This window comes from Pseudophryne corroboree, chromosome 3, assembly GCF_028390025.1.
Source record: "Pseudophryne corroboree isolate aPseCor3 chromosome 3, aPseCor3.hap2, whole genome shotgun sequence".
NCBI classification, from domain to species: domain Eukaryota; kingdom Metazoa; phylum Chordata; class Amphibia; order Anura; family Myobatrachidae; genus Pseudophryne; species Pseudophryne corroboree.
Window position 1 is genome coordinate 285,536,979 of NC_086446.1, and position 144,179 is coordinate 285,681,157.

Below are 144,179 nucleotides of genomic sequence, written 5' to 3' on the forward strand. Positions count from 1 at the left end.
TCAGTATGGGGGGTACTGAGTGTACTGTAATAATGTAACTATGGGGTGCTGTGTGTACAGAGTAGTGTGGGGGAGGGGAGGCTATGCTTGTTGTAATGTAATATTTTATTATTATAGATATGAGATACGGAAGGAGGTCCATGGGGGTGACACCATAAGTAACCATACCGGGTGACACCAACCCTAGTGACGCCTCTGACACGGAGTGGCAAGGAACGGCTGAGGCCCTGGCCTATGTTCATGGCTAGTGGTTCAGCTTCACATGAGGATGGAAGCACTCAGCCTCTCGCTAGAAAACTGAAAAGACTCAAGCTGGCAAAAGCACCGCAAAGAACTGTGCGTTCTTCGAAAAATCCCAAATCCACAAGGAGAGTCCAATTGTGTCGGTTGCGATGCCTGACCTTCCCAACACTGGACGTGAAGAGCATGCGCCTTCCACCATTTGCACGCCCCCTGCAAGTGCTGGAACGGAGCACCCCGCAGTCCAGTTCCTGATAGTCAGATTGAAGATGTCAGTGTTGAAGCACACCAGGATGAGGAGGATATGGGTGTTGCTGGCGCTGGGGAGGAAAATTGACCAGGAGGATTCTGATGGTGAGGTGGTTTGTTTAAGTCAGGCACCCGGGGAGACACCTGTTGTCCGTGGGAGGAATATGGCCACTGACATGCCTGGTGAAAATACCAAAAAAATCAGCTCTTCGGTGTGGAAGTATTTCAACAGAAATGCGGACAACAGGTGTCAAGCCCGTGTGTTGCCTTTGTCAAGCTGTAATAAGTAGGGGTAAGGACGTTAACCACCTCGGGAACATCCTCCCTTATACGTCACCTGCAGCGCATTCATAATAAGTCAGTGACAAGTTCAAAACACTTTGGGCGACAGCGGAAGCAGTCCACTGACCAGTAAATCCCTTCCTCTTGTAACCAAGCTCACGCAAACCACCCCCACCAACTCCCTCAGTGTCAATCTTCTTCCTTCCCCAGGAATGCCAATAGTCCTGCAGGCCATGTCACTGGCAATTCTGACGAGTCCTCTCCTGCCTGGGATTCCTCCGATGCATCCTTGCGTGTAACGCCTACTGCTGCTGGCGCTGCTGTTGTTGCTGCTGGGAGTCGATGGTCATCCCAGAGGGGAAGTCGTAAGCCCACTTGTACTACTTCCAGTAAGCAATTGACTGTTCAACAGTCCTTTGCGAGGAAGATGAAATATCACAGCAGTCATCCTGCTGCAAAGCGGATAACTGAGGCCTTGACAACTATGTTGGTGTTAGACGTGCGTCCGGTATCCGCCGTTAGTTCACAGGGAACTAGACAATTTATTGAGGCAGTGTGCCCCCGTTACCAAATACCATCTAGGTTCCACTTCTCTAGGCAGGCGATACCGAGAATGTACACGGACGTCAGAAAAAGACTCACCAGTGTCCTAAAAAATGCAGTTGTACCCAATGTCCACTTAACCACGGACATGTGGACAAGTGGAGCAGGGCAGGGTCAGGACTATATGACTGTGACAGCCCACTGGGTAGATGTATGGACCTCCCGCCGCAAGAACAGCAGCGGCGGCGGCACCAGTAGCAGCATCTCGCAAACGCCAACTCTTTCCTAGGCAGGCTACGCTTTGTATCACCGCTTTCCAGAATACGCACACAGCTGAAAACCTCTTACGGCAACTGAGGAAGATCATCGCAGAATGGCTTACCCCAATTGGACTCTCCTGTGGATTTGTGGCATCGGACAACGCCAGCAATATTGTGTGTGCATTAAATATGGGCAAATTCCAGCACGTCCCATGTTTTGCACATACCCTTGAATTTGGTGGTGCAGAATTTTTTTAAAAACGACAGGGGGCGTGCAGACGAGATGCTGTCGGTGGCCAGAAGAATTGCGGGACACTTTCGGCGTACAGAGCACCACGTACAGAAGACTGGAGCACCACCAAAACCTACTGAACCTGCCCTGCCATCATCTGAAGCAAGAAGTGGTAACGAGGTGGAATTCAACCCTCTATATGCTTCAGAGGTTGGAGGAGCAGCAAAAGGCCATTCAAGCCTATACAATTGAGCCACGATATAGGAGGTGGAATGCACCTGTCTCAAGCGCAGTGGGAGAATGATTTCAACGTTGTGCAAGGTTCTGCTGCCCTTTGAACTTGCCACACGTGAAGTCAGTTCAGACACTGCCAGCCTGAGTCAGGTCATTCCCCTCATCAGGCTTTTGCAGAAGAAGCTGGAGACATTGAAGGAGGAGCTAACACGGAGCGATTCCGCTAGGCATGTGGGACTTGTGGATGGAGCCCTTAATTCGCTTAACAAGGATTCACGGGTGGTCAATCTGTTGAAAATCAGAGCACTACATTTTGGCCACCCGTTGCTCGATCCTAGATTTAAAGCCTACCTTGGATCTCTCTTTCCCGGCAGACACAAGTCTGCTGGGGTTGAAAAGACCTGCTGGTGAGAAAATTGTCAAGTCAAGCGGAACGCGACCCGGTCAAACATCTCCTCCTTCACATTCTCCTCCCGCAACTGGGGGTGCGAGGAAAAGGCTCAGAATTCCGAGCACACCCCGCTGGCGGTGATGCAGGGCAGTCTGGAGCGACTGCTGATGCTGACATCTGGTCCGGACTGAAGGACCCGACAACGATTACGGACATGTCGTCTACTGTCACTGCATATGATTCTCTCAACATTGAAAGAATGGTGGAGGATTATATGAGTGACCGCATCCAAGTAGGCACGTCACACAGTCCGTACTTATACTGGCAGGAAAAAGAGGCAATTTGGAGGCCCTTGCACAAACTGGCTTTATTCTACCTAAGTTGCCCTCCCACAAGTGTGTACTCCGAAAGAATGTTTAGTGCCGCCGCTCACCTTGTCAGCAATCGGCGTACGAGGTTACATCCAGAAAATGTGGAGAAGATGATGTTCATTAAAATGAATTATAATCAATTCCTCCGCGGAGACATTGACCAGCAGCAATTGCCTCCACAAAGTACACAGGGAGCTGAGATGGTGGATTCCAGTGGGGACGAATTGATAATCTGTGAGGAGGGGGATGTACACGGTGATATATCGGAGGATGATGATGAGGTGGACATCTTGCCTCTGTAGAGCCAGTTTGTGCAAGGAGAGATTAATTGCTTCTTTTTTGGTGGGGGTCCAAACCAACCCGTCATATCAGTCACAGTCGTGTGGCAGACCCTGTCACTGAAATGATGGGTTGGTTAAAGTGTGCATGTCCTGTTTATACAACATAAGGGTGGGTGGGAGGGCCCAAGGACAATTCCATCTTGCACCTCTTTTTTCTTTAATTTTTCTATGCGTCATGTGCTGTTTGGGGAGTGTTTTTTGGAAGGGCCATCCTGCGTGACACTGCAGTGCCACTCCTAGATGGGCCCGGTGTTTGTGTCGGCCACTAGGGTCGCTTATCTTACTCACACAGCTACCTCATTGCGCCTCTTTTTTTCTTTGCGTCATGTGCTGTTTGGGGAGGGTTTTTTGGAAGGGCCATCCTGCGTGACACTGCAGTGCCACTCCTAGATGGGCCCGGTGTTTGTGTCGGCCACTAGGGTCGCTTATCTTACTCACACAGCTACCTCATTGCGCCTCTTTTTTTCTTTGCGTCATGTGCTGTTTGGGGAGGGTTTTTTGGAAGGGACATCCTGCGTGACACTGCAGTGCCACTCCTAGATGGGCCAGGTGTTTGTGTCGGCCACTAGGGTCGCTTAGCTTAGTCATCCAGCGACCTCGGTGCAAATTTTAGGACTAAAAATAATATTGTGAGGTGTGAGGTATTCAGAATAGACTGAAAATGAGTGGAAATGATGGTTTTTGAGGTTAATAATACTTTGGGGTCAAAATGACCCCCAAATTCTATGATTTAAGCTGTTTTTTAGGTTTTTTGGAAAAAAAAACACCCGAATCCAAAACACACCCGAATCAGACAAAAAAAATTCGGTTAGGTTTTGCCAAAACGCGGTCGAACCCAAAACACGGCCGCGGAACCGAACCCAAAACCCGAAAAATTTCCGGCGCTCATCTCTAGTTTAAAGGAGAGAGTTCATGCTGCCAAATTAGCAGCTTTAAAAACAAGATGAGTACGTTTAAAAGTATAGAACATACATTAAAGGCTTTAACGCGAGAGAGAGAGAGAGAGAGAGAACACCTTAAATATGCCTCATTAGATGTAGCCAGCACCTTCTGAAGTGTGACAGTGCCTTTTCGTCATTTTAAGAACACTTAATCACTATACTCAGTGTTAGCAGCCTATAAGAAAATGGAGAATAGTTACATCAGTGAAGCCATTCACAATTTCAATCAGCCAGGCTAATGCACAAGACAGAAAACCCTAGTGAATGAATGAGCTGCATTCTCAGGCCCCTAGATGGCAGCAACCAATGTGCACTGTATATGCAATACTAGTAAACCTTTAGGTTTGTTTTTGTTTTGTTTTTGCAAACATTACATTTTTATTGATTACAAAATATACAGAAAGTAATCATACAGACAGCCATGGAGCATCATAGCATCAAAAACAAAGAGTACACAAATTATTAAATCTGTAGCCGTATACATGAAATCTCAAATACACAAAAGAGGGGGGACAAAAGATACAAAAGACAAAGACACAATAGGGTAAATGAGTAGACAAGAGAAAACACACTGCACGTGCCTAGGGGCATAGCTATCGTAATAAAACTTGAACATTTAAGGGGCTGTACACACAGACTAGATTGCTTAGAAATTAAGCATGGATCTCTCGGGCTTAATTGCGGGCCCCGCGCACAGGCCCGGCGACAGGGGGGGTCAAAGGGGACAGCCATCCCGGGCCCCGACGTTGTGAGGGGGCCCCAAGGTCCAGCGGCGGCAGCATGTAACAGATCTAAATAATTATATATATTGCGGCATCGCGCCAGCTGCGGGCCGCCCGCTGTGCAGTTAAAAGTAATCAATAACTGACCTTTTTTTTCAGCTCCCCCACCCCCATGATCTGTGGTCACCACTTAGCATCCCCAAGCCCAGCGCCAGGTCAGCTGTCACACAACGCTACCTCCGGACCTCCCCTCCTCTCCCAGTCATTCCCACCCACCCTGTCTCTGCTGTGAGGAGCGTGAGCAGGCAGGCAGGAGCAGGATTGCGGGACTGCTGGCAGCTTGTTGCGGCGGGGTGCATCAAGCTGGTCACTCGGAGGCTGAGCCTTGTTGATTCACGGCGCCGGCGGCTGTGTCTGGTAAGTCAAGTGTCTGCACTGCAGGTGCACTCGGCTCTCCAGCAGGAGTTTGGGGGCTTTGGGTTTGGGATGGGCTGCGTGCAGGCACATATCATGGATGCATGTGCATGCATTACATCTGCCCTGTAAACCTGGTATTACTGTAGGTAAGAGCGAAGATTGCAGGGCGAGAAAAGGTAGGGATGGCCGTTATGGTGGGGGCATGCTGGATCGTTACAGGTGAGTATAACTCTCTCTCCCCCTCCCATAATGTGTAAAAATGGGGACTGCCTGCCATAATGTGTAAAAATGGGGGACTCTGCTGCCATAATGTGTAAAAAAGGGGGACTCTGCTGCTGTAATGTGTAAAAAGGGGAGACTCTGCCTGACGTAATGTGTAAAAGGAGCTCTGTGGTCACGCCCCTATATTTGTATATCGGGGGGGCCCACAGGGATATTAGTGTACCGGGCCCCAAGATTTCTGTTGCCGGCCCTGCCCGCGCATTGCTATCGCCGGTGCTAGATTGAGCCTCAATCTAGCAGGTCACTCACTTCAGCGCTGTGTGAAGTGAGCGCCCCCCCCTCACGCTCGGCACACATCGGGCATTGGAGAGAGATGTGTGCTGAGCGGTCCGTGATAGATCGCTCAGCACACATCTCTAGGTCCTTTACAAGGATGTACAGAGTTCGGAGAACTCAAAATTGACAAATCAATAGGATCACTGTAAATAGTAGAATGCCCGTCTTTCTCGGTATTCACTCCACTTAAGCCATCTCATATGAATTGAGGAAGCTGATGAAGAATATTCGCAACCGGCTGTCTCAAATACAAAAGGTTTATGAGTTTTATTAATAATGGTCTGTATGCATGGTACAGACTCTGATTTCCACAGTTGCCCTATTGCAGCTTTAGTTGAAATCAAAATATGGCCGATAATGCTGGGCCGAACTAGGATTTTTGTCACCCGGGGCAAAGCAGGAATTTAGCGCCCCCCTCCCGCTTCTGTTACATGGCCTCCCCAGCAGCATGTTCTATTATGTGTCCACATACGTTGCACTAAATTACCCTACATGCCCCATACGGTGCACACTACACTACACCACAAAACATGCCCCTATACACTGCACTACACTAAATACCTTATATGCTACACTTCACCCACCCACCCACCCCCCCCCGAACTGCAGCTGTGAGGAAAGCAATTAGGACCCAGTGGAGTTCAGCAGCTTGGGCCCAAAAATATAGTGTATCAGATGGAGAGGCACAGTGGTTTCAGAGCAGCCACCAGATCACACAGGTGACTGCCTCAAAAATGGTGCCTCAATTCTCACGCTACAAGGCAGTCCAGTAACACAAACACTAACAGCGACAACTGGGGGCAGCCACTGGGGCTGGAGACTCGCCACCAAAGCACAGTACGGCAGGAGGAGGCAGAGAGAGGACTGTGGGCTGCCTCATGGAAACCTGGAGCGATGGATCCATGACTAACCCCGATCAGGCAGCAAAGCAGGCCATGCACACATTGGGAGATAGAGCCGCAGGAGGATCCGGACAGAAGCCCCGGCATCAGGAGGGCTTCATACAGCAGCACGTGAGAGGAAAGTCCGTGGAGGGCAGCAGGAGGGAACTCTTCCTTCTCATTCATTCTCTTCACTGCACTTCCCACTGTCCCTCCACAGCCGCCTCCTATACCTGTAAGTCCCGCTGCAGTCAGATGAGGGAAGGTGGAGCACATGAAGGGCAGACTCAGACACGCTGCTTGCACCTGTGATCTCTGTCTCCGGCATCAATTGCTGCAGCAGTAGGTCAGTCCCAATCAGGGTGGATGCGAATTGCGCGCCCCCTCAACACGGGCGTCCGGGTCACATGCCCCCTTAGCCAACCCTCCCCCCCTAGTTATGGCCATGGAGAATGTACCTATCACAACTCAGTAAATTATGCTTAGTGTGATGAAGCAGAGCAACAACTGGATCGTCAGGGAGATTTATTCTCAGTACATCACGTATAATAGAGAACACCTCAGTCCAGAGCAGCCTCAGAACCGGGCACTCCCAAAATATATGAAAGATAGTACCAACACAGCCACAATTTCTCCAACATAGTTGGGACACAAAAGGCCAAATAAGATGTTGCCACCGTGGAGTGAAGTACGTTCTATGATACAACTTTAAAAACATCTCAGAATGTTGTAAACATTTAGAAATTTTAAAACACGATAAGGAGATAGAGTCACACTCCGTGTCTGGAAATACTCTGGATAGATCTATCTCCCACTTAATTTGAGATAATAATTTACTCATCTTATTCAATAAACAATATATTGATACCATCTAGATATACTGCCCCTATGGCCAGGAGACGTCAATCCAACAGATAAAACTACAGGCAATGGAGAAGGAGTAAACGATTTAGCCTTAAAAAGTACACAGCCAATGACACAATTGCAAATATTTAAAGAAGTCATGCTTTGGGATATTAAATTGTGATTGCAGCTGGGAAAAGGAAATTAGACTATCTGCACTAAAAATGTCTTTCAAGCCCAATATTCCCGCTTCAACCCAAGAATCTAGTCTGAAATTAGGGATAGAGTTGGCTCTAGTCTTGATAGAAAGGTCAGCTGCCGGTAGTGAGACGGTATTATCAGCTGAGATTACTGTATGACAAATCTGTATTGTGGATCTAATCGCGGCGCCAGGACCAGTCCACAAAGGGGAAGCCTGCACAGGGAGCAAGGACAAATCAGTGAGTGCATGTGTTCCTAGAAAGGACCGTTCCATAATGACCCAAGGTTTAGGGGACTGTACAGCAAACCAATCCCAGGCTTGACTAAGAAGGCAAGCAGAATGACAGCTGACGAAATCAGGATAAGCAACGCCTCGGAGCGTTTAGATAAAATCAAAATACGCCTGGCTATACGGAGCCTAGAACCTTTCCAAATGAGACATTTTTTATTAGCTCTAGTACTGAAGAACTTAGGGAAATTATGAGGGATGGCACGAAAAAAGTACATGAGTTTAAGTAACAACACCATCTTAGCAGCAGCAATACGCCCCAACCAAGAAATTTTGTGAAGCGACCACTCTTTCAATCTCTCGAAGGAACCAGTAAAGACGTACGATTACAATCAAAGAGGTCGGTATCCTGAGCTAGATGCACCACTAAATATTTGATGGATCTTGTCTGCCATGCATATCTGTATCTGTCTTTAAGTAGAGCAAGTGTTGTTGTTGAAATATGATGTGGAAGGGCTTCAGTTTTAGGGGTATTTAAATTTATACTAGGAAACTTTCGTGTATATATCTAAAATTGTATGAAGCCCAGAAAGGGAGGTTTCAGGTTGAAGAAGGCAAAGAAAGATATCAGCAAAAAGGCTGATCTTGTGGTTAAGTCCTCCTATCTCAGGTCCCTCTACATCTGTAGCAGGTCTAATAGTCTCTGCCAGGGGTTCGATAGCCAAAGTGAAGATGAGGGGCGACAAAGGGCACCCCTGCCTAGTGCCATTTGAAATATCAAACCCCAAGGAGAGATAGCCATTCACAAAAACCCTTGCAAAAGTGACAGAATACAGGGCCAAAATGGAATTCAAAAATCTACCTCGAAAACCAAATTTAAATAAGACAGACTTCAGGTATCCCCAATGCAGTCTGTCAAATGCCTTCTCAGCGTCTAATGACAAAACTAATAAAAGGAGAGTTATAAAAATTTACACTATTCAATAGTGTTAAGGACTCTCCGAGTATTATCTGGGGCCTGCCTGCCTGGTACGAAAACAACTTCATCTGCGGCTGTAAGAGAAGGTAGAAAGGGACAGAGGCGATTGGCAATTAGTTTAGCGTAAAGCTTAATGTCTGTGTTTAATAGCGCTATCGGACAATAATTTTGAACTGAAGTGAGGGTTTTACCTGGTTTAGGGATGGCGACGATTTGCGCTTCCAACATCTTCGGTAAGCACCAGTTGCCTCATTGAAAACATTTAACAAAACCAGGGAAAATTCCGCCTTATAGCTTTTATAGAAATTAGACAGAAAAGCATCAGGACCAGGGGCTTTATTGTGCGGCAAAGCATCAATAACTGCTTCAAGTTCTGAAATGGACCAAGGGGAGCAAAGGACCAGGCAGGCCTCAGAGTCTAACTCAGGAAGGGGCAATTTACCTAGAAAGGATTGAATTTCAGCTTTGATGGGTTGGGAGTATCAGGATCAGATTGCAAATTATAGAGTTGAGAATAATACTCTGCAAAAGAGTTTACAATGTCGTGTGGATCAGATACTTTAAAACCCGTAGAGGTATAAATATGGTGATTTCGAGCCATAGCACGACAACCACGTAATTTCTGGGCTAAAAGCCGGCCAGCTTTATTCCCAAGGCATAAAATCTCTGATTCAAATGAGCTTTATTGTGCTGTACTTCACGAAGAGTAAAAAGTGTTAATTCGTTCCCTCACAGAAAGCAGAAGCTTAAAGATGGACTTATGGGGATCGGGTTTGTGCATAGCCTCAAGTCTGGCTACCTCACTCTCAGCTAACAAAAATTTACACTTATGAGCCCTCTTGAGTCTAGCTGCTGCTTGAATGGCTGGCCCCCTTAAAACAGCTTTGAAGGAGCACCAATTATTGAAAAAAACTGAGGTGTCCTCAGGCTTATTAGTATCCAAATACAACTTTATAGATTGTTGAATAGATTGGAAGGCTTCTTGGTGGGATAGTAGATAGTTCCTTAATCTCCAGGGACCAGGGACAATTTTACAAGCACCTAATTATCAAACAACCATTAAGGGGGAGTGATCAGACCAAGTCATAGGGAGTATGTCAATTTTAATAATGGATGGGAGTGTCCACTTATCCGTCAAAACTAGGTCATTTCTAGAATAAGAATGAACATGGGAATAAAAAGAATAATCTCTAACTGTGGGGTGCTTAGTCCACCAGGCATCATAGAGGTCGTATTCTCCAAGAAAATGACGGAAACTTAAGGCTTTGTCTGAGGGAGTCCGAGGTCTAGAGGGGAAAGGCTTGGTCGGACGAGACCTATCAATAGAGGGATCAACAACCATATTAAAATCGCCAAGCATCATTATGGCACCTTTTGCATGTTTATGTACCAGCAAATATAGCTTCCTGCAAAATGGGAGTTGTTTAGAATTAGGGGCATAACACGAAACCAGAGTGACATCAGCGTCATCTAGGCAACCTACTAAAATTAAATAAGATCCTTCTGGGTCAACATATTGTGAATCTAATATAAAAGGGCAGTGAAGCGAGACAAGAATAGCTACACCTGCTTTTTTAGTGGGGCCGTTCGCCATATAACAGGTAGGGAAACTATTTTAAAAAAAAAACCGCGAGGGATCAGACTTCCTAAAATGAGTTTCCTGAACAGTAACTATGTTCGCTTTCATGTTATGAAAGGAAGACAGGGCTAACCTATGTTTTTGCGGGGAATTGAATCACTTAACATTCAAAGATACAATATCAACCATATTGAGTACCTGAAAGTCTGATATTGATAAGTACATATATAAACTCGAAGAAACCACATTCTGTACCCTAGGCACATAGGGGGAGAGGAAGGGGGGGTTGGGGAGAGAGGAATAGTAGACAACACACAGGAAAAAGACAAAATAGGAAGCCATAGAAAAAATTACGAACACATTCTATAAAGAGTCTTAGTAAGGCGCCAAAAGAGCAATGCCTCACCCATCAAATCAGAGGGGGTAGCGACCAACCACCCCACAATAACCTAGCGAGAAAATATAAACATATGGCATAAGAAGCAGATAACTATTAGTAGAGTAGTAACCAGGTAGGCCAATCCCAGGCCTTCTTTTCAATCCCGGGTATCGGGATTGAAAAATGATCAATCTCGGGATTCCCGGGATACCCGGTATTGGGTTAAAGATTTAAAAATGAAAATCTTCAGTGCCTCCCCCCTTTCCGGACCCGCCCAGCCTACAGGACTACTCACCATCCTCTGGGAGTGCGGGCAGGTTCACTTGCTGCAGGCTGTGAGCGGCGAGGTGCAGTTCGTGCAGCGCGGACGGCTGGCGTCAGACTGTGCAGCGTGACCTCTGACTACACGTCGCGCTGCACAGTGTGCACAGCTTGGGGCAGGGGGAGCCGAGAGAAGGGAGCTGGGCAGCGTCTGAGCCTCCTGAAGATGCTCAACGCTGCCCAGCATTGAAAAACAAGGGGGTTTTCTAATCCTAAAATCCCAGGGATTGGAAGCTCCAATCCCAGACAATTTTTGGCCTAAATCCCAGGATCCCACTGATGCCGATTCCGGAATTGGACACCCTAGTAGTAACCCAAAGCACATGAGGGGTCATTCCGAGTTGTTCGCTCGTTATTTATTTCTCGCAATGGAGCGATTAGTCGCTAATGCGCATGCGCAATGTCCGCAGTGCGACTGCGCCAAGTAAATTTGCTATGCAGTTAGGTATTTTACTCACGGCATTACGAGGTTTTTTCTTCGTTCTGGTGATCGTAATGTGATTGACAGGAAGTGGGTGTTTCTGGGCGGAGACAGGACGTTTTATGGGTATGTGCGAAAAAACGCTACCGTTTCTGGGAAAAACGCGGGAGTGACTGGAGAAACGGAGGAGTGTCTGGGCGAACGCTGGGTGTGTTTGTGACGTCAAACCAGGAACGAAACTGACTGAACTGATCGCAGTTGCCGAGTAAGTCTCGAGCTACTCAGAAACTGCTAAGAAGTGTCTATTCGCAATTCTGCTAATCTTTCGTTCGCAATTTTGAGAAGCTAAGATTCACTCCCAGTAGGCGGCGGCTTAGCGTGTGCAAAGCTGCTAAAAGCAGCTTGCGAGCGAACAACTCGGAATGAGGGCCATGGCACAGATCTCTAGTCCCACAGAGTAGTAAACCCGTTAAAATCACATAGGTGAACACACGGAGCATGTTAAAGGAAAAAAGAAAGAAATCAACTAGGACCAGAGATCCATGCATATGGGGCCTAATTCAGACCTGATCGGAGCTGTGCGTTTTCGCACAGCAGCCGATCAGGTCTGAACTGCGCATGCAGCGGCGCCGCAGTGCACCTGCCAGACAGCTGACGGCTAACTCAGCCCGGCCTTATTGTCAGGCAGAGACGGTCGCTGGGCAGGAGGGGCGGGCCGGCAGTGTTTGGCCGCCGTTTAGGGGGTGCAGTCCGGGCAACGCAGGCGTGCCCGGACTGTGCGGTGGGTGGGCCGCGGTGATTGCGTGACATCACACGCAACCGCTGCGACCCTCACAGCGACGAGTAGCTCCCTGCAGCACGCAGGAGCTGCACTGGTAAGGAGCTACTCCTAAAGTACAAAAGCATCGCAACTGCGCAATGCTTTTGTACTTATGCGGGAAGGGGGTAGGGCCTGACACAGACGGGGCGGACCAGCCCTGTGCACACATACCAGTAATGATAACAACAATAAAGGGTGCAAATTCAAAGTAACGTGCAAATACAACATATATCACCCAAGAAGATAACGTAGGGTCGTGGCATACAAAAGTTAAGGAAACATGCAACAATAACCTATCTAATGAGCCACGAGCACAGCAACAATTGGTGTTACCACCAAAAAGATATAGAATATCATTAGCATAGTAAGTGGCATTAACGAGGATATAAGGTTACTTCACCATAGTTGACCAGTCCTGCTGAGCAGATGATCTGGAGAGGGATTCCAGACACTTTGAGAATTAGAGCGCTGGGGGGGGGGGGGGGGGATGGCTGGAAAAAGGAGACTGGAGAGATGGACTTGGGGATATAATGTTTCTTCGGAGGCATAATGAGAAAAATTAGACAAAAAATATCACTACAAAAAAAAGGACCGTGAGGAGTCTCAGAAAGAGTAAGTAACTTCTATGCCATATGGGTAGAGCAATCCAAAGGAGGCGACTGCAGGGTGTCACAGGAAAGGACCATTACAAGTGACAGCTATATCTGGCCATAAATCAGCCTCCGGTGTGAGGCAGTTATGATAGCTTAATAGAGAGCACTGTGTACTTATAGATTGCAAAAAAAGCAAACAGCAGTGCATGAGGTATCCGACCAACTCGGGCTGAAGGATAATAGTCCAGGCCAATAGAGTAGCTGATATAGGTACCACAGTCTATAGGGAGAAAACAACTATCAATTCCCCTCAGAAATCCAGCTGTGACCCCTACCGAACAGTAAGGACCCACGCAACAGGGAAGAGAGCAGGAGCCAGCATACCTACCAGAACACTGTTGGCAGATTTGCAGCATCAGGTGTTTGTAGGCACATTCAGTGTATTCAGAGGGGCCCAACTGCCAGAGCGCCTGTTAGATTGTATGCAGTCAATATGGCCGCCACAGCTCAGGAGGACGCCAGAGGAGACGGGTCCTTCCACGGCTTACTGGTCAGCTTACCCATCTGTCCGGGCCCGGGTTCAGCCGCATGGGGTGTGGAGAGAGGTCTGCTGGTCTCAGGTAGGCAGACTCAGCCAGTTCAGCAGCGGCAGTGGTCGCGATCCCCGCAGCACTCACTCGGCCTCAGGGCCTGATTGACCAATATGCTAGTCAGGCTGCAGGCTGGAGCCCTGGAACCTGAGGGGGGGGGGGGGGCGGCACTGGGAAGAGGAGACCCGTGGCTGGTTCCGCTGCCAAGGCTGCAATTAATGCTACTGCCGCCATTGCCAGCACTGCTAGGGCAGTAAGGGGCAATATGAATGGATGCGAGACCCAAACCTGTTACAGATTATTAAGTGAATGTGAGCAAAAAATGTAGTGGTGGGGAAGGAAGGGGGGGCGGTCACTTCTGTATTAGCCTAGGGCGGCTGGAACCCTTAATCAGGCCCTGCTCTTCCTGCCAGATAAGTGTAGTATATAGGCTCAGGGAGACAGATTTATAACTTTGCTAACGACTTAAATATCACTTTTATTAGTCATATGGAAGTGAAATATTTGAAACGTTCTCTTTAATACAAAGCAGAGGTGCTTATCAAAGCAACTTGCATACTCATAAGAGTATCACTTATTACAGACACTTGTAGGTGGAACCTTTCACATCAGTCAAGGGGCTCCAGAACCTCAAGAATGAGATTGCGAGGACCTGCCACAATCTGCTTGTAGATGGTCTGGTAAGGGAGACCAAGGCTATTGCTGCCATTAACAGATTTTATAAACTGACGGATCTGGAAAAAGGAGTTGAACATTATCAATATAATTCTTAAACACATTTGGCAAACAAAGAAACAACAAAATTATCATGTTACCTTCATGCCAGCAGCAGCTGCTGGTCCACCAGGGTCCACCGCTTGAATGTGACATGGACCTGTTCCTCGGGCAACAAAACCCCAACCTACATCATCACCTATGATCTGGAAAAAATGTTACTATGGTTAATGCCAATTTAATCTCTGTGGATAGACTAGAAGTACACCAGATGCTGAACTTTAATAATCCTCCCTTAACCCCTTGCTGGGCATAGACACATGTGATGCAACTGGAGCCAGGAGTATGTTACCTCTGCTTAGATGAAGTGCAGAATGGATCTCCTCTGGCTGCCCGAACAGCTACAGTGATACACCGGTCACAAATCATTGACATCACTGCCAGAATCGCACCCCAGAATGCCAGGAAGATGGCATGCTGCAGCGCATGCATCAGGGATCACAGTGTGGGAAGGGGACCTTAGTCCCCCCCCATGAACTATTTGGCTGATCTCTGCAAGTACTCATCAGATCCCCTAAAACATGCTTCGCTGTGCCCTTCATATGGAGGGGGGGGAGGTGGGAGTAAACATATGACCATGGGGTGAGTGAATATAAAATTAAATTATGCTGAAGGGGGCTAAATAATAATTATGAAAATACAGAAGGGGGCGCGGAGTACAAAAGAAGAGGGGCTTTTAATGGGTAAGGCAGGTTATAAAACATTTATTTATCTTTTTTAGTACTAAGAGGGTGTGGGGTATACTATTACTAGGAATTAAGGCAACTGGGGGGGGGGGGGGTGTCTAAAACCCCCAAGATATTGATTTTTTTTTTTAAATAAGATATTAATATATTCAAAATACTTTAACTTTATTAGGTAATTAAAAAAAAAAGTGTCAATTTCTAAGCGGTTTTGTGTGCTATGAGCAACACAAATGTATGATAAGGGAAAAAAAAAAACAATAACCCCAAAGTCTTTAACAAATATTTGATGCATATAGAGAACTAGGCCAGTTACATTGCATACCTTGAGTGAAATCTCTGCATATCCCCAGATTAGCACACATGTGCAAATGCTTATGTAGATATTTTGGCACTTAAACCTGCTTGTGTCTGGAGAAGTGGTATGGGAGAGAGGGGTGACATTCTAACGTAGGCTGAGTAGTTAGACCTCTTTTCCACCAAAACTTCTAACCTGGGTTATTGCCAGGACAACCCAGGCGGAGGTTTGGTGGGAAAGGGTAATATAGTAACATAGTAGAGGAGGCTGAAAAAGACAAAAATGTCCATCGAGTTCAACCTGTATTATAATTCACACATTACTCTGTATATAACTAGTTAACTATAATGACCCAGATTAAGTTAGGTTTATAAATCTAAATAACAGCTATAATTCATGATTTTTCTAACATTCTCTTCCTTTAAATGCTATATACTTGGATATTTCGTTAAGCTAGGAATTTATCTAATCCATTTTTTTTATTTTTTTTTAAATTAATGTTTTTATTGAGGAAAAGTCGAGCATGCAAGTACAGAACAAACAGGAGATGACAGCTCCAAGTAAATGCTTAATCACATACAAGTTATCCTCTAGTGAGTAACCAAATATTACAGAAACAAGGGCATGTTGTGAGAATACCCAGTTTATGCATGTCTCGACCATCACAATTTTTTATGTTTAAACATCAAACAAGCAAAAAAGAAAATAATAAGAAAGGATCTGAGAAGAGGAAAGAGAAAAAGAGTGGGGGAAAGAGAGGAAAGGGGAGGGGGGGGGGGGGGGATGGGAGAGTGGTGGTTCGTCAGAGAAGCGGACTAAGTGAATGCATGAGATGGGAGAGTATTACTTCCCAGCTACAAATCATACCATCTGTACAACCAGGGTCTGTATTACTACACCTCTTATGTTTATTGGGGCCTGTATGGTGTAAAGAACTGCCTCACAGTGTGACATGTCTCATCCAATCCCGGTAGCGGGGGGCGTAGTATACGTGAACCATGGTTCCCATATCCTCCTAAATTTGTCCGATCTGTCATGTAAGGAGGCTGTAATTTTCTCCATCATGGAGATATGCCAAATTTTTGCTATTAGCATGCTCCTAGGGGGAGTATTGGTGTTTTTCCAATTTTTTGCTACTACACAGCGAGCTGCATGTAAGATTTGGAGCACTAAGCTATTAGCTTGGCTGTCTAGGTTAGGTAAGGGTAGGCCCAGCAAGGCTGACCAGGGACCCAGAGATATCTGTGAACAGAAGACAGAGCCCAAGAGAGCCTCCACCTGAGACCAGAACGCATGCATTTTGGGGCATGACCACCAGATGTGTTTAAAGTCTCCAATCTGGCCGCATCCACGCCAGCACAATGGGGAGGACCCGGGAAAGATCTTATGCATTGTTGCTGGAACCCGATACCATCTAGTGTAGACTTTATAAGAGTTTTCCTTCACAAGAGAGGAAATTGATGATTGGGCTACTTTTTGTCTAATGGTTTCCCATGAGTCTTCATCAGGTGGAGGACCTAGGTCCCGCTCCCACTTCTGTTCATGGGGGAGGATGCTTGTTGCCTTCAGGGAACGTAGTAATCCGTAGAGTATAGAGATAATACCCTGCCGCATAGGAGAGTAAATACATAGGCGCTCCAAGGGGGTGAGTTGGCGGATAACCTGGGCTTTGGGGAGGGATCCTAAAAAGGAGCGGAGCTGTAAATATTCGTAAAATACGGGTTGGGAGATATCGTATTTGTCACATAAAGATTGTAGAGAACGCCATGAGGAGCCTTCTGTAAAATCATATACGAGATCCGGGCGTGGATTCAGATGAAGCCACGAGTGAGATTGCAAAGTGGAGCCTGGAGGGAAGTCCCTATTATCCCAGATGGGCGTGATAGGAGATGGGAAAGTGGACAGGCCATAGTGTCGAATGCAGAAAAACCACAAGGCGCAAGTGAGTTTTGTCGAAGGGACACAGGTTTGTAATGACCGCAGTGGCCCGGTCGGTGAGAGGAGGGAAACCAGAGAGGAGACCCCGGCCGCCAGAAGCTCGATTCGGATCCAAGGCAGGCGGGGGGCAGGGGAGAACCACGTCAGAGCCTGACTCAAGTGGGTTGCATGATAATATTTACGGATGTCCGGCAATACCCTACCCCCCGCCAACGGGTCACGTATCAGAGTGGAGGTCCTAATTCTAGGGGGCTTACCAGACCATACAAATTTTACAAACAATTTCTGCATTCGACATAGGGCCTCAGCGGGGATGCTCACAGGGATTGTTTGGATCAGATATAGGATCCTCGGAAGGATGTTCATTTTGATTGAAACTATCCGTCCAAACCAGGCTATAATCTGTTTGTCCCAAGCTCTAAGGTCAGACTCTATACATTTAAAGAGGGCAGGAAAGTTTTCAGAGTATAAAGAGTCGTAGGAGTTTGTGATGTACACTCCAAGGTACTTGATTTTCTTGGAGCGCCAAGAGAAGTTATAGTTAGCAGCAAGGAGAGATCTGGCATTCTCATCAAGATGCAGTGGGAGGGCCTCCGATTTGGAGTAATTAATACGATATCCAGAGTAATGAGAGTATAATGAGAGGGTTTTAAATAGATTAGGGATGGATATATTGGGAGAGGAGATGGTCAGGAGGACATCATCTGCGAATAATGATAATTTAAATTCCTCCTCACCAACATGTATGCCTTTGATATCGGGGTTGGCCCTAACCATACACGCCAGAGGTTCGATCGTCATAGCAAAGATTAGTGGAGACAAGGGACACCCCTGGCGTGTACCGTTGCTAATGTGAAAGAGTTGAGAGTCCTTGCCGTTGACCCGGACTCTAGCTGAGGGGTTGGAATAAAGTGCCTGAATGCCTTGAAGTAGGCTTCCCCCCAGACCAAATCTGCGTAGAGTGGCAAACATGAAAGGCCACAGTATTTTGTCAAAGGCCTTCTCTGCGTCTAGCGAGAGAAGGACGGAAGGCATTTTAGTTTTGTTAATAAGATGAACCAGATTAATGGTTCTTCGTGTATTGTCTCTGGCTTGTCGGCCTGGGATGAAGCCCACCTGGTCAGCATGTATTAAACGCGGAAGGACAGGGTTTAATCTTAAGGCTATAATTTTGGCGAATAACTTAATGTCGTTATTCAATAAAGAAATGGGGCGGTAGCTGGCACAGGAGGTGGGATCTCTCCCAGGTTTATGGATTAAGACTATTCGTGCCTCTAAGGTACGGGGTGATAGAGGGTTACCACTTAGGAAACCATTGAAGAGCCGGCAAAGGTGGGGTAGAAGCGTCCCCTTAAACTTTTTGTAATAAGTAATTGACATCCCATCGGGTCCGGGGGCCTTGCCCGGTTTTTGAGTTTTTAGTGCGTTCTCTATTTCTTCAATAGTAATCTCAGAGCCTAATTGAGACACTGTCGTGCCATTCAGTGATGGTAGGTTACATTCGTCTAGGAGGGAGTCAATTCCTTTTTCAAGTCTCGGTGATGAGGGGGGGGTAGAATCCGAGTTGTACAGTAATTTATAAAATTCCTCGAATTCACCCAGGATGCGGTCAGGATCATGGGTCAGAGCCCCTTGTTTGGTGCGAATGGATAGGATATTTTTGGAAGAAATCCTAGCCCTCAGTTTTCTGGCTAGTAGTTTATCCGCCTTATCCCCTTTTTCGTAGTAGATCTGGTTAAGACGTCTAAGGCACATTTCAGTCTTATGAGACAATAGTAAATTAAGTTCACCTCTGATTTTAAGTACCGTCTCAAAATCAGCAGGGTCTAGAGAGGACTTATGCACCTCCTCCATTTGGTGGAGCTGATTAGATAACTCTAGAATCTTTTGGGAACGCTGCTTGGTGATCCTGGCCGCAGTCTGGATGAAGTGGCCCCGAAGGACCGCCTTGTGTGCCTCCCACAAGGTCATATCGGATATGCCGGGGGTTTGGTTCTCGTTGAAGTAGTCAATTAATACCTGAGTAGTTTGCTGTAATACTTCAGGTTGTTGGAGGAGGGCGTCGTTAAGCGACCAGGAGGGGGGGGGGGAGGAGTGCGAGCTAGCCCAGTCAGAGTCAGAGAAATCGGGGCGTGATCAGACCACGTGATTGGATAGATACAGCAGTTCTGGATTCTATATGTTAGGTCCCTTCCTACCAAAATCATATCAATTCTAGTATATAGATTGTGGACTGGGGAATAGAACGTGTAATCCTTAATTAGGGGATCGACAACCCTCCAGGAGTCAAATAGAAGGTGATTATTAAGCAGCGACTGTAGGGCTCTAGAGTTGCGGGAGCTGATATGGGACTGGGACCGTGGGAGGGGATGGGAGCGATCTAGACTATGATGTAGTATAGCGTTAAAGTCTCCTGCTATTAAGAGGTCACCTTTCCTACATTGGGCGATTTTGGAGTCTAAGGAAGCAAAGAACGAGGCCTGGTTAATATTGGGGGCGTAGACGTTAACCATGGTGATAGGGACATTATTAAGTTTACCTACTATAATGAGAAACCTACCACGCTTGTCCTTAATGATTCGGTCTGCGTCCAAATGTAAGTGGGCGGGAATCAGAATGGCGACCCCTCTTTTCTTTTGAGTGCGATCACAAGCGTGTATGGCAACAGGGTGGCGTCTAGAACGCAGCTCAGGGTGGGAGGTCCCTTTGAAATGCGTCTCCTGAAGGAATACCAGATCTCCCCTCACCTGTTTCAGAAAAAGAAATAATTTGGTCCTCTTTTGAGGGCTGTTAAGGCCCTTCACATTGTAGGATATTACGTTAACAGACATAATGTTACAAGTATAAGTATAGCATGAGTGATCTTAATGAACCTTAAGTAGTCTCCCTGGGAGACGGGGGGAACAAGGGGAGGAGGAAGAGGGGGAAGTTGGGGAAGAAAAAGAAGGAGAGGGAAAAGAGAAAGAAGAAAAAAGAGAGAAATCCAAAAGGTCATAAAGAGACCCTTAAGAGACTGTAAAATAAACACATAGAATCGACCGAGCCAGCGACCCATTGTACGCTGCGTACGGGTCTGTATGTTTGAGCACCCGTATGGGGAATTTAAGGGAGAAGAAAACTCCCTCAAGCTCAAAACTGACTATAGAGGCTCGGTGGAGGACGCGGCCCCGGCCACCGGGACGCCCACCAAATAAACATATGGGGGGGCGACCAAGGGGGTCGTTGCAACAACCTGTCACAGTGGACCACTGTTGGGATTATATAAGTAAATAAACAATCTCAACTCAAGAAGAGATTCTTAAACCTCTAAACTAGTTTGTAAAACAGTAATATTTAACATATAACATATAGTGACCCTGCAGCACATCTGTGCAAAAACTTTCACGGTGGGTCATGGTTTGTAGAGGTTTTCTCCGGAACTGTCGACCAAAGACGTCTAGGCGCTCGCTGAGGGAGGGGTGAGTTTGGAGAGTGTCGGAGATCTGGAACATCCCGTGGGGAGGGAGGTTTGTTGGCCTCCGGGGGAGGCAGGTTCAGTCTCAACAGGAGCCTGTGAGCCTCTTCTTTGGAACGTGCTGACAATCTCTTCCCATCCAGCTGTACAATTAAAGCAAAAGGGAAGCCCCATCTGTAGCGGATTTGATTATTTCTGAGGATTTGGGTGTACTCCCTCAAATCAAAGCGTCTCTTGAGAGTGGTAGGGGATAAGTCCTGGAACACCAATAGCTTATGTGATTCGAATAGGCACACGTCTTTATTCCGGGCAGCCGACAGAATTCTCTCTTTGGTTTTGAAATAGTGACAGCGTAAAACTACGTCCCGTGGGGGAGACGAGGTTGAGGGCTTTTGACGTAGTGAGCGATGGGCTCTGTCCAAGAGGAACTGCTCACAAGTGACGTCCGGCAGGAGATGCTGAAAGAACCTAAGGAGAAAATCCTCCAGTTGGGCTGGTTCTACTGACTCTGGAATATATTTAATGCGCAGGTTGTTACGTCGTGCGCGATTATCAGCGTCCTCTTGTTGATCCTGGAGGAGGTATATATCCTCCTGCATGACATGTACCGAGTGCTCCAGCTCCTGTTGGAAGGTGACGACCTCATCGATTTTCTGTTCCACCTCGTTAGTGCGGACTCAAAGATCAGATATCTCGACCTTAAGGCCGGAGATGGCTTTATGGATCTCCGAGTGGAAAGCCTGCTTCAGCAACTTCATTTCCGTTAAGATTGAGGAGAAGCAATCTTTCATAGAGGGTTCAGGGGTTGACGAGTCTTCCTCAGATTCCGAAACCAGGTCAGAGGGGGGGGCAGCCAGGGGTTTGGCCGCACTAGACTTCATCTTGGATATAAAGGTCGATATTTCTGCCGAAGCTGTGGCTTTCTTAGACTTGGGTTTAGATTTAGGCATGGTGTAGGACAGACCCGAGGATATCGAAGGTCATAGGTCAGAGCTGAGATATAACGTAAGTAATTAGTGATCCATCATGTAGGCTGCATAGAGATAGAACATGAAAAGACCCCCCGTGTCGCACCCATAGGCATTCAGCAGAGCATTCCCCGGCTTGAAGAGATCATGGGGGACTGGGGTATCGTATAGAGAGAAACATCGGCATTGGGCCGGGGGGGGGGGGGGGTACCCCCGGGCAGTAGGTTGTAGTATAGGAAGAGTCCAGCGCCTTAAGATAGAGACAGACAGCCCCAGTTATATATGGTTATAGGTGGCCCTTTAGGGGGAGAGTGAGCAAAATTGGGCCTAGTGAATGACGGCCTCACAGAAAGGGCCAGGAGATACTTCCCATGTGCAGGTTTAGGACAAATGCTGGGGAGAGGGATGGTGTGCCAGCATGTGTGAGGCTAACCGCAGCTCAGGGCCCCTGGGTGTACCTTGCGCTCTCTATGCTGGAGGGAGGACGGGTGAGCAGGGCTCAGCGGTCTGGCGAGGTACGCTTGCAGAGAGATAGCCCCCAGAGAAGATTCCAAGCAGATCCACTGTGGGGCCTTATGTCGCCTGACGGTCGGCCGTGAGGGGGATGACTGCAGACCCTCACTGAATGTCGCTGGATGTGGCAGGAGCGGGGATAGGTAAGCGTTGGTGGGGGAGAGCAGGGATGTCGGGTCCCGCAGCCGCAGTTCCTTCGTGGGCCCAGGGGTAAAGGATCTCGGCTACACACTTTTATCAGACAAGCAGGGGGGGAGGGTGGGAGCCCCGGCCGGGCCCGCGTTCCCTCGCGGCAACGCGCTTCCAGTGGACGGCGTAAACACCCGGGGCTCGGGTGGGGGGACTAGCAGCCACTTCAGTGCAGACCGCTCACCTCCCAGGCTCGTCAGGCGTCTCCTCCGTGCCTCCGCCGCCACACCTTCCGTGCTCCGTCTTCTAAGATGGCCGCCGCCCGCGCTCCGGAGCGCCCTTCCCGGCTCCTATCAAGTCTCAGGCCACCTTCCACCAGCCAGCAGGAATCCCCGGGGGGGGTCCGTAGCGATGTCCCTGAGGGTCCAGGGGAGGTCTCCAGGCAATCAGGTGGCTCCAGGGGTGTCCGCAGGGCGCCGTCCGGGTCCCGCTACGGCCGCGCACCGGTCCGGAACTTCCCGCCGGGCCGTCCTCAAACTCAAGGCCCCGGCTTCAGTGGGCGGCGTAGGCCTCACCGCCGTAGCAGCTTGCGGTGTCTCGTCGCCGCCCGGGGTCGCACAGCAGGGCACTCTCTGTCGTAGATACAACACTTGGGGGAGTTCAAGTCCAAGTTTGGTCGCGGGAATGAGAATTTAGTGGCTATATTCTCAGGAGCCCTGTTGCAGCACGTCTGCTCAGGGATACAGCCAGACCACGCCCCCTAATCCATTTTTTAACAAATTAACAGAGTCCACCATTACTACCTTCTCTTGCAGAGAATTTCTAAATTTCTTTGTTCGGTATGAAACTTTCTCTCTTCCAACCTCAGAGGGTGCCCACGTGTCCTATGTAGAGCCCTTTTGATAAACAAATCGCCTGATAGATCCTTGTATCCTATGTTTCCTCTTAGACGCCTCTTTTCAAGTGTAAGCATATCTAACCTAGTAAGCCTTTTCTCATAGTCCAGTGCCTCTAACCTCTTGATCAGTTTGGTGGCTTGCCTCTGAACCCTTTCAAGTACCACAATATCTTTTTTTCTACTGTGGTGCCCAGAACTGTACACAATATTCAAGGTGTGGCCGTACCAATAAGATCAAAATGACCCAGGTCTCATTACTCAAGAATCACTGCTGTGTAAACAATGTGACCTGGGTCATCCAACCCGGGTCACGCTGAAAGCATACAGAGATCCGGATTCCCGGTGCTTGGAGCTCGTCTTCTCCAAGTGCCGGCAGAAAGAAGAACTGTTAATGACTATATTTCTTGAAGGCTTAAGGGATGATACCATGGCCTCATTAGAATTCCATACAAAGGGGTAAACTGACCCTGAACAGATCAAACATCTTTTGGACCAGAGTTTCCCAAACTCTGCCACTATAGTACAGGTTTTAATGATATCCATGACTGAGCACAGGTGACGTAATTAATACCTCAATCAATTTGATTTAACCTTCTGGACACAAGCATTGACATCCTTAAAACTTGGACTGTAATTGGCAGCGTTTGGGAAACTCAGTTTTGGACTAATCATTGAATTCAGTGCAGTGTTGAGGAACCAGATTGTTAAAACTGCATGCCAGTCTCCCCTCTCACAACTGGGGGGTATATTTCTGAAGCAGTGGGTTGTAAAGCTCGCCATGTCTTGCAGGCAAAAGCACCACCATTTTATGTTTCTGGCTACCCTATCAATTGCTAGATTTTACAACCCGACACTTTGTGCATAAACCCCAGGGTCTCTTTCTGGTAGTTTGTCAAACCATACCTGGATAAGTAGAAAACATTGGGAGCAAGGTTTCAAAGTTTGAAACTACTAGAAACGCTCCATTTGTTTCACCTAATCTGCCCCTATATTACACTAAGCAGAGCATCCATTACAAAAGGGAAGTCTCAAACAGAGTTGTCCTACGTGGGCCAATTGTGCCATTATATGAAGTGTAAAACAGGACCATTGTTTCATTTTGCCACATGTTAAGGGGACAAAATCCCGTCATTGGATAGGCTTTATTGCAGTTGGAGATTGACCGGACCTTCAGGCTAACAGGTTCATTACCATACATGGTGGATGACTTATCTGGCACAGCAGTAATTTTTGGACCACACTTGATGTGATACTGGGACCACTGCAATATTGCAATGTGTGGCCATCTTGGCCCTTCAGAGCATGGAATAATTCCCTTTTCACCACCAACCTTCTTGACACAAACCCTTCCCTGCTTACAGTAAGGGTCTTCAGAATGTATGGTGAATCTGGCGCCAACAGTTCGTCTATCATCACTGGCTTTTTAAGCACTGAAACAAAGAAGAATGGAATCAATTTTTTGTGCAGGTATCCATCCTTAAGACACATTTATTGGACTTACCAAAAAGTTGCAACACATTAATGCAGTGGTTTCCAAATATGGTTCTCAAGGCACCCCAACAATTCAGGTTTTAAGGATAGCCATGCTTAGGCACAGGTGACTTAATTAGTATCTCAGTCGGATTGATAATACTGTCTGTGCACAAACAGGGATATCCTTAAAACCTGGACTGTTGGGGCGGCTTGAGGACCACAATGGGAACCACTACAATAATGCAAAGGGTCAAGAGAATGTGCTCTATTCAAAATTAAACTGCACTCACATGCCTTTTACTATTTGCCTCAGTGTGTCTCATCAGCTCGGACTGAAAAGTCAGCTGTGTGTCTTTGAACCATCTCACCTGAAGGAGGGGACATCACAGGCTTGAGTGGAGGATAGCAGTAACTGGCACCAGTTCCAATGCAAAAATTGCTGCTTCGCTTTGATAATGGAGGATGCTGAAACCTCAATTCATTGGCTTGGATGTTTGAAAATCAAATAAAGATAATATAGATATATTATTTACTCCACTAAAAATGTAGCTGTTCTATTCAGAAAATAAAAAAGACAAAGACAAACAATTGCTTAGTGTTTGTTTAATAAATACAACTGGAACTATGGGCAGGATGTAATGGAGTCAAACTGCTGTAGGAGTGGGACGCCGGATGATTTTGGATGTTTTTTTTAAAGGGGCAATTACTTACAAGGAATGGTTTTGCCTTGTTAGTGATTGCCCCTGAAAAAAATAATAATAATAATAATAATAATTTTTTTTAAAAATGGCGGCGATCGTCCAGCATTCCGCACCTCCGGCGATTTAAGACTCTGTTACATCGTACCACATATGTGAAGGAATTTTCTACACAAGTTCTCCTTTTAATCATAGAAAGCATCATCTAAAAGTTTTAAACGTTATGTTCCATAGAAGCTGGAGAGGAGAGCTGTAAGCAAACTAAACATGACGGTCTAGGACAAGTATGGTGTTGGATGAGCACATAAGTACATTGTTATCAGTGGATCATACCAATGTAGTCGCTCTTACCACACACAAATCTGCCTTGGGGGAGCTCAGAGCTAAGTTTGCGTAGGCAGAATGGGCTATCAGGTGACTCTCTTGTGTGGTCCATTGAAGGTGATGAATCATTGAGGACTTCTATCAGTTTTCTTCTGCGCCTAAAATTAATGCAGAACTGAAAGAGCAGATCTGAGTCGGAGAAGTAATGTCGTCCAGTTACTAGAGGAAAAGCAGAAATGGAGAAGGAATATTGGAGACTCATTTGCAAGACTCAGTAAGCTAATTAAGACCAAGTAACAATAAGTTTTTAGCATTGCCTAGGGCTGGAATGCTAACATTAGAGGCTCTCTGGCTCCGATTCATAGTCGGACACAGTTACTGGATCTCATGCAGATTCCCGATTATCGGCAATCTGCAGCTCTGAGCATGCACGGAATGGGCCTTGCGTAGTCACCCGTAGTTCCCCTCTGCCCGATTGAGCAGGTAGCAGTATTGAGGGGATGGGCAGGGCGGCGGCGGGAGGGCTGCGATAATCAAAACAGGGGAGGGGGCGTATCACCCACATTTTCTGGAAGGGGTAAAGCCATGGGTCTGTGTGTTACCACACAAACATCCTGGGCTCGCAGCCCCTGCTTCCACTGGCCAGCTGTGCAAGTTGAGGATTACTCAGAACGATGATCGTGATGTTGGAACCCAGCTTGCAATGTTGGCTGCAGTGTTGGGATCACAGTTACATGTATGAAGGAGTCCCATATCTACTAAGAAGTCTCCTGCATGCCCCGCCTAAACATTGGAAGGAGATTCAATGCTGCATACATGCGGCATTGAACTTCCGTCCATCTCTGAATCAAGACCTCTTGTACACAGCCTGTAGCTCTAAGCTTATTTCTCTTTTTTACATAGGGATATTCTGCTTTTTCAGGCCTCTTACAGGGCAGAATCAGTGTCGGACTGGGGCATGAAGGGCCCACCGGGGGAATGCAGTTATAGGGGCCCATACTTAGGGGTGTGGCCAGCCTACAAAGGGGGTGTGGCCAACCTCCACAAAGGTTTGAAATACACAATAGTCTAGTGCAGTGTAATGCAACATATCTACCATTTATAATACAAGTGCACAGTCTGGAACCTGATCCCTAGAGGAAGGAGTGGGCCCTCAGGCAGTGGGGCCTACCGGTGGTTTCCCTGGTACCCCTGTGGGCCAGTCCGACCCTGGGCAGAATATAGGCTATCCAACACAATTTCATGGGAAATTACAAAATGTTGGTATTTACGGTGTGGGAATTCCCATTTCAGCAAATTACATACACCACACTGCCGTGCAGATAGTTCAGGTGAAAGGGCAGAAATGTCATCAAAGTATACATTTTTCTTTGGAGGAGATCATAAAAAAAAAAAAAAGGAAAAAGAACATTTGGACATTTACAAAAGGCAGAAGGTTGTGTTTCACATCTACTGTGTACATTGGCACAGGACTAGGGCACCCAATATTAAAGCAAATCTATGGTTTGATCAATGTAGGGAAAATTAGTCAATAATAGCTTACTTCTGATTGGTTGCCATCACTTACTGCACATTTCATTTGGTTAGTAAATAAACCACAGTCCTTGTAGTTTTATATAAAACATGACCTGGTTTATAGTCTGAGAAAATTACTTACCATTTTCTCAATAAATTATTTCTGATCTTGGCCCCTTGATTGTATTTATAAGGTTAACCCACCAAGCTTCCTGCAATATCCCACACTTTTCCTGCCACATCATTTACAGAGTTAGGCCCCATCTACTATCATTGCTTACAATAACTCTCATGTGTTTGTACCCACAACCAACTTTTCTCAATTCTCTTCAAACACACATAATAAATTTAAAAAAAAAAAAACGTCAAAGCTAAGAATGTTTGCTAAACAATACTACCCATCCATAGGTTTTTATTGGGCTATGGTTGTACTCTATGAGATCATGTGATTGGATTGTACACTACATCTATTATTTAAATATATGTTTCTATCTGGACTCTTCCTAAATAAAAAAAAAGTGTAGCAGAAGAAAAAAAAAATGGCATACATACCATGCTGGATTATACCATATTCTAACATTGCTTTGCACAGCCTTTCCCCGTCTTCCCTTTTGGCTACTTGACCATGCTTCACCAACCAGTCCAACATCTCGGAGCCCCGAAACGTTCTTAGATATCGCTCTGAACCTTGCTCCCGCAACTGAAGAATGGGGTCTTCTTGACTGATCATCCTGATGCAGACAGACAAACTTGTTAAAAGGGAAGAGCATTGTATGCTGGCAGCACAGAGCAAAGAGTTAATGTCTGCCATAAAAGTAGGTGAAAACTAATCCTTAAAATAAACAGTCCATTTAAGTGTCAAAGAGAAAGGGTCTTCTGGAAACAACTCCACCCTACCATTACCTGAAGTCTGATCGGAGTTCAAGCCAGCGCTTCCGCTCAAAGACAAGTATTACCATCCAGTTATCAGATTAGAAGAGTAGCTCCTATAAACTGGCCTCCACCAAAGCCATTTTAAAATAGTTTTCAGCTTTAGGGGTCTATTCATGTAAGAATGCGATGTTTATGTTTAACTTATCACTAAACATTGCATTCTTATTTCAGGGTTTTTTTCAGATTTTTAACGCAATTCATTAATACTTACCTGTTCCCTGATGCGATGCGGTATCCGGCTGTTCCCGGCTTCTCTCTTCATACCGCGGCTGGGGTCTTCTGCACATGCTCAGTGTCGTCCCCCCTTCCTCCAGGTGTCATCTGCGCATGCGCCGGGGAAACGAGACCTCCAGCGGCGGGCAAGGGCAGCAAGGAGGAGGTGACCCGGCATATGCAAATGCATATGCCCTGGGCTCCTCTGATTGGTTCTTGTCACGGAAGGGGGCGGGGAGAAGGCAGGAGATGGACGTCTTCACTTCTCTTCTCCTGTACAAGCCTCAGGCGATGGGGTTTTGCGAAGGGTAACGGAAAGCTGGGCTTTCCGTTCCTACATGAATTGCAGTCACCATACAAACGTATGGTGATGCGATTCAGCCACAGAGCGGGGGTGCCGCTGGGGAAGTCAGGGACTTCTCCACGGTAACCCGCTCTGTGAATTGCGGTAAGCAGAGAAAAGCCCTGTTTACCGCAAAACAGGGCTTTTCTCTGCTGCATGAATAGACCCCTTAATAACAAGGTTCCAAAAAAATAAGATTCAAATTATAGAAAGCTATTTCTGACACATATATAAGCCCCATGGTGTAGAATACAATTATACCATACGCTTGTATTTCAGTACCTCTGTGTGGCATTTTACAATCTGAACATTTTAATTGGGGCCTCAATTGTACAACGTTGCGATGAAACAATCACATGTACATGGGATTGTAGCGTTAGTGTTCAGTGCGGACAATGCAAGTTACACAGTAAATGAATTACTGTATCACAAGCTTCTCTAGGATACTTACATCTCATACAATCGCTTGCTTCGTATGACAATCTTCATCTGCCTGCTGGGGAAGAGTGTGCCATCATCATTCCGAAATCTATAGAACAGCTTGGCATCTTTGAAGACCGCATGTTCATCACAAACTAAGGGTGGAGGGAGACAGTCAGAAATAAATGCAGCATTATACAGAGTTGTGGTACATATACTGTATTTGTTTAATTCAACCTCCTCAACTTTTCTTTCATGGAGATATTGTACTGCCTTTCCAAACTCATCCAGTTCTCTCTAGATATTGAGGACGAGGATGGGATTACAAGGAATTTATTTTGCCATGCCAATCTGCTTGGATAAGTTAAGACCAGAATATCTATATTGGTTTTGTTATCACAAAGCGATGCCCAGCACAGGGCTAGCCCGCCCCGCATGTCAGTCCCTGCCCCGTCGCTGAAGTACAAAAGCATCTCACAGTAGCGATGTACTTCAGGAGTAGCTCCCGCTCAGCGCAGATTTTGCACGCTGCCCGGGAGCTACTAGTCGCTGCTCGGCTTGCGTGTGACATCACATAGCCGCTGCGGACCGCACGGTCCGGCCACGCCTGCGCTGACCGGACTGCGCCCACAAAACGGTGGCCAAACACCGCTGTGCCGCCCCCTCACACCCAGCGACAGCCTCTGCCTGTCAATCAGGCAGAGGCGATCGCTAGGCGCCTGCGCAGTTCTGACCTGAACGCTGCACTGTGAAGAACTGCAGCAAGCGTTCAGGTCAGAATGACCCCCATAGACAGGTGTGATTAGAGGTAAAGGGACCTGATCGCAGCGCAGCGATCAGGTCACTACTGCGCATGCACTGCAATGCGCAGGCACGTCGTACACGTACAAAGCGGATCGTTGCTGGGTGATGGATTTAACAAAGAATCCATTCGCACAGCCGATCGCAAGGAGATTGACAGGAAGAAGGCGTTTATGGGTGTCAACTGACCGTTTTCTGGGAGCGGTTGGAAAAACGCAGGCGTTCCCAAGCGTTTGCAGGATGGGTGTCGGACGTCAATTCCCGGGACAGGACAGGCTGAAGTGATCGCAAGGGCTGAGTAAGTTCTGAGCTACTCAGACTGCAAAACCTCGGCTGCACATGCAATCGCACCCTTGCACAGCAAATATACACTTCCCAGTGGGCGGCGACTATGCGTTTGCACGACTGCAAAAAGTAGCTAGCGAACGATCAACTCAGAATGACCCCCAAAGTGTTCCCAGCTACCATTGATATCTTGCTAGATTATTTCTACCAATTTGTAAATAAGGGGTTTAATGCAACCTGTTAAGATTTGCTTCCCTGGAATTTCTCTTTGCTAGAAATTAGTTATTAAAAAGGCTTTTGCATATTTATATTATGTTGCGCATATGTATGTACACTCCTTAGTAGCTTATCCATTAGTTAACCCTAGTCTTGTCCTGGTATTTTATCATAAGGAAGAAACACCTAGATTACATGGCATGCATCATCGCAGTAAGACAGAACCCACCATGATGAATGACACTGCACTCAAAAAATGTCTGCATAATGCTGACAGCAGTTTCTCTTTCCGAGGCCTCTTTGTGCTCAATCAACCAATCCACTAATTCCTTGGCCACAAAGCAGTTTGGATAGGTAAATGTGTGGTGGCATCTGTCCTTTATCAGCTTAGCATTGTGTAATCGCAGCCTGTGGTAGAGAGTGACAGTCTGTTTATAACACCAGTCTATGTGAAACTGTATAACAAAGCATGTGGGACATTTGAGTCATAAGAGCTGGTTACAGCAGAGTTTACCTAATTCTGCCCCTATAGTCCCGGTTTTAAGGCTATCCATGGTTGAGCATGGGTGACTTAATTAGTAACTCAGTCAATTTGATTTAACCATCTGGCCTCAAGCATGGATAGCCTTAAAACCAGATATAATGTATTATTAAATTCAGCATCCTTGCTTCCCTTCTATATACGACCCAATGCCATACAGGAAAGTGATAATCAGCAAAGTAGTCGGGTCAGCAGCACTCGCGGGTACAAATTGTTATAAGTACTAAAGCATAACTTCTAAGTTTCATACCTCCCAACATGACCCCCTCCAGGAGGGACAAAACGCTCTGGATCTGGACTTCTCTTAATTTATTTGAACAGGTTAATGGACAGGAAAAGTGTTTCAGCATAGGTGATTGCAATCATAAATTAAGAAGGAAGTCCAGGAGCAGAATATTGTGTCCCTCCTGGACAGGGTCATGTTGGGAAGTATGGCTTTATTATTCAAAACCGACGTTCCTGATGGACGTAGAAGTTATGCGAAAGCGACCTGTCTTCTTTGTCATAATAAAAAAAATATATATATTTTATATTATAATATATATATATATATATATATATATATATATAGCAGTTGGATATATACATACACAATCATACCTTCTGTCCAATAGCTGTCCCAGTATGCTGGGACTTGTAGTTTCACAGCATGGCAAGCAATTTATTTCAAAACCATTAACAACGTACATGCAAAAGCCCCAAGAACTTATGAGCTAAAAATATTTGAAATAATTAGGGATCAGCTTTATGTGGCAAATGTTACAAACCATCTTCTGCATTGGATGTAGTTAATATTTAATAAATACTTGTTATTCAAGCATGGCAACCTTTTAAGCTTAGACATGGGTATTGGACATATGTGGGGGCTATTAAAAGTCATCTGCATGATGGTCACCAGTAACCAGTATAAGCACAAGAAATTATGAGAATTGTATAGAATGAGACACACAGGAGAAGATTCACATAAGATCTGCATTGTAGCGTTAATAAGTCTAAAATTAAACATCTGATTAATGGTTCGGGTTTGTGGCCTAATAGCAGACCCCCTCCCCATATTAGGCTGCTTAAATCTTATATAGATCTTTAAAATCGTATCTGTTTGTACAGAATGGACCTCTTGCTTTTAATTTAAGTTCCCTGCCGAAGGAAAAGTCCCAGCAGAGGAGCCAGTGGCTGCCCATCTCTTGGGAGTGCTGAGGTTTATGCGGTGTCTCTGGGGTGTGGGTGTCATCCGGGCATGGAGAGACGGGGTCAGGGATCAGCGGCCTCACCTGAGCTGCTCCCCGGCCAGACTGATCTCCGCCTGTCGTTGATAGTCCTCGGTTCTCTTCTGCAGTAGCTGCTCCCCCCGGTCCTCGCAGCCCGGCACCTGTGGTAGTGCACGGAAGAGGGACATTGGGGAAAAGTAACGCCTGCCCTCTACGCCGGGGAGATGCGCGGACTAGTCAGAGTCCTGCTCATACACACACTGGAAAAAGTCCCAAACAATTAGAATAATAACAACCCTTATTACCCCTCTACATTCAACTCATCAAACCACAACCTTATTCACTAAACTGATTTGACAAAATGGATTTGTTTCTGAATTAAGTAGTCATTAAATTATACGCACCTTGTTCAATTACAATTTAACGACGTGGTAGTGTCCCTGTGTCGTCGTCCCCCAAAATAAACAAAAAAAACAAACACAAAAACCAACAACATCTACTCTATATCTGACACAGTGGAGCGAACATTCTACTGCCTCCTAGTATCACCGGCCCTGATCTGGTACCTGGAGAGTGGAGAGGAGACAGCACCTGCCTTGCCAGTCTCAGCTATGTAATGGAGTGAAGTGGCCCTGACAGTGTTAAATTTCCAGGATAATCCTGTAGAAACAATAGGGTTTGTTTATTGGGTTTGATGAGAGCAGATGTGTGGTGTGCAGTATAGGGGTAGTTCTTCTGCTTGGGGCACATTGCATCCTTTACTCTGCCTGCTGTATAGAATAAAACAAAGAACAGGTGCTGACTGCATGGAACTTTCAAATTACATCAGACCCTTATTTTTATTAGCCTAGTTTTTCTCAAATATAGTTCCAAATGATTCCTCACTGCATGTTTTCCGTATCTCCTAACATAGGTATGGTAATTACTGATCAACACTGTCAGCAAGATCAGATTTAAGAAATCTTGCTCGAACTTGTCCCGAGATAAACCCATCAGTTCATGTTTTCTGGATCTCCTCATAGCACCCCAGGTAAAATAGTAAGAACAATAGGGGTCATTCCTAGTCGATCGCTCGCTAGCTATTTTTAGCAGCGCTGCAAACAGATAGTTGCTGCCTATAGGGGAGTGTATTTATGCTTTGCAAGTGTGCGATCGCATGTGCAGCCGAGCACTACAAATACATTTTGTGCAGTTTCTGAGTAGCTCAGAACTTACTCAGCCGCTGCGATCACTTCAGCCTGCTCAGGACCGGAATTGACGCCAGACACCCGTCCTGCAAACGCTTGGACACACCTGCGTTTTTCCAAACACTCCCAGAAGACGGTCAGTTGCCACCCACAATCACCTTCTTCCTGTCAATCTCCTTGCGATCGGCTGTGCGAATGGATTCTTCGTACAATCCATCACTGGGTAACGATCTGTTTTGTACTTGTACGACGCGCCTGTGCATTGCGGTGCATGCGCAGTTCTGGTCTGATCGCAGCACACCGAAAAAACCTAGCGTGTGATCATGTGGGAATGACCCCCAATGTGTGGATCTGCCAAGAAGTTAATTTTGGTCGTATTTCAGCATGGAGCTGTGATCCAATACTCTGACATGCGGGGGATGCCCAGCACAGGGCAAGCCCACTCCGCATGCCAGATCCAGCCTCCCCCCCCCCCACGCATGCAAACATGCGAAAGGATAGCACAGCGGTTATGCTTTCGCATGTTTAAGGTAGCCCTCTGCCTATGCAGCCTAGCTGCTAAGGCAGACGGCTACCCGACATGTTTTGGGTCACAGCGGCTGCGCGTGACATCATGCAGCCGCCGCGACCAGGGCCGGTGCAAGGTTTCTCAGCACCCTAGGCAAATAAACAGCAAACACCTCCCCCCCACTCAGCAAAATACTGAGCCCCTGAGGTGAAAATGTGCAGACACGGCGCATATTATATACACTGCTCAAAAAAATAAAGGGAACACTTAAACAACACAATGTATCTCCAAGTCAATCACACTTCTGTGAAATCAAACTGTTCACTTAGGAAGCAACACTGATTGACAATCAATTTCACATGCTGTTGTGCAAATGGAATAGACAACAGGTGGAAATTATAGGCAATTAGCAAGACACCCCCAATAAAGGAGTTGTTCTGCAGGTGGTGACCACAGACCACTTCTCAGCTCCTATGCTTTCTGGCTGATGTTTTGGTCACTTTTGAAAGCTGGCAGTGCTTTCACTCTAGTGGTAGCATGAGACGGAGTCTACAACCCACACAAGTGGCTCAGGTGAGCTGTGGCAAGAAGGTTTGCTGTGTCTGTCAGCGTAGTGTCCAGCACATGGAGGCGCTACCAGGAGACAGGCCAGTACATCAGGAGACGTGGAGGAGGCCGTAGGAGGGCAACAACCCAGCAGCAGGACCGCTACCTCCGCCTTTGTGCAAGGAGGAACAGGAGGAGCACTGCCAGAGCCCTGCAAAATAACCTCCAGCAAGCCACAAATGTGCATGTGTCTACTCAAACGATCAGAAACAGACTCCATGAGGGTGGTATGAGGGCCCGACGTCCACAGGTGGGGGTTGTGCTTACAGCCCAACACCGTGCAGGACGTTTGGCATTTGCCAGAGAACACCAAGATTGGCAAATTCGCCACTGGCACCCTGTCCTCTTCACAGATAAAAGCAGGTTCTCACTGAGCACATGTGACAGACGTGACAGAGTCTGGAGACGCCAAGGAGAACGTTCTGCTGCCTGCAACATCCTCCAGCATGACCGGTTTGGCAATGGGTCAGTAATGGTGTGGGGTGGCATTTCTTTGGGGCGCCGCACAGCCCTCCATGTGCTCGCCAGAGGTAGCCTGACTGCCATTAGGTACTGAGATGAGATCCTCAGACCCCTTGTGAGACCATATGCTGGTGCGGTTGGCCCTGGGTTCCTCCTAATGCAAGACAATGCTAGACCTCATGTGGCTGGAGTGTGTCAGCAGTTCCTGCAAGACGAAGGCATTGATGCTATGGACTGGCCTGCCCGTTCCCTAGACCTGAATCCAATTGAGCACATCTGGGACATCATGTCTCGCTTCATCCACCAACGCCACATTGCACCACAGACTGTCCAGGAGTTGGCGGATGCTTTAGTCCAGGTCTGGGAGGAGATCCCTCAGGAGACCATCCGCCACCTCATCAGGAGCATGCCCAGGCATTGTAGGGCGGTCATACAGGCACGTGGAGGCCACACACACTACTGAGCCTCATTTTGACTTGTTTTAAGGACATTACATCAAAGTTGGATCAGCCTGTAGTGTGTTTTTCCACGTTAATTTTGAGTGTCTCCAAATCCAGACCTCCATGGGTTAATAAATTTGATTTCCATTGATAATTTTTGTGTGATTTTGTTGTCAGCACATTCAACTATGTAAAGAACAAAGTATTTAATAAGAATATTTCATTCATTCAGATCTAGGATGTGTTGTTTTAGTGTTCCCTTTATTTTTTTGAGCAGTGTATATATATATATATATATTGTAATTTGGACCCATCCTACACCGCTACATTGGTTCCCACTGTGCAAATGGAGATTATATATATATATATATATATATATATACACACCCACACATTAATGTTTTGGCATGTTATTATGGTCATCTGCAGGCAGCTGACACCTCTCAGGCACTAGAGAGTCACAGCTGCTGCAGAACCTCCTGCCGGTCACATGACTGAAGGCTGGCTGAGGTACTGACCATGGTTGCCTTTCTGTTCTGGCTGATGCTGTGGCTACGGATGAGGGAAGTCGCCCTTGAAGACCCACTCGTAGTTTTTCCGGGTTTTGACTCCCTGTTGCCGCCGCTGGTCAAGGCTGGCTGTGAGGGGGTACAGATCAGTCGGTAGTTGGGGAAGCCCTTCCCTGCCTGGGTGAAGGTGCCACCCCCGCCCTCCTCCTCGAGCTCCATCAGATCCTGACAGCGGGAGAGTTAGGGTAAGAGGACTGATGCCAGCATAGAGAGATCGCTGCCTCACTAGATCGCTATCTCACTGTGCCAGAATCATGTACCTCAGACTCAGGTTGCATTGCAAATACGATCATGGATAAATGGGTCCTTAAGGGACCAGTGAGGAGTGTATCAGGAACAAAGGGAACAGTCAGGGAGCAGTCTGGAGTGTATTAGGGACATAGGGAGCAATCAGGGCGGGTTCACTACGGCTGGCCGGCGGTCGGGCTCCCGGCGACCAGCATCCCGGCGCCGGGAGCCCGACCACCGGCTTACCGACAGCGTGGTGAGCGCAAATGAGCCCCTTGCGGGCTCGCTGCGCTCGCCACGCTACGCGCGCCACACTATTTTATTCTCCCTCTATGGGGGGCGTGGACCCCCACGAGGGAAAATAAGTGTCGGTATGCCGGCTGTCGGGCTCCCGGCGCCAGTATACTGAGCGCCGGGAGCCCGACCGCCGGCATACAGAAGACCACCCATCAGGGCAATAGGGAGCAATCGGGTGTATCAGGGACACATAGGGGGCAGTCGGGTTGTATCGGACACAGGGAGCAGTCGGGGTGTATCAGGGACACGGGGCAGTCGGGGTGCATCAGGGACACATAGGGAGCAGTCGGGGTGTATCAGGGACACGGGGCAGTCGGGTGTATCAGGGACACAGGGAGCAGTCGGGGTGTATCAGGGACACATAGGGAGCAGTCGGGGTGCATCAGGGACACATAGGGAGCAGTCGGGGTGTATCAGGGACACATAGGGGGCAGTCGGGGTGTATCAGGGACACAGGGGCAGTCGCGGTGTATCAGGGACACATAGGGAGCAGTCGGGGTGCATCAGGGACACATAGGGAGCAGTCGGGGTGTATCAGGGACACATAGGGGGCAGTCGGAGTGTATCAGGGACACATAGGGAGCAGTCGGGGTGTATCAGGGACACATAGGGGCAGTCGGGGTGTATCAGGGACACATAGGGAGCAGTCGGGGTGTATCAGGGACACATAGGGAGCAGTCGGGGTGTATCAGGGACACATAGGGGGCAGTCGGGGTGTATCAGGGACACATAGGGGGCAGTCGGGGTGTATCAGGGACACATAGGGAGCAGTTGGCGTGTATCAGGGACACATAGGGGGCAGTCGGGGTGTATCAGGGACACATAGGGGGCAGCCGGGGTGTATCAGGGACACATAGGGGGCAGTCGGGGTGTATCAGGGACACATAGGGAGCAGTCGGGGTGTATCAGGGACACAGGGAGCAGTCGGGGTGTATCAGGGACACATAGGGGGCAGTCGGAGTGTATCAGGGACACATAGGGAGCTGTCGGGGTGTATCAGGGACACATAGGGGCAGTCGGGGTGTATCAGGGACACATAGGGAGCAGTCGGGGTGTATCAGGGACACAGGGAGCAGTCGGGGTGTATTGTATCAGGGACACATAGGGGGCAGTCGGGGTGTATCAGGGACACATAGGGGGCAGTCGGGGTGTATCAGGGACACATAGGGGGCAGTCGGGGTGCATCAGGGACACATAGGGGGCAGTCGGGTGTATCAGGGACACATAGGGAGCAGTCGGGGTGTATCAGGGACACAGGGAGCAGTCGGGGTGTATCAGGGACACATAGGGGGCAGTCGGGGTGTATCAGGGACACAGGGGGCAGTCGGGGTGTATTGTTTCAGGGACATATAAGGGGCAGTCGGGGTGTATCAGGGACACATAGGGGGCAGTCGGGTGTATCAGGGACACATAGGGAGCAGTCGGGGTGTATCAGGGACACATAGGGAGCAGTCGGGGTGCATCAGGGACACATAGGGGGCAGTCAGGGTGTATCAGGGACACATAGGGGGCAGTCAGGATGTATCAGGGCAATAGGGAGCAGTCAGATGTGCAGCATAATGTAGGGCATGGAGCTGTACTAGAGAAGCTGCTCTGGGTGTACTGTACATCAGGCAAGTAGAGACAGTGACAATGACTTACCTGAAGTAGTAGCAGCAGCAGCAGCAGTGCCAGTCTCGGTGCCCCCGGCCCCTTGTGTCCTTTGATGGGGCTCCTGGAATGTTCACTCCCCGTGGCTGATCCTGTGAAGTGTGGAATCACTGACTTCCGCACCAACCAGATGATAGGTGTCTGAGCCGGAGGAGCTTTTGTAGAGAGGCGGCCACTTGTCCCTGGGAAGGGGTCAGCAAGCCACCTGCAAGTACATGGTAAGCTTAGCTGGCCCCAGCGATGTGCTGTATCGCCGGCTTATAGGAAGTCAATGGCACCCTGAGCCGTCATCCTCATAGTAAAGTTCCGCCTCTGGCTCCTGCTGGCGGGTCCCAGGCTGCATGATAAGTAATATACTAAATGCCACCGGCACCCGGCCTCCTCCTCGGGCTCCAGCAGCTCCGTCACCGCATACACGGTTTGTGGTCCCAGGCGGGGGCGGGGGAGTGAGCGAGCGACGCTGGAGGTGCTGGTGGGAACAACCCCGGACATGTGGCTCTAACGGAAGATCTGACACCGGGTGAGCAGGGAATGGGTTCCCCTCACGGCGAGCGCACTGCACAGTCAACAGTCACTTCCTTCATTTTTTTGTTCCACTCAGCGCCGCCCTTCAAGTGCTGGCGCCCATATGCAGCTGCCTAATGGTAGCACCGGCCCTGGCCGCGACCCACCCCGCAAATGGTCATGGACATGCCTGCATTGTCTGTACCGTGCTCCCCCCCAATGGCGAGTCAATGCCCCCTCCTCCCTGCGAATGCCTCTGCCAGTTAATCAAGCAGAGGCGTTCGCAGGTGTGAGATGCCGTTGCTAATGCGCGTACGCACACTTTAAAAGGCCCCAGCATGCAAACGCTGCCGCAACATCGTTCCCTGCTGAACTGGGTCATTTGCCTTTGTCCTAGTTAACATATCTTGTTGTTACAAATCCTGTTGTGTGCTACCTCATATATTTAGTCATCTGGACAAGATATCTTGTGAATTGAAAGATATATTTATAATGGACAGGCTGAAAGGGTGAATTATAACTTTTGCAATCTAAAAAATATTAATCCTATAACAAATACTTGATTTGCAATTTATTTTCCAATGTGCTCTGCAACACAAGCTATTTTTAATTGCTTTGCAGTGTGATTATATGCAATCCCACAGTGCCACAATTTACACTGCACTTCAACTTCAGGAAATTAATTTTTGCCATAGAATTTAATGGGATGAGCAAGTAATTGCTTATTCAGAAGATCTTAAGCAAATCTGGACAGGAAATGTTCATTTAAATCTTGTTTTTGTTTGGATGATTAATATCAAGTGATTAGTCATGTTCAATTGTGTTAATTGTGTTCTCTTAGACTTAAACTATCCAGTCATCTTTAGCATTGCCATGACTAGTTATACATAAACTTCTTAACAATCCTCATTGTGCCAGGCATAATCATTTTTAATATGATTATCCCACCTATGCATTCACAATTTCTATAATGACAGTGCATTGGTTAATACTCTATCCCTATGAATGACATCCCAACACATTGGAGGAGTCTTCCACATATTTAAAAGATTATTCATATGTGCCCTACATACTTGGCGATTTGGCCGATGTAACCAACCAACGTTCTTATCGTTGGCCGATTTTTCAACAGCAATTTCTAGCATACACACTGGACGATATCTATGGGCGATTTGGACACTATGACATTACATACTATACATTGATATACGATGAACGATTGTGGGCACATGCATCGTTCATCGTTGTTGCAGATACACTGAATGATGTGAACGATTTAACGTTTTTTTTTTTTAACTAGATTGTTCATATCTTTCAAAGATATCGCCAAGTGTGTTAGGCCCAATAAACCTTTGGTGGAAGACCGTGACTGCAGAAGAGGGATTACAAGAGCCGCCTTCTCTGAAAATGCCTCCATAGGCATAAAGGAGCTTGGTGGTACATCGGGTCAGGCCACAGTCCTCACTTGAGAATAATGGGGTCTGCGGTCTCAAGCACTATTCAGCCTTTTCCCTGAGATTACGGTCATATTTCCTGTATTAGGCTATTGTAACGTAGACCGGATACATGACATGACAATGTAAAAGAAGCTTGATATATAGGTCTCTTAATTTCTGCACTGGAGTACACTAAGCGTGGCTGCTACGTGACAGGATGGCAGAGGGGTGGGTGCTCATAGGAGCTTGGCTGCCATGGCATTCCATTCGATTGCTTACTTCCTGGTGGTTAGCTGGCCCCTCTACAACCACCTTATTACAGATCCCCTGCAATCTGTCCCTGTTTCATAGGCCTCTGTTGGTGGGATCCAGAAAGCCACTACAGTGCAGGTGTCTCCCGTGGGTCCTGAATGAGTGGAACTTCCTGCGACTGGAAAGATTAGGGGCATGCCACATTGGTCTGGCAGCAATTAACAAGATTCAGACACAATAATTGTAATTTTTTATTGCCACTATACGCGGAAATAAGATACCATATAGCGCCTGAATGTATCGAAAACCCACATGCAGGGGTAGGTGTTCCGAATGGAGCCAGCCCCTGCAATGTGTTCAGAGTGAAGTGACTCGGTAATCTGAGGCAGGCAGATAGCCAGCTAGTCAATGGGAGCTGGTCGGCACCAAAATCTGGGGGGAGGGCTGATCTGTGGCTGTTATGATCCACCTGGTGGACCCGTTATTCCTGCTGACTCACAGCAATGTTGGGCAGCATTTGGTGGTGCTGTTGTTCACCTCCCCTCTTTTAGTTTAGGACTGCACTGCAGCCCTGGTGTTACAACCACCACTATAAAGGACTAAATAAGAATTTACTCACCGGTAATTCTATTTCTCGTAGTCCGTAGTGGATGCTGGGAACTCCGTAAGGACCATGGGGAATAGACGGGCTCCGCAGGAGACTGGGCACTCTAAAAAAAGATTAGGTACTATCTGGTGTGCATTGGCTCCTCCCTCTATGCCCCTCCTCCAGACCTCAGTTAGGGAAACTGTGCCCGGAAGAGCTGACATTACAAGGAAAGGAAATTTTGAATCCAGGGTAAGACCCATACCAGCCACACCAATCACACCGTACAACTTGTGATAACCTTACCCAGTTAACAGTATGAACAACAACTGAGCCTCACTCAACGGATGGCTCATAACAATAACCCTTATTTAAGCAATAACTATATACACGTATTGCAGAGAGTCCGCACTTGGGACGGACGCCCAGCATCAACTACGGACTACGAGAAATAGAATTACCGGTGAGTAAATTCTTATTTTCTCTGACGTCCTAGTGGATGCTGGGAACTCCGTAAGGACCATGGGGATTATACCAAAGCTCCCAAACGGGCGGGAGAGTGCGGATGACTCTGCAGCACCGAATGAGCAAACACAAGGTCCTCCTCAGCCAGGGTATCAAACTTGTAGAACTTTGCAAATGTGTTTGAACCCGACCAAGTAGCAGCTCGGCAAAGCTGTAATACCGAGACCCCTCGGGCAGACGCCCAAGAAGAGCCCACCTTCCTTGTGGAATGGGCTTTTACCGATTTTGGATGCGGCAATCCAGCCGCAGAATGAGCCTGCTGAATCGTGCTACAGATCCAGCGAGCAATAGTTTACTTTGAAGCAGGAGCACCCAGCTTGTTGGGTGCATGCAATATAAACAGCGAGTCAGTCTTCCTGACTCCAGCCGTTCTGAAAACATATATTTTCAAAGCCCTGACTACGTCCAGCAACTTGGAGTCCTCCAAGTCCCGAGTAGCCGCAGGCACCACAATAGGTTGGTTCAAATGAAACGATGACACCACCTTTGGGAGAAATTGGGGACGAGTCCTCAATTCTGCCCTGTCCATATGGAAGATCAGATAAGGGCTTTTACATGACAAAGCCGGCAATTCCGAAACACGCCTAGCCGATGCTAAGGCCAACAGCATGACCACTTTCCACGTGAGATACTTTAGTTCCACGGTCTTAAGTGGCTCAAACCAGTGGGATTTCAGGAAATCCAACACAACGTTAAGGTCCCAGGGTGCCACTGGTGGCACAAAAGGGGGCTGAATATGCAGCACTCCCTTAACAAATGTCTGAACCTCAGGCAGTGAAGCCAGTTCTTTTTGAAAGAAAATGGATAGGGCCGAAATCTGGACCTTTATGGACCCCAATTTTAGGCCCATAGTCACCCCTGACTGTAGAAAGTGCAGGAATCGACCCAGCTGGAATTTCTCTGTAGGGGCCTTCCTGGCCTCACACCAAGCAACATACTTCCGCCATATACGGTGATAATGTTTTGCTGTCACGTCTTTCCTAGCTTTTATCAGCGTAGGAATAACTTCATCCGGAAAGCCTTTTTCCGCTAGGATCCGGCGTTCAACCGCCATGCCGTCAAACGCAGCCGCGGTAAGTCTTGGAACAGACAGGGCCCTTGTTGCAGCAAGTCCTGTCTGAGAGGCAGAGGCCATGGGTCCTCTGTGTGCATTTCTTGCAGTTCCGGGTACCAAGTCCTTCTTGGCAAGTCCGGAACAATGAGTATTGTTCTTATTCCTCTCTTTCTTACTATTCTCAGTACTTTTGGTATGAGAGGAAGAGGAGGAAACACATATACCGACTGGTACACCCACGGTGTCACTAGGGCGTCCACAGCTATCTCCTGAGGGTCCCTTGACCTGGCGCAATATCTTTTTAGCTTTTTGTTGAGGCGGGACGCCATCATGTCCACCTGTGACAGTTCCCATCAGTTTGCAATCAGTTGGAAGACTTCCTGATGAAGTCCCCACTCTCCCGGGTGGAGGTCGTGTCTGCTGAGGAAGTCTGCTTCCCAGTTGTCCACTCCCGGAATGAACACTGCCGACAGTGCTTGCACGTGATTCTCCGCCCATCGAAGAATCTTTGTGGCTTCCGCCATTGCCATCCTGCTTCTTGTGCCGCCCTGGCAGTTTACATGGGCGACCGCCGTGATGTTGTCTGACTGAATCAGCACTGGCCGGTTTCGAAGCAGGGGCTCTGCTTGACTCAGGGCGTTGTAAATGGCCCTTAATTCCAGTATATTTATGTGTAGAGAAGTCTCCAGACTTGACCACAGCCCTTGGAAGTTTCTTCCCTGAGTGACTGCCCCCCACCCTCGGAGGCTTGCATCCGTGGTCACCAGGACCTAGTCCTGTATGCCGAACCTGCTGCCCTCGAGAAGGTGAGCACTCTGCAGCCACCACAGAAGAGACACCCTGGCCCTGGGGGACAGGGTGATCAGCCGATGCATCTGAAGATGCGATCCGGACCACTTGTCCAACAGATCCCACTGAAAGATCCTTGCATGGAACCTGCCGAAGGGAATGGCTTCGTATGAAGCCACCATCTTTCCCAGGACTCGCGTGCAGTGATGCACCGATACCTGTTTTGGTTTCAGGAGGTCCCTGACCAGAGATGCTAATTCCTGGGCATTCTCCACCGGGAGAAACACCTTCTTCTGTTCTGTGTCCAGAATCATGCCCAGGAAAAGCAGACGCGTCGTAGGAATCAGCTGCGACTTTGGAACATTCAGAATCCAGCCGTGCTGTAGTAACACTTCCTGAGAGAGTGTTACGCTGATCAACAACTGCTCCCTGGACCTCGCCTTTATGAGGAGATCGTCCAAGTACGGGATAATTATAACTCCCTTCTGCCGAAGGAGTATCATCATTTCGGCCATTACCTTGGTAAATATTCTCGGTGCCGTGGACAGGCCAAACGGCAACGTCTGGAACTGGTAATGACAGTCCTGTACCACAAATCTGAGGTACTCCTGGTGAGGTGGGTAAATGGGGACATGCAAGTAAGCATCTTTGATGTCCAGCGACACCATAAAATCCCCCTCTTCCAGGCTTGCAATAACCGCTCTGAGCGATTCCATTTTGAACTTGAATTTCTTTATATAAGTGTTCAAGGACTTTAGATTCAGAATGGGTCTCACCGAACCGTCCGGTTTCGGTACCACAAACATTGTGGAATAGTAACCCCTTCCCTGTTGAAGGAGGGGGACCCTGACAATCACTTGCTGGAGGTACAGCTTGTGAATTGCCGCCAGCACTACCTCCCTTTCCATGGGGGAAGCTGGCAAGGCTGATTTGAGGTAACGGCGGGGGGGGGAGTCGCTTCGAATTCCAGCTTGTATCCCTGAGATACAATTTGTATAGCCCAGAGATCCACCTGTGAACGAATCCACTGGCTGCTGAAGTTTCGGAGACGCGCCCCCACCGCACCTGGCTCCGCCTGTGGAGCCCCAACGTCATGCGGTGGACTTAGTGGAAGCAGGGGAGGACTTTTGTTCCTGGGAACTTGCTGCATGGTGCAGCTTCTTACCTCTACCCCTGCCTCTGGCCAGAAAGGATACACCCCTGACCCTCTTGCCTTTTTGGGAACGAAAGGACTGCATTTGATAATACGGTGCTTTCTTAGGCTGTGAGGAAACCTGAGGCAAGAAAGTGGACTTTCCAGCCGTCGCTGTAGACACCAGATCCGACAGACCGTCCCCAAACAATTCCTCACCCTTATAAGGCAAAACCTCCATGTGTTTTTTAGAATCAGCATCTCCTGTCCATTGCCGAGTCCATAAGACCCTCCTGGCAGAAATGGACATAGCATTAATTCTAGAGCCCAGCAGGCAAATGTCCCTCTGAGCATCTCGCATATACAAGACGACGTCTTTGATATGGCCCAGGGTTAGCAAAACAGTATCTCTGTCGAGGGAATCTATGTCGTCTAACAGAGTATCTGTCCACGCTGCTACAGCACTACACATCCAGGCTGAAGCAATAGCAGGTCTCAGTAGAGTACCAGAGTGTGTATACACTGACTTCAGGATAGCTTCCTGCTTTCTATCCGCAGGCTCCTTTAAGGCGGCCGTATCCTGAGACGGCAGGGCCACCTTTTTAGATAAGCGTGTCAGCGCCTTGTCCACCCTAGGGGATGTTTCCCAACGTAACCTGTCCGTTGGCGGGAAAGGGTACGCCATCAGTAACCTCTTAGAAATCACTAATTTCTTATCAGGGGAACTCCACGCTTCTTCACAGAATTCATTTAATTCATCAGATGGGGGAAAAGTCACTGGCTGCTTTTTCTCCCCAAACATATAAACCCTCTTGGTATTAACCGGGTTACTCTCAGAAATGTGTAATACATCTTTCATTGCAATAATCATGTATCGGATGGCCTTGGTCATTTTAGACTGTAAATGTGCCTCATCATCGTCGACACTGGAGTCGGACTCCGTGTCGGCATCTGTGTCAACCATCTGAGATAGAGGGCGTTTATGAGCCCCTGACGGCTTCTGAGACGCCTGGGCAGGCGCGGGCTGAGACCCCGGCTGTCCCAAGGCTGCAGCGTCATCAAACCTTTTATGTAAGGAGTTTACATTGTCATTTAAGACCTTCCACATATCCATCCAATCAGGTGTCGGCCCCGACGGGGGCAATACCATACTTATCTGCCCTTGCTCCGCCTCCACGTAACCTTCCTCATCAAACATGTCGACACAGCCGTACCGACACACACAGAGGGAATGCTCAGACTGAGGACAGGACCCCACAAAGTCCTTTGGGGAGACAGAGAGAGAGTATGCCAGCACACACCACAGTGCTATATAACACAGGGATTTTCACTGCTAATAAGTGATTTTCCCAATAGCTGCTTTTTTGTATTGATTTGCGCCTAAATTTATGTGCCCCCCCTCTCTTTTTAACCCGTCTTGTACCTGGATACTGCAGGGGAGAGCCTGGGGAGCTGCTTCCAGCGGAGCTGTGAAGGGAAAATGGCGCTGGTGTGCTGAAGAAGAAGGCCCCGCCCCCTCAGTGGCGGGCTTCTGTCCCGCATTTCATGTAAAAAATGGCGGGGGTTTTTACATATATACAGTGCTAGACTGTATATATGTATGTTTTTGTGCCAAAGGTACCTCAATTGCAGCCCAGGGCGCCCCCCCCCCCCAGCGCCCTGCACCCTACAGTGACCGGAGTGTGTAAGTGTGCTGGGAGCAATGGCGCACAGCTGCGGTGCTGTGCGCTACCTTAATGAAGACAGGAGTCTTCAGCCGCCGATTTCGTCGTCTTCCAGCTTCTGTTCTTCTGGCTCTGCAAGGGGGACGGCGGCGCGGCTCTGGGAACGGACGATCGAGGACAGGTGCCTGTGTTCAAACCCTCTAGAGCTAATGGTGTCCAGTAGCCTAAGACGCACAAGCTAGCTGCAAGCAGGTAGGTTTGCTTCTCTCCCCTTAGTCCCACGTAGCAGTGAGTCTGTTGCCAGCAGAAGCTCACTGAAAATAAAAAAAAACCTAATAAATACTTCCTTTTCTAGTAAGCTCAGGAGAGCCCACTAGGAGCACCCAGCTCTGGCCGGGCACAGATTCTAACTGAGGTCTGGAGGAGGGGCATAGAGGGAGGAGCCAGTGCACACCAGATAGTACCTAATCTTTTTTTAGAGTGCCCAGTCTCCTGCGGAGCCCGTCTATTCCCCATGGTCCTTACGGAGTTCCCAGCATCCACTAGGACATCAGAAAAAAATGGAATATCATCAGGAAAGTATGGGGAGCTCTTTCCCAGTATGTATTACAATACCAACAATCCAGTGGAACACTGCAGAGTGAGAAGTCTCTCTAGAAGCCATAAGAGGCCCCTTCAAAATGTTGCTATAGGGCAGGGGTGGGGAACCTTTGGCCCTGCAGCTGTTGTTGAACTACACATACCAGCATGTCTTGCTACAGTTTTGCTATTTGGCCATGCTAAAACTGTTGCAGGGCATGCTGGAATGTGTACTTCATCAGCTGGAGGGCCAAATGTTCCCTATCCCTGCTATAGGGCCTACAAAGTTCTAGTTACGTCCGTTTCTGCATGTAATGATTAATCTCAAGAGATTATGCTCATTCATTAACATTCCATTCCATTCCATCTCTTAGCTCACAACCTTATCACAAGCATACTCTCCTCCATTACTTCAAACTTAGTGTCAGTGAAGTCCTCCAATCTTTCTCAACCCCGCAGCAATTAACAATTTTCAAGAACTTTTCACCTCTCTGCAACAAGTACCTATTTCTACATTCACTTCTCCTGAGACTGCTCTATCACACCTGAACCAGACTCTAGAAATAGCCCGTGAAGTGGCTCCAGCTACCCATCACATGCCACGTAGACCTAGATGTCATGAAACAAGGCACCTACAAAACTTTCACATAAAGTTGAATGTCAGTAGTATAAATCTCGTACAAGTGACTTCCTCACATAGAAGACCATCTACCACACCTATTGTAATGCCATGGTCACTGCCAAAGAAACATATTTCCAAACTCTCATCTCTGTTCAAGCCTCTAACGCCAAGCGACTTCTTAATACATCTAAATCACTTCTCAACCCTCCCTCACCAAACCCACCAGCCACTATTAATGTGCAAGATTGATAAAATCCTAGATGAAATGGTATGCTCTTCGTCAGTCAGTGACCTGCTCACTTCCCTACCTGAACCCTCTGGCACTTTCCTTCATTTGATCCCACAAATGAAGGTGAAGTATCAACACTCTTCCTATCCTCCTACTCTACTACCTCGCCTCTTGATCCTATAACCTCACAAATATAAAAGTTCTGTCTCCTGTGCTCAACTAAAATCAGTAATCTCTCTCTCTACTGGTATCTTACTTCACCATTTAAGCATGCAGTGATTACTCCCATTCTGAAAAAAAATAAGATTTTAAACCTACCGGTAAATCTTTTTCTCGTAGTCTGTAGAGGATGCTGGGGGCTCCGCAGGAGACATGGGCACTTTAAGAAAGACTTTAGGTATGGGTGTGCACTGGCTCCTCCCTCTATGCCCCTCCTCCAGACCTCAGTTAGAGAAACTGTGCCCAGAGGAGACAGACAGTACGAGGAAAGAATTTTTGTTAATCCAAGGGCAAGATTCATACCAACCACACCGTATAACTTGTGTTATACTAACCAGTTAACAGTATGAAACCAACATAGCATCAGTCCAAGACCGATGAAAACTATAACATAACCCTTATGTAAGCAAAACTATTTACAAGTCTTGCAGAAGTAGTCCGCACTTGGGACGGGCGCCCAGCATCCTCTACGGACTAAGAGGAAAAGATTTACCGGTAGGTTTAAAATCTTATTTTCTCTTACGTCCTAGAGGATGGTGGGGACTCCGTAAGGACCATAGGGATTATACCAAAGCTCCCAAACGGGCGGGAGAGTGCGGATGACTCTGCAGCACCGATTGAGCAAACAGGAGGTCCTCTTCAGCCAGGGTATCAAACTTATAGAACTGTGCAAAGGTGTTTGAACCCGACCAAGTAGCAGCTCAGCATAGTTGTAGTGCCGAGACTCCTCGGGCAGCCGCCCAAGACAAGCCCACCTTCCTAGTGGAATGGGCCTTGACCGATTTCGGTAACGGCAATCCAGCCGTAGAATGCGCCTGCTGAATCGTGTTACAGATCCAGCGAGCAATAGTCTGCTTTGAAGCAGGGGCGCCAACCTTGTTGGCTGCATATAAGACAAACAGTGCTTCTGTTTTTCTGACTCTAGCCGTTCTGGCCACGTAAATTTTCAAAGCCCTGACTACATCAAGGGACTCGGAATCCTCCAAGTCTCGCGTAGCCACAGGCACCACAATAGGTTGGTTCATATGAAAAGATGACACCACCTTAGGCAAGAATTGAGGACGGTTCCACAATTCCGCTCTATCCATATGGAAAACCAGATAGGGGCTTTTATGAGACAAAGCCGCCAATTCCGACACTCGCCTAGCCGAAGCCAAGGCTAATAACATGACCACCTTCCAAGTGAGATATTTTAACTCCACCATTTGAAGTGGCTCAAACCAGTGCGACTTAAGGAAACTCAACACCACGTTAAGGTCCCAAGGCGCCACCGGAGGTATAAAAGGAGGCTGAATATGCAGCACTCCCTTCACAAAAGTCTGTACTTCTGGGAGAGAAGCCAATTCTTTTTGAAAAAAAAATGGATAAGGCCGAAATCTGAACCTTAATGGAACCTAATTTTAGGCCCAAATTCACTCCAGTCTGTAGGAAGTGAAGGAAACGGCCCAGATGGAATTCTTCCGTAGGAGCATTCCTGGCCTCACACCAAGAAACATATTTTCGCCATATACGGTGATAATGTTTAGCTGTCACGTCCTTCCTAGCCTTTATCATGCCGTCAAACGCAGCCGCGGTAAGTCTTGGAACAGACAGGGCCCCTGTTGCAACACGTCCTGTCGTAGAGGAAGAGGCCACGCATCTTCTGTGAGCATTTCCAGCAGATCCGGATACCAGGTCCTTCGTGGCCAATCTGGAACAATGAGAATTGTTCTCACTCCTCTTTTTCTTATTATTCTCAACACCTTGCATATGAGAGGAAGAGGAGGAAACACATAGACTGACTGGAACACCCACGGTGTCACTAGGGCGTCTACAGCTACCGCCTGAGGGTCTTTTGATCTGGCGCAATACCTCTGTAGCTTTTTGTTGAGGCGGGACGCCATCATGTCTATCTGGGGCAGTCCCCACTGACTTGCAATCTGTGCGAAGACTTCCTGATGAAGTCCCCACTCTCCTGGATGCAGGTCGTGTCTGCTGAGAAAGTCTGCTTCCCAGTTGTCCACTCCCGGAATGAACACTGCTGACAGTGCGCTTATATGATTTTCCGCCCAGCGAAGAATCCTGGCGGCTTCCTCCATTGCCACTCTGCTCCTTGTGCCGCCTTGGCGGTTTACATGAGCCACTGTGGTGATATTGTCTGATTGGATCAAAACTGGTCGGTCGCGCAGTAAGGTCTCCGCTTGACGTAGGGCGTTGTATATGGCCCTCAGTTCCAGGATGTTGATGTGAAGACAAGTCTCTTGACTGGACCAAAGACCTTGGAAGTTTCTTCCCTGCGTGACTGCTCCCCAACCTTGGAGGCTCGCGTCCGTGGTCACCAGGATCCAGTCCTGAATGCCGAACTTGCGGCCTTCTAGAAGGTGAGCACTCTGCAGCCACCACAGGAGAGATACCCTGGCTCTGGGGGACAGGATGATCAACCGATGCATTTGTAGATGCGACCCGGACCATTTGTCCAATAGGTCCCATTGGAGAGTGCTCACATGGAACCTGCCGAAGGGAATGGCTTCGTATGATGCCACAATCTTTCCCAGGACTCGAGCGCAGTGATGCACTGACACCTGTTTTGGCTTCAATAAGTTCCTGACTAGAGTCATGAGTTCCTGAGCTTTTTCTAACGGAAGATAAACCTTTTTCTGGTCTGTATCCAGAATCATGCCCAAGAAAGTCAGACGAGTCGTAGGAACCAACTGCGACTTCGGGATGTTGAGAATCCAGCCGTGTTGCTGTAACACCTTCAGTGAAAGTGACACGCTGTTCAGTAACTGCTCTCTTGATCTCGCTTTTATGAGGAGATCGTCCAAGTACGGGATAATTGTGACCCCTTGCTTGCGCAGGAGCACCATCATTTCCGCCATTACCTTGGTGAAAATCCTCGGGCCGTGGAAAGCCCAAAACGGCAACATCTGAAACTGGTAATGACAATCCAGTACCGCAAATCTCAGGTACGCCTGATGAGGTGGCTAAATGGGAACATGAAGGTATGCATCCTTTATGTCCAGAGACACCATAAAATCCCCCCCTTCCAGGCTGGCGATGACCGCTCTGAGCGATTCCATCTTGAACTTGAACCTCTTCAAGTATAGGTTCAGGGATTTTAAATTTAAAATGGGTCTGACCGAACCGTCCGGTTTCGGGACCACAAATAGGGTTGAGTAATATCCCTTCCCTTGTTGAAACAGGGGAACATTGACCACCACCTGTTTAAGATACAATTTGTGAATTGTATTTAACACTATCTCCCTTTCCGGGGGAGAAGCTGATAGGGCCGATTTGAAAAAACGGCGAGGAGGCACCTCTTCGAATTCCAGCTTGTAACCCTGGGAAACAATTTCTATTGCCCAGGGATCCACCTGTGAGTGAACCCAGATGTGGCTGAAAATTCGAAGACGTGCCCCCACTGGGGCGGACTCCTGTAGTGGAGCCCCAGCGTCATGCGGTGGATTTTGTAGAGTCCGGGGAGGACTTCTGTTCCTGGGAACTAGCTGTGTTATGCAGCTGTTTTCCTCTGCCCTTACCTCTGGCAAGAAAGGACGCACCTCGTACTTTCCTGTTTCTTTGTGATCGAAAGGACTGCATTTGATAATGTGGTGCTTTCTTAGGCTGTGAGGGAATATAAGGTAAAAAATTTGATTTACTCGCTGTGGCCGTGGAGACCAGGTCCGAGAGACCTTCCCCAAACAATTCCTCACCCCTGTAAGGTAAAACCTCCATATGCCTCTTTGAGTCAGCATCACCTGTCCATTGCCGGGTCCATAGGACTCGTCTAGCAGAAATGGACATTGCTTTGATTCTAGAACCCAGTAGACTAATGTCTCTTTGAGCATCTCTCATATATAAGACCGCAACTTTTATATGCCCTAGGGTCAATAAAATGGTATCCTTATCTAAGGTCTCAATATCCGCTGATAAGGTATCTGTCCATGCTGCTACTACCGCGCTACAAACCCAGGCCGACGCAATCGCCGGTCTGAGTAAGGTACCAGAATGTGTGTAAATGGACTTCAGTATAACCTCCTGCTTGCGGTCAGCAGGGTCCCTGAGGGTAGCCGTATCTTGGGATGGCAGCGCTACCTTTTTGGATAAGCGTGTTAATGCCCTATCCACCTTAGGGGAGGATTCCCACCGTATCCTGTCCGTTGGCGGGAAAGGATACGCCATAAGAATCCTTTTGGGAATCTGCAGTTTAAGTCTGGAGATTCCCAAGCTTTTTCACATAATTCATTCAACTCATGTGAGGGGGGGAAAGGTTACCTCAGGTTTCTTCCCCTTATACATGTGTACCCTCGTGTCAGGGACAGGGGGTTCCTCTGTGATATGCAAAACATCTTTTATTGCAATGATCATATATCGAATACATTTAGCCACTTTTGGCTGTAATTTTGCATCATCGTAGTCGACACTGGAATCAGAATCCGTGTCGGTATCTGTGTCTACAATTTGGGATAGTGGGCGCTTTTGAGACCCCGAAGGTCCCTGCGACATAGGGACAGACATGGGTTGACTCCCTGGCTGTTCCCTAGCTTCAGCTTTGTCTAATCTTTTGTGCAATAAATTTACATTAGCACTTAAAACCTTCCACATATCCATCCAGTCAGGTGTCGGCGTTGTCGACGGAGACACCACACTCATTCTCTCCTCCTCCCCCTGAAAGCCTTCTACCTCAGACATGTCGACACACGCGTACAGACACACGACACACTCAGGGAATCCTTTTATCTGAAGACAGTTTCCCCACAAGGCCCTTTGGAGAGCCAGAGAGAGAGTATGCCAGCACACACCCCAGCGCTATATGACCCAGGAAAAAACACTATATAAATATATGTTTACCCAGTAGTGCTGTTTGTACATGTATAATTGCACCAAATTATGTGCCCCCCCCTTCTTCAAAACCTTCTTTCACCGTGGATAAGCAGGGGAGAGTCCGGAGAGCTTCCTCTCAGCGCTGTGCTGTGGAGAAAATGGCGCTGGTGAGTGCTGAGGGAGAAGCCCCGCCCCCTCGGCAGCGGGCTTCTGTCCCGCTCAAATATACTGAAAACTGGCGGGGGCTCATTATATATACAGTGCCCAACTGTATATATGTCTATTTATGCCAGAAAGAGGTTTAGATGCTGCCCAGGGCGACCCCCCCTGCGCCATGCACCCTTACAGTAACTGCAGTGTGTGAGGTGTATGGGAGCAATGGCGCACAGCTTCACCGCTGTGCGTTACCTCAGTGAAGATCATGAAGTCTTCTTTTCTTCTCATACTCACCCGGCTTCTATCTTCCGGCTCTGTGAGGAGGACGGCGGCGCGGCTCTGGGACGGACGGCGAGGGTGAGACTTGCGTACCGATCCCTCTGGAGCTAATGGTGTCCAGTAGCCTAAGAAGCAGAGCCTTGAAACTCACAGAAGTAGGTCTGCTTCTCTCCCCTCAGTCCCTCGATGCAGGGAGTCTGTTGCCAGCAGGCTCCCTGAAAATAAAAAACCTAACAAAATACTTTGACAGGAAACTCAGGAGAGCTCCCTGTAATGTACCCAGTCTCCTCTGGGCACAGTAGTAAACTGAGGTCTGGAGGAGGGGCATAGAGGGGGGAGCCAGTGCACACCCATACCTAAAGTCTTTCTTAAAGTGCCCATGTCTCCTGCGGAGCCCGTCTATCCCCATGGTCCTTACGGAGTCCCCAGCATCCTCTAGGACGTAAGAGAAAAAAAAATTCCAACCCAAATTCTCTCTCAATCGTCCCATCTCTCAGCTCCCATGGCCCTTCCAGCTACTTGAGAGGCTTGCTTACACTTGCCTCATACACTTTCTTAACCCACACAACATAATTGGACCCACTTCAATCAGGCTTTCGTTCCCACTGAGACAGCACTGACTAAAGTAGTGAATGATCTGGTCCCTGCTAAATACAAACGCCACTACTCACTTTTTATTCTTCTAGACCTCTCTGCTGCTTTTGACACCGTCAACCACTCTCTTCTCAAACAAACAGTACAATCCCTAGATCTTCAGATGAGTGACTTCAGGCATTACAATGCATATATGCGTAAAGTTATACATGATTAATGTAGTAATTGTTGATGCCTCAAAACAGAATTTAACTACAGGGATTAAAGGAGATTTTCTTTTTCACTTTCCATCCACTACTTTATAAACTATGTTGTTTGACAGCCATGTCACCTGTTCTAATTGTTCATTTTCTTCATTCTGGGGTATGAATAAAATGGGTTACTTTGCAAGATTATATCCAAAAATGAATAGCGGATCTACGTTGTAGCCTAAGTAAAATAAAGAACTCTATAATGATTCAACTATTTAAAACACATAAAAGAATGACAGAAAAATAATCCAGATTATATACTAGAAATTGTGGGATGACATTCAAAAATTTCTCTAGAAAAGTGGCATAAGCATATATGGAAGTAAAAATTGGGTAGTTTTAAATTCTATTACTTATTTTACTGTAAATCTTAACAATGATTTAGGGATTTTGTTACACACTTAAATAAGACGCAGGAAACAGCTTTATGGTTGGTTTTTATTTTCAATGTAATTCTTCCTGGAAAACATAAACTGTCTGAATCTGACATCAGAACAATTACTAAAATGATGGCAATGGACACACCGAGATACAGCACTCCATACACAAACGCAGGCACCAAATGGGGGTATTTGGGTTGAAGAATACTTGTTCAGAATGTCACAGACTCCCCAGCCCCCAATTTCAAATGCATTCACAGTAAAAAATGCCACTCAGAGCACAAAGCCTATCAACTAAATAGATGTTTCAGCACTTTATTAACCGTAGGCAGGACTTGTAAACACAAAGTGATTGCATCACAAATGAAATGTTTTTGCGACCAGACTTCTCCCTACTGCACTACTGAACAGTGTTGCTCATCTTAAAGCGAGAACCTGGTCACAGATGGCACCATTCTAGTGGTGGCAGAGACGAGAGACTCAAGCACATCTCCTGGACCACAAATTGACTTTCCTTTGACTTTTTCCAGCACTCTGTTCACACAGTTTCTGCAAATATTGAGTGCAGGAAGGAACTCACAATCTCCTACAGTAACTGTAGCACAGCATGACAAGAGTAGGTACATGAAGTTTTCGCTTACTGTAGGTAGGGGACGGAGAATGAGGGAACATGTCAGCATATTGTGGTGGTGAGAGACGGGGTATATATTGAAACAATTTAACATGCTTAGTGCAATTGCAGATGAGTATTTTGGCCCTCAAACTACCACTATCAATTGGATAAGAGTGATTCCAGACATTCTCCTCAACCTTGTTGTGCAGAGAAATGCCTCCCTCTGTATGTTACATGCTGTCACAATCACTTTAAAAAAGCCCCAGAAACCAATTATGTGATTTTAAGCAAGCATTTGTCAAAAGGAAAAAAGCTGTAAAAATTAATTCTGACAATAACCACACCCACTCTACTAGAACTTTTGGGTCCAAGTCAAAAGGATCCCAGCAGTTTGGGAATCTCTCACCCCTGTGGATAATGGTTTAGTGTTCACTCTAGGCTGTTTTAGCAGGGTGCTGCGCCATGCCCGATTTTTTAAGGGCAAAACCCGCTCTGCCCTTTCTGCGGCGCCCTGCTAAAACAGCCACCCGCTTTCTGCCCTCCCAGCGTGTAAAGATGCCGTGCGCATGCGCGCGGCATCCATTCACGCTGAGAGAGAGAGCTTGGGGGAGCACACCCCCAACAGTGACGCCGCTGGCCGCCCACCGTCTGTGGGCTGAACCGACCCCTTGTATTACGTTATTTGGCCACGCCCCCTATTTGCATGACCACGCCCCTTTTGCAGCGCGCGCTTGTGCCCCTCACAGACCGGCACCCTGCCCTGCCCTGCCCATAGAGTGAACACTAATGGTTACTTCTTTAAGCATAATTAGCAGGAGGAAACTCTTTATTTCAGTCTCTGTATTGCTCCAGGACCTTCTGTCTAAAGCAGTAGCCACTACAGCCACCATGGTGGGACTCTCAAACAGTGAGTTCCTGGGAATAGTTCTCCTACAGTGTTATTCCATTTTGGGAAGAGGGTTATTCTTAAAATGCATTATATTCATTGGGCGTGATTTGAATTCCGCCCCATCTCTTTTCTAAGGTTATCCCTGTTATAGCGCATATCACACCCATAGTAATCAGGTTTAGCTCCGTAAAGGATTGGGCGCCCTTGCTACCCTAGGGGTAGTGAGCTGAAATGATTACACCACACCCGTCAGCAGAAACAGAATGGGTGTGGAAGGGGTGAAAAGAATTGAATATCGCCCATGGAGTTCTCCTTTAAGAAAGCAGAATGATGCTCCACTGCACTGGCATATTTTCCATTAATGCCCCCCTCTACATCTGACATGCTGCTCTTTGGCATGAAAGTCTGACTTACCTGGCACAGTCAAACAATGCTAAAGAGGGCAGGATGCACAGGAAACATGGCTCTATAAATAAAATAGGGTTATATGAAAGGCCAAGCATACTGCACCATAAACATCATCATTATTTCATGCCACAGGACATGGATTTGGCAGATTCTGGCTGTGTTTATTAATTTTAAAAGATCAGTACCCTCAATATATTATTTGTCTTCATCACAATAATGATTACTAAAAATCCAAATAGAAACAAATATGCTTTATCACATTGTACAATGTTCTCACAATATGAGGTCTGACAATCTTTCTGGAATGACAGAAAGTTGTGGGACGTACAAAGGGAAATAGGGGAAAGCATATAGAGCAAAAAAAAAAAAAGAAACAAACATTATAAATGTGTAACATGATGTGTGTTTAGAGCCATGATGCGTAAAATAAGTTATCAGGGTCATTTACTCCTTGCAGACTGGCATATCTGCCACAAAAGGCATTTGGATATACCAGTGACTCATAAATACTAGCCATAGTCTGTGGTATCACTGGTTCTCAGAGAACAGGTATACATGCACATATAGCCTGTAATGTGTGTCCTGTCCGGGATGGGAACACCCAGGCTCTCTAAATACTTTCATAATAAAAATGAGGAAGGCTATCCAATTTATTTAAGAATGAGGACAGAAGTAATTTCATTCTGAAATTCTATGTGCATATGTTATATATACATACGTAACACTGGCTATGACCTCAAATACTCATAGCATAAAAATTGCTGCCGGCCTAAGGGTAAAAGGGAACAGTGAACAATGAGGCTTACTGTGATCATTCCACACACCATGCACACTAATCCAAATACACAGCTAAAAAACTGACAGGCCAGCAACATATTGCACAGTCATTTTGCCCCTCAGTAGAGAGGAGTTTAAGCGTAACATTTTGATATTAATGCAATGAGATGCCAGTATACAGATTTACAGGCTAGACTAAAAGCCTTTTCTCCGTTAGACATTGGAACACACATATATATATATATTATATATATATATATATATATATATATATATATATATATTAATGGAATGTTCTGCAGACACTTCCGACTTCCACAGCAAGCTCGGAGCTGGGGAGTTACATCTATTCTAGTTAAACTAAGGGTTTATTTAGAACTCTGCTAGACACAGAAAATATAGTACATATTTCACAATCTGTAAACAATACAGCTATCATTTTATCAAAATATTGATCTGAAAATATAACCTAGCGTTTAATTTATAAGACGGGGCCTCCGACATTTGATAAGAAAGCAATGATAGAAGATGTTTCTCCACCTCCTCCTGTGAGCCAGCTGCAACAGTGCAAACCCCTTTATGTTTACAAAGTAACATTTCACTGGGCCACAGTATATCATCATCATTTAGCCTCAACACAATACTGTAATATGCCATTAACTAATAGATATGCTGCCCTCAACCTGTTGTGAGGGGCAACACTGATCACAGTTACAGGCTAGCGCCGGGCAATATGAAGCAAGCAGGTCCGTGACATTATCTGGTAAACATAATGGAGATTGAACTGTACCTGAGGTACAGAGGCAGTAGATGAAGGAGAGAAAACACAGCAGCACAATGTGTTAAGGGGTGGTCTGACGTACACTGGGGAACATGGTTCATTTTAAATTGATACAAATCGTCCTGATATTACGACTGAGTCACCTATACATTGAAGAATGAAACCATATCAACAGCATGGAGAGCGGCCCCCTACATTTCCTTCATGTCGCCACACATAGAAGAGATAGATGTTGACAATAGGGGAAAGGAAACGGAGGGCACTAACAGGCCATAGCCCCTTTCCTCAGCCATAACCATTGTTTGGGATATAATGCTGTCAGGAGTAGGGAGCAGATGGTGGAATAAAACACAAATCAATTGTGATTTGTTACCAAAGGACGACTGGAGAGTACCACCCTTGAATACACACAGCCAGCCCCATATTTCCAATTAACATAAGGTACAGTACAACGAGGACTATATATTATGTTTGCTCTGTAAAGACAGACAGCAACAAGAGTGATCATGGGTGGTACCAAAGCCTCTTGAGATACCACTTAATTATCTTTGACATAGACTGTTTAGGTTATTGGAAAGAAGGATCTCTCCTTAACCCCCACTAGCACTTCGCACACTACCAGTTACTGTTATCCCACCCATCATTTGTAGCAGGTGCCTGGCTCTGGCTGCCCTTCTTCCCCTTTCCTTCACCCTCCCAGTGGCTGTCCCAGTTTTCCCATCCTTCACTGTTGCTGGTCTTGTTATTAGAGGGAGTGCCAGACCCCCAAACCTCCCAGCTGTCAGAGCTCTTTCGCTCTGTAGTGTTTTCAGGGAAGGTCCAGCTGTCCCCACTCGGTGATTTTGTAGGCTTCTTTAGTTCTTCAGAACTGCCAAACGTCTCCCAAAAGGATTTTCCAGTGGTGGCATTCTGATAGGTATCACCAGGTTCTTGTTGGTAGCCCTCTCCTGCAGTGGAGCTGTATGTGGGAAAGATGGAGAACAGAGGTATAGAGACACAAGATGACGACTGGGTGAGAAATAGATCTTATAGTATGGAAACAATTTCCCTCATTCTTGATATTAAATTATCCACATATTTATTTTCTGTATCTTGAGATTTGCTATGAAGCATGTTTCCTGCAAGACATATTTAAAACACCTGATCCATGCACTACACCATAGGTTCTCAAACTCGGTCCTCATTACCCCACACATTGCATGTTTTGCAGGTCTATTCACAGAATCGCAAGTGAAATAATTAACTCCACCTGTGGACCTTTTAAAATGTGTCTGTGAATAATGAATACACCTGTGCACTTGCTGGGTTACCTGCAAAACATGCACTGTGTGGGGTAATGAGGACCGAGTTTGCAGACCTATGCCCTACACATGTCCATACAGAGTCATGATCATGCAGGCATAAAAAATACAAATGCAGGGGGACAGGCTATGGGGGGTATTCAATTAAGTACTGTTTTTTTCGACTGGTAGAAAAACTGCACTAATTTGACACAGGGTATTCAATTGCGGACATTTTCGCCCATTTTTTAATCCATTTCCGCCATTTCACTTTTTTTTGTTGAATCAGCATGGGCGAAAATTGCACCAAAAACGGGTGAAAACGCCTGCTAATTTGCCAAAACACGTGTATCAGCAGCGTATTTGCCAATATAGTGGTTTTCGTCAGTGCCAGATTTTTCAACCACTCGAAAAAAACGACACGGGCATTGAATAAGTTAAATGCAAATTTGACCTAGAAACAGGTGAAAAGTACCTATGAGGTCTATGTTGCTCACCTCTCTGCGTGGTCCTCACTTTTCCCAGAAAAAAATGTGGTAACATCTCTCCAGCTCTTTGAACCAACGCCCTGCACCTACAGAAGATATCTGGTGTTATACTATATTCAATAATACAGGCTCTTGTAGTAAACATACAATGGCTGTTTCTAGGATCAGGCTCAAATCACCATGTGGGCTCATTTAAGCTGAAACTCTTCTTACGTGTGGAATATAGGGCCAGTTTCTTACAAAGCTGCTTATAGTTTAACAGTCTCCTGGAGTGGAGCCAGACATGTTTGTTGGCTGAACATAAAATTCTATTAATGTGAAAGCAGCCAATACGTTAACTAGGAACTGATGACATCACTGAAGGGCATATGGTCATTTGGTCGACCACTATTGGGTTAGGGGTACTAGGACAATGTCACTAGGTCGAAGTGGAAAAAGATCGATATGAGGTTTTTCCCTTTTTCTTTCATTTTTTTTTTTACTTTTTCATACTTTAAGATCTACGTGGACTACAACTGGGAACGGTAACCTGCCATGCGAGGGGACACTGCACCAATTGGGGTTCCCCGTCACTTTACAATGAAAACGACACCAAAAAAGTAAAAAAGTAAATAAATAATAAAAAAATATATATAAATATATCTCATGTCGACCTTGTTAATGTTGACATAATGGCCATGTCAACCTAATGCATGTTGACCAATAGTGGTCAACCTAATGACTGTCGACCAAATGACCCATACCCCACTGTAGCAGTATCAAAATGCTGCCTATGAAACTCAATACAAAACCATTGGTGAGTATATGGTCACACCACAAAATATTTGCCTTCAGGTAATGGTTCTCCTTATATAAACACAATGAAAAAAAATAAGATTTTACTCACCGGTAAATCTATTTCTTGTAGTCCGTAGTGGATGCTGGGGACTCCGTGAGGACCATGGGGAATAGACGGGCTCCGCAGGAGACTGGGCACTCTAAGAAAGATTTAGTACTACTGGTGTGCACTGGCTCCTCCCTCTATGCCCCTCCTTCAGACCTCAGTTAAGGAAACTGTGCCCGGAAGAGCGGACATTACAAGGAAAGGATTTTGGAATCCAGGGTAAGACTCATACCAGTCACACCAATCACACCGTATAACTTGTGATAACATACCCAGTCAACAGTATGAACAACAACAGAGCATCAGACAAACCTGATGCAACCATAACATAACCCTTATTTAGGCAATAACTATATACAAGTATTGCAGAAGAAGTCCGCACTTGGGACGGGCGCCCAGCATCCACTACGGACTACGAGAAATAGATTTACCGGTGAGTAAAATCTTATTTTCTCTAACGTCCTAGTGGATGCTGGGGACTCCGTAAGGACCATGGGGATTATACCAAAGCTCCCAAACGGGCGGGAGAGTGCGGATGACTCTGCAGCACCGAATGAGCAAACACAAGGTCCTCCTCAGCCAGGGTATCAAACTTGTAGAACTTTGCAAATGTGTTTGAACCCGACCAAGTAGCTGCTCGGCAAAGCTGTAATGCCGAGACCCCTCGGGCAGCCGCCCAAGGAGAGCCCACCTTCCTTGTGGAATGGGCTTTTACTGATTTTGGAGGCGGCAAGCCAGCCGCAGAATGAGCCTGCTGAATCGTGTTACAGATCCAGCGAGCAATAGTTTGCTTTGAAGCAGGAGCACCCAGCTTGTTGGATGCATACAGGATAAACAGCGAGTCAGGTTTCCTGACTCCAGCCGTTCTGGCTACATAAATCTTCAAAGCCCCGACTACATCTAGTAACTTGGAATCCTCCAAGTCACGAGTAGCCGCAGGCACCACAATAGGTTGGTTCAAATGAAAAGATGACGCCACCTTTGGCAGAGATTGCGGACGAGTCCCTAATTCTGCCGTGTCCATATGAAAAACCAGATAGGGGCTTTTACATGACAAAGCCACCAATTCTTGACCACTTTCCACGTGAGATATTTTAACTCCACGGTCTTAAGCGGCTCAAACCAGTGAGATTTCAGGAAACTCAACACCACGTTAAGATCCCAAGGTGCCACTGGTGGCACAAAAAGGGGGCTGAATATGCAGCACTCCCTTTACAAACGTCTGAACTTCAGGTAGAGAAGCTAGTTTTTTTTGTTTTTTTTTTTTTTAATGAAAGAAAATGGATAGGGCCGAAATCTGGACCTTAATGGACCCCAATTCTAGGCCCAAAGTCACTCCCGACTGTAGGAAGTGAAGGAAACGGCCCAGCTGGAATTCCTCTGTAGAGGCAATCCTGGCCTCACACCCAGCAACATATTTTCGCCGTATACGGTGATAATGTTTAGCCGTCACGTCCTTCCTAGCCCTTATCAGCGTAGGAATAACCTCATCCGGAATCCCTCTTTTCTACTAGGATCCGGCGTCCAACCGCCATGCCGTCAAACGCAGCTGCGGTAAGTCTTGGAACATACAAGGTCCCTGCTGCAACAGATCCTGCCCTAGAGGCAGAGGCCATGGGTCCTCTGTGAGCATTTCTTGCAGCTCTGGATACCAAGTCCTTCTTGGCCAATCCGGAACAATGAGTATTGTTCTCACTCCTCTTTTCCTTATGATTCTCAGCACCTTGGGTAAGAGAGGAAAAGGAGGAAACACATAAACCGACTGGAACATCCACGGTGTCACTAGGGCGTCTACAGCTATCGCCTGAGAGTCTCTTGACCTGGCGCAATACCTCTGTAGCTTTTTGTTGAGGCGGGATGCCATCATGTCCACCTGTGGCAGTTCCCACCGACCTACAATCTGCGCGAAGACTTCTTGATGAAGTCCCCACTCTCCCGGGTGGAGGTCGTGCCTGCTGAGGAAGTCTGCTTCCCAGTTGTCCACTCCCAGAATGAACACTGCTGACAGTGCTCTTACGTGATTCTCCGCCCAGCGAAGAATTCTGGTGGCTTCTACCATCGCCACCCTGCTCCTTGTGCCGCCTTGGCGGTTTACATGAGCCACTGCGGTGATATTGTCTGACTGAATCAGAACCGGTTGGTCGCGAAGCAGGGTCTCCGCTTGACTTAGGGCGTTGTATATGGCCCTCAGTTCCAGGATAATGATGTGAAGGCAAGTCTCCTGCCTTGACCACAGCCCTTGGAAATTTCTTCCCTGTGTGACTGCCCCCCACCCTCGGAGGCTTGCATCCGTGGTCACCAGGACCCAGTCCTGAATGCCGAATCTGCGACCTTCGAAAAAGGTGAGCACTCTGCAGCCACCACAGGAGAGACACCCTGGCTCTGGGGGATAGGGTGATTAACCGATGCATCTGAAGATGTGATCCGGACCACTTGTCCAGTAAGTCCCATTGGAAGGTCCTCGTATGGAACCTGCCGAAGGGAATGGCCTCGTATGATGCCACCCTCCTTCCCAGGACTCGAGTGCAGTGATGCACTGACCCCTGTTTTGGTTTTAATAGATTCCTGACCAGTGTCACGAGCTCCTGAGCTCTCTCTATCGGGAGATAAACCCTTTTCTGGTCTGTGTCTAGGATCATGCCTAGGAGAGGCAGATGAGCTTTAAGAACCAACTGCGACTTTGGAATATATAGAATCCAGCCGTGTTGCCGTTACACTTCCAGAGAAAGTGATACGCTGTTCAGCAACTGCTCTCTTGATCTCGCTTTTATGAGATCGTCCGAGTACGTGATAATAGCGACACCTTGCTTCCGCAGGAGCACCATCATTTCCGCCATTACCTTGGTGAATATTCTCAAGGCCGTGGAGAGACCAAACGGCAACGTCTGAAATTGGTAATGACAATCCCGTACCGCAATTCTGAGGTACGCCTGATGAGGTGGATAAATGGGGACATGAAGGTATGCATCCTTTATGTCCCGAGTCACTATAAAATCTCCCCCTTTCAGGCTTGCAATGACCGCTCTTAGCGATTCCATCTTGAACTTGAACCTTTTCAGGTATATGTTCAGGGATTTTAAATTCAATATGGGTCCGACCGAACAGTCTGGTTTCGGGACTACAACATGGTCGAATAATAACCCCCTCCTTGTTGAAGGAGGGGAACCCTTGACCACCACCTGTTGAAGATACAATTTGTGAATTGCAGTTAACACTGTTTCCCTCTCGTGGGGGGAAGCCGGCAGGGCCGTCGGTGAGGGGGCATCTTCTCAAAGTCCAGCTTGTATCCCTGAGACACAATATCTATTGCCCAGGGATCTAACAGGGAGTGAACCCACTTGTGGCTGAACTTACGAAGGCGTGCCCCCACCGGGCCCAGCTCCGCCTGTGGAGCCCCAGCGACATGCGGTGGATTTTTGTAGAGGCCGGGGAGGACTTCTGTTCCTGGGAACTAGCTGTGTTGTACAGCTTCTTTCCTCTGCCCCCGCCTCTGGCAAGAAAGGACGCACCTCAGACTTTCTTGTTTCTTTATTCGAAAGGCTGCATTTGATAATGTCGTGCTTTCCTAGGCTGTGCAGGAATATAAGGCAAAATATCAGAATTACCAGCTATAGCTGTGGAGACCAGGTCCGAGAACCCTTCTCCACACAATCCTCAGCCTTCCATATGCCTCTTAAGTCGGCATCAACTGTCCATTGCATATTCTACAGGACACGTCAAGCAGAAATCGACATAGCTTTGACTCTAGGACCCAGTATACTCATGTCTCTTTGGGCATGTTTTATATATACATATCTCTTAAGACAGCATCTTTAATTATTATATATATATATATATATATATATATATATATATACATATATATATATATATACATATATATATCTATATGCATACTAGGGTCTCAATCTCTGCTGATAAGGTACCTGTCCACGCTGCCACAGCGCTATAAACCCATGCCGACACAATCGCCGGTCTGAGTAGTGTACCAGAATGTGCACGCTATCTGCAGGATCTCTGAGAATAGCTAGGGCTACCTTCTGGGCAAACGTGACACCCTAGGGGAAGATTCCCATCACATCCTGGCCCTAGTGGGGAAAGGATACTGCCTGAGAATTTTTTGTGGGAAACTGCAGTCTCTTGTCTGGAGATTCCCGCTCTTTTTCCTCATGAGAGGAGGGAAATTTACCTCAGCTTTCTTCCCCTTAACATGTGTACCCTTGTGTCAATCATCTTTTATTACAATAATCATATATTGAATACCTTTCTGCCATTTTGGCTGTAACTTTGCATTATCGTAGTCGACACTGGAGTCAAACTCCGTGTCGATATCAGTGTTTATTATTTTGGATAGTGAGCATTGTGAGACTCTGAAGGTCTCTGTGACATAGGGACAGACATGGGTAGATTTCCTGTCTGTTCTCTAATCTTTTGTGCAATAAATTCACCTTAGCACTTACACATATCCAAACAGGTGTCGGCGTTGTCGACGGAGACACCCTCTCACACACATATTTGCTCCATCTCCTCCTTAGGGGAGCCTTTTACCTCAGACATGTCGACACACACGTACCGACACACCACACACACAGGGGATGCTCTATTTGAAGACAGTTCCCCCACAAGGCCCTTTGGAGAGACAGAGAGAGAGTATGCCAGCACACACCCCAGCGCTATATGACCCAGGAATCACACAGTAACTTAGTGTTAACCCAGTAGCTGCTGTATATATTGTTTTACGCCAAATTTATGTGCCCCCCCTCTCTTTTTCACCCTCTCTATCGTGCTTCTGCAGGGGAGAGCCTGGGGAGCTTCCTCTCAGCGGAGCTGTGGAGAGAAAAATGGCGCTGGTGAGTGCTGAGGAAGAAGGCCCCGCCCCCTCAGCGGCGGGCTTCTGTCCCGCGATTTTGTGCAAAAATAATGGCGGGGGCTCATGCATATTACAGTGTCCAACTGTATATATGCTGCTTTTGCCAGGAGGTACTGAATTGCTGCCCAGGGCACCCCCCCCTGCGCCCTGCACCCTACAGTGACCGGAGTGTGTGGGTTAGTGTGGGAGCAATGGCGCACAGCTGCAGTGCTGTGCGCTACCTCATATGAAGACAGGAGTCTTCTGCCACCGATTTTGACGTCTTCTTGTTTCAACCCGCCGGCTTCTGTCTTCTGGCTCTGCGAGGGGGACAGCGGCGCGGCATCGGGAACGGATGACCAAGGTTAGGTTCCTATGTACGATCCCTCTGGAGCTAATGGTGTCCAGTAGCCTAAGAAGCGCAACCTAGCCGCAGTTAGTAGGTTTGCTTCTCTCCCCTCAGTCCCACGTAGCAGAGAGTCTGTTGCCAGCAGAAGCTCTCAGAAAATAAAAAACCTAACTAAAATACTTTCTTATTAGCAAGCTCAGGAGAGCTCACTAAAATGCACCCAGCTCTGTCCGGGCACAGATTCTATCTGAGGTCTGGAGGAGGGGCATAGAGGGAGGAGCCAGTGCACACCAGTAGTACTAAATCGTTCTTAGAGTGCCCAGTCTCCTGCGGAGCCCGTCTATTCCCCATGGTCCTTACGGAGTCCCCAGCATCCACAAGGACGTTAGAGAAAGTAACATTTTATTTAAATGTCATTAACAGATCCTATGTAGCCATCTCTCTTTTCTCTACAACTGACTTTACAGGAGGAAGACACATTCAGTACTGGTGTCAGTAAAATATCTCCTCAGTGTTACATGCTACAACTGTAGCATGGTGTAGATGTGACCAAGGATATGTCTTCATCTGCAGTATATACACTATAAGGAAGTACACAGAGTCTAATAAGCTTTAGTGTAGAAACTGATCATTTAACAAATGATGGATCATTACAGCAGGCTATTATGAGCCGTCACCACCACTGAAGGAGTATGTGTAGAGGTGGGACAACTCACCCCCATGATGTCCAGAGAAGGGAAGCATGTAGGAAAGGGGTCAAAAACAAACTGGTTAGAGAAGGATTTTATAAGAACAATATGGCATGCCAGCTGTCTCCACATCCCAAGGTCGGCATCAGGGTACAGTAGATAGGGATTAATGACCTGCAAACTTCAACCAATTTGTTTTATCCTATTTCACCTTAAGAAATCATCACAATTACACCTTTATTCTGTACTATTGACATGTCCAGTGCAAATGTTCCACGCAGAAGGATACCTACCCCAGAAAGCACTTGGGTATGGAGACAACCTGCATTATGCCAACACAACACCCCTACCTTTGATGCTAGACTGGAAACATCTTCTAAAAGTCGTCCATCTTTTACCTAGAAGATGGGAGGAAAAGGGGTGGGGGGGAAACAGGAACATAAGCTTTCAGAGGGGTAATGACAGGCAGTGGGGCTTGTCACCTATCATCCAGCAAGAAGATAATTTCAGCAATAGTGAAGCAGTGCATGGAGGTCACCTTGACAAAGGTAGCAGAGAGATGCAGTATAAGTACAACATGCAAGATCATGATTTATCGAGTCCATGTGATCATTTTATAGAGAGCACAAATAAGCACCACATTGCCAGGAAGCCACTGAAAGAAAGGACAGCTGACAAGAGGTAGTGAAAAGATGGGATCCACTGACACCAACAAATAAAGCAGATATTCATTATACTGTAAAGCATGGGAGAGGACAGATATGGTAGTGTATATTGCTTGAGAGTAGACAAGATCTTAGACACCCAGAATCAGCATCATATCATATGATTGTTAATCACCACACTGAGCCACAGAACCAGCAGTGTTAATCTCAGCAGATATCACCATGAAGTTACCTTCTCCTGTGTTGGTTTGACAACATTTTCATTAATGGTCTGGCCTAGCTCACAGGCCTATCCAGGAAAGAAAGAACAGGAGAGGAGTCAGGGAAGGTGGGAGAGGTTCACATGAAATGGATATAGGGAACATGCAGCGTTCGTATATGTAAAGTACACAAGCATACATTCCAACTAGAATAATGAAGACAATACATGCATAAGAATACGACCGACACAGCCAATCGTGAATGGAGCAAAGGGATTTATAAAGCAGGGAAGGGGCTGGGAGAGAACAGAGGTTAATAAACTAATCTAGAATTCAGGAGCCAGTCACCTAAAACTAGAGAGTCAGTAAGATGTTAAGGAGCCAGGACAGACTGTAAAATTACTAAAACGTTAGGCACTTGTCATATCCATTGTTCAACTACACTGGCTATCTAGCTCCTGGCATTTGTCAAGGTTTGGGCGAAGTAAGCAAACGTAGACAAGAGGGGTAAAAAAATGTAACAATAGCAGAGGAGTATAGATAACAGGTAAGAAAGAAGATAATTTGAGTTGGAGAAAGACATACTGAAACAGACTATGACCTTTAATAATAAGAATTTACTTACCGATAATTCTATTTCTCGGAGTCCGTAGTGGATGCTGGGGTTCCTGAAAGGACCATGGGGAATAGCGGCTCCGCAGGAGACAGGGCACAAAAAGTAAAGCTTTAGGATCAGGTGGTGTGCACTGGCTCCTCCCCCTATGACCCTCCTCCAAGCCTCAGTTAGGATACTGTGCCCGGACGAGCGTACACAATAAGGAAGGATTTTGAATCCCGGGTAAGACTCATACCAGCCACACCAATCACACTGTACAACCTGTGATCTGAACCCAGTTAACAGTATGATAACAGCGGAGCCTCTGAAAAGATGGCTCACAACAATAATAACCCGATTTTTGTAACTATGTACAAGTATTGCAGATAATCCGCACTTGGGATGGGCGCCCAGCATCCACTACGGACTCCGAGAAATAGAATTATCGGTAAGTAAATTCTTATTTTCTCTATCGTCCTAGTGGATGCTGGGGTTCCTGAAAGGACCATGGGGATTATACCAAAGCTCCCAAACGGGCGGGAGAGTGCGGATGACTCTGCAGCACCGAATGAGAGAACTCCAGGTCCTCCTTAGCCAGGGTATCAAATTTGTAGGATTTTACAAACGTGTTTGCCCCTGACTAAGTAGCCGCTCGGCAAAGTTGTAAAGCCGAGACCCCTCGGGCAGCCGCCCAAGATGAGCCCACCTTCCTTGTGGAATGGGCATTTACATATTTTGGCTATGGCAGGCCTGCCACAGAATGTGCAAGCTGAATTGTATTACACATCCAACTAGCAATAGTCTGCTTAGAAGCAAGAGCACCCAGTTTGTTGGGTGCATACAGGATAACAGCAAGTCAGTTTTCCTGACTCCAGCCGTCCTGGAACCTATATTTTCAGGGCCCTGACAACATCTAGCAACTTGGAGTCCTCCAAGTCCCTAGTAGGCGCAAGGCACCACAATAAGCTGGTTCAGGTGAAACACTGACACCACCTTAGGGAGAGAACTGGGGACGAGTCCGCAGCTCTGCCCTGTCCGAATGGACAAACAGATATGGGCTTTTTTGAGAAAAAAACCACCAATTTGACACTCGCCTGGCCCAGGCCAGGGCCAAGAGCATGGTCACTTTTCATGTGAGATGCTTCAAATCCACAGATTTGACTGGTTTTAAACCAATGTGATTTGAGGAATCCCAGAACTACGTTGAGATCCCACAGTGCCACTGGAGGCACAAAAGGGGGTTGTATATGCAATACTCCCTTGACAAACTTCTGGACTTCAGGAACTGAAGCCAATTCTTTCTGGAAGAAAATCGACAGGGCCGAAATTTGAACCTTAATGGACCCCAATTTGAGGCCCATAGACACTCCTGTTTGCAGGAAATGCAGGAATCGACCGAGTTGAAATTTCTTCGTGGGGCCTTCCTGGCCTCACACCACGCAACATATTTTCGCCACATGTGGTGATAATGTTGTGCGGTCACCTCCTTCCTGGCTTTGACCAGGGTAGGAATGACCTCTTCCGGAATGCCTTTTTCCCTTAGGATCCGGCGTTCCACCGCCATGCCGTCAAACGCAGCTGCGGTAAGTCTTGGAACAGACATGGTACTTGCTGAAGCAAGTCCCTTCTTAGCGGCAGAGGCCATAAGTCCTCTGTGAGCATCTCTTGAAGTTCCGGGTACCAAGTCCTTCTTGGCCAATCCGGAGCCATGAGTATAGTTCTTACTCCTCTACGTCTTATAATTCTCAGTACCTTAGGTATGAGAAGCAGAGGAGGGAACACATACACCGACTGGTACACCCACGGTGTTACCAGAACGTCCACAGCTATTGCCTGAGGGTCTCTTGACCTGGCGCAATACCTGTCCCGTTTTTTGTTCAGACGGGACGCCATCATGTCCACCTTTGGTATTTCCCAACGGTTCACAATCATGTGGAAAAACTTCCCGATGAAGTTTCCACTCTCCCGGGTGGAGGTCGTGCCTGCTGAGGAAGTCTGCTTCCCAGTTTCCATTCCCGGAATGAAACACTGCTGACAGTGCTATCACATGATTTTCCGCCCAGCGAAAAGTCCTTGCAGTTTTTGCCATTGCCCTCCTGCTTCTTGTGCCGCCCTGTCTGTTTACGTGGGCGACTGCCGTGATGTTTTTCCCACTGGATCAATACCGGCTGACCTTGAAGCAGAGGTCTTGCTAAGCTTAGAGCATTATAAAATTACCCTTAGCTCCAGTATATTTATGTGGAGAAAAGTCTCCAGACTTGATCACACTCCCTGGAAATTTTTTCCTTGTGTGACTGCTCCCCAGCCTCTCGGGCTGGCCTCCGTGGTCACCAGCATCCAATCCTGAATGCCGAATCTGCGGCCCTCTAGAAGATGAGCACTCTGTAACCACCACAGGAGAGACACCCTTGTCCTTGGATATAGGGTTATCCGCTGATGCATCTGAAGATGCGATCCGGACCATTTGTCCAGCAGATCCCACTGAAAAGTTCTTGCGTGAAATCTGCCGAATGGAATTGCTTCGTAGGAAGCCACCATTTTTACCAGGACCCTTGTGCAATGATGCACTGACACTTTTCCTGGTTTTAGGAGGTTCCTGACTAGCTCGGATAACTCCCTGGCTTTCTCTTCCGGGAGAAACACCTTTTTCTGGACTGTGTCCAGAATCATCCCTAGGCACAGCAGACGTGTCGTCGGGATCAGCTGCGATTTTGGAATATTTAGAATCCACCCGTGCTGTTGTAGCAGTATCCGAGATAGTGCTACTCCGACCTCCAACTGTTCCCTGGACTTTGCCCTTATCAGGAGATCGTCCAAGTAAGGGATAATTAAGACGCCTTTTCTTCGAAGAAGAATCATCATTTCGGCCATTACCTTGGTAAAGACCCGGGGTGCCGTGGACAATCCAACGGCAGCGTCTGAAACTGATAGTGACAGTTCTGTACCACGAACCTGAAGTACCCTTAGTGAGAAGGGCAAATTTGGGACATGGAGGTAAGCATCCCTGATGTCCCGGGACACTATATAGTCCCCTTCTTCCTGGTTCATTATCACTGCTCTGAGTGACTCCATCTTGATTTGAACCTTTGTAAGTGTTCAAATTTTTTAGATTTAGAATAGGTCTCACCTAGCCTTCTGGCTTCAGTACCACAATATAGTGTGGAATAATACCCCTTTCCTTGTTGTAGGAGGGGTAATTTGATTATCACCTGCTGGGAATACAGCTTGTGAATTGTTTCCCATACTGCCTCCTTGTCGGAGGGAGACCTTGGTAAAGCAGACTTCAGGAGCCTGCGAGGGGGAAACGTCTCGACATTCCAATCTGTACCCCTGGGATACTACTTGTAGGATCCAGGGGTCCTGTACGGTCCCAGCGTCATGCTGAGAGCTTGGCAGAAGCGGTGGAAGGCTTCTGTTCCTGGGAATGGGCTGCCTGCTGCAGTCTTCTTCCCTTTCCTCTATCCCTGGGCAGATATGACTCTTATAGGGACGAAAGGACTGAGGCTGAAAAGACGGTGTCTTTTTCTGCAGAGATGTGACTTAGGGTAAAAACGGTGGATTTTCCAGCAGTTGCCGTGGCCACCAGGTCCGATGGACCGACCCCAAATAACTCCTCTTCCTTTATACGGCAATACACCTTTGTGCCGTTTGGAATCTGCATCACCTGACCACTGTCGTGTCCATAAACATCTTCTGGCAGATATGGACATCGCACTTACTCTTGATGCCAGAGTGCAAATATCCCTCTGTGCATCTCGTATATATAGAAATGCATCCTTTAAATGCTCTATAGTCAATAAAATACTGTCCCTGTCAAGGGTATCAATATTTTTAGTCAGGGAATCCGACCAAGCCACCCCAGCTCTGCACATCCAGGCTGAGGCGATCGCTGGTCGCAGTATAACACCAGTATGTGTGTATATACTTTTTATGATATTTTCCAGCCTCCTGTCAGCTGGCTCCTTGAGGACGGCCCTATCTATAGACGGTACCGCCACTTGTTTTGATAAGCGTGTGAGCGCCTTATCCACCCTAAGGGGTGTTTCCCACCGCGCCCTAACTTCTGGCGGGAAAGGGTATACCGCCAATAATTTTCTAACGGGGGGAACCCACGCATCATCACACTTCATTTAATTTATCTGATTCAGGAAAAACTACAGGTAGTTTTTTCACATCCCACATAATACCCTCTTTTGTGGTACTTGTAGTATCAGAAATATGTAACACCTCCTTCATTGCCCTTAACAAGTAACGTGTGGCCCTAAAGGGAAATACGTTTGTTTCTTCACCGTCGACACTGAAATCAGTGTCCGTGTCTGTGTCTGTCGACCAACTGAGGTAAAAGGACGTTTTAACGCCCCTGACGGTGTTTGAGACGCCTGGACAGGTACTAATTTGTTTGCCAGCCGTCTCATGTCGCCAACCGACCTTGCAGCGTGTTGACATTATCACGTAATTCCATAAATAAGCCATCCATTCCGGTGTCGACTCCCTAGAGAGTGACATCACCATTACAGGCAATTTGCTCCGCCTCCTCACCAACATCGTCCTCATACATGTCGACACACACGTACCGACATATAGCACACACACACAGGGAATGCTCTGATAGAGGACAGGACCCCACTAGCCCCTTGGGGAGACAGAGGGAGAGTTTGCCAGCACACACCAAAGCGCTATATTTTACAGGGATAGCCTTATAATAAGTGCTCCCTTATAGCTGCTTTTATAAAATCACAATTTCGCCAAATTTTGCCCCCCCTCTCTTGATTTAACCCTGTTTCTGTAGTGCAGTGCAGGGGAGAGCCTGGAAGCCTTCCTGACCAGCGGAACTGTGTGAGGAAATGGCGCTGTGTGCTGAGGAGATAGGCCCCGCCCCCTTTTCGGCGGGCTCGTCTCCCGCTTAAAAATGGATTCTGGCAGGGGTTAAATATCTCCATATAGCCCCGGAGGCTATATGTGAGGTATTTTTTGCCAAAAAAAGGATTTTCATTGCTGCCCAGGGCGCCCCCCCCCAGCGCCCTGCACCCTCAGTGACTGCTGTGTGAAGTGTGCTGAGAGCAATGGCGCACAGCTGCAGTGCTGTGCGCTACCTTAAGAAGACTGAGGAGTCTTCTGCCGCCGATTCTGGACCTTCTTCTCTTTTCAGCATCTGCAAGGGGGCCGGCGGCGAGGCTCCGGTGACCATCCAGGCTGTACCTGTGATCGTCCCTCTGGAGCTAATGTCCAGTAGCCAAAGAAGCCAATCCATCCTGCACGCAGGTGAGTTCACTTCTTCTCCCCTAAGTCCCTCGTTGCAGTGATCCTGTTGCCAGCAGGACTCACTGTAAAATAAAAAACCTAAGCTAAACTTTTCTAAGCAGCTCTTTAGGAGAGCCACCTAGATTGCACCCTTCTCGGCCGGGCACAAAAACCTAACTGAGGCTTGGAGGAGGGTCATAGGGGGAGGAGCCAGTGCACACCACCTGATCCTAAAGCTTTACTTTTTGTGCCCTGTCTCCTGCGGAGCCGCTATTCCCCATGGTCCTTTCAGGAACCCCAGCATCCACTAGGACGATAGAGAAAACAACATTCTCACTATGAAAGGACAGGCCTGCATTGCTTGGCAGAGGAAAGCGTTACACAATAAGGATGGGATGGGAGCCTCAAGGACCTGGCAGGACAAAAACCATCACAACAGCACCGGACTGCCACACACAGACCATGCACACAGATATGCCTGGGATTACCGAGTCCGGTGGATGCTTGTTCCCTCCCCAAAACTGCACATGGGCAGCGATGAAGGGGGTGGGAGAAGAAACTACCTTTAGTATTATTAAATAAAATAATTTTCTTCCCAGCTCTTTTGCAGGGTGCTCAATATCGACAAATTTTAGTCAAAAGTGACATGGTCTGCTGAGAGTGCATCTGTATAGTACACGTGCATAATGGACAAAACTGAAGACCACCTCTAAAACTGGGTATACACTTGCTGATATATTGTTTGGGTGTACGGGCACCGCCGACTAACCCATATGAAAGCTGCAAGTTGCAGACAATGACGTTACTTTAGATACCTGTGGCCAGGCATGTCAGGCAGCAGATTGGCAAGTGTCCATGCACAAGATAGTTTGTGCATAAACCTTATCAATCATTAGATCCGCCGGCCTAGTGCGTACTCAGCCTTAGGGTAATATTCCTTGAGAAAAAGAAACGGAAATTTTGCTACATTTAAAAAAAAACCCACAAAAAACACAACTTTTTTTTTCTTACGCACAGTGGAGGCAAAAGTTCTGAGAGCTCAACACAATATTCATGACAAATCAGTCTATTCCCTTAGTAGATCTAAAAACTTGTGAATAGATTCTCATAAAATGCCGAACTGAGCTCCGCAATTCATTGCACCCACCCCTCTATGTTTCGTTAAAACACTCGCTTCTCCATGGGCTCGTCATAGCCCCATAAAATGTTAATACTTGTTTTTAAATAATTTTTTTGATTCTCCGTAAAGTTACAATACGACAGGGGCTAGCCTTCTTTCTCCACAAAAAAAAAAAAAAAAAAGGAAAGCCTCACAATGCATCTCTCTCTGATTTACATATAGTGCTACTGGTATCAAAAGAACAAATACAAGCAAGGAACTGTAAACAGATAATGAGAAGGTAAACACCCAAAGTGAGTATTTTAAAAACAATTACAACAAACAGTACAAATGTGTCCTCATACATCTAACCTCAAAACACCATGCAGCACGTGAGTCGGCAGGTCCCTTGCAACTCTGCAGTCAGGCATCTTTTTTCTGCCGAAAACGTGTCTTAGTCGCAACAAAACTAGGATGCACGAGGAGACTGTGCTGATTAATTTGATACAACACTTGTATACTGTGTGTTACTGAGTCTGTATACGGAGCAGAACGTGTATTGGAAAAAAGCTGCAACTACTACATTGTAGCACTTCGTGTGTAGATTCAGAGACTCAGTTGCACACAGATATACATGTCTTATCAAATTAATCAGCACATTCTTCTCGTATGTCCTAGTTGCATTGCGCTGTGACTAAGACGCATAATCAACAAAAAGAATTAAAAAAAAAACACACCACAAACAAAAAGACGCCCGACGCTAGCTTTTCACACGACCTGGTGTGCCAAGAGGGGCGGTTTGGTGGGACTGCAGCAAAGATGTATGATGACACAGGGGGGAGGGAATTCAACTGATCCCCAATAGGGGCAGAGGAGAGGGGGTAATCTGGAGGAGGCAGGAGAAACAAAAATTCCCGATAAGGGACATTTTCTTTTTTCGTTATAAACACATGGATCCAGGATAAGTTCCCGGATCCCTGTGTTTTCACACAAGCAAAACAGCTGCAAGAAGACAACATAAAAAAAAAAAAAAAAAAAAACACTTGCAGGTAATTGAATTCCCCCCATATCTGTAATACATTGGTTATATTGTATTGAAAAAATATATATATATATTGTAAGCAGGAAAAGAACTAAAACTTCAGAGATATTCAAAATTAAAATGTATATGGTAAATCAATCGTTTTGCAATATGCTTTGCAAAAATGACTGGATTAAACAATCATAATAAAATACCTTATATAGATTGCTAAGAGTAAATTAAACAAAACCAATCTAAAATATCTTCACATAGCCTGCAGGTGGTATATAGTAGGCATTATACTGCAACTATGCATAAAGTACAATAAATCTGTGTGTAATGTCATCTGCACAGATGAGTTATGATGTTTCAACTGCTGCCTGATACTGAAACCTAGGGAGGCCCAATAGTAGGTTAACCATCAATTATAAAATTAGTGGTTAACCTCGATGGTATGAAACCATAGACTGAACTATAAATGTTTTCGCCCACCGATGGTTATCCCTGCTCTATTACTCATCGGGCCAATCAGAGATAGGGACAGGACGTTGTGGGTCATATTGGGGGGGGGGGATATTGTAGCGGATCTAGGCTCTGCATCACGGCACCAGTGAGAAAGAAAGAAAAACACACTGTGGGGCTCTGCGTCATTGATGGTAGAGAACCACTGGAATTCTGCCATTGATGGCAAAACAATCTGTTGCTAACCATCGATGGGTAATCAATGATCAATTCCAACTGAAACCAGATTTGGTGAGACTACTATAGTTCAAAATTAGGCGTGGTGTATTGGTAAAAATTTGGCACACTTAATGGATCCGCTCTATCAGTATGCAGCTCATCTTCTGCTGATCCTATACAAAGCCACTCAGCATTTACCTTCTGTGTTGCTTGAGATCCCAACTTGGTGGCCTAAAGAAAATACAACAGAAATCATCTATGAGCATGTCGCCAAGTGTGTATTGTCCCTGGACACAGAGCAGCAACCAGATATTTTTGTTTCCATTGAAAATAGGATTTTAATTACCTACCGGTAAATCCTTGTCTCGTAGTCCATAGAGGATGCTGGGGTCCACATTAGTACCATGAGGTATATAAGGGTCCACTAGGAGCCAATGGCACTTTAAGAGTTTAAGAGTGTGGGATGGCTCCTCCCTCTATGCCCCTCCTACCAGACCCAGTCTAGAAACTGTGCCCGAGGAGACGGACATCTTCGAGAGAAGGATTACAGAGATAGTGGCGAGATTCACACCAGCTCACACATACAAGGCAAACCAAGCTAACTAGCTTGAAACATCAGCAATAGCTGGACAGGATTACTTACCAAGTAACAATACAGTACTTACCCAGAACTAAGCAGTACTGAACTAAATAACCACTGCAGGATAACGAAACGCTGGGCAGGGGCCCAGCATCCTCTACGGACTACGAGAAAAGGATTTACAGGTAGGTAATTAAAATCCTATTTTCTCTTACGTCCTAGAGGATGCTGGGGTCCACATTAGTACCATGGGGATGTACCAAAGCTCCCAGAACGGGAGGGAGAGTGCGGAGGCTCCTGTAGAACCAATTGACCAAACTTAAGGTCCTCAGATGCCAAAGTATCGAACTTGTAGAACTTTGCTAACGTGTTCGACCCCGACCAAGTAGCTGCTCGGCAGATTTGTAATGCTGAGACACCCCGGGCAGCCGCCCATGAAGAACCCACCTTACGAGTAGAGTGGGCCTTAACAGACGTAGGACACGGCAAGCCTGCCGTAGGATAAGCATGCTGGATAGTGAACCTGATCCAGCGAGAGATCAGTCTTCTATCTAGCAGAAGCTAAGGCCAACAAAGTGACAGCCTTCCACGTGAGAAACTTGACCTCAACCTCCTGTAGAGGCTCAAACCAGTCTGACTGAAGGAACTGCAACACCATGTTAAGATCCCAGGGCGCCGTAGGCGGTACAAAGGGAGGTTGGATGTGCAGAACTCCCTTCAAAAAAGTCTGAACCTCAGGGAGGGCAGCAAACTTTCTGGAAGAAAATGTATAGGGCCGAAATCTGGATCTTTATGGATCCTAATCTCAGGCCCATATCCACACCTGCTTGCAGGAGGAGAAACCGTCCCAGTTGAAACTTCTTGGACTCAAACCAAGAAACATTTTTTTCCAAATACAATGGTAATGTTTAGACGTTACTCCTGTATCAGGGTAGGAATAACCTTGTTCGGAATGCCCTTCCGAGCTAGTATCTGGCGTTCAACCTCCATGCCGTCAAACGTAGCCACGGTAAGTCTTGATAGGCGAACTGCCCCTGCTGCAGCAGGTCCTCCCGAAGAGTAAGAGGCCTCGGCTCTTCTAGCAGTAGATCCAGAAGATCCGCGTACCAAGCCAGTCTGGAGCAATGAGGATTGCCTGAACTCTTGTTTTTCTTATGAGTTTGAGAACTCTTGGAATGAGTGGAAGTGGAGGAAACACCTACACCGACTGGAACACCCACGGAGTCACTAGGAAGTCCACCGCCACTGCTTGTGGCTCCCTCGACCTGGAACAATACCACCGAAGCTTCTTGTTGAGACGAGAGGCCATCATGTCGATTTTGGGGTATGCCCCAAAGATCTGTTACCTCCCTGAACACCTCCGGATGGAGACCCCATTCCCCTGGATGGATCGTGTCTGCTGAGAAAGTCCGCTTACCAGTTGTCTACTCCCGGAATGAAGATTGCTGACAGCGCCAACGCATCTTTTTCTGCCCAGAGGATTCTTGTTACCTCTGACATTGCAGCTCTGCTCTTCGTTCCGCCTTGTCGGTTTATGTAAGCCAATGTCGTTATGTTGTCAGACTATACTTGAACAGCCCGTTTTCTCAGAAGATGGGCCGCTTGGAGAAAACCGTTGTATACGGCTCTTAGTTCCAGAATGTTTATCGGCAGACCGGCTTCCAGACTTGACCACCTTCCTTGGAAGGTTTCCCCTTGAGTGACTGCGCCCCAGCCCCGGAGACTTGCATCCGTGGTTAGAAGGATCCAGTCCTGAATCCCGAACCTGCGGCCTTCCAGAAGGTGAGGTAATTGCAGCCACCAGAGGAGTGAAATCCTGGCCTTTGGCGACAGACGTATTCTCTGGTGCATGTGTAGATGGGATCCCGACCATTTGTCCAGGAGATCCGGTTGGAAGGACAGAGCATGAAACCTCCCATACTGCAGAGCCTCGTAAGAGGCTACCATCTTCCCCAGAAGGCGAATGCACTTATGAACAGACACTCGGGCTGGCTTCAGGACATTCCGGACCATTGTTTGCACCACCAATGCTTTTTCCTCTGGAAGAAACACCCTCTGCACCTCCGTGTCGAGGATCATTCCCAGAAAGGACAACCTCCTGGTTGGTTCCAAATGTGATTTTAAGATATTTAGGATCCAACCATGTTCCTTGAGAAGCTGGGTCATGAGAGCTATTGACTGAAACAGCTTCTCCTTGGACGATGCCTTTATCAGCAGATCGTCCAGATACGGAATTATGTTCACCCCCTGCTGCGGAGGGAAACCATAATTTCCGCCATCACCTTGGTGAAAAACCTTGGTGCTGTGGAGAGGCCGAATGGTAGGGCCTGGAACTGAAAATGACAGTCCAACAGAGCGAATCGGAGATCAGCTTGATGCGGCAGCCAAATCGGAATGTGGAGGTACGCATCCTTGATATGCAGGGATACCAGGAATTCCCCCTCTTCCAGACCTGATATCACCACCCTTAGAGACTCCATTTTGAACTTGAACTCTCTCAGAAAGGGATTTAGTGATTTTAAGTTCAGAATGGGCCTGACCGAACCATCCGGTTTCGGTACCACGAAAGGTTTTGAATAGTAACCTGTTATGCATTTGAGGAGGGACTAATACAATGACCTGTGCCTCCACCAACTTCTGGATGGCTCCCTGTAGGGTAGTCCTGTCTCCCGGCAAAGCTGGCAAGCCCGATGTAAAGAACCAATGAGGAGGGAGATCTTGAAATTCCAGCCAGTACCCCTGGGACTCAATATCTAGTACCCAGGGGTCCAGGCCGGACGACACCCAGACGTGACTGAAATGTCTGAGTCTCACCCCCACCTCCAGGCTGCGCTGTCCACCGTCATGCGGAGGACTTTGGCGCACCTGAAGCAGGCTTCTGTTCTTGGGAACCTGCTGCAGCAGGTTTCTTGGATTTTGGTCAGCCCCCTCTAAAGAAGTGTTGGCCGGTTTGGTCTTTCTTGGTTTAGAACCCCGAAAGGACTGAGATGCCGGTGAAGAAAAAAAGGTTTCTTCAGAGCAGGAGCTGCTGAAGGAAGAAAAGGGGACTTTCCCGCTGTAGCTGTGGAGATCCACGCATCCAATGCTTCCCCAAAGAGAGCCTGACCTGTGTCTGGTAGGTTCTCCACACCTCTCCCAGATTCTGCGCCGGCAGACCACTGGCGCAGCTACAGTCCTCGGCAAGCTGAGACGGACATGGAAGAAATTCCTACAGCCATTGAACCCAGGTCTTTCATGGATTCCACCATAAAACCTGCAGAATCCTGAATGTTACGGAGAAACAATTCAATGTCACTCTTATCTAACGTATCCAAATACTCAAGTAACGTGCCTGACCACTTTACTATAGCTTCGGAAATCCATACACAGGCAATAGTTGGACAGAGTATCGCCCCAGAAGCCGTGTATATGGATTTGAACGTAGTATCAATTTTGCCCGCTCCTTTAAGGCGGTTGATCCTGGGACAGGTAAAACCACCTTTTTTGAGAGTCTGGGTACAGATGCGTCCACTGTGGGTGGGTTTTCCCATTTTTTTCTTACCTCCTCAGGGAAGGGTAAAGCAACCAGAACCCTCCCAGGGATCTGGCATTTTTTCTCTGGATTTTCCCATGCTTTTTCAAAAATAGCATTTAATTCTTTGGACGCAGGGAAGGTTAGCGAGGCTTTCTTATTGTCAGTGAAGTAAGCCTCCTCAACCTGTTCAGGTGTTGTCTCAGTAATATTCAACACATCTCTAATAGCCTCTATCATCAATTGCACCCCTTTTGCAAGAGATGCGGCCCCCCTGAGCACGTCCCCATCACAGTCTGCTGTGTCAGAGTCGGTATCCGTGTCGTCTTGCATGATCTGGGCAAGAGCACGTTTGTGGGAACCCACAGAGGGGGGGCCTGAGGTAACAGAACCAGACCAAACTGCCATAGAGTTCTGTAAAACCTGAGTTGCAGATTCATTCTGAGCAACCCTAGCAGAAATCTGAGAAATCATAGTTTTGATAGAGGATAACCACTCCATCTCCCTTGCTGGTATCTGCGCTTCAACAGTGCAATCCTGATTACATGGAATGAGATCATCCTGAGGGGACATGTCCTCAGTTGCATATGACACAGAGTCCCTGGACATAGCTGACTGGAGACCCCAAACACTCCACACACACACACACACACACACACACACACACAGTAGGTTAGACAGTTTCCCTCCTGAGAATGGCAAGAGAGACACAGAGATCAGAGCCAACCCACTCACAGCACTGTTATATACAAAGGACACCCCTTATCAGCGCCCACTGTGTACTATAATAGTTTCACAGATCTAATTCACTGCCTCTACCCCCATCTACAACCCCCTGGTACCGCACAGGATAGCTGGAGTTTCTTGGAGGGACAGCTGTCAGCATCTGTGTACAGGAACTGCAGGCAGGAAAATGGCGCTGAACGCTGCTGGGTCTGCTCTGAGGAGAAGCTCCGCCCCTTGAAGATGGCGCGTCTTCCCGCACAAATTCTTTAAACTGGCCTGAGGACTCCGTTGCAAGGCGGGGGATTCCATCCCCTGTTGAGCGTCTGAGTACGGAGGATTGTGACGCTAGCCTGGGGATTCAGTCTCATGTTAGCGTCTGTGACCAGTGTAGGGTATTAAATCGCTGGCTCAGGACGCCCCTGAAAGCGCCAACACTGTGTGCCCCTGAGCCTTCCCGGAGCGCAGCTGCTCAGAGCTGCGCTCCTACCCTTGTGCCGCTATATCTCGCCTCTTCTGATCTTCTGGCTCTGTAAGGGGGTGGCGGCATGCTGCCGGGGTGAGCGATCCCCTGTGGCGGGGAACTTTCGATCCCCTCAGGAGCTCAGTTTCCTGTCAGCAGAGATAGTGGCTCAGACCCCGCAGGGTGGACACTACTCCCTCCCTTAATCCCTGGAAGCAGTGAGGCTGTTGCCAGCAGCCTCCGTGTAAAATAATAAACTCTAAAATTAAACTTTTACTAAAGAAGCTCTGTAGAGCTCCCCTAGCTGTGACCACCTCCTCCGGGCACATTTTCTAAACTGGGTCTGGTAGGAGGGGCATAGAGGGAGGAGCCAGCCCACACTCAAACTCTTAAAAGTGCCAATGGGTCCTAGAGGACCCGTCTATACCCCATGGTACTAATGTGGACCCAAGCATCCTCTAGGACGTAAGAGAAAACAGAATGCAATTTACTGTAAAGGTGAGAATTTTGGGTACTGAACTTCCTTACTAAATGTTGACACAATCTATATCCAATTCAGCAAGATATTCTAAGTAAGGAAATGCATTACTTTAACACAGGCACTGGATAACATTTAAGTAGAACAATTACTACACAGACTGGTGTACGAGAGCAGAAGTGTTTGCTAAAGGTTCATCAATTACTGAACCTAGCAAGAAACGGTGACCCTTCCCAACCCAAGAGGAGAAGGAAAAGAACCTGAGACCAAATAAACTTCCAGTGTCTCTATTGCTTGCCAGTGTGGTCAGGGACACAAGGTGATAGTCACTATCTTCAGACCACATTTTCCATCATGCAATGGCAAGGAGCATGTTGAATTTTGCAGAGAGTCACCCATTTACTTATATATGTGTATTCTCCTTCTCAATATAAAAAAAAACAAACATGTAGTGCTCCTGAGCCATATGAATGTTTTCACTGATGTTTTTGGAGTGCTTCAGTGATATATGGTTTGATACAGAACAATCCATGTAGCACACACGGCAAAACACACACATATACATACATTATATACTGTATATCACTCAGTAACTTACGCTTTCCTTGGCAGCAGATGCAAATTTACTGGCTCCCACTGTGAAATTGCTCCAACCCTGTAAGGGAAAATAAAGCAAATAATCACATACTATTGTATGCTGCAAATGCTAATTTGAGGCTATATAATAAGAATTTACTTACCGATAATTCTATTTCTCGGAGTCCGTAGTGGATGCTGGGGTTCCTGAAAGGACCATGGGGAATAGCGGCTCCGCAGGAGACAGGGCACAAAAGTAAAGCTTTTACAGGTCAGGTGGTGTGTACTGGCTCCTCCCCCTATGACCCTCCTCCAGACTCCAGTTAGGTACTGTGCCCGGACGAGCGTACACAATAAGGGAGGATTTTGAATCCCGGGTAAGACTCATACCAGCCACACCAATCACACCGTACAACTTGTGATCTAAACCAGGTTAACAGTATGATAACAGAGGAGCCTCTGAAAGATGGCTTCCTAAACAATAACCCGAATTAGTTAACAATAACTATGTACAAGTATTGCAGATAATCCGCACTTGGGATGGGCGCCCAGCATCCACTACGGACTCCGAGAAATAGAATTATCGGTAAGTAAATTCTTATTTTCTCTATCGTCCTAAGTGGATGCTGGGGTTCCTGAAAGGACCATGGGGATTATACCAAAGCTCCCAAACGGGCGGGAGAGTGCGGATGACTCTGCAGCACCGAATGAGAGAACTCCAGGTCCTCCTTTGCCAGGGTATCAAATTTGTAAAAATTTACAAACGTGTTCTCCCCTGACCACGTAGCTGCTCGGCAGAGTTGTAATGCCGAGACCCCTCGGGCAGCCGCCCAAGATGAGCCCACCTTCCTTGCGGAATGGGCCTTAACAGATTTAGGCTGTGGCAGGCCTGCCACAGAATGTACAAGTTGAATTTTGTTACAAATCCAACGAGCAATCGACTGCTTAGAAGCAGGTGCACCCAACTTGTTGGGTGCATACAGTATAAACAGCGAGTCAGATTTTCTGACTCCAGCCGTCCTTTAAATGTATATTTTTAAGGCTCTGACAACGTCCAACAACTTGGAGTCCTTCAAGTCGTCTGTAGCCGCAGGCACTACAATAGGCTGGTTCAGGTGAAACGCTGATACCACCTTAGGGAGAAAATGCGGACGCGTCCGCAGCTCTGCCCTATGTCGAATGGAAAATTAAATAAGGGCTTTTATAAAACAAAGCCGCCAGTTCAGATACTCTCCCGGCCGAAGCCAGGGCCAGTAACCTAGTCACTTTCCATGTGAGATATTTCAAATCCACATTCTTTAGTGGTTCAAACCAATTGGATTTGAGGAAATCTAAAACTACATTTAGATCCCACGGTGCCACCTTAGGCACCACAGGAGGCTGTATATGCAGTACTCCTTTGATAAAAATCTGGACCTCAGGGACTGAGGCCAATTCTTTTTGGAAGAATATTGATAGGGCCGAAATTTGAACCTTAATAGATCCCAATTTGAGACCCATAGACAATCCTGATTGCAGGAAATGTAGGAAAACGACCCAGTTGAAATTCCTCCATCGGAGCACTCCGCTGCTCGCACCACGCAACATATTTTCGCCAAATACGGCGATAATGCTTCGCGGTGACTTCCTTCCTTGCCTTTATCAAGGTAGGAATGACTTCTTCTGGAATGCCTTTTCCTTTTAGGATCTGGCATTCAAACGCCATGCCGTCAAACGCAGCCGCGGTAAGTCTTGAAAAAGACAAGGACCCTGCTGAAGCAGGTCCCTTCTCAGAAGTAGAGGCCACGGATCGTCCGTGACCATCTCTTGAAGTTCCGGGTACCAAGTCCTTCTTGGCCAATCCGGAGCCACTAGTCTTACTCCTCTTTGCCGTATAATCCTCAATACCTTTGGTATGAGAGGCAGAGGAGGAAACACATATACGGACTGGTACACCCAAAGTGTTACCAACGCGTCCACAGCTATTGCCTGCGGATCTCTTGACCTGGCGCAATAACTGTCCAGTGTCTTGTTGAGGCAAGACGCCATCATGTCCACCATTGGTTTTACCCAACGGTTTAATAGCATGTGGAAAACTTCTGGATGAAGTACCCACTCTCCCGGGTGAAGGTCGTGTCTGCTGAGGAAGTCTGCTTCCCAGTTGTCCACGCCCGGGATGAATACTGCTGACAGTGCTATCACGTGATTCTCCGCCCAGCGAAGGATCCTGGCAGCTTCTGCCATTCTGTTTCTTGTGCCGCCCTGTCTGTTTACATGGGCGACTGCCGTGATGTTGTCCGACTGGATCAACACCGGTCTTCCTTGAAGCAGAGGTTCCGCCTGGCTTAGAGCATTGTAGATTGCTCTTAGTTCCAGAATGCTTATGTGAAGAGACTTTTTCAGGCTCGACCACACTCCCTGGAAATTTCTTCCCTGTGTGACTGCTCCCCAGCCTCTCAGGCTGGCATCCGTGGTCACCAGGATCCAATCCTGCATGCCGAATCTGCGGCCCTCCAATAGATGAGCCTCCTGCAACCACCACAGAAGGGATACCCTTGTCCTCGGCGACAGGGTTATCCGCAGGTGCATCTGAAGATGCGACCCTGACCATTTGTCCAACAGATCCCTTTGCATGGAATCTGCCGAAAGGGATTGCTTCGTAAGAAGCTACCATTTTTTCCCAGGACTCTTGTGCATTGATGTACAGACACCTTTCCTGGTTTTAGGAGGTTCCTGACCAGGTCAGATAACTCCTTGGCTTTTTCTTCGGGAAGAAAAACCTTTTTCTGAACTGTGTCCAGAATCATCCCCAGGAACAGCAGACGAGTTGTCGGCATTAATTGGGATTTTGGAATATTCAGAATCCATCCGTGCTGCTTTAGCACCTCTTGAGATAGTGCTAAACCCATCTCTAGCTGTTCTCTGGACCTTGTCCTTATTAGGAGATCGTCCAAGTATGGGATAATTAATACGCCTTTTCTTCGAAGAAGAAATATTATCTCGGCCATTACCTTTGTAAAGACCCGAGGTGCCGTGGACAAACCAAACGGCAGCGTCTGAAACTGATAGTGACAGTTTTGTACAACGAACCTGAGGTACCCCTGGTGTGAGGGGTAATTGGAACGTGGAGATACGCATCCTTGATGTCCAAGGATACCATAAAGTCCCCTTCTTCCAGGTTCGCTATCACTGCTCTGAGTGACTCCATCTTGAACTTGAACTTCTTTATGTACAGGTTCAAGGACTTCAGATTTAGAATAGGCCTTACCGAGCCATCCGGCTTCGGTACCACAAAAAGAGTGGAATAATACCCCTTCCCTTGTTGTAGAAGAGGTACCTTGACTATCACCTGCTGAGAATACAGCTTGTGAATGGCTTCCAAAACCGTCTCCCTTTCTGAGGGGGACGTTGGTAAAGCCGACTTCAGGAAACGGCGAGGTGGCTCTGTCTCTAATTTCAACCTGTACCCCTGAGATATTATCTGCAGGATCCAGGGATTTACCTGCGAGTGAGCCCACTGCGCGCTGTAATTTTTGAGACGACCGCCTACCGCCCCCAAGTCCGCTTGCGAAGCCCCAGCGTCATGCTGAGGCTTTTGTAGAAGCCGGGGAGGGCTTCTGTTCCTGGGAAGGAGCTGCCTGTTGCTGTCTCTTCCCTCGTCCTCTGCCTCGTGGCAGATATGAATAGCCCTTTGCTCTCTTATTTTTAAAGGAACGAAAAGGCTGCGGTTGAAAAGTCGGTGCCTTTTTCTGTTGGGGAGTGACTTGAGGTAGAAAGGTGGATTTCCCGGCCGTAGCCGTGGCCACCAAATCCGATAGACCGACCCCAAATAACTCCTCTACGCATCGCCTGTCCACTGTCGTGTCCATAAAGCTCTTCTGGCCGAAATGGACATAGCACTTACCCGTGATGCCAGTGTGCAGATATCTCTCTGTGCATCACGCATATAAAGAAATGCATCCTTTATTTGTTCTAACGACAGTAAAATATTGTCCCCGTCCAGGGTATCAATATTTTCGATCAGGGACTCTGACCAAACTACCCCAGCACTGCACATCCAGGCAGTCGCAATAGCTGGTCGTAGTATAACACCTGCATGTGTGTATATACCTTTTTGGATATTTTCCATCCTCCTATCTGATGGATCTTTAAGTGCGGCCGTCTCAGGAGAGGGTAACGCCACTTGTTTTGATAAGCGTGTTAGCGCTTTGTCCACCCTAGGAGGTGTTTCCCAGCGCTCCCTAACCTCTGGCGGGAAAGGGTATAAAGCCAATAACTTCTTTGAAATTAGCAGTTTTTTATCGGGGCACCCCACGCTTCATCACACACGTCATTTAATTCTTCTGATTCGGTAAAAACTACTGGTAGTTTTTTCACACCCCACATAATACCCTGTTTAGTGGTACCTGTAGTATCAGCTAAATGTAACATCTCCTTTATTGCCAAAATCATATAACGTGTGGCCCTACTGGAAAATACGGTTGATTCGTCACCTTCACCACCGGAATTAGTGCCTGTGTCTGGGTCTGTGTCGACCGACTGAGGCAAGGGGCGTTTTACAGCCCCTGACGGTGTTTGAGGCGCCTGGACAGGCACTAATTGAGTGTCCGGCCGCCTCATTTCGGCAAACGACTGCTTAAGCGAGTTGACGCTATCCCGTAATTCCACAAATAAAGGCATCCATTCTGGTGTCGACCCCCTAGGAGGTGACATCCTCATATTTGGCAATTGCTCCGCCTCCACACCAATAACGTCCTCATACATGTCGACACACACGTACCGACACAGCAGACACACAGGGAATGCTCTATACGAAGACAGGACCCACTAGCCCTTTGGGGAGACAGAGGGAGAGTCTGCCAGCACACACCAAAAAACGCTATATATGACAGGGATAGCCTTATGATTAAGTGCTCCCTTATAGCTGCTTTTATATTGATATATTGCCATTTATTTTGCCCCCCCTCTCTGTTATACCCTGTTTCTGTAGTGCAGTGCAGGGGAGAGACCTGGGAGCCTTCCTGACCAGCGGAGCTGTGACAGAAAATGGCGCCGTGTGCTGAGGAGATAGGCCCCGCCCCTTTTCCGGCGGGCTCGTCTCCCGCTATTTAGTACATTTAGGCAGGGGTAAATATCTCCATATAGCCTCTGGGGCTATATGTGAGGTATTTTTAGCCTTTTTAAAGGTTTTCATTTGCCTCCCAGGGCGCCCCCCTCCCAGCGCCCTGCACCCTCAGTGACTGCCGTGTGAAGTGTGCTGAGAGGAAAATGGCGCACAGCTGCAGTGCTGTGCGCTACCTTAAGAAGACTGCAGGAGTCTTCAGCCGCCGATTCTGGACCTCTTCTTGCTTCAGCATCTGTGAGGGGGCCGGCGGCGTGGCTCCGGTGACCATCCAGGCTGTACCTGTGATCGTCCCTCTGGAGCTTCATGTCCAGTAGCCAAGAAGCCAATCCATCCTGCACGCAGGTGAGTTCACTTCTTCTCCCCTCTGTCCCTCGTTGCAGTGATCCTGTTGCCAGCAGGAATCACTGTAAAATAAAAAAACCTAAGCTAAACTCTCTAAGCAGCTCTTTATGAGAGCCACCTAGAATTGCACCCTTCTCGGCCGGGCACAAAAATCTAACTGGAGTCTGGAGGAGGGTCATAGGGGGAGGAGCCAGTACACACCACCTGACCTGTAAAAGCTTTACTTTTGTGCCCTGTCTCCTGCGGAGCCGCTATTCCCCATGGTCCTTTCAGGAACCCCAGCATCCACTTAGGACGATAGAGAATATATATATATATATATATATATATATATATATATATATATATATATATATATATATATATATATACACACACATACATACTTAATTATTCTTTAAGGATTTTCATTAAAGTGTCATGGATACTAAGGGGCATATTTATTCAAAGACACGGCCAGCCCCCGATAAGGTTAACTTATCACCACAATTTGCGGCAATAAAGAATCCTTATTCACCTAGATGCATTATTAACGAGTCACTGGCAAGGGGCACCGATCAGTAAAAGTAAAGTGATTGCATCCGCTATTACTTTACTTTCTATTTCAGCCAGCTGTGCATGGTACATTGTTCATCGCATGTGTGAGTGGGCACCAGTAATGAGGGATCCTACTGATCCTTCTCAAAGAAGTTGTGGCATTAGCTGCCAGGGCCAAGTGGTAAATCTGACAGTTTTCGCAGCTCTGCTGTGGGAAATGGAAGGGCTGTGGATATGGACATATGGAGATATCTGCTGCGACCCCTCCATGGTAGATTGGGATTATATTTAATATTTGCGGGTAGTCCCTGAAAATTTTTGTTTTTGCACGTTCTACCACAAATATTTGATAAATAGGTCCCTAGATATTACAACCATGAACTGAAAAATAAACTTGGCACAATCGGGGTATTCAATTGTTTGAAATATTCAGTTGGGTGTCTGTTTTTTGCTATCTAATAGACAGGAAAAAACAGACACCCAATCGACTTTTCAAACACTTGAATTCCACCCAATGAGTCTGTCTTTACTTTACAGACATACTGACAAGGTATGACACTGGAAAAAAAACAGTGCTTCATCCATTAGAGTGGGAAAAACCTATTGTACATTAATTTTTCTTTTTTTTTTTTTTTTTTAAAGTGTACTAACAAAATTTATATTTAAGTGTAAACAAATCACTACTACAGAATCAATTTGGAAAAGTCAGATTTTGAGCAACTTAAAATTATGCTACATAAATTTATATTGAAAAATCTTAACATACCGAGTACAAAGAGGTCATTGCATTGTTCAGGAAATCATCATCTTTTTTGGGAGGATTCACCGTGTTCCCAAAGCCGACATATCGGTTCTCCTGGTTTCCAACACCACTGCCACTGGAAAACAATAGTTTTACTGCAGCCATATAGATATCAGATTCATAGCTCATACAGAGATGTGTAGATGTATACACTTCATCTCTGCGCACCTCAGTAATTAGAAGCACTCTCTTGTTGTATGCCTGGAGTGCTGATTCAGTTGAGAGAAAAAAAATGTATACCAAATGAACTTAACTACACCATGTCCAATATAAAATACATCTACTAACAAAGTAATTTACAAAACTGCACCAATGTCCACTTCTTTGCTTAAATCCAAACCGATCACTCCTATCTATCCAACATCTGCAACTCTGGACCACAATCATTACTTGATCCCATTCCAGATTACAGGACTTTTCACGCTGCACCCACTCGTGGGCACACGACTTTCCTCCATCCACCAGAACTTCAATTCCATAAAAACTCACTTTGTTAGACAAGCTTACCAGACTAAAGAACAAACTTCTTAATCTCAAATATGAAATCTGTAGCATTTACCCTGATGTATCACATTTGTTTTTATTCATAAATATCTACAAAGTATAAGATTTAAATACACACACTAATAGTTACATATCTATATACAGTGGTGGAAGTGAGCCAGTATACATACACACCACCACTTGTCCTCCTGTTTCACATATAATACTATCAAATACTATTCAATTATATATTACATACTGCCACATCTACATTTCCACTATGATCAAAATATCATGTTTAACTAAAAACAACCTTGCAGACAAATTAAGGCTATGGCTAATGGAGTTAACTAGGGATATCGGGAGACGTCTGGAGGCTTACCTCCTGTTTTCAACCGCAGTACTATACTGCGAGTAATTGAATACCGGCCTGAATATTATACTTTAAAGTTTACCTATATGCACCTATTATCTAACGATAACAAAACAGCAGTGATGGAAAATGAAATAAAAGAAACTGAAAATGTTACGTTTATTTGAGATGTAGCAAACAGACATACTGTATGGGAGGTGACCCCAATAACGGTTATCATATCCATGTGGAGGGTTTAACTAGGCACCTGATTATAAGAGACTTTGAGATCTATTTACTAAGCTTTAGATGGAAATAAAGTCCACGGAGATAAAGTACCAACCAATCGGCTCCTAACTGACATGTCACAGGCTGGGTTTGAAAAATGACAGTGAGGAGCTGGTTGGCTGGTACTTTATCTCCATTGACTTTATCTCTATCCAAGGCTTAGTAAATAGACCCCTTTATCACTATTGGGACATTCACATTGTTTAACAGGATTACACGACTGCTTGAGATTTTCTTTTCATGTTATACCCATATTTCCTCTGGTAAATTTGTGCTTGCATAGTTTCTGTTGGAACTCTTGAAGTTCCTCTATCAGAGTGAATACGCTGCATTGATTTGAGCACTGAAAGTTGCTCACTGTTTTTTTTTTTAAGACATAGGGCCAGATGTAATGTCGGCCAAACTCTGACTTTTTTTTAAAGGTACAATCACTTACAAGGCATGGTTTTTGCTTTTTAAATGATTGCCCATTTAAAAAAAAACTTCCAAGTTCGTCCGGCATCCCTCACGGGCATCGAACTTGGGCAGCATTACATCATGCCCAACGTGTAAGTTTCATAAGTACATGTTATTTGTGTCATGTAGTGATTGAAGAATGCATTTAAATGGTTTATCTTCAGAACAAAAGGTGCTAAAACTGAATAAAACACTGACTGTACCATAAAGTGCAGACACAGAAAAAACTCCAACTCTAAGGAGTATATTTATGGTGCGGGTTTATAGCACTATATTTGTATCACGTTGTTGCCAATAGCAACCAATTGGATTCTATCATCTTCTAGAAGGCGCTAGATAAATGAAAAAGTACAATCTAATTGGTCGCTATGCGCAACATCTCCACTTCTATAAACCTGCACCTTAGTAAACATACCCCTAAGAGTGCTGAAGTGAAGGTCAGTACCATCAGGTTTCTTGGTACTGCTCACAGGAGTACAGTTGATATTGGGCCAAATTTGCCACAAGTCCTGTGTGTAGGAACAAAAGGACGACCAATTTCTATACGTTACATACTGAATAGGACAGAAAGCAGATTCTGTTGGATGCCGATAGTGTAAGTAGTCACCGTCTAACCATGCTAATGTAGCGCTAACAGATCAGGAAATTTGTCCCGAGCACTGAAACAAATTGTATCCTCTTAAAAGACAGATAAGCATACTCAGTACAGACGTTAAGGCAACTGAAGGAGGTAGCAAATGATTTTCACTTAATCAACTGAGGACATTGCACCTGAGGAAGCAGGTTGAGTTTTAAAACTGTAGGGATTACTCTCTGCTGTAGTCTTGTTTTACTTTATTTTTTCTTTCCCTGACACAATCTTAAACAGCCATTCGTTAGACTGTAGAATACCCTGTGGAGAAGTATTTAAAGAAGAAATAATGCATGGAAATAGACAGGAGTATAGAAAAAGCTCAAGATGCAAAGATCAATAGGGCCAGGAAATTACCTCTGATAGGAATTGACATCATCGTTCAACCAGTCCTCAAAAGCTTTGTCTCCAAAGGCAGCTCCTGTGTGGCCACTTCCTGCATTTGAGCTGCATACAGAACAGTCAGTGATACACATGCTGGTTTGCCTTAAGCCCAACATAACAGATAAATTCACATGGAAAACCAGAAAATTACCGATGAGATGAACCACCCATCATCTTTGGCTGAGGAGGAGTCCAGTTTTGTGCAGGTGATGTCTCCTCAGACCACTCTCGTCCTTCAGATAAAGTTGCAATCTGGACACGTGATATACAAATAAGTATTAATCTTGCTAAACTGTGACAAGACACCAGAAAGACCATAACATCCATAGACGCACCTTGTCCCGATAAAGAGCTGCTACTTTGCTGTCGTATTTCTCCTGCAAGCTCCAGCATGGGTCGTAGTCCTCCTGAGTTTCCAGGAACTGGCGAAACTTGCCGTTGCCTCCAACCTTCATCTTTTCCAGCTCTACATCCTTCCACTTGTCCATAGTCACCGAGCGCACAAAGCTATGAGGGAATTGGAGAAGTAACAGCTGCTGGTGGAGGAGGCCTCAAAGTTTAACAGTATTAAGCAAGTATTCCTAGGAGAATCATTAAGTATGTTTTAGGTCATTGCCTCCCCAAACTATAATTTTCTTTTGTTTTCTTTTTAAATCTGCTTAATAAAGGTGATGCTTCTCTTTTTTTGAATTATAATTGAGCAATGTAAAGTCAGTTTAATAAACTTCACATCAAACACTATAAATTAGAAAATGATCGATACAGGTGTAAACATAAACAGTGGCATTACCAGAAGTGCTACAGGAACAAAAACTGGCAAGCAGTGCTATATCATTTCAGCTATTAATCCTACAGGGCACAGGTTCTCAAACTCTGTCCTCAGGACCCCACTCAGTGCATGTTTTGCAAGTCTCCTCACAGAATCACAAGTGAAATGAATAGTCCACCCATGGACCTTTTAAAATGTGTCAGTGAGTAATTAATACACCTGTGCACCTGCTGGGTTACCTGCAAAACATCCACTGTGTGGGGTCCTGAGAACCGAGTTTGAGAACCTGTGCTATAGGGCATCTTTTAATTAAGGACTTCTTCTTAGAGCAGTGCAGTGTCCATACCAATTAGTGACAAAGGGATAAAATACTTACATTTTAATTTAGGTATTTGAACAAAGCTGAAGTGCAAAGTAAGAATTATCATGAACAATATATATGAAGACAACGGTTAAATTTACTAATATGGGTTGTTGCCTATTGCAACCAATACGATTCCAGGTATTATCTTCAAGAAGGTGCTACATAAATGAGAAGTAGAATCGGATTGGTTTATATGGTTAAATAAAACTCCCATCTTAGATAATATACTCCTTAATGTTTTAGGCGAAAGAGTCAAATGGAATTAGTAGTCATTATATGGCACAGGGTCAGAGACAGATCTGTGTCACATCCTGCAGTACAGTGGCTCTCTTGCACAACCACATATGGCGCAACCAGGACTGTTACCTGAGGTGGACTCCCAGCCCCCGATGCTTTCCAGAGCACTCCAGGCACACCCAGATGCCATAAGTCACACTGACCCATTGAGGATTAAAGGCTCCACATTCAAAGCAGGTCTGAAAATTAATGATATAACACCATGGTTACTACTAAAAACAAATGTCATACACAGGAAAAGGAGATTTATGGTAAGACTTACCATTGTTAAATCTCTTTCTGTTAGGTACACTGCATTCCACAGGGAATAACATTGGGGGTGTAGAGTTGGATATTGATCCGAGGCATCAACAGGCTAAAGCTTTGACTGTTCCCAGGATGCACTGCACCGCCTCCTCTATAGCCCCGCCTCCAGGCACTGGAGCTCAGTTTTGTTAACCAGTCCAATGCAGTAGCAGGTAAGAAAAACAGTAGATGTTAGTCACACAGACCCACATTCTCACAACAGAAGGGACTGGCAGCTAATGCCATACAAACCCAAAGAAGCTAAGTAGGTCAGGGTGGGCGCCCTGTGGAATCCAGTGTACATCGCAGAAAGAGATTTAACAATGGTAAGTCTTACCATAAATCTCCTTTTCTGCTGCGTGGTACACTGGTATTCCACAGGGAATAACATCGGGGATGTCCTAAAGCAGTTCCTCATTGGAGGGGACGCACTGTAGCGGGCACAAGAACCCGGCATCCAAAGGTAGCATCCTAGGAGGCGGAAGTATCAAAAGCATAGAACATGATGGATGAGGACCACATAGCAGCCTTGCACAATTGTTCAGCGGACGCGGCACGGTGGGCCACCCAAGAAAGTTCAACAGACCTAGTAGAATGAGCCTTAATAACAGCAGGAGCTGGGAGTCCAGCCTGTGCATAAGCTTGTGCAATTACCATTCTAATCCACATGGCCAAGATCTGCTTAATTGCAGGCCAGCTACGTTTGTGAAAACCAAAAAAGTACAAAAAGAGAATCTGATCTCCTGATAGAGGCAGTCCTTTTTACATATATACGGAGAGTCTGTACCATATCCAAAGACTGCTCTTTGGAGGACAAACCAGGAGAGATAAAGGTCGGGACCACAACCTCTTGGTTAAGGTGGAAGGATGACACCACCTTAGGTAGATAACCAGGGTGAGTTCTAAGAACTGCCCGGTCACGGTGAAAAATCAGAAAGGGTGGACGACAGGACAAAACGCCTAAATCTGACACCCTCCTAGCAGAGGCAATAGCCAACAGAAAAATTACCTCAAGTGTAAGGCATTTAAGGTCCACAGACTCAAGAGGTTCAAACGAGAGACTCTTGAAGGGCATTAAGAACAGACAGATTCCCATGAAGCCACAGGAGGGACATAGGGAGGCTGAATCCGTAGTAGACCCTGATTGAATGCATGAACGTCAGGAATAGATACAATTTTTCGCTGAAACCACACCGACAAGGCAGAAATGTGAACCTTGAGGGAGGCCAGCTGAAGTCCTAAATCCAGGCCTTGTTGCAAAAAAGCCAGAAGTCTGGAAGTACTAAACTTGTATGCATCGCAATTCTTAGCAGCACACCAGGTGAAGTAAGAATTCCAGACCCTATAATAAATCCATGCAGAATCCGGTTTGCGGGCCTACAACATAGTTTGAATAACCGCCTCAGAAAATCCTTTGGCCCTCAGGAGTGAAGCTGCAAGAGCCACGCCGTCAAAGCCAGTCTTGTCAGGTCCTGGTAAACACAAAGGCCCTGAACGAGGAGGTCTGGGCGTTGAGGAAGTAAAAGACGACGCTCGATCGAGAGACCCTGCAGGTCTGAGAACCAATGCCGTCTGGGCCACGCTGGAGTGACTTCTTGCTTGAACTTCCCGTAGTACCCTGAGCAGGAGTGACATTGGAGGGAACAAGTATGGCAGCCGAAAGTTCCATGGAATTGCCAGTGCGTCCAGGAACGCTGCTTGAGGATCCCTTGTCCTTGCTCTGAAGACCTCAACCTTGTGATTGTGTCGAGACACTATCAGGTCTATATCTGGTAGACCCCACTTCTCCACAAAGAGTTGGAAGACCTCCGGATGAAGACTCCACTCCCCGGCGTGTACGTCCCAATGACTGAGGAAGTCCGCTTCCCAATTGAATGAATGAACACGGACGATATTGCTGGCAGATGGCGTTCCGCCCATCGAAGAATTTTTGACACTTTCATCATTGCCATGCGGCTTCGAGTGCCGCCTTGATCATTTATGTACGCCACCGTGGTGGCATTGTCTGATTGTACTTGAACAGGCCTGTTCTGTATGAAAGGCAGGGCCAGTGTCAACGCATTTAACACTGTCCGCAATTCCAGAATGTTTATAAGGAGGAGAAATTCCTCCTTGGTACACTGACCCTGGAGAGAGTGTTGCTCCAACACCGCAACCCAACCCCGCAGACTGGCATCTGTCGTTAGGAGGATCCAGTTGAAGCTCCAGAAGGGATGACCCCTGCTCAATTGTTCGTCCTGTAGCCACCAACTCAGTGACAGACGAACCTCCGGAGTCAAGGAGATCATTTGAGACCTGATCCAGTGAGGCAAGCCATCCCATTTAGGAAGGATTAACCTCTGCAGAGGGTGGAAATTAAAGTGAGCATACTCTACCATGTCGAAAGCAGACACCATGAGGCCTAATACTTGCATCGCTGAGTGTATCAACACTCTTTAGCGAGAGAGGAAGCATCTGATTCTGTCCTGAAGTTTCAGGGCCTTCTATGGAGACAAGAACAAACGTTGGTTGTGTGTGTACAGTAATGCCCCCAGGTGCACCATGCTCTGAGCAGGGACCAGTGAGGATTTCTTCCAGTTGATGAGCCACCCGTGGGCTTCTAGGAATTGGACCGTCGGTTCCAGATGACGAGGGATAACCTCTGGGGAGTTCGCCAGGATCAACAAGTCGTCCAGATACGGCAGGATCCTGATACCCCGACGGCGTAGAAGGGCCGTCGTGTCCGCCATGATCATGGTAAAGATCCAAGGAGCTGTAGTCAGTCCCAAAGGCAAAGGCTTGGAACTGATAATGAAGGTTGCCAATAGCAAGCCGAAGATATTGCTGATGCGACATGGCAATAGGTATGCGTAGGTAAGCATCCTGTATGTCCAGGGATACCATATAGTCCTTGGGTTCCAAAGCCAGTACAACAGAGCGCAGAGTTTCCATACGGAATTTGGACACCCTCACAAATTTGTTCAAAGATTTGAGGTTGAGTATAGGCCGGGAGGATCCATTCGGCTTCAGTACTAGAAACCGCGTTGAATAGTACCCCCTGCTTCTCTGAGACAGAGGTACCGGCACTATCACTCCTGTATCCAAAAGGGATTAGACAACCAAATGCAAAGTTTGTGCTTTTACCGGATCCGAAGGGATAATCATTGAGCAAAACTGGCGATGGGGACGTCTCTTGAAATATCGCGTACCCGTGAGACCCAGGCGTCCGAAGTGGTCTTTAACCATACCTGGGTGAACTGCAGAAGTCTGCCTCCCACCCAGGGGTCCCCCAGGGGGAGGCCCGCCCCGTGATGCAGCAGGCTCATCTGGTTTGGAAGCAGGCTGACGGGCGACCCAAGAATGTTTAGATTTGGACTTAGAGGATTTGGAAGTGCGAGCCTGTCTCGGGCACGCCTGACCCTTTGCTTTTCCTGGAGGTCGCAAGGAACAAATAGTAGTACTCTTAGCCTTCGGAACTGAAGGATAAGTACTTGGGAGAAACACAGTCTTGGTCGACGCCAACTCACAATCTTGTTTAGATCATCTCCAAACAGTATATCTCCCTTAAAAGGGAGCACCTCCAAGGTCTTTCTAGAGGCCAGGTCCACCGACCAGGAGCGTAACCACAGAATCCGGCGAGCCAGGATAGACGTAGTAGATGCCTTGGCCACCATAACACCTGCATCAGAGGCCGCCTCCTGATTATAGTGGGAGGCTGTGGTAATATATGACAGATATTGTCTGGCAATGTCAGAAAAATTCAGAGGTAGCTCTTCCTCAATTCCTTGAACCCATGCTTCAATGCCTTTTGCAGCCCAAGAGGCTGCCATAGTGGGTCTATGTACAGCACCTGTAAGAGTGTAAATAGACTTCAAGTAACCCTCCACACACTTATCCGTCGGTTCCTTTAAAGAGGTGACGGTGGTGATAGGCAGAGTAGATGACACCACAAGATGGGCTACATGCGAGTCCACTGGTGGCGGGGTTTCTCACTTGTTACTCAACTCCGCAGAGATAGGATAACGAGCTAGCATCTTTTTAGACAGGGGAAATGTATTTCCTGGAGAAGACCAGGATTCTTTTTTTATTTTTTTATTTACATTTTTATTGATTTTTCTAGACAAACCAAAAACATTGGAGTACATAAGTATGCTCTATGTGTATACAGATAAAAACCAGCGAATGTTGTATGCATCAACAGACATACATAAATAAAGTTGCAAACAGCTACAAGTTATACATAACGATTGTCGTGACTTCTTTTCATTTGTTCATACAATATTGTTACATTAAGTGACCAGATATCAATGCGGGGCAGAGACACGAGTCCCCTGGTAGAGTGGAGACGATAACCACCTATCCCATATCTTGTAAAATTTATCCGGGGCTTTCCTATAAATATAAACAAACTTTTCATGGGACACAGAGTTCACTAACGGAGTCCATTTATTAATATCGGGGCCCGTAGTCGCCATCCATGAGCGTGCTATCAATACTTTGGCCAAAGCGCATAAGTTAAGAATATATCTTTTAGAATGTGCATCCAATATCTCCTCATCTATAACCCCAAGGATACACACAATGGGGGTAAACACGTCAAGGGGGATTCCCGTAGAGGCCACCAACCGTGTCCCCGCCTGCCAAAAGTCCTGCACCACCGGGCAAGCCCACAATAGATGCCAGAAGGTACCGTCCGGAGAGGCGCACTTCGGGCACCTAGAGTCACTCCGCCCCCCTATGCTGACAAGACAGGTGGGAGTGATATAGACTCTGTGTAATATAAACAAGTGTATCTGTTAAAAATGAGCCAAGGTGGTAGCAGTACGTGAGGTCCCCAAGGCCTCCTCCCAAATATCTAGGGTAACCGGTCCCAAATCCGCTTCCTATTTAGATTTAAGGTGTGAGAAACTGTCAGAATGATGGGCACAGAGCAGAGCGGAGTAGAGAGCAGAAACTGTTCCGGAGCCCAGAGTATCAGCCAGGAGCAGGTGAACCGGTGACTTCCGAAGGAGAGGTGGAGCAGCACCAAACAGAGACGCGCATTGCGTGGCGAAGCTGAATATATCTATAATAATAGGATGCGGGTATATTAAACTCAAGCTGCAGTTGTCCAAAAGAAATAAATGTGCCCGAGGCGTACAAATGATTGAGGGAGCAAACACCCCAGCGTCCCCACACCGATCCCATTTGTAGGGACGTGAAGTGAGTAAGAGCACGAGTGTGCATCAAATGGGGTGTCGGGATCCCATCCCTCCCCAAAATAGAATGTACCTGCTCCATACTATAATCGCTTGTTTAACCAACGGCATCTTAAGGAGTGCAACATTATCACAAAGTAGGAGCTGCAGGGGTGACAAATTGATTCCAGATGCTAGTAATACAGTAGAGATTAATAAATCTCCAGACGAGTCGGAGACCCAAGGAATTAGGTGGAATAACTGAGCCGCTGTCACTGGCCTAGACTGAGGGTGTTGTGAACTCGGGGATTCTTCCGATGGTTGGGAAGAGGAACCACAACTGAGCTGGAAAAGGGGAGGCCTAATATAGGATTTCCTCATACAGGACGCCGACAGTGGAGTTTGATGAAATATTAAAGAGCTTTATTGCAGAGGAAAACAACTTAAAGTCAAATGCCAGAAAGGAAGAAATTAGGGAAATGTCCAGACCCACTGAAGGGTTTTAGTGAGCAGTATTAGAGATGCTGGTAATTGAAGAAACTGTGGGTGATGTTTAAAATGAACTGATAACTGGTGGAACTTATAAATGATGATTAATAGCACAGATGGTTGAAGAACTTGTGAGCGCTGACAGAGACGCTGGTGATGTGAGGAACTGAAGTGCAGGGGTTTGAGACGCTGTTGGTGCAGGGGTTTTAGACGCTGTTGATTTGCAGAACTTGAGAACGGAGACTGAGACGCTGATGATGTGAGGAATTGAAGTGCAGGTGTTTGAGACGCTGTTGGTGCAGGGGTTTTAGACGCTGTTGATTTGCAGAACTTGAGAACGGAGACTGAGACGCTGATGATGTGAGGAATTGAAGTGCAGGGGTTTTAGACGCTGTTGGTTTGTAGAACTTGAGAACGGAGATTTAGGCCCGCAGCCACGCTGATTCCTAGGAGCACTGGTGACTGGAACACAGAGAGATATACCGGCCGCTGAATACACTGGAACCGGTGCAGCGAACTGGTAGCTGGAAATGCCGGAGACACTGGAGTACAACCGCAGAGATCCTTGCCGGGAACAAGAGCGCTGGCATCTACGTCAGGGAAAGACGATACTCAGGCACTGAAGCTCTGTCTGGCGCCTGACTTTGAATCTCCCGCCAGCGCTGGATTGGCGGACCAGTTTGATGACGTCACCTGCCCCCCGTCCACGTGAAACCGGGTGTCATGACGGCGCCCATGCCCCGGAGAACCGCCGGAAGCCGCGCCAGCCAGACGCCGGAGCCCGTGGCCTACCGAAGGCAAAGGCCGCAACACCAACCAGCAGACGCGCAGGGGTAAGCGCGGCGAACGCCGCCTCTGATGTGCGACAGCCGCTAAGTAATAGATTCTAATTTTAGGAAGGGCCAGACCACCCGAGTCCCGAGGTCTAGTTAGGGTATCTATTTTAATCTGAGATCTACTGTTGGACCACACCAGTGATGACAAGAGACCATCTATGATACCAAATAATCTCTGGGGGAGATAAACAGGGGAATGTTGGAGGACATACAGCATTTTAGGTAATACAACCATTTTAATGAGGTTTATCCTACCCGTGACAGTAAGTGGCAGTTTACTCCACACCCTAACATGAGACCGTAGATAGTCCATTTGTGGACGTATATTCAGATCAATAAATTGCGAGGACCGGTTGGTGATCCATACCCCCAAGTATTTAAAAGAATCAACCCAGCGAAGCGGCAGGTCCCCGGGGGGGCAGGCAGTACAGGGGCCTCTAAGCGGAAGGACACAGGACTTGTCCCAGTTAATGGACAACCCAGAGAATCCCCCAAAAGTGTCAATTACTTCCAAGATATGAGGCATAGTGGTAAAGTAATCAGATACAAACAGAATATCATCTGCATTAAGAGCAATTTTGTCTGTCCTGCCACCCAACCGGAAGCCCGCCACCCGCGGGGAGGATCTAACAATACAGGCCAAAGCAAATAGGATCGGGGACAACGGACAACCCTGTCTCGTCCCTCTTTGTAGAGAGAAAGAGGAGGATATGTGGCTGTTAACAGAAACCCTAGCCTTGGGTGCAGAGTAAAGCAGCTGAACTAATTTTTTAAAAATAGGTCCAATACCAAATCGGTCCAATGTCCCCCATAAGAAGCCCCACTCCACTGAATCAAATGCCTTAGCAGCGTCTAGAGAAACAATAGCTAAGGAGCGGGACCCCTCATGAGGGGCCTGGAGGTGCGTGTAGAGTCTACGTAGATTAGGTAAAGTGGACCGGCCCGGCATGAACCCTGATTGGTCCTCATGTATCAATTGTAGAATCACAGCGTTGAGCCTTGTCGCCAGTATTTTAGCTAAGATCTTAACGTCAGTTGTTAACAAGGAAATTGGACGATAAGATTCGACTCCTGTTGGGTCCTTATCCGGTTTAAGGAGTACTATAATTAGGGCCTCTGCCATAGAGTCAGGCAACCTACCCTGCACAAATAAGTTATTATATATATCAAGGAGTTTAGGGCCATAAAAAGGTAAGTGTTTTTTTATAGAGTTCCAGGTGCATTCCATCAAGACCCGGGGTCTTCCCTCCAGGAAAAGAGTTAACAGCGGATTCCACCTCAAGCAGCGTTAAGGGGGAGTCCAAAAACGTTATAGCGTCCAGGGACAGCGTGGGTAATGGAATATCAGCTAAATACATCTCTATTTCCGTCACGGTGTGGGTAAGCCAAGAGCTATACAGTAGTCTATAGTAATATACGAAGTCCCCCACAATATCGGGAGTATTAAAATGAGTCACATTATCATTGGTACAAATTACAGGCACAGTATTAGATGCCCTGTCCGCACTCGCCAATGTTGCCATAAAGCTACCAGGCCTGTCACCCGTTGCATAGTACGTGTGTTGGGCATAGAGCAGACGGTACTTAGCCTTATCAGCCAAGCAATCACGCCATTCAGCCTGCGCAAGCAACCACCTCTCCCTCGTAGTGTCAAGACCATTGGCCATATACTGAAGCTCCAGCCTCCTACATCCTGCCTCAAGGTCACGTTCGCCCTGGGCATAACCAGATTTCAAGACAGCCACTGTTTTGATCAGGGTGCCACGGACATATGCCTTAAAGGCATCCCATAAAACTGTGTTAGACACAGAGCCCTGATTTTCCAGCAAGAAGGCCTCCCACATCTCCACCAACTCCGCCAAAAGGAATTAAACCTCCAAAACTGTGCCCCCCTAACATCTCCCATGTCTAAACAGAGAATTACGGGGGAATGATCTGATATGCCCCTGGTAGCATACTGAACATCAATCAACCTTGGCAGCAGGCCTTTAGAGGTGAGGGCCAAATATATCCTGGAGAAGGATAAGTAGGTAGGGGAAAAGCATGTATACTGTCGTATGCCAGGATGGCGGACTCTCCACGCATCGACCAGGCCCAGACTGTCCACCAGCAGCGCAAAGTCCCTCCTACACACCACAGGAGCATCCGGAGACCGTCTAATTCTATCTAAAGCATGGTCGATGACGTTATTGAAGTCGCTAAGACAAACTATAGCAACATTCGGATATAGCGTAATAAACTCGGCTGCCTTTCTGAGAACCTCCGGGGAATAGGGGGGCGGTATATAAACAGCCAGGATAAGCAAAGACATAGAATAAACTTGACATTTTACAAAAACATATCTGCCCCACTGGTCCAGCTGGACCTGATTAAGGACAAACAGGACCGACCTTCGGACTAGAATTGATACACCCCGCGAATGCGACGTATGGGTGGAGTGGTATGCCCAGCCCACCCATGGTTTCTTAAGAGCCAGGACCTTTGCCCCCACCAGATGGGTCTCCATGAGGCAAATAATATCCGCACCATATTGTTTAAAGTGACGAAGCACTAGTGAACGTTTGACTTTATCGTTCAGCCCCCGGACATTCCAGGATAGAAATTTAAGTTGATTAGAGGCCATAAGTCAAGACAGAACAAAATATATGATCGGTCCCGCATATCCTCGACAGGCCAGCAACAACAACACTAGATGAAGTCGAAAAAAATCAAAGAACCCACAGCGTTTGCAACACATACAAGAAAAGAAAAAAGAAAACAAATAACAAAATACAATCCCTCCCTTCCTGCCCCCTTTCCCTGTACACCCACCTGAACTGAGGCATATCTTATCCCAATAAACTGTTCCCCTTAACAAAGAAAAAACAAACTATATCAACATAAAAGGGCAATGAATGAAATGACCAAAGACAAGGGCGTAGGTCCCCCACATAAGAAAAAAGTGTGGAGACCCCACCCCGAGCCCTAGATATAAACATCACTGAAATGAAAAAAAGAAACATTAGCAAAGGCAACGTAGCATTATGCGGGTAACATACTGCCACGCGGATATCAGCAAGAAACACCAGCCGAAACATAAGGATATATCAGACATTAAGGATCAGGAGCAAGCGCCCGCCTGGCCGGGGCCCAGCAATCCAGCCACAAGGCAGCGTCCAGAGGTGTAGCGAAGAATTTTGTTTCTCCGTCCGCCACCACCCTTAGCCTTGAAGGAAAAAGCATTGCATACTGTAGATTGAGTTCCCTGAGGCGTCTTTTAATCGGAACAAACTGTGCACGGTCCTTTTGCACCTCCAGCACAAAGTCAGGAAACACGGAGATTTTGGAGCCGTTCCACAACAGGGGACCCTTGGTGCGCACCAGAGATAGAACAGCATCCCGATCTCTGTAATGGAGAAATTTCGCTATGAGTGTGCGCGGTGGCGGCGGCCTGAAAGGAATTCTTTGAGCCCGTTCAACTGTGAAGAAAGGCGTAGAGGAGTCAGCCCCCAAATCATTTTTCAGCCAAGATTCAACGAACTGCTCCGGGGCAGTACCCTCCTTCTCCGGGAGCCCCACAAAGCGGACATTATTCCTCCTCAGTCTGCCTTCCATATCTAGCATCCTGCCTTTTATATCAGACAGCTGACCGTCAATGGCAGTAACACGGGAGCTAAGCGGTGAGATCTTATCCTCCAGCGTAGATGTTCGGGTCTCGACTTCCCCGACCCGTTCTCTCACTTTTTGGATATCATGATGAATTATGGTCAGGTCAGCCTGTACCTGGCCTATCTTGTCAGAGAGACGGGATTTGCTAGCCGCCAGGGCTTCCAACACTTTTTGGAGCACATCGTCAGAAGCGTCACCAGAGGAGGATGATTGACTGGGGGACACCGGTGGAGGGGTATCCCCACCCCCAGCTGGCGTCGCTGCATGCCTTCCAGGGGTATGCGAGTACCGGGCAAGCCGGGCTGCAGCAGATTTGTGATGATTCTTCACCATTTTTAGATATATTAGAATAAATCAGGATCGGTAGCTCAGTGAAGACCCAGCAGCAGCACAGAGATTGCAGAGCCCAGATTATTATAAATGCGTGCACAACTTGAAGCAGGAGGACACAATCACAGCACCTCATAAGACCATATAGCAGTCCAGAGCAGATCCAGGAGAGCGTACAGCAGGGATCTAGAGAGAAGGAGCACGGCCCCTACATTATGCAGTTCACCCAGGCAGCCCCAGGCCCTGTTGCACACAGGCAGCACAAGGGAGGATGGTGGGGTCGCGGGTAGCACAGCTCACAGCAGCGCTGGGTCAGTGTAGGAGAGTGGTGAGCAGGTTCCGGCAGGCCAAAGCAGCAGTCCCCCGTGAGAGCGGGTCCCGCGCGGCGCACACTGTAAGGGCGCACTGGAGAGCCGGGACCGGAAGTCACGGCACCATCTTAGGAGGCCAGGGGAGAGGAGACGCGGCGCTCAGATCCCCAGCAGTCAGCACCCGTCCGGCGGCCCGTTACAGCTCCACAGCAGCACGGCTCCTTCCCCCACCAGATAGGGTAAATTGGGCTTGGGGGGACCTCTCAGGATGTTGTAGACGGATGGATGAGAGTGGAGAGCACTCACGCCGAGCTGCTACTCCAAGTCCCGCTAGGCCACACACCCTCAGAAGACCAGGATTCTTGACGTGTGTCAATTAAATGGTCAGAATGTGGTAAAACTAATTTAGTAACCTTCTGACGTTTGAACTGATCAGGTTTTTAGACATATCAGGAGGGTCAATCTCATCATCAATCTGAAGAATCAGCTTGATAGCTTCCACTAAGTCAGGAACATCAACCTGTGTTGTAGAATCTTCATCAGAAGCAGCAGTATCAGCATCTGAAATATTAGTGGATTGTGAGGAAGAAATGGCCCGCTTAGATGACCCTTTGGTCCCAGTAGGGCGAGGGTTATGTTTTTGTTTAACCAAGGACTAATTTAACTGCTGTAACTGGGTTGACAGAGTATCCACCCATGGTGGATTAACTACAGGGACAAAATGTGGCTGTAATGGCACAGGAGGTCCCACAGGAGGGCGTAAGTCGTGTTACAAGTGTAGTCAGCATCTTATTAGGGCTGCCTAGCGCAGCGCACCCTGTTAGTGACCTGCACTGCAGGCACCAACTTACAAACTGAGCTCCAGTGCCTGGAGGCAGGGCTATAGAGGAGGCGGTGCAGTGCATCCTGGGAACAGTCAAAGCTTTAGCCTGTTGGTGCCTCGGATCAAAATCCAACTCTACACCCCCGATGGTATTCCCTGTGGAATACCAGTGTACCCAGCTGCAGAAAGATTCCCCCCCCCCCCCCCCCCCCCAATCTACTTATCCATACATGACTATTTATATGGCGATTCATTTTGGTCCCTTAAAAGCTACATTGCAATATATGCAGCATTATTGGCCAGGAAATGGGTAGCAGTGTGGCATACCTGCCCAAAGAGCAAGTCTCACACTAATCTCAAAGCCTACCCTGGAATTTCTATTTTAGCCAGGTATGCCCTGCTGCTATTGAAGTTTCCTATTGTTTGAAGGTGCCCATAAATGTTGCAATATTAACAATAAATACAATATAATTGGAATTACAATATAATTTACCGCAAATGACAATAAACGGGAATGACACTAATACTGATCCAGCAACTCACAGGGATCAATTTTGTATTTAGCAATGATACTAAATTATTTTTTTTGTTATGTATTGAAAATTGTGGAAATGCCACATTTGAAGGTCTGATTCAGGAAGACAGACGCATGGGAGTTAGTGATACTGCTGCAGTATTGCTGGTGAAGTTCAGCATGTCCTGGCTACAGGTGCTTGACAGTGAATTCTGATTTACTGTATGCCGGGATAACTGCTTTGGTGTACCGTTGGAACAAATGCTTAGACCAGTATGGGGACTATGTGGAAAAATAATCTGTAGCAAGGCCATACTATTGATTATATGCACGAGTTGAATACATTTCTGCAATTAGAGGTCTTGTTACCTTATTTACTGAACCACCCTTGTAACTCGCAGGGACAGTGTAGTGGTAACTACTGTCCCTGCAAGTTACATCCTGGGTTACTGAAGGAGTCTCCACATTTTTGATAGACTCCTCCAGGGAAAGGGACCTGAGCATGTGCACAGTGCAGTTTTCCACAGGCTGCTGCATTAGGCTACTGCTGCATAGCGGCTAGAAATAAAATGATACAGAAACAGCGGTTTCTACATAATTTAATGAAAAACTGGTCTGATAAACAGGCCTCCTAAATCTTAGAAATGTATCTTTTTAGGACTCGGGCCAAACAGCAGCATCAAATAGGTTACCAATAGAGCTATCGACTGATTACCACCACGTATATAATCTAGTGTTCATGCTAGCACCCTGCACCTAATCAGTAAGGAGTGCATGATTTGATGGGCAAAATGTATCGGGTTGGGTATGGGCGACGCCGGGATCCCGAGGTTTAGAATGCCAGCGGGGGGAGGGGGGTTGTGAGCGCAACCAGAGGAAACTAATGCAGATATATTTTAAATATACAAAATAACCAAATCAAAGTAACATCAATTACAATTTTCATAAAAAGGAAAAATAAGAATTTACTCACCGGTAATTCTATTTCTCGTAGTCCGTAGTGGATGCTGGGAACTCCGTAAGGACCATGGGGTATAGACGGATCCGCAGGAGCTTGGGCACACTATAAAGACTTAAAATGGGTGTGAACTGGCTCCTCCCTCTATGCCCCTCCTCCAGACCTCAGTTAGAAAACTGTGCCCAGGAGAGACGGACATTTCGAGGAAAGAATTTATAATGTTAAACACAGTGAGTGTTATACCAGCTCACACCACGAACATACCGCAAAACATGGCCTTTAACAGAATACCAGTCCACGATATGAAAAACATACAGCCACATGCTGAGAGAATATGTAACACAACCTGTGTGTCAACCCAACCAATAATAAGAAACCACATGCCAAGGCATGAACGTCGTCAGCAATAGCCTGACAGAGAAGAAACACCACAAAGTGCAACCAAAATCAATAACTGCAGACACAGTACGCACTGGGACGGGCGCCCAGCATCCTCTACGGACTAGGAGAAAAGGATTTACCGGTAGGTATTAAAATCCTATTTTCTCTTACGTCCTAGAGGATGCTGGGGACTCCAAAAGGACCATGGGGTCTATACCAAAGCTCCAGCACGGGCGGGAGAGTGCGGACGACTCTGCAGCACCGATTGAGCAAACATGAGGTCCCCATCATCCAGAGTATCAAACTTGTAAAGCTTAGCAAAGGTGTTTGAAACCCGACCAAGTAGCCGCCCGGCAAAGTTAACCCACCGAGACACCTCGGGCATCCGCTCAAGAGCCAATCTTCCTAGTAGAATGGGTCTCCCCCTACTCCGACAACTGCAATCCAGCCGTAGAACTAGCAAACCAAATCGTATCACAGATCCAGCGTGTAACAGACTGCAGAGACGCAGGCGCCCCAAGCACGCTGGGAGCATACCGGACAAACAGAGCCTCTGTTTTCCCAAACGGAGCCCAATTGGCGACATAAATCTTCAAAGCCCTAACCACATCGAGAGACATTGAATCAGCCAATGCTGAAGTTATCACAGGCATCAAACCAGGCAGGTTTTTGATAAATCCCGAAAATCCGTTTCGGCAGAACTACTAACCGAGTTCTCAATTCTATCCACTCAGAAGATCAAACAGGGGCTCTTATGAAACAAAGCCGCTACTGCCAACAACCGCCTTGCGGGTGCCCAAAAAGCAAAAGCATGACCACTCTCCAAGAGAGAAATTTTAACCCAACCTTTAATAAAGGTCCCAATCAGTGAGACACAAAACACGCAACACCACGTCAAGAGCCCACTGTGCCAATGGGGCACAAATGGAGGTTGGATGTGCAGTACTCCTTTCACGAAAACCTGAACTTCCGGAAATGTGGCCAACTTTTTTTTTATAGAAAATTGACAAGGCCAAAACTGCACTGAAACAAAGCCTAACTGTAGGCCTGCATCCACTCCTGCTTGCAAAGAATGGAGAAGAGCGACTCAGCTGAAAATCCGCCGTAGGAAGCTTCTTAGATTTACACCCAGACACATATGTACGCCAAATACGGTGTTAAGGCTTCGCCGTTACTTCATTTTTTTAGCCTGAAGAAATGCGGAAATGAGCTCACTGGGAATACCCGATCGGACTAGGATATGGCGTTCAACCGCCACGCCGTCAAACGCAGCCGCGGTAAGTCCTTTTTTTATCTAACCGGGACAGGAGAACAAGGCCCTGAACCTGTACCTCCGATATGGCGTCGCGCATTACCTCCCCTTCCAGAGGGGAAACGGTAAGATCTATTAGGAAACAGTGAGGGGAAACATCTGTAACTCCAGACATTCCCCCTCTGTATTCTACAATTAACTCACGGGTCCTGGTCTATTCCCGGACCAACTGAAAGGTAGTAGCCGAGTCCCCACCGGAGTGGGGTCCAGGCAGGTAGACTCAGTACCATGTGGTGGATGTGTGAGAAACAGAAAACGATCTCCGCTTCTGCGAACCTAACAAGGCTGCAGAACACTTACCTTTTCACACTCCATCTGCACAGAAAAGGAAAAAAGAACGGCATCAAACTAGTTAAATCGACTGCATCCCACAAAAGAATGCGTCACCAACCGTTGTGAGGGAATCTAACCCACCAAGTTAGATTTATCAGCAGCATTCGCTGAGATTGACTGAAGTAAGGCATCCCCAAACAGCGGTACACCGACCCAGGGAAAAAACTCCAGTATCACTCGGAGTCAGCCACAGTATTTCCCCGGCTACCTCCTGTATACGCACTGTAGCCTGCCACGATATATAGAGAAAACCCCACATAAGGAAAATCCCCTATCTCTGCAGAATAATTTCATCGGATGTCCTTCCGAATATAAACACTCCCTCATGTGCATGTAATGCAAATAAATCCAAAGAATAGAAATAAAATATCACTTCGCTTCCTGTATCCGATCCTTTGTGACAGGATGCCGTGTCGACCAGGAGTTGGCTTTCACAGTATCTTCTCCGCGCAGGAAAAGAATAAACATTCGGACTCCTTGAGAGGACGGGAGACCCCCTTGTCACGGCCGACCTAGAGCTTTATCAACAGAGCGACCAGCACATGAGAAAGAATACTATTACTTTAACATTCATTATAATCATAAGATGAATATATATATTGCAATACACAAACACACATATCCTACCTATATATACATACATATAAGCGGAATGTCCGGAACCTTCGGGACCCAAGTGACATTAATGTGTTCTGAATGTGTATGACCATGTACTGAATCCGCAGTTGTTGCTCTACCAGTAAACATTATAGTCGACAGAAAACTTAGTAATCGACGACAGCAGGGAGTAGTAACCAGGCAAAATAACATACTTGCGACCCCGAGGGGTCCGAGGGAATTATACATAAATAATTTTAATAACATTCCCCCACAAATCATGTCTGTGCTCGAGCCCCAGACTCCCTGAACCGAACCATATAAATACATATAAATTTATATACAGGTATAAGTCAGTTACAGCATATCAATTTACACCCGGTAATAACAGTTGGTGCCGACAGGGTCACCCACCTACTACTGTGCCTCCCATACCGTGTTTACTATGAAGAAGTATAACACAACCGATCTGTCGACTCTGTATCAAGTACCAAACAGGCGTAGGCGATGCCGACAATGAACCCCAGAGGCGTTAGGGACAGAACATTCACACATGTCGACACAAGTGTATATCTGACAGGGAGGACACAGAGAGTAAACACAACAATGAGTACATGCCCATTTCCAATTAAATAGTGTTATACATTCCTAAATAACACTAACAAAATGTGCCCCCCCCCTTGTTTGTGCTATACACATATTTTGGCGGGGACATTGAATAAAAATGGCGCTGTCTCTTGCTGTGAGGGCTAAGCCCCGCCCCTTATCGGCACGCGGTAGCCCACTATATTAAAAAAGTTTTATGCAGGCAGGGGACCATATACAGTGGCTACCCACTGTATATGTTCTCTGGGAATGTAAAACCTGTGCGTTGGTGCATGGAGCATAGCACGACCGCTGCATGTTACCTCCGTTACTGAAGTCTTCTGCCGTCACTGAAGTCTTCTGTTCTACTAATACTCACCCGGCTTCTGTCTTCTGGCTTCTTTGAGGGGGGGTGACGGCGCGGCTCCGGGAACAAGCATCTAGGCGAACCAAGTGATTGAACCCTCTGGAGCTAATGGTGTCCAGTAGCCTGAGAAGCAGAGCCCTTAAACTAAGAAGAAGTAGGTCCTGCTGCTCTCCCCTCACTCCCACGCTGCAGGGAGCCTGCAGCCAGCAGGTCTCCCTGAAAATAGAAAACCTAACCATAAAGTATTTTAGAGAAACTCCGTAGAGCTCCCCTAGTGTGTGTCCCTTCACTCCTGGGCACAAAGTCTAACTGAGGTCTGGAGGATGGGCATAGAGGGAGGAGCCAGTTCACACCCAGTTTAAGTCTTTATAGTGTGCAAGCTCCTGCGGATCCGTCTATACCCCATGGTCCTTTTGGAGTCCCCAGCATCCTCTAGGACGTAAGAGAAATAGCTTCGCCAGGTATGCCACTTAATGCGAAGAAAGAGTTAGTGATTCTCTCTTTTTTTTTTTGACACATTGCTGGTGGGTAGACTCTTAATGAAACCTGTAACCAAAGATGCCTTTTTAAACAAGACAGCTTAAAATAGCCAAACACTGAAAAGAAAGAAAGGGTATGCAAACACAATTTCCATGGACAGACTATGGGGCTAATTCAGACTGGATCGCAGTCTGAATTTTTTTGTGGCGTGCGCCCGCGCACCCCGGGAGCCCAGTGAGATGCTAAAATTATCTCTGGGCTGCGATCGTCTCTGCCTGATTAGTACGCCGTTGGTCTGGACCGTTGTCGGTGTAAGCCGTGACGGCTGTGGGATGTCACACACAGCCACGGCGACTAGCGGCCTCCCAGCGCACAGGAGCTGCGCTGGTAGGGAGCAACTCGCCAGGTACAGAAGTGTGCGATGCTTTTGCACTAGTGTGGTGGGCGGGGTAGGACCTGACATGCAGGGGGATGCCCCCACATGTCAGAGTAAATGATCCTAGATGTACTAAATTTAGCACATCTATGATCAGACCTGAATGACCCCCTATAAGCGGCAGACAGAGGGGCTGGCAAAAGAAGAAGTCAGCCCTAAACTGTGCATCTGCCTAATTGCAAACATGGTTTATGGAAGTAAAATTGTTCTACTCACAGGGGAATTCTATATTCTTCTAATATTTATCATTTTAAAGCCTTCTGAACCAGAGGACAGTACTGCAGCAAGGCCATATGGGATCGGTATGCGTGATCTGCGGATGGGATGCGAGCAGTCACAATATCGGCGCCGGCATCCGGATGGTCACGATCCCGACAGGGACGAGGTAAGTATTCCAACCCCCCCCCCCCTCCCCTCCCTCTCCACAGCCTAAACCTAACCTCCCCCCTGAGTGCCTAACCCTAACAACCCCATGCACCCAAACCTCTCCTCCTCCCCCCCCCCCCCCCCCCCCCCCCCCCCCCCCCCCGCCCGGCACCACCATACCCTAACCCCCCCCGGCTATACTTACCTAGGGAATTCTAGCTGTTGGGATTTCTGGTGTCGGGATATTGACCTACACGGGATTCCGGCACCGGTGTTCTGATGAGTGTCGGGATTCTGACGTCTGTATTGCGACTGCCGGTATCCTAACACCCAGGTTGTTCCTAACAGCCGGTATCTTGAATGTATACCAGCTATACAGTCTGTGACTAGCGGTATATTTCAACTTACATTATTTTCATCCTGTACTCTAACTTCCTTTAGCACCTTTCTTGTCCTGGGGCTTGCCATTTTCCTGCAAGACAAAACACAGAGCTTTATAATTTACACATGATGTAATCGTCCTGTTATGTTGCTAGCTGAAACACCTATCATTATATAGTGTGCATAACTGGACTGGAATACTGATTTATCACAAACACATCTCATGAATTCTGGTACAGTAAACTACAGAGTATGTGGCAGGTCATTATCTGTGAAATAAAAGATTATGTGAATACAGGGCTTCCTGGAACATCTGCCACAATATGTCAGCAAATGATGGAGGTGATAAAGGAAAAGGAGTAACCCACAGCAAGTTCAAGTTCAGAACATGGGACCCCCTGGATTAGCATAACTAAACTGATTCAGATCATTAAAACGTGTATGCTCGCCATGTTTCGGGCAGGTTACTATTCCCAGCAGATGTCTATGTGGATAGTAGTAGTAGTAGTAGTAGTAGTAGCAGCAGCCCAGGAGGTCCCAAGTTCTGAACTTGAACTGTGGTGACATATAGGGAGACACTGAAAGGAATGACACTCTGGTCTTCATAAATGGAATGATAACTGACTTGAACAGGACAAGATTGAACTTTCATTTATATTTCATAAAATCAAGATGATTTCACATATTTTACATGTACAGTAGAATGACAACTGTTTACTAGTGAATGACAGCTGTTTTATTTGCCATCCTTGAGCAAAAATGTAATTAAAACAATGCATATGTCCCATATAAAGACTCTGATTTTTCTATGATCCCCTAAGCGCACACTCTACTCCCTTTACATATGTGCTCTCCTATATCCATACCCCAATACCATTACCACATAATGCTGAATGGCATCTGATTTATATGCCACCCCTAAGCAACAATGTCATTAACACAGTGCATATTTACCATATAAAGACATATCTGTGCTTAAAATGCCATCTTCCCACTGGAAACGCATAGAAAATGGTGCCTGTAGTCAATATGCATATTATGATACGGTTACCTTTGTTGATATAATACAGTACAGATATGCTATATAATGGTATCACTTATGAATATGTTTTTACAGTTTTAGTTATATATATGTATATGAAATTTTATTTCTTTTTTTTTTTAAACGGTGTATGCTTTTGTTGTGGTTTGTAGGATCTATACACTTATACCCAGAGATTTGTAGAACTGGAGGTAATTATACTGAACATTACCCCTTTCTGTGATCATCTTTCCAGTACATCCCAATGCCATGTCATTGTGCATGTAACATACGTGCAATCGTCATACAAGACGTGTGCTGCACAGGTGTAAGGTGTTTTTTAATATATGTAAAAGTTCAACCTGTTCCCATTATAGCCGGTTGGCACCCCCTCTATGCAGAGCAGAGCTGTCATTCCTTTTACTATCTCCCCCCACAGTGTACCTGTCTGTGCCCGAGCTGCTGCTGTATGATCCCCCGTACCTACAATACACCAGGCGGCGGCTGCTGTGTCTCTAGTGATGAGGTCTCCGGTGTCACTGTGTGACTGTTTCTATCAAAGAGGAGCCCGTTATGCCACCGGTGTCCTGTCTCTCTCACTCCGCCGCCATCTTCCGGCTACGTTGCAGCTTCGCAAAGGATTCTGTAACTCTGTAACAGGCTGGCACTCCGAGGGGAGGAGGAGAGGGAAGGGGTGGCCACCACACTGCCTGCGTATTCCATGTCGCTAACTGGAGAGAGCGTCGCGTAGTGCGGTGTCGGGTGGTTGGGGGAGGATTGGAGGCTTATTAGAAGTAGCTTCCTGGCTTTCAGGTATCTGCATTCATTGACGTGGAACATTCAGGCAGTATGATGGTCACCTCTTTCCCCTCAAGCTCTTAGCCCACTAGTTCGCTACTTCTAACCAGAATCCCTACCTGTGTCACTCACGAGTCACATAAGAAGCTCCGCCCCTCCAGGCTACGTACAGGTGAGCTGTTGCTGAATGACTTTTTGATGAGTGTTAATGAGGGTATAAGGAGTGCTAACAGGATGAGTGAATGTGTTACTGGGTGCTGGGAGGGGGACATGATTAATGAATGGGTTAATCAGTGCTGGGTTGGGGCAGTTTTTAGGTGCTGAGTGTGGGTGTTAATGCATACCTCCCAACATGACCCTCTCCAGGAGGGACAGAATGCTCTGCTCCTGCACTTCCCTCTTAATATATGATTGCTATCACCTGTGCTAAAACACCTTTCTTATCCATTAACCTGTTCAACACAGGTGATGGCAATCCTAAATTAAGAGAAGTCCAGAAGCAGAGCATTGTGTCCCTCCTGGAGAGGATCATGTTGGGAGGTATGTTAATAGGTGAATAGGTGCTGTGTAGGCAGAGCTTTATGGGAGCTGATAGAGTGGATGAAAGTATTAATGGGTGCTATGAGGGAGGAATGACAATCGAATGAAGAGGAATATGCTGATGGTTTCTTGAGGGAAAGGTTTAATGGGTGCTTAATTGATTCATGGGGGTCAATTCAATTCAAAGCAAATTGAGTAGCATCGGGAAGGACTAAACAGGGTGTGTAGTCGCAAGAGTGGGCATTCTCCGACTAAAGTATACCTCCCAACATGACCCTCGCCAGCACCCCTTTCACATCTCCAGTGCCGGATCCCACCCGGGAATTGGAAAAGGGTCCTTCCCAGGTGGTATCCGAAATTGGAGGCTAAGCGCTGGCTTCCTTTTCCTGCAATTTGCTGGGTCGGTTGCCATAGCGGCAGGGGGCGGAACTGGGGGCGGAGGCGGCGCTGGGGGATGAGCTCATCTCCGCGCCACCTCTCCCTATGTAGTAATTGGGTGGAATCCGTTTACGCTACCACTGACCCGGTATTCAACCTGGGAATAGCCCTTCTTATAACACGTGTTGAATTACCGGGTCAGGCGACCCGGGAATTCAACCATGGCCCTTTCACACTGCACACTGACCTGTGTCAACTCGGCAATATGCCGGGTCGATACCGGGTTATTTTTGCGATGTGAAAGGGGTATTGGAGGGACAGAATGGACTTGGACTTCCCTCTAAATTTATGATTGCCATCACCTGTGCTGAAACACCTATCTTATCCATCACTCAGTTCAAAACAGGTGCTGGCAATCATAAATTAAGAGAAAAGTCCAGTAGCAGAACATTTTGTCCCTCTTGGAGAGCGTCATGTTGGGAGGTATGCTAAAGTGCCTCGCTGGGATGCAGTTTGTGCCACGCTAGGGCACAAAACAGCATTATGGACCTAGTTTTGCTGGATTTCTTCTTGGGAAGAAATCCTTTAGTAAGGGATAACAGCGCGCTGAATTGAATAGCTTCGGGAGCTCTTTCCCAGCACTATTCAATTTGCTGTGAATTAAATCAACCCCATGGATTCTTGAGGGAAATAGGTGGGTGGAAAGTAATGGTTGCTGAATTGGTGGAGGTGAATCTGCATATTGGGGGCTCTGAGTATACATCAATGTTAAATAGTTTGACAGACAGGATGTGGGAGTGTAGGTTCGCGCCAGGTTGTTTTAACAGTTTGCTGTCTCCATAAATAGGCCCCATGCTTTAACTTCATTCCACTAAAGGACACCAAAATGTATATTTGCTTATCAAAACAATTAGGCTCGGACTGACATATTATTTACACTAGTGACATATAAATTATGGCCCAGATGTATGCTGAGATAAAGTGGAGAGAAATAAAGCACCAACCGGTCAGCTCATAACTAATTTTTCAAACACACCTTTAAAATTACAGGAGCTGATTGATTGGTACTTTATCGCTTTCCACTTTATTACTCTCCAAGCTTTGATAAATTTGGGCCTATGTGTGGGAATTACAGGAGGTGACAGAGTGTACATGTGTGTAACATGAGGCAACTAGTGTTCACTCTAGGCTGTTTTAGCAGGGCGCCGCGCCCTGCCCGTTTTTTAACAGGCAAAACCCGCCCTGCCCCTTTTGCGGCGCCCTGCTAGAACAGCCGCCCGCTCCCTGCCCTCCCGGCGTGTATAGATGCCGTGCGCATGCGCGCGGCATCCATTCACGCAGTGGGAGAGGGCTGGGGGAAGCCCAGCACCGACGGAGGTGCTGGGCACGCCCCCAACAGTGACGTCGGCGGCCACAGACGCTCTCTATAGTAGCGTCTGTGGGCCGCACCGCCCCCTAAAATGACGGAGGCGTGGCCACGCCCCCTAATTTCCGTGGCCGCGCCCCCGCGCGCGCACATGTGCCCCCCTGAGTCCGGCGCCCTGCCCCTTTTCACTCCTAGAGTGAACACTAGGCAACGGTGTATAAGTGTGTCACTTGAGGCGATAGAGCGTACATGTGCCTGACATGAGGTAAAAGGGGATACGGTCGTTAGGTCGACATGCATTAGGTCAACATGGTCAATAGGTCGACATGGTCATTAGGTCGACATGTACTGGGTCAACATGTACTAGGTCAAAAGGTCGACATGAGTTTTTCACTTTTTTCTTCTTCATTTTTTGGACTTTTTCATAGTTGATGATCCTTGTGGACTACAATTGGGAACGGTAACCTGTGCGAGCGCAGCTGCAGCGGAGCGAGGCACCTTGCCTGAAGCATAGCACGGTGTACTAATTGGGGTTCCCCGTCACTTTACGAAGAAAACAACACCAAAAAAAGTCCAAAACCCCATGTCGACCTTTTGACTTGTCGACCTAATGACCATGTCGACCTATTGCCCCTGTCTACCTAATGCGTGTCGACCTAAGTTGAGTCGACCCAAAGACCCAAACCCAGGAAAAGAGTATCTGCAAGCAATTCAATTGTTCCACCCCCATCCCCCTGGCTGCTACATGATGGCGCCAGACACAGCAAATCAGTTGTTGCTCCATTCAGTAATGAGTGCTACCTGGGGGACACATGTCTTCTCGCATTCTCCTAAGGTGATGAGAAGAAATGTGCAAAAACTCCATGGTTTGGGCACCCTAACCACGACTTTAGACCAATTTAGCTGCTCTGTTTATTTGGGTGCAACAAGCGCGACAATAGGTCTCCAGAACATTTGAATTGCTCTGTGAGGAGCACATTCATTATAGTGACGCCCAAAAGAATTGAATTGTCCCCTATATATCTGTGACATTAGGTGAGTATATATGCAAGCTATGAGGTGACAGAGTGCTCATGTCTGTGATATGAGGTAGCAGACTGCATATGCGTGGCATGAGGTGACAATGAGGTAAAAAGAGATTTTGAAGGTATTCCATTAACTTGTAAAAGAGGGGGGGAAAGTAAATTCATACTTGCCTACTGTCCCGAATCTTAAGTTGCGTTCCTGGCCGCCCGGAGGAGTGGGCGGTCAGGGCGGCCATTGTGGTGATTTATAGTAGCCACGTCCCCTGCTTTACAATGCAGGTAATCATAGATTGTATAGCAAGGAGGGCCACAATGAAGCAATCATGCCACGAGACCCCCGCACTGCCTACTTATTACGCGCCACATTCCCTGCTGTGCCGATCTGGCTGCCCCCACCCGGAGGAGGCAGCCAGAAAGTCAAGACGTATGATTATAATGTACACTAGTACAATAGGGTTACAGAAATTAAAATCAATAGTAGACCTCCATAATGCCAATACACATCACCTTTTCTTGCAAACCCTTTGTCTGTCATGCACCTAGCGTCCGCTTTAAAAGAATAGGTGTTTCCACCTTGATATCAACAGGGAAGGCCTAAGCAAACATAGGTATCAAACTGGAGTTACATACGGCTTGTTGATAGTCAAAATGTGTACAAGCAGCATGTGGAAGACAGGCACCATGGTGTTGCCAAATAAAAAATTAATTTTATACCCGCCAACAGTACGGCTGTAAACATGATTGTAAGTTTTACTGCTGGCGGGTGTGAAATGTTGTAAGTATACACTTGCCAACATTGCGGCGTCTGCCTTCCAAGGTCTCCATCACACTTGTTGACATTTTGATTTCTGACAAGCATACTACTTCTTGTCAAGATAGAGTTGCTCCACTGTAGGTCAGTCCTCACACACCATCATAGCCAACGTTCATCTCTCACGTCAATGGCACACGGTTATTCGCAATGGTGCCATTTGTCCAGTGACGATACGCGTTCACCACAGCAGCACGCAAACAGTTCACAAACTGCGCTGTTTCAGAAATACTGCTACCCTTGGCCCGAAATCCCATAATCATCCCTTTTTGCAACTCTGAAAAATCACCCCTTTTACCCATGAAAGCAATATGTGTGCAGACTGCCTATCGCACACCTCATATACCTACCAAGCCAGCATACGACACGTAACGTACTTCATGGGCTACGCGCTGCTGACGTCAAATGTAGGAGTTGGTCATAATAATGTGACTCGACCGTGTATGTTAAGTCTGTAAGTCGCTCAACTGTGACTTGGGGTTAAAATTGTGCCAAGAGTTCGGCAGCCCTGGCATACACCCTTCTCAGTGTAGTCATGTTTGACATTATTTTACAGATTATATTATGACAACATGAGCATAATATTTTTACAAGTGCCTTCTACACAAGGAAAATTATATCCTTTTTCTGGATTTAAGATAAAATCTAGAAGTGTCATCCCAGTATGGAATCAGGTAAGGAACAAGTCAGTCAGTCACAGGAGAGTTGGAGCTGACCTCAAAATAGAGGTGTGGTATAGGTAATAAATGGAGCTAATTGCTCTGGGTCAGTTTATAGGGAATTTATTCAAATCTGAGAGTGGCTACCTTTCATTGCAATGCTCCACAGCTATTAGGAGATAAAACCTTTGGAAGGAATTAAATTGTTTACCCCGTGGCTGCCACTAGATTGCGCCCAATGGAGCAATTCAATTGTTGTTCCATTCAGGTGCAATCGCTGCTGGGGGAACACATTTCTTCTCACAGCCTCTTGAGGTAGTAAGATAAGATGTGCGAAAACTCTGTGGTTTTTGTGCCCTAACTGGGACTTTAGATGGGTTTAGCTGGTGTTCTTGTCTAAACCCCGTTTGGGCACAAAAAGCTCTATAATTAATGGACGCCCATAATAATTGAATTTCTTCTTTAGGTGCCCATTAATTATCGCTGCACCCAAAAGAATTGAATTGCCCCTTCTGTGTTCTATTTACTGGAAGTTATTATTCTTATTTGAATTGCAACATACAGTATGTATTGTCTATTGTTTGTAATCCTTTTATTTTTACCTTTTGTAACTAAAGGGGACATGTACTAATCAGTGATAAAAGTGAAGAAGTTACCCATGGCAACCAATCAGCATTGACGTAACATTTATAATTTGCATACTATAAAAGTATACAGAGCAGCTGATTGGTTGTCATGGGCAGCTTCTCCACTGGCTCACTTCTCCACTTTTATCACTGCTTAGTACATGTCCCGGTTACCATTATATCCATTTTGCACATAAATTATTTCTTTGTCTATTATGTTCTATACCCTTATGCTGGGCTTACATTTTACAGCCATATAAAGGTGGACGACCAGATAATTATATAGTGTATGTACACAACCAACCTTAAAATATCGGTTGACGGACATGCCAATTCATCCAGCATGTCAGATGCACTGACATCTCCTCTGTTCCTTCCCAGGAGAGGGGCACAGTGAAATTTCTCACTGAGTATGGCCACTGTATCTGAAGGGTTATAGGGAGGTAGTCAATTCTTGTCGGAAACTGCCATCTTGTCGGAAAGATGACAGTTTCCGACAGGTTTAGGTCAGAAGGTGTTCCGACCTATGCAATGAGGCCCCTTTTTTTCCAACAAGTCGGGAAATCCGACTTGCCGAAAGTCTGTCGGAATGCACACAGCACGTGTATTGTCGGAAGTGCGGCCAAACCCGACAGTTTTTAGCCCGTTTCCGACAATGTCAATCTGACTTTGTCAGATTGCCCTTGTCGGGAACGAGCCAAACCTGTCGGGTTTGGCGGTGCATTGAATACTCACATTTTGGATCCTTTCCGTCAAAGGATCCAACATGAATTGAATATACTCCATAGTCTACTCTATCAAATAAATGTCAGTCGGTTTGATAGTTATTTTATCTGACAGTGTATGCCCGGCATCAGTCTTCGAGGAAACTTTTGATCTCATAGCCACCCTATAACTATTATTGATATTTCCCTTTTGCCACAGGTGAATGCAAACTACTAGAGGGGTGTATTATGTAATCGTCAGACTCATAAAAAATAGGATTTTAATTGCAGACTACGAGAAAAGGATTTACCGGTAGGTAATTAAATCCTTTTTTCTCTTACGTCCTAGAGGATGCTGGGGTCCACATTAGTACCATGGGGATGTACCAAAGCTCCCAGAACGGGAGGGAGAGTGCGGAGGCTCCTGCAGAACTGATTGACCAAACTTTAGGTCCTCAGAGGCCAAAGTATCGAACTTGTAGAACTTAGCAAACGTGTTCGACCCTGACCAAGTAGCCGCTCTGCAAAATTGTAAAGTCGAGACCCACCCAGGAAGAACCCACCTTACGAGTAGAGTGGGCCTTAACCGATCTTGGACACGGCAATCCTTGCTGGATAGTGAACCTGATCCAGCGAGAAATTGTCTGCTTAGAAGCAGGAGACACAAGTTTCTTGGGATAATACAGAACAAACAGAGAATCCGATTTTCTGTGACGAGCAGTCCTCGCCACATAGATCTTCAGAGCCCTTACAACATCCAAGGACTTTGATGGATTTGTGGTGACAGTAGCCACTAGCACCACAATAGGATGGTTGATATGAAAAGCCGACACAACCTTCGGAAGGAACTGCTAACGCGTCCGGAGTTCCACTCTCCGCATGGAAGATTAAGTAGGGGCTTTTACAAGACAAAGCCCCCAATACCGACACACGTCTAGCAGAAGCCAAGGCCAACAACGTGACAGTTTTCCACGTGAGAAACTTGACCTCAGCCTCCTGTGGAGGCTCGAACCACTCCGATTGCAGGAATTGCAATACCACGTTAAGATCCCAGGGTGCCGTAGGCGGCACAAAGGGAGGCTGTATGTGCAGAACCCCTTTCAAGAAAGTCTGAACCTCAGGGAGGGAAGCCAGTTGTTTCTGGAAGAAAATGGATAAGGTCGAAATCTGGACCTTCAGGGATCATAAACGCAGGCCCATATCCACACCTGCTTGCAGGAAGTGGAGAAACCGTCCAAGTTGAAACTCCACCGTAGGAAACTTCTTGGATTCACACCAAGACACATACTTTTTCCAAATGCGATGGTAATGTTTAGACGTTACTCCTTTCCTAGCCTGTATCAGGGTAGGAATAACCTTGTTCGGAATGCCCTTCCAAGCTAAGATCTGGCGTTCAACCTCCATGCCGTCAAACGTAGCCGTGGTAAGTCTTGATAAGCGAACGGCCCCTGTTGCAGAAGTTCCTCTCGAAGAGGAAGAGGCCTCGGATCTTCCAGCAGTAACTCCAGAAGATCCGCGTACCAAGCCCTTCTTGGCCAGTCCGGAGCAATGAGGATTGCCTGAACTCTTGTTCTCTTTATGAATTTTAGAATCCTTGGGATGAGTGGAAGTGGAGGGAACACGTACACTGATTTGAACACCCACGGATTTACCAGGGCGTCCACCACCGCTGCATGTGGGTCTCGTGACTTTGAACAGTACCTCCAAAGCTTCTTGTTGAGACGAGAGGCTATCATGTCTATTTGAGGTACACCCCAAAGACTTGTCACCTCCGTGAACACCTCCGGATGGAGGCCCCACTCTCCTGGATGGAGATCGTGCCTGCTGGGGAAGTCCGCTTCCCAGTTGACCAGTCCCGGAATGAAGATTGCTGACAGCGCCACAGCGTGCTTTTCTGCCCAGAGGAGGATTCTTGACACCTCTGACATCGCAGCTTTGCTCTTCGTTCCGCCCTGTCGGTTTATGTAGGCCACGGTCGTTACATTGTTCGACTGGACCTGAATGGCCTGATCTTGCAGAAGGTGTGCCGCCTGTAGAAGACCGTTGTACATGGCTCTTAGTTCCAGGATGTTTATTGGAAGAATGGATTCCAGACTTGACCACCTTCCTTGGAAGGTTTCCCCTTGGGTGACCGCACCCCAACCTCTGAGACTTGCATCTGTGGTTAGAAGGATCCAGTACTGAACCCCGAACCTGCGGCCCTCTAAAAGGTGAGGCAGTTGTAGCCACCATAGGAGTGAGATCCTGGCTTTTGACGACAGACGTATCCTCTGGTGCATGTGTAGGTGAGAACCTGACCACTTGTCTAGGAAGTCCAGTTGAAAGGACCGTGCATGAAATCTTCTGTACTGTAGCGCCTCGTAGGAGGCAACCATCTTCCCCAGAAGGCGAATGCACTGATGGACCGATACCCGGGCAGGCATCAAGAAATACTGCACCATTGATTGTATCACCAATGCTTTCTCCACCGGTAGAAATACCCTCTGCACCTGCGTGTCGAGGATCATCCCTAGGAAAGACGATCTCCTTCTCAGCTCCAAATGTGACTTTGGAAGATTCAGGATCCATCCGTGATCCCTGAGCAGTCGAGTCGTGAGAGCAATGCTCTGCGACAACTTCTACCTGGAGGACGCTTTTATCAGCAGATCGTCCAGATATGGAATTATATTCACTCCCTGCCTGCGGAGGAGAACCATCATCTCTGCCATAACCTTGGTGAACACCCTCGGTGCAGTGGAGAGGCTGAATGGCAGAGCCTGGAACTGATAGTGACAGTCCAACAGCGCAAATCTGAGATAAGCCTGGTGGGACAGCCAAATCAAAATGTGGAGGTACGCATCCTTTATATCCAGAGATACCAGAAACTCTCCCTCCTCCAGACCTGAGATCACCGCTCTCAGAGATTCCATTTTGAACTTGAATTCCTTCAGCTAAGGGTTTAACGATTTCAGGTACAAAATCGGTCTGACCGAATCATCCGGTTTCGGTACCACAAATAGGTTTGAATAGTAACCCTTGTTTTCTAGATGAGGTGGAACTGGAACAATGACATCTGACCTTTCCAATTTTTGAATGGCTTCCTGTAGGATAGCCCTTTCCGTCAGCAAAGCCGGCAAGCCTGATTTGAAAAATCTGTGAGATTTGAAACTCCAGTCTGTACCCCTGGGACACAATATCCTGTACCCAGGGATCCAGTCCAGATGACACCCAGACGTGACCAAAACGTCTGATGTTCCTAGGTGTAGCATATAATTCAAATACACAGGAATTCTTTAAAGAGATACTTCTTTGAAATAGAAAAGAGGAGAAGAATCCATGCCGTGTGTCAGTGCGTCACCCAAGACCTCCAGAATTAAATAAACTGGAGGTAGTCAGGCGAGGCAGTAGAACACGGCATAAATAAATGACTACCAATACTGGATAATGCAATAATCTTCTCAAGACTATCATATCAGAAAAAACACATATCAATGATAGCATACCTCATCTATCAAGAGGATCATACATTATTTAGTTCTACTGTGTCATTAAGACCTTCAGGGCATAATGTACTGAGTTTAAAAATCCAAAAAGCTTCACGTTTACATAGGAGGTTGTACCTATCTCCTCCTCTTTTAGTAGAATTTATTTTTTCAATGGCCGTAATGGTCACATCTTCAATTGCTCCTTGTGTACATCTATAGATATGTTGAGACAAACTATGGGTTAGTACACCTTTGAGAATATTTCTCCTATGTTCCAAAAAACGGATGTTGACAGTTCTAATAGTCCAACCCACATACTGTAATCCACACCTACATTGGACTACATAGATTACATATTGTGATTGACAATTTAAAAAATCAGTTATTTCAAATGTTTCTTGAGTAGTATGAGAAACTATCTTGTTGTTATTTTTTACCACATGTTTGCAAGTCAGACATTTGTCTCTACCGCATTTGAAAAAACCTTTTGGCTTGGGAGGCAGCCAATTTAGTTTATTTAGAGTAGGTTCAACCGTATTTGGTATAACGTATGGGGTGAACATGCTGGGAGCAAGTTTTTGTTTGAGTGACATTGCCTTTCTAAAGGTAACATTACCATATTCTGGGAGTACTGAATTTAAATATTTATCACTACGCAAAAGAGACCAATTCTTAGATATGATATTTTTAATCTCCTTAGAAGAGGAATTATATTGGGTAATAAAAGCAGGGGGGCGTTCAACTTTGGTCTTCAAATGAGGGTTCTTTTTCTTAAATAGGATGGAGTTTCTTGAAATAATAGAAATTTCTCTCAAAGCTCCATCTAACAGTGAGGAAGGATAGCCTTGTTTGACAAAGGACATGTATAAAATCTTACTTTGTGACTGAAAATCAGATTCAGTGGAACAGTTCCTCCTAAGTCGGAGGAACTGTCCTTTGGGAATATTGTCTTTCCAAGGTCGGAAGTGACTACTATCGTAGTGCAGGTAATTATGGCAGTCAACAGTTTTGGTGTATGTGGTAGAATCAATTTTACCATCATTAACAGTGAGTAAAATATCTAAAAAATTAATCTGGTTAGTGCTGAAAGAATGTGTAAATTTCAAACCAAAAGTGTTGGAGTTGAGTGATCTCATGAATTCCGGTATCAATTTACTGTCCCCATCCCAAATGATAAAGATGTCATCGATGTAACGGCCATAGAGGACCAGGTCTCCCCCGCAAGCGCCACCCCAAATGTGCTCCCATTTTCTCTCTTTTTTTTACATTCATTTTGATCCATTGTTGGGGCAGCCCGCCCACAACTGGTGAGCAGCTGTCTGAATCCAATTGGATATAGTGTGTGTACTGTGGAGCGCCAATCTTTTGTACATATTTTTGGTTTATTCCTATTTTTGGGCTCTTTTGGCAGCTCTACAACTACACAACACGTATAATTGCTGTGCCTTTTTTATCTATATACATATATATATATATATATATATATATATAGTATTATTTAGTGGTTTCATACACAGGTCTCCTTACTTTGTGTGTATTTAGATTGTTATTCATATTTCATTTACAGATTAATTTCATTTTTCAGTGGGCTTTCATATAAGAAACATTGTCTATTTCTTTTTATTCAATCTAAATGTCTCAATTAAGATGTTTAAGTGAACGCCTGGAGCGTAGACAGAAATATTTACATGGAGAAGGTAAAGAGGATTCTTGTGAGAATCACAGTGATACCACCAGTGATATGTATAAACTATTTAACAAATTAGAAGACCTATCATTGACGGAAACTAGACACTGGTGGGATCAAGTGACCTTACAAAAATACCTTGATAGAGACATGATTCCTAGAGGCCTGAGGATTTTTAAATCTTGTTCATTTAAAGAGGATCCTGTCTTTGCATCTGAATGGGAAATTATACTTGATCAATGTTCAAAAAACCTCATACGCCTCCTGATTAGGTATAGAGAACAAAAAGTTAATAAAATACAGAACGAGATTGAGGAGGTACAACATGCACTTGCCCCTTTTTCAAAGCAGGAAAACTTTGATCATAGGGATTCTAAATTAAATAAAAAAATCGAGGACTTTGAGAAATCATTAATACAGAATAAGGATAAAAAACTTGTTAGAGATAGGGAGGATTATGCAAAAGGCCAGGTTAGAATTTACAACAGAAAGAGGATTGAGAGTTATTCCCATCAGACCTCCCAACAGACATTCAGATCTCCAGGGAGAGTTAGAAATAGAGACCAATGGTCTCATAGACAATATTATGATGGGCCAAGAGATAGACATTATTCCTCTAGACCTTTGAGGGACAATTTCTCTCATTATAGAGAGAACTATAAGAAAAAAAGTTGGTCTCATCCTAATAGATTTGCACCTCTTGCAGATAGGTCCCGGTCTCCACAGGGAGCCTATGAAAATACAGAAAAATATTATGACAACAAGAGACCATCTAATTATTCTAAATACCATTCCAACACATCATCCTCTTTTTTAGAAAGAGGTCCAACCCCATACTCTCCAAGGGTACGGAATGTTCAAACATCAAGAGATCACCTCCAATCACTTCCCACACAAAAAAGAGGAAGAGACGAGGATGCAGAGGAGGGAGGAGACGAAGATTACAGAAAGTCCATAAAGAGTGTGAGATGGGATTAAGATCACCTTCCACCATCTTTAATCTTTCAGATAAAGTTCTGAATGACTCTGAAAATAAATTACTGTCAAAAGGTTTAAAATTTGCACCTCAAGCAAAACCTAATCTATTTACACTCTTTGTGGATTTAAATAAATATATTCGTACCTTGAGCAGGAAAAGATACTTTTGCATCAAATCTTTACATAAATAAGATATTGATGCTTTGCCAATAGTACTTGATAAGAATGATACACTAGCATTAGATATGCTAGAGAGTCTCTATGAGGAAAGTGAAAATGTAAATACTACAGTGAGATTATTTGACATCACAGGCCCTCCCAAAAAGATTTTCAAAAAACCCTCAGATTTTTATCCCCTTCAACATAGAGGACCCTTCTTAGAAAGTTTTTACACTACCACTCTTAATGATTTCAGAGACTTGTGTACTAAAGCAGAAAAGGTGGGTTTCAGAGATAATTTGACTAAGGCTGAAAGAAAAGCCTTGAAAGAACTTATCAAAGATAAGAGTATCACCATCAAGCAGGCTGATAAGGGTGGCGGCCTGGTTTTACAAAACACGGTGGATTATCTAGCTGAAGCCTTTCGCCAATTGAATAATCCCCTTTTTTACAAAAAATTGTCATGTAATCCTACTTTTTCTTTTAAAGATATACTAATTTCATTATTAGACTCGGCCTTGAATCAAGGCACAATATCAGATGATGTCTACAGATTTTTGAAAGTTGATTATCCCATTATCCCAATCTATTACCATCTGCCAAAAGTGCACAAGTGTCTGAAGTCCCCACCGGGGAGGCCCATTATATCGGGCATAGGTTCACTAACCACCAATCTTTCCGCCTATGTTGATGCACATTTACAAAAACATGTGACAGCTCTTCCTTCATATATACAGGATTCTGCACATTTTCTTAGACTTATTGAATCTATTACTTGGAAAGATTCTTATACTTTCCTCACTTGTGATGTAGAGTCACTTTATAGTAATATTCCACATGAATTTGGCTTGATGGCCATCAATCACTTTCTTCATAGAGATCACGAAATTGACTCTGATTTGAGAGATTTCTTACTCCTCTCAATCAGATTCATCTTAGAACACAATTATTTTACTTTTAACTCACAATTTTTTCTTCAGACATGTGGGACGGCGATGGGGACCAGGTTTGCCCCCAGCTATGCGAACCTCTACATGGGCCTCTTTGAAGAGAGGCACATTTGGGGTGGCGCTTGCGGGGGAGACCTGGTCCTCTATGGCCGTTACATCGATGACATCTTTATCATTTGGGATGGGGACAGTAAATTGATACCGGAATTCATGAGATCACTCAACTCCAACACTTTTGGTTTGAAATTTACACATTCTTTCAGCACTAACCAGATTAATTTTTTAGATATTTTACTCACTGTTAATGATGGTAAAATTGATTCTACCACATACACCAAAACTGTTGACTGCCATAATTACCTGCACTACGATAGTAGTCACTTCCGACCTTGGAAAGACAATATTCCCAAAGGACAGTTCCTCCGACTTAGGAGGAACTGTTCCACTGAATCTGATTTTCAGTCACAAAGTAAGATTTTATACATGTCCTTTGTCAAACAAGACTATCCTTCCTCACTGTTAGATGGAGCTTTGAGAGAAATTTCTATTATTTCAAGAAACTCCATCCTATTTAAGAAAAAGAACCCTCATTTGAAGACCAAAGTTGAACGCCCCCCTGCTTTTATTACCCAATATAATTCCTCTTCTAAGGAGATTAAAAATATCATATCTAAGAATTGGTCTCTTTTGCGTAGTGATAAATATTTAAATTCAGTACTCCCAGAATATGGTAATGTTACCTTTAGAAAGGCAATGTCACTCAAACAAAAACTTGCTCCCAGCATGTTCACCCCATACGTTATACCAAATACGGTTAAACCTACTCTAAATAAACTAAATTGGCTGCCTCCCAAGCCAAAAGGTTTTTTCAAATGCGGTAGAGACAAATGTCTGACTTGCAAATATGTGGTAAAAAATAACAACAAGATAGTTTCTCATACTACTCAAGAAACATTTGAAATAACTGATTTTTTAAATTGTCAATCACAATATGTAATCTATGTAGTCCAATGTAGGTGTGGATTACAGTATGTGGGTAGGACTATTAGAACTGTCAACATCCGTTTTTTGGAACATAGGAGAAATATTCTCAAAGGTGTACTAACCCATAGTTTGTCTCAACATATCTATAGATGTACACAAGGAGCAATTGAAGATGTGACCATTACGGCCATTGAAAAAATAAATTCTACTAAAAGAGGAGGAGATAGGTACAACCTCCTATGTAAACGTGAAGCTTTTTGGATTTTTAAACTCAGTACATTATGCCCTGAAGGTCTTAATGACACAGTAGAACTAAATAATGTATGATCCTCTTGAGTAAAGCATAGGACGCCAGGCCTATTAGGACGCTGCAGTGGCTATTTTATGAAGTGGCTAGTTATAAAGTGGCAGCCCAAAACAGTAGTGTTATACCTGTGTTTCATTAGTTACATTTTCATCTGATATTCAAAATTGACTCCTGTCTCTCCTTCTTGTCAACAGGTAAATATGTGCAGAACATTGATACTCTGTTAGTAAAATCTTGCTGGTAAATATTTGCAGAACATTGATACTCTGTTAGTAAAATCTTGCTGGTAAATATTTGCAGAACATTGATACTCTGTTAGTAAAATCTTGCTGGTAAATATTTGCAGAACATTGATACTCTGTTAGTAAAATCTTGCTGGTAAATATTTGCAGAACATTGATACTCTGTTAGTAAAATCTTGCTGGTAAATATTTGCAGAACATTGATACTCTGTTAGTAAAATCTTGCTGGTAAATATTTGCAGAACATTGCTCATTACATTGTATGTTTTTAAAATTGTTTAAGTTGTTTAATATCTGTAGTGTGCAAAAACTTATAGTTGTTGACTGGGGTTTTCAAACCTCACATTTGTTAGCTGATTAACACCTTTCGGTGGGAGGGTTGCTGTGTGGGGGAGGGGGTTGTAATCAGGACATATGTTTGTAGAGCTATTTAGTCAGTAAAGCATAGGACGCCAGGCCTATTAGGACGCTGCAGTGGCTATTTTATGAAGTGGCTAGTTATAAAGTGGCAGCCCAAAACAGCAGTGTTATACCTGTGTTAAACCGAAGGAAAACAGAAGGCAAACAACCAAACAAGATAACAGAAGGACTGCATCACAACCTCAAAACTCTGGAACTTAATGTGGCCTCTCCTCGCATCAAACATGAGAACACCAAGACCAGGCTTAGCACCTCTCTGGCTGAGAACATCAAGCCCGCCCCCGGGCCTAATCCCCAAGATGAACAAGGAACTGTGGGGCACAGGACCAGGTTCAGCAGGGACATCCCTATTGCTTCTAAGTATTGAGTATGCCCCCCACATTATCCTACCCACCCGTACTAAGATCTAATCAAAATGTTAGCCCAATCCTACTCTGCCACTAGTTACCTGTTTGTTTTTTTGTGGTTTTTTTTTTTTTCCCCTCCATTGCTCACTTCCACTCCACCATGTGTTTTTCCTGTAATGTTTACCTCCACTGATTGCACACCTTTCCATTGTGCCCTACATGCAGGGTACATCATACTACAACATAAGCATCAGTTTTCCCACATTTGACCTTGGCCCTTGTATGGCTCACCTCCCACAGTGTAACCTCCAAAGTGCGCCCAACATGGCTGCCCCTTATGGTACACTTGTGGATGGGATGAAAAATACATAGGCCTGATGGTTTTGATGGAACCCTACTCTGAACTGTAGGACTCTGAAATCACCCCCATTTTGTGTCATCACTTCTAGGGGTGGACTATCCCACCCTGGGTAATCCTACGCCGAGCGCCTAATATGGCTGCTGCACCTGGTACCTTGTGAGGGTGGAATACACAACCCTTGGAAGTTATTACCCAAAATGCCTGCACCAATCCTGCGTTATGCTTTCTGTGGGCTTAAGGTTTTCTTTTATGTCTGTTGCTTGTCAATTGTTGTATTACTCAAATCCTCTGTATCATGTGCATTGTTTTTGATGTCTGTAAAGCGCCTTGAGTCCTGTTGGAGAAAGAGCGCTATATAAATAAAATTATTATTATTATAATTATTATAGATGAAGTATGCTATCATAGATATGTGTTTTTTCTGATATGATAGTCTTGAGAAGATTATTGCATTATCCAGTATTGGTAGTCATTTATTTATGCCGTGTGCTACTGCCTCGCCTGACTACCTCCAGTTTATTTAATATTGGAGGTCTTGGGTGACGCACTGACACACGGCATGGATTCTTCTCCTCTTTTCTATTTCAAAGAAGTATCTCTTTAAAGAATTCCTGTGTATTTGAATTATATGCTACCCTAAGAACATCATTGTATTTATTATTTAATTAATAGTATATTTTATTGCCGTTATTAAATATGTATATAAAATTCATTGTTCTTTAAATAAGTTTATAATGAAATTTACTATGTAATCCATAATATAAAAGAAGGATTTAAATTCCTTCATAATACACTTTTTTTTCTTCTTTCTGAATGATTGTATTGAGCCCATTGAAGATATTTAATATCTTTAGAATCAGTAGATGAATAACAATTGATATATCTCAGATAATTATACATTTTGCAGTAGGTTTCTATATTTGTGTTTAGATATACATGCCCATATATTTACATTTTTTATATATCTTTCTTTTCATACACTTTTTCAGTGGTTTAATATACTGGTTTAGTTTAACAGGAGACCTGTGTTTGGAATCAATCGAATTTAATGGCACAGCTGATTAGGATTTTTTAATTAATAGGGTATATATACTAAGGCTAGCCACTATCTGTTTGTTCATTTCCTTCTGATGAAACGGCCAGCGTTGTAGGCCGAGAAACGCGTTAAGGTACTCTATTGAAGGACTTCATCTGACTGCTGCATTCTCCTGACACTCAGTGAGCCGCATCTATCGAGTGGACCATAGCCGCAATTAAAACAGACTTTTCACCAGCGGCTGGGGAATCTGCTGCTCCAATTTTTCTGCACTGCTGCACATTCAAATTGGTACAGTACCCTTTAGCGGAGAAAACAACCGCGTTTGTCTGGATGGTTCACTGGCTACGTGACCAGCTGTACTTTCATTGCACAGAGCTGCAGCAAACCCGGCTCAGTACAGCGCCTTTAACGGAGAGGCTCTCACATCAGGTGATATACTACAAGTGAATGTGACCATCACCGTCTATTTGTCACATAATAACACAGCGCGGGTGTCCGCAATCTCAATACTGGGATACTCTTTGCCAATGAGGTTCTTTTGTGTACAAGGAGAAGAGAGTGTACATTTTAACAGTGATCTAAAACAGAGGCACCTCTCATCAGTCTCCTTCCTATAAGTATTTCAGCTCGTGGACGCACGGCTGATTTTCATGAAGCACCAGTGCAGCTCTTAATTAAGGTTTATTAAAGGTTTTCTTACTCATATTGGTTCAGGAGATATGGCAGTCTTGTATATATTTATACATTATTAATTGTTTATTATCTTTAGGCCAGTTTATGTACTGTATTTTTATGTGGTTGATATAACTATATTTTAATAAAAAATATATATTAGATTCATCCAGCGCTCCCATTTTCTCTCTTTTTTACATTCATTTTGATCCATTGTTGGGGCAGCCCGCCCACAACTGGTGAGCAGCTGTCTGAATCCAATTGGATATAGTGTGTGTACTGTGGAGCGCCAATCTTTTGTACATATTTTTAGATACAGAAGCGTCTACTATAGGTGGGTTTTCCCACTTTTTCCTATCATCCTCAGTGAAAGGAAAAGCCACAAGAACCCTCTTTGGGATCAGGAATTTTTTCTCTGGATTTTCCCAGGATTTTTCAAATAATGCGTTTAATTCCTTAGACGCAGGGAAGGTCAGGGAGGCTGTCTGTAAAGTAAGCCTACCTGCTCAGGTGGTTTGTCCGTAATGTATAACACATCCCTAATAGCCTCAATCATGAGTTGCACCCCTCTTGCCACGGAAGCATCACTCCTCCGCATATCCGCTTCACCGTCTGCCGTGTCAGAGTCGGTGTCCGTGTCGACTTGCATAATCTGAGCAAGTGCACGTTTCTTTGGGTATATACAAGGGGATTTTGAGGTAGGGGGAACAGAACTAGACAAAACCTCCACAGATTGTTTTAAAATCCGTGATTCAGTCTCATAATGCGCAATCCTAGTAGAAATCTGGGATATCATTCCCTTAATAGAAGCTACCCACTGGGGCTCGGATTCGGAGGTCTGAGATAGAATATTACATTCCTGTGTACATGGAATGGATTCCTCTGGAGGAGATACATATTCTGCCGCACAAGACACAGAGTCCCTGGACATGGTAATGTGAGAATTTACACACACAAATGTCAGACACACACACACAAATGTCAGACACAGTTTCCCCCTAGTACCTTCAGAGAGACACAGAGTAATGGAGCCAGCACCAACGCAGTGCCCCAGAAGGCAGATACAGAATCTGTGCCTGGCGCTGACTGTGTAACCTTAATAGAGTATACAGTTGTGACTAAACACTCTCCCTCCCCCCCTTCTACAACCCCCTGGTGCCGCACAGGATAGCTGGAGTCGTGTGTAGGGTCAGCGTTCCCTGTCAGCGTCTCCCAGTGATGATCTGCAGGGAGGGAAATGGTGCTGGTGAGCTGCTGGGTCCGCTCTGAGGAGAAGCTCCACTCCCAAACATGGCGCGTCTTCCCGGACTTTGTAGGCTTATACTGGCCTGAGGTATTGTGTCTAACAGCAGAACTAACTACCCTGATAGCAATTGTGACCAGTTTTCAAAGGTACCTGCGCTGGCTCAGGGCGCGCCGCACCGTGTGTACCGCTGAACCTTCCGGAGCTCCCACCCTGATGCCACCATTTACACCTGTTCCCCGCTTGTCGGGTTCCGGTGGCGCACTCATCACCGCAATCTTCTGGCTCTGTTAGGGGGTGGCGGCATGCTACGGGAGTGAGCGGTCGCCTCAGGTGCTAACGATCACCACCCTCAGGAGCTTAATGTCCTGTCAGCGGAGAGATAGTGGCCATTAACCTCAGAGGGTTGGACACTACTCCCCCCCCCCCCCCCTAAGTCCCACGAAGCAGGGAGGCTGTTTCCAGCAGCCTCCCTGTGCCTAACATCTTAATAAAATAATAAAACTAGAAAAACTGTAGGAGCTCCCCTAGCTGTGACCGGCTCCACCGGGCACATTTTCTAAACTGCATCTGGTAGGAGGGGCATAGAGGGAGGAGCCAGCCCACACTAACAAAGTCTTAAAGTGTCCATGGCTCCTAGCAGTGACGTCCCTGGCTCCTAGTGGACCCGTTTATACCCCATGGTACTAATGTGGACCCCAGCATCCTCTAGGACGGAAGAGAAATATTAATCATTGGTATAATATTAAGCTCCACCTTTGATACCTCAGCATTTGGCAATCTGCATAAACCCCAATCCAGACCTATGTAGTACTAGTCAGGGGGATACAATGAATGCACGCTGTCACTATGGACGAGGTTCTAACGTTTTTACCGCCAGCAGCCACTAGATGATGTCGAACAAAGCTATTGTAATGTAGCTCCGTTCGGCTGCCAGTGTCTATATTTCAACTCACACCTGCCGTGGGTGGCGAGATAAAATGTGTGAAAAGTGATCCGCCCAAACAGCACTTTTCCCGATCACTCCCATTAGTTTAGTTGGGTTTAGCCGCTTTACGCGGCTAAACCCGACACTAAATGGGTGCGATCAGCGTGATAGGGGATCTCATTTGTATATCGTCCCCTCCCTGCGATCTCCCATCACTTTAGATGTGAGATTGGGGTGATAACATTTGAATTACCTCCTATGTGTGACAGGAGGTTACAGAGGAAATATGTGTGTGACATGAGGCGATAATATAACTGTGTGTGACATGAGCAAATAGTATTCCTGTGTGTGACATGCAGATTACAGATTGTATTCGTGTGTGACATTAGGTGACAGAACATATGTATCAACGGTAATGTACCAATTAGAATTGTTGATTGTAAAAAATAAATGTGTTTACAGGTATAAGAACCATAAAAATATGGAGACCGTACCAGCCTGCCACTGGGAACCAACACCAGAAGAGGAGAAAGCTGGGAGGCAGAGCGACATTGGTCCTGTAACAGCAGAAGAAGTGATACAGCGGTAGAGACACAGCCACAGGTCTTACCGGTAAGACTAGTACTAAGCAGAATGACGCTTGTAGAGGGCTCTAATACCTTCTTTTAAGTAGACCTCTTGTGGACCCCCCCCTGCATTTCCGCTGCAATGGCGGGGACTAGGTGGGGGAGGGGGGGTGTTGTTTGAAGTGATGGGGGTCAGAACAGCAGAGGGGGTGTGGGGCCTGACAGCCGTTGGTGGTACCGGGCAGGTGGGCACTGAGGTGATTCACTGGGAAGGGGCGTGACTGCAGATTAATACCCCCAATTAAAATTACACCGCACAGTGTCCCTTATTCACGTTACGCCACACACTAGAGCCCATTTATGTTATGCCATGCATTAGTAGTGCCCCTTACACCACGTTGGACCAAACAGTAGTAGTGCCTATTACACCACGTCATGCCCCACATAGTAATGCCCATTTCGCCCCATTATGCCCCACACAGTAATGCCCATTTGACACATTACGCCCCACACAGTAATGTCCTTTGCGCCACATTACACCCCACACAGTAATGCCCATTATGATACATTGCGCCACATTACATTCCACACAGTAATGCCCATCATGCCACATTATGCCCCATACAGTAATGCCCACTGCACATTATGCTCCACACTGTAATGCCCACTGCACATTATGCCCCACACTGTAATACCCACACAACACCAACCTGTCCATGTCAAGAGAGTCTGAAGCTGGCGTCCTTACAGGCTTTCTGCGCTGGCCCTGAGTCCAAGTCCTTAGCCACGCCCAATGCGTTTCATCCAATCTATGTATTGTTGCAAAACATAGTGATGGAATTGGTTACAGAAGGAGCACTGTTGGTGCCATAATCCTCAAGTGGAAAGAACATCATTTCACCATAAACTAGCCAACTTTTGTTCACCGTGGTATCTAAACAGTTCAGGGAGGTAAGCCTGGGAGTTACCCAGCTGCTCGGAGAGCGCAGGGCATGCCCCCAGAACGTCAAAAGCAGGGGGAGTGCTGTGAAGCCACGCCCCCTTTTCGGTGGCGCATGCCTTTTGGAGTACCAATTTCTACTGTTTAATTGTTGGGAAGTATGCACATTTAATTTCAGTGCACGCATCTGCAGCCGAGTTGCGTTAAGTTTCAATTGCCCTAATGTGTACTAATACTCGTCTTTCCTGCTTATCCCTGCACGGTATAACGCAGGAACATGGCAGAGCTGCAGACGCTGCATCAGAAAGGCTGTTTCAGGCAGCTGACAGGCCCTAGTGGACAGTTATACAAGTTTAGAAACAATGGCTAACTCCTGTGGGAACAAAATCCAGGTCTGTGAGGAAAATGGATGGATGTGGAGGGGCGAATTAATGGAGAGAAGGTGAAACTGGCATGACCCTACTTTGGTTCATTTTATGATCAATGTGTGCATATCCTGGATGTTACTGAGAAATCACTGATCACAAATTTTTCAAGGCTTAGCTGCACTTGGTGCTCCGTAGTGCTTGGCCATACCTCCCAACTGTCCCTGTTTTCGCGGGACAGTCCCATTTTTCCTGGATGTCCCGCAGTCCCAGAGTTTGGAGGACCCCTCTCACTCGCTTCTATGCTTAGCAAAGAAGCAGTGAACAGATGCTAACAGGGACAGGGATGCCCCCACAGTGACAACACTTTGGAAGCACTCGGAAGAGTCCCGAATCTGCTCTACTAGATGTTGGAAGGTATGGTTTGGCTGACCCGTTTGTCACCCAAAAGATTCACTGGCATACTGTATACACATAATGTGGGTTTTTATGAGGACATTACTAAAATATCTGGGCTTGCAGCTCATTTAGTATAGATCATATTTATATATAACCACACTGTTCTGACTGATATAATGGTGAGGTTGTGTTAATGCCCTGGCACTCTTCCAGATTACACTCGGGCATCATTGTACATGTGAGGCTGATCATTTGGCAGAGAAACAAACAGATTATAATTAATAGTTATAGAACCTCAGAGTGTGTTTGTTGCTGGGGACTGCATCTGTAAAATGTATATAATGTAGTCTGCATTGACTTTACTTTTGGCATCCCTTATTGCCCATCTTGCCTCCTGTGGCCTGCCATAGAACAGAAGCCTTAGCTTAATTAGCGTATAGGTTATGCCCAAGCTCCCCAGTTTCCATTGATAGTGAATTAACAATATAATAACGCTTTGTAGGTAAAAAACACAGGTGCAGAATGCGTCTTTAAAAAAATGCAACAGATCCCACAAGTGGACACCCACAAGTGGGAATAGACCCTGTGTTTCGGCATTCCGTTTTGCGACATTGCGATCGCTCGGGATTCCGGCGGAGGCATGGTGACCGCCGGGATTCCGAGTGCCAGTCACATGACCGCATTCCATTAAATACAGACACATGCAAAATAGAAGTACAAATTAAATTCAGTTAAATGCAAACACCATTCAAAATCATATGGGAATATTTTTAACTGCCGCAGGGTTATTGCAAATATCACTTAGCTGACAATTTTCTTTTTCAAAATCCACTCAGAAATTGAATTTTTTTATGAGTAAATTAGGTGAAGAACATATATTTAAACTTATCCAAAATGACTTTATTAAAAAATAAAAAAATATTAGAACATTGTGGACCATCGCGACTTTCATTTTCACAACCGCACAGACACCAGGTACACACTGGGAAGTCTGGGTAGGGGTTTATTTACACTCCCCCAGCGGCTGCTGTTGTCTGCAGCTGCCGGGTGGGAGGTCCTGCCGTGCTGACTGATCTGCAGCACGGCAAACACTGGGGGAGGGTGCCGGGAGGCAGAGGTTCCCGTCCCTCTGATAGCAGCAGCTGTGGGAAGTTTCTCTTCCTGCAGCTGCCCACACTGTGTATCTGATCTGGTCGCATCGTGATCTGGTTGCATACTAGTAGAATTTGCTAAACCCAAAGCAGAGGTGTGGAGTCTAATGTGTGAGTAGTTTTTTATCAGGAACTCTCGCAAGGAGTTTGTGTTTTGATGTGTCTGATACGCAGATCGCAGCCCTCTGACTGGGTTCCTATGTACAGGGCTGGTGAACACTGGAGGTACTTAAGGCCAAGTCAGAAGCAGGAGATCACTATGAATAGTACCAAGGGAGAGGGCGAGGAGTATCATTAGTCATACTAGATCAGAACTCTGAGAATCACACTAGGAGCTCAAACAGGAACAGACGCTGGAGTATAGGTATGGGGCCTAATACTCTGGCCCTGAACAATGCCCAGAGACACCCTTTAATATGGAGGGGATTCAGTCTTGGCACCAAGAACCTCTTTTCTGCAGCTTTTAGAACATACTTGAAAGTGAGCAATTCTCCTGCATCCCACCAGTGGTGAAACTTCCCAGGTGAAGCGGGCGGGTGGAACTACCAGAGCTCAGTACTCTAAAGTTGGCAAATATGTATTCTGCCACCTCAATGTTCCCTTCTCTCTCTTGGAAAGAACAGCCCATAGTTGCATAGGGAGTAAAATTCTATTTAATTAGAATATTAGGAATTCATACAAGGGGGTATCTCCATTAGTTCTGAAGACAAATGCAAAGTAAGTTCATTTTAAAGGGCATTTAGGGCCTCTCTTGGAGCTATGAGCAAACCCACCTTGAGCTTTCCCTTATGGTACAACCTCCTCTCCCATCAGTCGCCATCCTCCCATGGGTACTGTTCACCCCCATCCCACTGCTCACCTTAAGTGGGTGGGTATGGAGTAGCATGTTCTATCCTTTGAGTATGGCATTAGACTGTGACTTCATAGCCCAGCATTTCACTCCCAGATTATTACCTACACTGTGGAACAACAGCCGACATCTTAACAGGGCGTTAACTGTCCTCCATGGTAGTGGTTTGCGCATAGAGAAAGACTGCCACAGTGACCATGACAGCAGTGAATGTTTTCATGTCATTTAATCAATGAGATCCTAGGCACCTGCCTAGGTTCACCTAGTTGTAGTGTCACCTCTGGCTCTATTTTTGTTAATTACATTATCAGTTTCTATCAATGATCTCTTTCTCTATTGGTTTTCATAACTGATGTGACTACCAGAACACTAGAGGGCAGCATGTATCTGAACACAGTGTATTATTGGTTTTAAGTTGCAAGTTTCAACAATACAGTGTACAAGAAAGTGCTGTACATATTCTTTTCTTATTTACGTGTAGGAAAAGTGAAAGAAAATGGTCAAAGTTTAAATCGGTTTCACTTCTGGCACAAATAATATAAAGGTTTCTTTATGCTGTTAATTGTGAAAAACGTAAGCATTCATGCCCCGAATAAGTCCAAACCAACGTAGGAAATATTAGATTCTAGAGAAAATCCTTGGGAAGGCGGTGGGGGTTTTGGTATTCAATTGCGGAACTGAAAACGGGCCGCGTGATTTCTGTAGAAATCATTGTTTAATTTTTTTATGCACCTTCAGAGCAAGTCTGATTTTTACTAAAATCTTTATTTTTAGGGAAAAATCACCGGGACTTGCTCTAGGACCCCAGTGGCACCTCCTGTGAGGACTAATTACATAATAGGAAGTTTCCAATTATCTTAATTAGTCCTTAATTAATTACTTACCTTCTGAAGCGGTGTCTTCTTCTTCTTCCAACATTGGTTGGTAGGTCTTGGTAAGTATGTAGTGTGGGTGAGTGTTTGCAAGTGTGTGTGAGTGACTCCCGCTGTGTGTGACCCTCTCCTGTGTAGTGTCATACCCCGTGGAGCCAGACGCTGGGAGAACTACATCTCCCAGCAGTCCTTGCGCCTCCCAGCAGCCCCTTCCCAGTGGCAAGATAGTGGGAGCCCACCGGGGGACCCAGGAAAGCATCGGGGAAGTATTATTTAATTTCATATATTTCTCTATCGTCCTAAGTGGATGCTGGGGTTCCTGAAAGGACCATGGGGAATAGCGGCTCCGCAGGAGACAGGGCACAAAAGTAAAGCTTTTACAGGTCAGGTGGTGTGTACTGGCTCCTCCCCCTATGACCCTCCTCCAGACTCCAGTTAGATTTTTGTGCCCGGCCGAGAAGGGTGCAATTCTAGGTGGCTCTCATAAAGAGCTGCTTAGAGAGTTTAGCTTAGGTTTTTTATTTTACAGTGATTCCTGCTGGCAACAGGATCACTGCAACGAGGGACAGAGGGGAGAAGAAGTGAACTCACCTGCGTGCAGGATGGATTGGCTTCTTGGCTACTGGACATGAAGCTCCAGAGGGACGATCACAGGTACAGCCTGGATGGTCACCGGAGCCACGCCGCCGGCCCCCTCACAGATGCTGAAGCAAGAAGAGGTCCAGAATCGGCGGCTGAAGACTCCTGCAGTCTTCTTAAGGTAGCGCACAGCACTGCAGCTGTGCGCCATTTTCCTCTCAGCACACTTCACACGGCAGTCACTGAGGGTGCAGGGCGCTGGGGGGGGGGCGCCCTGGGAGGCAAATGAAAACCTTTAAAAAGGCTAAAAATACCTCACATATAGCCCCAGAGGCTATATGGAGATATTTACCCCTGCCTAAATGTACTAAATAGCGGGAGACGAGCCCGCCGAAAAAGGGGCGGGGCCTATCTCCTCAGCACACGGCGCCATTTTCTGTCACAGCTCCGCTGGTCAGGAAGGCTCCCAGGTCTCTCCCCTGCACTGCACTACAGAAACAGGGTATAACAGAGAGGGGGGGCAAAATAAATGGCTATATATTAATATAAAAGCAGCTATAAGGGAGCACTTAATCATAAGGCTATCCCTGTCATATATAGCGCTTTTTGGTGTGTGCTGGCAGACTCTCCCTCTGTCTCCCCAAAGGGCTAGTGGGTCCTGTCTTCGTATAGAGCATTCCCTGTGTGTCTGCTGTGTGTCGGTACGTGTGTGTCGACATGTATGAGGACGTTATTGGTGTGGAGGCGGAGCAATTGCCAAATATGAGGATGTCACCTCCTAGGGGGTCGACACCAGAATGGATGCCTTTATTTGTGGAATTACGGGATAGCGTCAACTCGCTTAAGCAGTCGTTTGCCGACATGAGGCGGCCGGACACTCAATTAGTGCCTGTCCAGGCGCCTCAAACACCGTCAGGGGCTGTAAAACGCCCCTTGCCTCAGTCGGTCGACACAGACCCAGACACAGGCACTGATTCCGGTGGTGAAGGTGACGAATCAACCGTATTTTCCAGTAGGGCCACACGTTATATGATTTTGGCAATAAAGGAGATGTTACATTTAGCTGATACTACAGGTACCACTAAACAGGGTATTATGTGGGGTGTGAAAAAACTACCAGTAGTTTTTACCGAATCAGAAGAATTAAATGACGTGTGTGATGAAGCGTGGGGTGCCCCGATAAAAAACTGCTAATTTCAAAGAAGTTATTGGCTTTATACCCTTTCCCGCCAGAGGTTAGGGAGCGCTGGGAAACACCTCCTAGGGTGGACAAAGCGCTAACACGCTTATCAAAACAAGTGGCGTTACCCTCTCCTGAGACGGCCGCACTTAAAGATCCATCAGATAGGAGGATGGAAAATATCCAAAAAGGTATATACACACATGCAGGTGTTATACTACGACCAGCTATTGCGACTGCCTGGATGTGCAGTGCTGGGGTAGTTTGGTCAGAGTCCCTGATCGAAAATATTGATACCCTGGACAGGGACAATATTTTACTGTCGTTAGAACAAATAAAGGATGCATTTCTTTATATGCGTGATGCACAGAGAGATATCTGCACACTGGCATCACGGGTAAGTGCTATGTCCATTTCGGCCAGAAGAGCTTTATGGACACGACAGTGGACAGGCGATGCGTAGAGGAGTTATTTGGGGTCGGTCTATCGGATTTGGTGGCCACGGCTACGGCCGGGAAATCCACCTTTCTACCTCAAGTCACTCCCCAACAGAAAAAGGCACCGACCTTTCAACCGCAGCCCTTTCGTTCCTTTAAAAATAAGAGAGCAAAGGGCTATTCATATCTGCCACGAGGCAGAGGACGAGGGAAGAGACAGCAACAGGCAGCTCCTTCCCAGGAACAGAAGCCCTCCCCGGCTTCTACAAAAGCCTCAGCATGACGCTGGGGCTTCGCAAGCGGACTCGGGGGCGGTAGGCGGTCGTCTCAAGAATTACAGCGCGCAGTGGGCTCACTCGCAGGTAAATCCCTGGATCCTGCAGATAATATCTCAGGGGTACAGGTTGAAATTAGAGACAGAGCCACCTCGCCGTTTCCTGAAGTCTGCTTTACCAACGTCCCCCTCAGAAAGGGAGACGGTTTTGGAAGCCATTCACAAGCTGTATTCTCAGCAGGTGATAGTCAAGGTACCTCTTCTACAACAAGGGAAGGGGTATTATTCCACTCTTTTTGTGGTACCGAAGCCGGATGGCTCGGTAAGGCCTATTCTAAATCTGAAGTCCTTGAACCTGTACATAAAGAAGTTCAAGTTCAAGATGGAGTCACTCAGAGCAGTGATAGCGAACCTGGAAGAAGGGGACTTTATGGTATCCTTGGACATCAAGGATGCGTATCTCCACGTTCCAATTACCCCTCACACCAGGGGTACCTCAGGTTCGTTTTACAAAACTGTCACTATCAGTTTCAGACGCTGCCGTTTGGTTTGTCCACGGCACCTCGGGTCTTTACAAAGGTAATGGCCGAGATAATATTTCTTCTTCGAAGAAAAGGCGTATTAATTATCCCATACTTGGACGATCTCCTAATAAGGGCAAGGTCCAGAGAACAGCTAGAGATGGGTTTAGCACTATCTCAAGAGGTGCTAAAGCAGCACGGATGGATTCTGAATATTCCAAAATCCCAATTAATGCCGACAACTCGTCTGCTGTTCCTGGGGATGATTCTGGACACAGTTCAGAAAAAGGTTTTTCTTCCCGAAGAAAAAGCCAAGGAGTTATCTGACCTGGTCAGGAACCTCCTAAAACCAGGAAAGGTGTCTGTACATCAATGCACAAGAGTCCTGGGAAAAAATGGTAGCTTCTTACGAAGCAATCCCTTTCGGCAGATTCCATGCAAAGGGATCTGTTGGACAAATGGTCAGGGTCGCATCTTCAGATGCACCTGCGGATAACCCTGTCGCCGAGGACAAGGGTATCCCTTCTGTGGTGGTTGCAGGAGGCTCATCTATTGGAGGGCCGCAGATTCGGCATGCAGGATTGGATCCTGGTGACCACGGATGCCAGCCTGAGAGGCTGGGGAGCAGTCACACAGGGAAGAAATTTCCAGGGAGTGTGGTCGAGCCTGAAAAAGTCTCTTCACATAAGCATTCTGGAACTAAGAGCAATCTACAATGCTCTAAGCCAGGCGGAACCTCTGCTTCAAGGAAGACCGGTGTTGATCCAGTCGGACAACATCACGGCAGTCGCCCATGTAAACAGACAGGGCGGCACAAGAAGCAGGAGGGCAATGGCAGAAGCTGCCAGGATCCTTCGCTGGGCGGAGAATCACGTGATAGCACTGTCAGCAGTATTCATCCCGGGCGTGGACAACTGGGAAGCAGACTTCCTCAGCAGACACGACCTTCACCCGGGAGAGTGGGGACTTCATCCAGAAGTTTTCCACATGCTATTAAACCGTTGGGTAAAACCAATGGTGGACAGGATGGCGTCTCGCCTCAACAATACACTGGACAGGTATTGCGCCAGGTCAAGAGATCCGCAGGCAATAGCTGTGGACGCGCTGGTAACACCTTGGGTGTACCAGTCGGTATATGTGTTTCCTCCTCTGCCTCTCATACCAAAGGTATTGAGGATTATACGGCAAAGAGGAGTAAGACTAGTGGCTCCGGATTGGCCAAGAAGGACTTGGTACCCGGAACTTCAAGAGATGGTCACGGACGATCCGTGGCCTCTACTTCTGAGAAGGGACCTGCTTCAGCAGGGTCCTTGTCTTTTTCAAGACTTACCGCGGCTGCGTTTGACGGCATGGCGTTTGAATGCCAGATCCTAAAAGGAAAAGGCATTCCAGAAGAAGTCATTCCTACCTTGATAAAGGCAAGGAAGGAAGTCACCGCGAAGCATTATCGCCGTATTTGGCGAAAATATGTTGCGTGGTGCGAGCAGCGGAGTGCTCCGATGGAGGAATTTCAACTGGGTCGTTTTCCTACATTTCCTGCAATCAGGATTGTCTAGGGGTCTCAAATTGGGATCTATTAAGGTTCAAATTTCGGCCCTATCAATATTCTTCCAAAAAGAATTGGCCTCAGTCCCTGAGGTCCAGATTTTTATCAAAGGAGTACTGCATATACAGCCTCCTGTGGTGCCTAAGGTGGCACCGTGGGATCTAAATGTAGTTTTAGATTTCCTCAAATCCAATTGGTTTGAACCACTAAAGAATGTGGATTTGAAATATCTCACATGGAAAGTGACTATGTTACTGGCCCTGGCTTCGGCCGGGAGAGTATCTGCACTGGCGGCTTTGTTTTATAAAAGCCCTTATTTAATTTTCCATTCGACATAGGGCAGAGCTGCGGACGCGTCCGCATTTTCTCCCTAAGGTGGTATCAGCGTTTCACCTGAACCAGCCTATTGTAGTGCCTGCGGCTACAGACGACTTGAAGGACTCCAAGTTGTTGGACGTTGTCAGAGCCTTAAAAATATACATTTAAAGGACGGCTGGAGTCTGAAAATCTGACTCGCTGTTTATACTGTATGCACCCAACAAGTTGGGTGCACCTGCTTCTAAGCAGTCGATTGCTCGTTGGATTTGTAACAAAATTCAACTTGTACATTCTGTGGCAGGCCTGCCACAGCCTAAATCTGTTAAGGCCCATTCCGCAAGGAAGGTGGGCTCATCTTGGGCGGCTGCCCGAGGGGTCTCGGCATTACAACTCTGCCGAGCAGCTACGTGGTCAGGGGAGAACACGTTTGTAAATTTTTACAAATTTGATACCCTGGCAAAGGAGGACCTGGAGTTCTCTCATTCGGTGCTGCAGAGTCATCCGCACTCTCCCGCCCGTTTGGGAGCTTTGGTATAATCCCCATGGTCCTTTCAGGAACCCCAGCATCCACTTAGGACGATAGAGAAAATAAGAATTTACTTACCGATAATTCTATTTCTCGGAGTCCGTAGTGGATGCTGGGCGCCCATCCCAAGTGCGGATTATCTGCAATACTTGTACATAGTTATTGTTAACTAATTCGGGTTATTGTTTAGGAAGCCATCTTTCAGAGGCTCCTCTGTTATCATACTGTTAACTGGGTTTAGATCACAAGTTGTACGGTGTGATTGGTGTGGCTGGTATGAGTCTTACCCGGGATTCAAAATCCTCCCTTATTGTGTACGCTCGTCCGGGCACAGTACCTAACTGGAGTCTGGAGGAGGGTCATAGGGGGAGGAGCCAGTACACACCACCTGACCTGTAAAAGCTTTACTTTTGTGCCCTGTCTCCTGCGGAGCCGCTATTCCCCATGGTCCTTTCAGGAACCCCAGC

General features: G+C 46.4%; 2 protein-coding genes across 14 annotated transcripts; both read right to left on the reverse strand.

Annotated features, from left to right (window-relative positions):
* Positions 1-14,062: 14,062 nt before the first annotated feature.
* LOC135057709 (DEP domain-containing mTOR-interacting protein-like) lies at positions 14,063-32,902 on the reverse strand. 3 transcript variants are annotated; one of them, XM_063963495.1, is made up of 10 exons: positions 32,647-32,902; positions 32,306-32,502; positions 30,723-30,901; positions 29,223-29,346; positions 27,835-28,013; positions 25,795-25,986; positions 25,114-25,230; positions 24,632-24,702; positions 14,433-14,537; positions 14,063-14,351 (listed from the first exon to the last, which is right to left on the reverse strand). In XM_063963495.1, exons 2-10 carry the CDS (start codon positions 32,428-32,430, stop codon positions 14,226-14,228), a joined length of 1,218 nt encoding a protein of 405 aa, XP_063819565.1. In that variant the 5' UTR covers positions 32,431-32,502; positions 32,647-32,902; the 3' UTR covers positions 14,063-14,225. The 3 variants fall into 3 exon arrangements, with proteins under 3 accessions (XP_063819565.1, XP_063819566.1, XP_063819568.1); XM_063963496.1 differs by having other exon boundaries at positions 32,809-32,901; XM_063963498.1 differs by lacking the exon at positions 14,063-14,351 and having other exon boundaries at positions 14,451-14,537; positions 24,603-24,702.
* Positions 32,903-54,283: 21,381 nt separating this feature from the next.
* Positions 54,284-113,442, reverse strand: ARFGAP1 (ADP ribosylation factor GTPase activating protein 1). 11 transcript variants are annotated; one of them, XM_063959244.1, is made up of 14 exons: positions 113,418-113,442; positions 111,507-111,570; positions 92,961-93,070; positions 91,797-91,968; positions 91,613-91,713; positions 91,435-91,524; positions 88,832-88,943; positions 82,105-82,161; positions 75,950-75,982; positions 73,439-73,471; positions 67,147-67,203; positions 66,600-66,647; positions 59,489-59,565; positions 54,284-58,669 (listed from the first exon to the last, which is right to left on the reverse strand). In XM_063959244.1, the coding sequence occupies exons 2-14, from the start codon at positions 111,564-111,566 to the stop codon at positions 58,327-58,329; spliced, it is 1,293 nt and encodes a 430-aa protein (XP_063815314.1). In that variant the 5' UTR covers positions 111,567-111,570; positions 113,418-113,442; the 3' UTR covers positions 54,284-58,326. The 11 variants fall into 11 exon arrangements, with proteins under 11 accessions (XP_063815314.1, XP_063815316.1, XP_063815311.1 ...); XM_063959246.1 differs by lacking the exon at positions 113,418-113,442 and adding an exon at positions 112,984-113,073 and having other exon boundaries at positions 88,832-88,937; XM_063959241.1 differs by lacking the exon at positions 113,418-113,442 and adding an exon at positions 112,984-113,073.
* Between the last annotated feature and the right edge of the window lie 30,737 nt (positions 113,443-144,179).

Bases quoted from the DNA above. Each gene is read 5' to 3' on its own strand.
- LOC135057709 (XM_063963495.1), bottom strand. From the start codon at position 32,430: ATGTCCCTCTTCCGTGCACTACCACAGGTGCCGGGCTGCGAGGACCGG. The intron at 25,231-25,794 runs GTAAGAGCGACT...CAAACATCCAAG, and splicing joins CCAAGGCAGATTTGTGTGTG to CCAATGAATTGAGGTTTCAG. The intron at 24,703-25,113 runs GTGAGATGGTTC...TCTTTGTTTCAG, and splicing joins TGTGATGTCCCCTCCTTCAG to TGCTTAAAAAGCCAGTGATG.
- ARFGAP1 (XM_063959244.1), bottom strand. From the start codon at position 111,566: ATGGCAAGCCCCAGGACAAGAAAGGTGCTAAAGGAAGTTAGAGTACAG. The intron at 73,472-75,949 runs GTAAATGCTGAG...GCCCATGTGCAG, and splicing joins GATCTCAAGCAACACAGAAG to TTTTGGGGAGGGAACAAGCA. The intron at 58,670-59,488 runs GTGAGCAACATA...TCCCACATACAG, and splicing joins AGTGAGGACCACGCAGAGAG to CTCCACTGCAGGAGAGGGCT.